Raw genomic sequence first — 143,626 nt, forward strand, 5'->3', positions numbered from 1 at the left:
AGTGGAGGCAAGATGCCGGAGCTCAGCGTGGATGAATGGGATTCCAGGAGAAAGCGCTAACGCACAGAATCAAGGGGTGAGTGCAGGGATCCTGTTTCTTTAAATCAGAGTTACATAAGCCTTTATCTTGGTGCCTCGCGCAGTGACCAAGTCCATTCTTTTTATCGCCGTTTTCACCGCGAGTGTAGGCGGGCTGTGCTGCGGCGAGGAGCGCTGCTGTGGCTGCGCACACAAAATAGTATTAAGCATGACTTAGCTGAGCAATCCATCCAGAAAAAAAAAAACTGTTTAGGGTGTGGGTTTTTTTGGTTGGTTTGGTGCTTTGTTTGTGGGTTTTTTGTTTGTTTTTTGGGGTTTTTGTTTGTTTGTTTGTTTTGGGTGGTTTGGTTTGTTTTGTTTTGTTTTTTGGGGAGTGGGGTGTGGGTTTTGTTTGTTTGCTTGTTTGTTTGTTGGGGTTTTTTTAGGGGTGTTTCTTTGCTTTTAAAGGTTGGGGTATTATCACTTTTAAACATTACATTGGCGTTAACAGTTCTTTAGACTATTCATACATGGGTAAAAGAAATATTTAAAGTCATCAGCAAGGTAAGCAAAGTACAGACCACTTCAAAGCTTACATAGCACAGGAAAAATATTTTCTCTTTCAAACTGAAAATAAGTAGCATGTAAGAAAGTAACAGCTTTGTAGACTGCTGTACAATGAGTTTAAAATAGTGATACATTCTTATCCTATCACAGGACATCTTATACTTTTTTTTTTTCTTTTTGAATTAAAGGATCTGACTGATCTTTGTATCCCTCACATTCTTCTGATTTTCTTTTTATGGGATTATTAGGATTATTCCTTAAAGAGCTGTAACTAAGTATATTAAGAAATCCAAAACTTACTGTTTCCTCAGAGACACGTCTAAAAAGTAGACTAAATGCACGTTAGCCCACCACACTTCTGTCTTACAATTTAGTCTTCATATAGAAGCTGTTTTTTCATATTCTAAATAAATTTGCTCTTTGTTTGCAATCTCTAAAATGAAGTAAACAAATGCAAAAAAGCCTACCCAAGAATTACAGAGCAAAGTCATAAGGCTCAAAACTCAACTTTTTTGTTTTGGGTTTCTGGCTTTTCCCACTTGTGTACTACAAATTATCGGACACAAGTTGCTTAGATACTCCATAGCAACTTTAAAGAACAGTAGTCAAATAAATGAGAGAAAAACTGAGAATTTGCATCATTCCTAAAAAAGAAAAACGACAGCAATGCTTGCAGAACCTTCTCTCCACTAGAGCTGTTTAAACGCATTTCCACTTCCTTAGTTGTGTGGCTCTGGAAATAATTATTTGTAGATAAGACTACTCCCCTCTACCTTAGTATACCATTAAATTTTAGAAATTAAACTTCTTTTGATTTGATTTCCTGTTGTTCCATGTGCCTTTATAGGCAATCCATGCTGTTTTTTCACTTGAAAGTCAAGTCTTAATTCAGTACATCCATGATTTCTGTACATGCAGTTGGCTGCACTTCACACTGTAAACACACTCCTCTTTTGGATCTCATATGTCCAGCTCTTACTCAGTGGCTTACAGTTTTATCAAGAAGATTTGGTTGTACTTGTAGTAGCTCACAGCTGCCCTTTCGCTTCAAACAAATGCTTCATCTCAGTTTGTTTTAGTTTGGGGGCTCTTTTTTTTTTGCTTAGTCACAGTGTTAGTGTTACAGCACGCATGCCGTCCCAGCATTTATGAATGACTGCTCTTCTCTAAATAGATGTCCTGATTGTCCTCTCACACATTAGCTTACCTTCTAATTCTAATGGAACACCAGTAATGTGGAGTTATCAAGGTTAGACACTGGATAATTAAGGTACAATAAACTTCTAGGCCTCTACATTCTTCTCATGGAAAAAATGTGTTATGACAGCTGTATCACCCAGATAACAACTGTATTAATATATTACATATGGATGGTATCATATGAAAAACAACAGTTAATCAGCAGTTGCAGTCCAGAATTCTCTGAAAACCTCCCCATGGGAAAGATGGAGGGCTGGTGGGGAGGACATTAGCAGCATGTAAAGGAGGAAAACATGTCGGAAAAAGCAAAAGAAATTTAAATCCCATGAAGAGATAAGGTTCATTAATACTCTTGACTATTTTTACGTGAGACATACTAAAATATATACTTCTCTGACAGTATATTTAATTTCAGAGACTGTTGCTTGTAAAATTAAGACTTCCCTAAATTACATTTTCTCCCCATTAAATTCCATACAGTCTTTATCAGTAGCACTGATAGGGTGAAAAAGGACATACACACCAAGTGAATAACCTTAGCTACAAATTTTGAAACAAGACCCCTTACATCACCTGTTAAATACATATCTGCTGCCAGGGTGCAAGTCAAAAAATCCTCTTTTCCAGAAATGAGGTTCACCAAACAATGTATTTGTGTTCTAGAATTTTGACTTGTGATTTATGCAGAACTTAGACAAACAGTGCCATAACGCACAAACAGATTAATTTACCATTGGTCTAACTTATTTCAAACATTAAGGTAAATCTCAAGGAACTGGAGAATATTTCAAAGCATGTTAAAATGTGTCACCCACTTTTGCAGTAAGGTTCTGGACAATTTGTTACAATATGAGGGCAGGTCTTACAATCTGCAAAGATATGGACAGAACAGCAGTATTTCTTATGTGAAATTTATGACAATGCTAAAGACATTATCAGTGAAAAAAAAAAAAAGCCTCTTAAAAACACCTATGGATGTGGTTTGTTGTATCCTACACAGTTTATAGGTTCCTAGGACTGATAGAAAACTATCATACAACAAAGGATAGCTCCCTGAGTAGATTACTCTAAAGTAGCAGTGGGACTTTGATAAAACTTTTTAACCTGGGTTAGTAGCCATACTTTTACAAAAGAAAGACACTTAAGAAAAAAAATAATCTCGATTTCATTCTTAGCCCTTCTATGTCTAGCTCCATTTTCCTTCTTGGTTCTTTTGGTCTTCAAGCACTATTATGAGTCTGCATTTTGATTTCTCATTCAGGATGGAAATTAAAGCATGCAGAAATCAAAAATGATGGAGGTTATTAGCATATTCAGTGAAGAGGAATAAAGTCATATCTTTCGGCAAAAATGAAAAATGTAGGATTCAGGAGATTGGATAGATCATCAGAATCTTTGATTACACTGTGTTCCTGGGTGAAGTTCTAGCTCTACAGCATGCAGAGAAGTAGTAAACAGGAAAAAGGAAGCTAAATCGGGAAGGTGACCAAAGGACAACATGTATGTCTGTCCAGATCCAAAATAAAGACATGGCTGCTATGACCTATTCTGAAAATAGGAACAAATATCCTCACCACCATCTTCTTTGCATAATATCCTTCCAACTCTGCTGAAAATATACATACTTCATCAACTAACAGCCTCATTTGAAGAAATAATGCTAGATCAAGTACTTAAGCTACACAACGTGCATATGCACAATGTTTACCTCCTTGTATTTACCTACCATAGAGAGATATACCAGCCTTTAATTCCCAGTGTGTCATCATCAGGTGATGTACAGAAACACCACCCCAGCAAAAACTAATGATCCCTAATTTCTTTGCACCACAGTGTTCCTTTAGATATTTCAGGACAGCATCAGCTTCTCTGGAACATATAATCAAATGCAAATCAAGAAACTACAGTAAAACCAGTATTTGAAATATGAAAAGAAAATATAGAGATGCATATAAATGTCCCCTCATCATGCTGCAACCATATTTTCTTTCACGTACTTTATATAAATTATTATTTCAGATAAACTTTTAAGGGTTGCTAATCTGAAATCATCAGAGAGAGAAAAAACCAGAAGAGAAGCCAATAGAATTCAATTAAAAAAGCAATATAAATTATATATATCAAAGGAAACCTAAAGGAATAGAAAGTAGATGATTGATTACACACCTACCTAAGAGTTAAAAAAAGCTTAACATTCTCTGAGAAGTTGGATAAATTTTTGCTTAATAAATGTTGATAAAAAAGTAATAAAAACCTCTCTAGAGAATACTATTTATTAGCCAGTCAAAATGCTGACAATAACTGATGTTAGTATCTGGGATATTTGTTGCAGGGAAGTCAATGTAAAAAACATGGTAGATGTTTTCAGATTTCACAGTATAGCTTGAAATAAATTTTGCCTAGATGCTGAGTTCTGAAAACACTCATTTACCCCTGAAGCATCTGACATCATGCAGAGGCAGTAAAAAGAAAGTATAGGTGGGAGAGAAGTGGTATTTAAGGCTTTTGTATCCCCTCAAGGCTGTGTTTTCAGCCTCATTTGCTCCTCCCTTGGTCATGCAAGCTATATATGTCATCAATAAACCAGCCTTGCAAATACCACTTTATCTGCCAATGCACAAATACATACAGAAGCAAATTAAGTGCCAAAAAATTCTTTCCTCACTGCAGCTGACACTTGAAACATGTGAATTGCCTGTAAGAAATGCTAGGCAGTGCCCAACCCTGCCTTCCCATTGCAGCAGAGAGGGGACAGATTCCAAACTAAAAAGGTTTCTACAACAACTGAGCTGTCTGAGACAGGAACTCTCTGGAAGTGATTCAGTTATGTCTTCCATAATCTTTTTACCAAATACCCAAGCCCAGCAACCTTCAACACAGCTACTCACAACAGTCCAAGATATTTGCTATCCCAGGAAGTTTAGTTTTGTTTCCAATTAGTCTGACCCCTTCTCAGTGTTTTCTTGCTAACAGCTTTCCTCTGTGTTATTAAGGCAGCAGAGCCTGCTAGTTACAGGTCTTTGCTGATAAATGCTTGGGCAGTGCTGCACATGGGAGGGGAAGATGTGATACTCCTCTTGGCTCCTATCATCACATTCCCTAGGGAGTCACTGGCTCTCATTGCTCCAGGATGATGCAGCCATCAGCTGCCTGAGAGCAGTTACAGCATGGTGGGCAACCACTCTGGCAAAATCAAAATCTCTTTTCTTCTTTACATACAACATCTTAAAGGATCAGTCTGTTACACTTAATGAGACACCAAACGAGAATTGTTCTTTCTCATGGCTTGTGTCACTGGGCACTTTTAAACCATGCTTTTTGAAGCTAAGGAAGCAACTTGCACTCAGTGTTACCAACACGGGATGACAAAACTTGTCACTAAGCCTCTACTGAGAAAGTTGTCCTTGAAGGAGGGCAATGAAGATAGTGAAGGGCCTCGAGGGAAGCTGTATGAGGAGAGGCTGAGGTCTATTAGGTCTGAAGAGGAGACTGAGGAGAGACCTCATTGCAGTCTAAAACTTCCTTGTGAGGGGAAGAGAAGGAGCAGGCACTGATCTCTTCTCTACGGTGATTAGCGGCAGGACCTGAGAGAATGGCCTGAAGTTGTGTCAGGGGAGGTTTAGGCTGGATATTAGAAAAAGATTCTGCACCCAGAGGGTGGTTGAGCACTGGAACAGGCTCCCCAGGGAAGTGGTCACAGCACCAAGCCCATCTGAGTTCAAGAAGCATTTGGACGATACTCTCAGGCACATGGTGTGACTCTGGGGATGGTCCTGTGCAGAGATGGGGATTGGACTTGATGATACTTGTGGGTCCCTTCCAATTCAGCATATTCTGTGATTCCATGATCCTGATCAAAGCAAGATGAAAGGTCACTAATTACTTCCCTACTTCTAAGGAGTCATTAAAAAAGGCCACCTTTGCTGGTAGATTAGCTTAATCCAACCTCAAACAAAACAAAAAAAAAACCCACCACAAACCAACATAAAAAAAGAATAAAAGAAAAAAAGGAAAAAAAGTGGTCTCTGACAGCAGCAGGCAATGTGATATCTGGATCCCTGACATGTTACTTGTTTTTCTCATGGCATCTCAAGCTTTCAGCCAATCACCAGAGACCACTCATCAGAAGGCTTCTAAACTTCTCTTCCCAAAAAAAGTCGCACACACAAAGACACATACACACAAAAAACATAACATAGAATGAATTAATCAAACACTGAGATTTTTTTTGGCCCTTCACAGCATGGAAAGTGTCTATCCAGGCATAATTTTGATTTCTTTTTCCTAATGGTTTTAAATACCATTGTTACGTCTTCTACAGAAATACCTATGAGCTTCAGAAAACATTTATAGGTATCCATATATTCTTTTTTTTCAATGACTAAATCACAAAATACACTTTGTGATACAAATCTGGAAAATATTAATACTGTTATCCCTAGTATTTACCTGTTTTGAGTACATAATTTGAAACTACACACAGTAAAACAATAGATTATCTTGTAAAAGATGATCTAACTAGGTCCTGATTACAAAAATTTTAGATTTTGCACACAACATATACCACTTAATATAAAGCCATTATTAAAGGGTTCCATGCAAATGAAGACAATTACATAAAACAGATGTTTACTACAGAGCACTCACTTATGCGCTAGAAGAAAAAAAAAAACAGAGAGACACCTGATGGACTGAGGTCAGCAAAGAACAAGTGAAGGGAAACTGTGTGGGAAGAAAGGGAGGAGTGTTTTACTGATTTGGTGTTGGTGACTGAAAAAAGGGAAGTACAGGAAGAGTCCACTCAGTACTCAAAAGTTCCTGTGTCACGAGGAAGTCCAAACTCTGACTCAGGATGACCTCAGCTGAAATGTGTTATATGACCAGCAGCAGAGCTGTGGTGTCACATTCAGTAGTGGATAGTAGAGTTTTTTCATGCAGAAGGAAACAAGCAGGGACTCCATCACATGATGGCAGAGGCTGCCATTGCTAGGTCACCACCAGATGCTGCTGTGTGTTCTCCCAAGACCAACCCACAGGGAAGCAATGGGATCCCTGGGAAATGACAATCATCTTTCACTTATTAAATGTCTTTGGCTCTCACCCTCCTCAGACACACCTTGTGTATGATAATGATCATGCTGAAATGACTGGATTGGTTTGGCCTAAATCAGACCAAAGCATGTTGCAAGCATTTTTTAAATTTTTTTTTTTTTTTACTTTATTTGATCATTTCCGTAATTTCTGTGGGAAAAAAACCAACAAGCCCAAACCAAAAACCGACAGTGACATCCACGGAATAATTGTGTTTGGAAACGTACAGGCAAAATTTCGCAGCCTTTGGATAAACACCTGTCAGAAACACATACATTGCTTCCAAAGCAAAGAACAGGTTCTTTCCCACTCAAACTGATCTTATAAGAAGCTACAAGCCACCAGTCTTCACATGGTCTCAGAAATACATCTCTTATATCTCTCACCTCATACTGCACTAGGAAAAGATCCAGCTTTTTTCCTCTCAGTAAACATCAGTGCACCAGTTCAGAAGCATCGTGAAGCAATCAGGCAAGACACTGACTTCATTTAGACACTACTACCTGAAAACACTCAGTTCTCCTCCTGTCTAGATCAATGGATACATCAGCCTTCCCCCTTGACCCCTGCAGTATAGGTGGAGGGAAAGAAGGTATTATGAAAAGACCTGTGACATAGCATGAATCACTGAGAAAAATTACAAGTAAGGTAATGTGGATAAAGACCAATTCATCAGACACTGGGTGCTTTTGATGGAGCAGACTCTAGATATAATAAAGCAGCATATTGTCATGCCCATGATTTGCCAGTATCCTGCACAGTACGAAAGGTGTGTGTCCATTTTCATGCTGAAAATGTTTGCATTTGTTCACAAGAGAAACGTGCTTCCAAACATGGAGCAGAATAGGGGATACCAACTCCTCAGGAAACACAGTAGCAAGCAGCATACTATAGACCAATTCATTATTCCAGTGTATCAGAAAATCCTAATACTCACAAAGGTAGCATTCTTATCTTCAGAGAGACAGAGCTCCTTTCCGTTCCACAGACAGATCTCAGTCACACAGCAACTGTCTGCTGACATTTGATTTCCTTCATTCTCCATAGCTTAAGGCGTTAAAGGCACTATCTCTTCCAAACTAAAACTGCTACAGAATCACATGGAGGTTTGCTTTTTGGAAATGCATGTTGGCTCAAACTCTATATTAAGGTTTATAAAGTATAAAGCAAATGGAGTACCTTGCAATATATCCACTTATTGCAAGATGTTGCTGCATTTTGGAACTTAACTGTTGCAGGGCATCAAAAATGAATGTGAAATATTTGTCGGGGGAGAAGGAGATTGTATTTAATACCCCATATGTATTTCTGCTGATTACAATCTTTTTAAATCCCATAATATAATTCAGCTTGAATAAATGTTTATTTTAAAAAGACTAAAATGCAATAAACACTTCTGTTTCAGAACATACTATTTTTAAAAGCCATCTCACATTGCTAGGAAAATTATCAGAATCACTTTTTACTGCATTGTGTATTCTACACTTACTGCATGTGCAGTCACTTCTGTAACCAGCAGAGAGTGAGAGCAGCATGCTGTACTCTGCAACATTCCACAGCAATGTTCCTTTTTGGTTTTGTATTATGGAAAGACATTGTTCAAACTGCTCTTGCAATAGTTTCCTCTCCTGTATGAGAATAACATTTCTAATGTAAGGCTAGAAACCATAAAGAGTGAGATTTCTTGGAGAAGAAAAGATTTCTTTCATGTATCCATTAGTTGTTAGCATATCAGCCATGTATCTGGTGTTTGGGAGTTGCCATCCAAGTATATCAGGAATCACAATCAGGGCTTTGCCAGTGCTGGCAGGTGGTTTGCAAACATAAGCCTTGATGTGCTCAACTTGTACTTCCTGCCCACAACCCTCATAGTCAAACCTGTCTCCAATATCACGTGGGCCATCATTAGCCATCTAGGAATCTGCAGGAAAGCAAAAATGAAAACCAGTTATTTGCAATAACAATGGTGGTTATGAATCATTATCTTCATTCAGTCCCCCCAGTCCCCTCCAGACACCTAACAACACCCACTTGGTAGTGCAAGGTTGAAACTCTGAGTGTTTATTGTAAATAGGCTGTTGACACATTCAAATAGGCTGTTGACACATTCATTCCAAAAGTATTCATGACTTTCAGGTTAGTCAGCACAACCCATGAGTGTGGAAAGGCCAGAAAAAGGGCTTATGTCAGTCCACCATTTCTAGCTATGTGCCTGGAGCAATCCAGCATGTGATAACTACATTTCCACGTGAGTCCCCTCACACTGTGTTTCATAATCATTCCTCTCATGTGGTCTCACAGTTCCTCCTCATAGGCAGATATCTCCTAACCTCTTGCTGTTTCACTTGGGGATCCCACTGTCAGCATGATGCTTTTCTGACTACCGTTCCCCTAACGTTTTCTTTCTGTATGTCCCCTTTCCCTTCCTCCTTGGGGAATCCAAAGCTGTGCTGCCTACATACACTTTGCTGGTCCTTTGTATCCCCTGCTATGTATAATCCTTTCCCAGGGAGCCCATCATTAATAGGAATCTCTAAAAGTTCTAATAAACCAACTCAAAGAAGGTAAATCAGCAGAAAGTTTCCGTGCAAGTTACATACTATGTAATCTGAACTGAGAATGGTTAGAAGAGTAAAGAGATACACCGCTGTTGTGCATATAACACACCCTCACACATCACAGATACTGGCATACATTTTAACTGAAAAACTGGAAAGTACTGCATTTCTTCTCAAGTGAAGGAAGTTTTCTAAAGGGTTTATGACCTAAGAGGTCTTCTCACAAGAATCCCTCAAGTTTAGTAAAATTTCTTGTTCCTTTCAACAGGAGACAGGCCACTGTAGCACGTTTCTAAACCGAACTAATAACTTCTCTTTCCCTTCCATAGGCAGTAGATGGTAAAGCATCTTTTCTACCCTAGTCTGAGAAGCTGTTTAGCCTTGCTCTGCTACCACTCTCAACTGATGAAAATGGAACTGCTTGCTTATTAACATGAACTAGTCTCTTTTCCCATGTAAGTGTACACAGTGGAATAATATTCCTTAGTCTGTCTGGTCCCCTCACTAAAGTGAAATGCAGGATGCTGGCAGTAAAAATCGAATTCACTCTTCAATGCTTAACTGTTTTTTGTTAGGAATATATTTTAACCATTCATCCCCTTCTAGATAGTCTAACTAATTCAAATAGATGTCAAATAAAACCTTTAATACACTTCCACCACTCTCTCCCCTCTTCAATTTCTCTGCTACATTGTAACACAGTAAATGGTATTAAAAACAGTTTCAAGACTTAGTCTATCACACAAACCCTCTCTATAAAATACAACCAAATGGCAAAACAATTTGGGTAAGACCCAGTTTAGGCAGAGTCTGATCTGTGGACTTCTAACACTGCCGCCACAGCACAACAGCATCTGTGCTGTTCTCTCACCCACAGTGGTGAGCCTGGGGCAACAGGATAAACACGGAAATAGGTCACAAGATTCAAAACAGCTCTAAGTTTGAAACACTTCTGTGCTTTCTCCTTCATCCTTTTATTCATTTTTCCCTCTGCTCATCAACCCTTGTCCAGTTCCTTCTACGGCATGTCTTCAAGGTGGCAGCTTCCCATTTTCTCTTCCAGAAAGCTCTGATCCTCAATCATAGATGTGTCAGACACAAAACTGGAAAAAACAGTCTCCACAGTACTCCATACTATAGTAGATTCTCCTACCTCTAGTGAGCACTGGTGATGGCAGAAGTTCAGAAATACTAGTTGCTATTTACTAGTTGTTGAACACTACCTATTCATTGATAAATATTTGGACTTCCTCTCTCAACCGAGTTTTAGTTTTCTGAGTAATTTTGAAGTGGTTTTGCACTATTTTGCCAATCAATTTTAACAGAGAATTGCAAAGTAATTAACTTAGAATTTTGGAACCAATACTGTTTGCCATTATGAAAATTCCATTAAACTACTTAATATAACTGTATTTATACTTGTTTATATGAGAAAAAAAGATCTTACAATGAGCAACCATAAACAGAATACCTTTGGGGTAAAATTCATATCATGCTTCTTCCATCTCATTATCTTGTCAAGTTCTAATGATATTTTAAGGCAATCTGATTTTACTCTGTACAGGAGATAAACTGATAAATATTCAGTAGAGCCACATAAAATGCAGGATGTGGCAATGCTATATGACAACCAGTGTTTTCTCTGAATAACTACAGACTCCTAAGGACTGTAAGACTCCTTCACCTTTAATCACAACCCAGCAAGCTGGTGCCTTGATACTTGCAGAGACAGCACTGGGTGTGTGTGTGGGAGCTTTGCTTGCTACAACTTCACACTTACTAGGAAGCCAGGTTTCTTTTGACACTGGAGAACCTTTACTGCAGGATATGACAGGAACTATTCAGAGTGTTGATTACTGTAATTAGAGCCAAAATCCCTAAAAGTCTTCGTTTCAATCAAGGAAAGGGGCCCCATCTTGTGGACACTTCCTGGAGCGAGTATGGTCTGGCTGTGAAGCTGTTGACCACGGTGCTGTTTATGCAGTGCTGAAAGAGTAGCTGTGATAGCCAGCTGTACTAGAATCTCGCCTAAACTAGTTATGTCTGGGACTGAGAAGTCAGGGGTTATGTTAAAAATCCGCCTCATTTCCTTCTCTCAAGGCAAACCATCCTCCCATTTCTGAAGGTGTGAGGAATCCTGCCTCAGTGCAGGTTTTAAAAACCTGGAGGGAAGTTTCATGCACTTCCTGCAAACCCCTTACCTGCACACTGAAGAGCAGGAATGAGGGCAGAGCGGGGTGACCTGAGATGAGGTCAAGGTGTCCACCACAGTCAACCAACCCAGACCAGGAACAATTTATCAGGGGTTCCAGAAGCAATGGCACACATGGTCACATGCTGTGAGCAGCAGGAGAGCCTGGATGACCAGAAATGCTGGAGTCACCCTGTGCCAGCCCTAATGACCAAGGCCTGAGTACATTTGGAGGAGAGTGCAGGCAGGCTTTCACATCTCTTCTATAAAAGCTGTTTACACAACCTGCAGCTGCATCCCACACATACTATCCCACACCTACAACCTGGCTCCTTAGGTTCACCTAACGAGGCTTCCCACTGAACACTTATTTTTAAGAACCTGTGTAGTGTTTAGGAAAACAGACAGGAAAAAGCTGTCACACATGCAGTGTGTGTTTCTAGTCCACTTCAAACAGGTTTTAACATCAATTACGCAACTGCCATTTTTCACTGCAAAAATGCAGGACAACCTAAGGCAGACAATTGCTTTCACAGCTCCTTTGAATTTCTATTTTCATAATTACATGCTCACCCCTTGTCTCCTACAAAAATAACATCATGTATGATGCTGCTTTCACAATGCATGATACTTGGATGATTTTTCTTAGGTCATGTAGGCTGAGGAATCATGCTAAGGGCCTGAAGTTCTCCTTGGCCTGTGTGGGAATGTTGTGGGATTGGGACCTGGACATTTGGCTGAACAAGATACAGCTAGTGACCTGGTACAGCCATCTGGGAATATGGGCTAATGGAGACTTGTACAGAAAGCACCCTGCCAGGTCTGCATGGGGATTTTGGAAATTAGAGGACGTTTGAAGTTGAAGGCACCCCTGGAAGTCACCTTATCCAATCTCCCGCAGTGGGTCAGGACAAGATTGCACCACTTAAAGCTTCAGTCACCCTAAAGGGTCCAAAGAGGGAGGTTCTGCTACTTTTATCAGCGGGTTACTCCAGAGCTTGGTTGTGAAACATCTTCCCCTCCTCAGAGCTCCGCGCTTCCCCCAGCTCCTGCTGCTTCCTCGCCTTTTCCTCCGCCCTGCCGACACTACTGTCTCCATCTCCACCGCGGAGGGCAAAGGTGGGGGCAGACCCACAGCCCAGCCTTGCCCCATTCCCACTTCCCAGCATCTTTCTCGTCAAGCCGGGCCCCGCGGCTGCCAGTATCCGAGGTGGGAAGAGCTCTCGGCAGCAGTCGGTGCCCGCCCACATGTGCCTCTCTCCCGCTGGACCCAAAGCGGCCCCGCACTCCCGGTACATGCGGGGGCTGGGGGTGCGGCCCCGGCCTCCTGCGGGACAGGAGGGCTGCAGGTGAGAATGTGGTGGTCATGGGTCAGTAGCACTTCTGCATTTTCCCCCTGGCGCCGCCTGAAACCTGGTCTAGAGTCGCAAAGCACATCTAGGGAAGTATTAAAAAAATGTACCTAAACCAAAACACACATACTTTTCATTTATTCTTCTCGGTGTCAGAGGAAATTCATTTCAGCAGGTCAGTGCATGGAGCAGGACACTGAGTTGAAGAGCATGGGGCTGCTGCTGACAGCTTTGCAAATGCACATCACCCCAGCAAGAAAGCCAGGCACCAAGATACCCGTGTGCTCACAAACGGCATCTCCCTTGGCTCTAACGCAGCAGTTGTATTTCGCATTTCAAGTTTTGTTCTCTCTGACTATGGAGCATCCTCGGTCACCATGTCCACAGCCATGCCTCCATCGACACAGCCATGCCTCCATCGACACAGCTGCCCAGAAGGTGAAGGCTTCATGAACAAAGATTTGACCATTTAACATACTCAGTCTGTTGAGGTATGTAGACAACCACCATGCCGTGACCATATAGTTACACTGATAAGATAGCAGTGTGTGAAACTGCCAGACATGTCCCATACCAAAGGGGAAATAATATTAATGTAGATAGCCAGCCTTAACTTACGGCAAAATGAACAAGGCAACAGAGTGTGAAGCTGTTGTAGAAAATAAAAAACGGACATGGGTTCCTTAGAGAATCTCTGAGTAAACACTAGCTGCCAAGTCATTACCAAGATAAAAAAAAGGGCAGCAGGTCAACAAAACTGAAGCCAGTGTGGTAAGAGTAAATGGGGCTGCTTATTTTTGTTTATGCATTATGTAGTTGGAAGGATGTAAAGGTGACAAAGAACAAGGGATAAAATATGAAGCAAGCGGTATAATCAGGACTGAGTGGGGGTACCTGTTTGTCAGCCCTGTGCCTGATCACCACAGTTTAAACTAGGACAACAAATCCACTGTTTCCGCAGTGTTCACAGAATAGAATAGGCTGAGTTGAAAGGGACCCAACAGGATTAGGTACTAGTTATATTTTTCCTTGATATTCATGAAGAAATACTAGAAGCACACTTCTTAATATTGCTGAGGTAATACCTGGAGAGTGCCACCTAACATCATCACTCCTTCCTAACTTTTTAACATAACCAGGTGTTTTTTTCACACATGGGAAATTCTGCCCAGGACAGCAGTGTAACTGAGACAAGTGTTTTGTAGATAATAAAAGAAAATGTGTGTATGCAAAACCAGGGTGCTTGCATGTTAACACCTATGGCCACCAATCATCATACCAAAACAAAGCCTGAAATTACTCAAGTAAATTGAAATTACTCAAGTCATGTTCACTATCAAAGACAAATGGATAAACAGTATCATTACTATCAAGGTCATAATGCAAAATAATTAAACAAATAGAAAGCAAAGTAAATTCAAACATATTTTTAATGCCTAATCAGTCTTCAGTCCAGCTTTGATTTCACAATATTCTGTAAATATTGTAAAAAAAATAATTTAAAACTAAAAGTTAAAGTGTTCCTATTTTAGTTTGTGACAACTTTCAATGTATTTTTTTCCTTGACTGTTTTCTTCTCTCAATTAAATCAGTCACTGATCTGAAGCCTAGCAATCCCTTCTGCTATTGTCAAACAAACATTTTGATCCAATCGATCATATCCTTTCTAGCTTCTTCAATATAAGGTTTATCATCAGGTTTCATATCTTCTGGCTTCAGTTGTGCAAAACCATGAACTTGTCCAGGATAAACTTTAATTTTATATGGAACTTTACAATACTGTTTCAACTTCTCCTCCAATAAGAAGATCTGTAAAGAAAGGTTTATTTCCATTATGTTATGGTTTTTTTGGTTTTTTTAAGTTAGCCAAACTTGCTGTTTCTCATAGAAAAAACCCTCTTTGGGATGTAAGACTGAAATTTCTTTTTTTTTTTTTTAAGTATTGGTGAGTCTAAGAACCTCAACAGTTACAGCAAAGATGGTTTGGTAAATCTCATTGTCATAAAGCAACAGGTGCATTTCTATTCAGATTCTTAGGCTTGTCATCTGTACTTTAAGCTCTGATCTTGATAGAACATATTCCATAAACCTTAGTGACCATCTTGATAGGCTTAGTAACAGAGTTTAAGAAAACACAGAGGGTGTTTATTTCCAGTTTGCTTTACAAAAACACACTGTTCCTGCGCAATCTTTTGGTGATAAGTACGTGCAAAGTACTAATCACATGTTTACGTATGCACATACATCTGTAGACACATTCTTGTGATTACTTCCATTAAAAAGTTAGAAAATAGGAGAATGACCACTTATTTTACCTCAAAAACTTAGTTCTGCCCGTTGTGCAGATTGGAGAGAGTACTGTAATTTATTTCATGTTCTTTCTTTTTTTTTTTTTTTATCATTGTCACTGAAGAAAAAGAATTTATGCACAGAAGAGGGCACCAGTTTCCTACACATATATTTATCCAGCCTCTCAGATATGCTTACAGCAGGGGTTATATCAGAACATAGATGGCAGCCAGGAGTCAAAAGAGAGTCCACAAATTGTTATCATCTCAGTTAAAATCCACACCCACTCTTCTCATACAGTTAAATTTTTCTTCTTGTGCCAAAAGCAATTAATCATTTGCCCCAATCATCAGAAAGTTCAGTTACTAAGCTGAAATTACTTCTTTTTTTCTCCAACTGAGTGGCTTAACTACCTATTTCTCATCCACAGCAGTAGTACCCAAGGTTTTGAGATGCTTGGCTCATACTAGTTGGATCTCCCTGCCCAGTTTCACACTTTGCTTATCTAGACACTCAGAGTCTGATGAGTGGTCTTTACTGCATTTCTCACATCAAAAAAGAAGCTTTGAATAACCTAAGCAAGATATATGGGAAGTTGAAATATAAACAAAACAATCCAGACTCTCTAATTTTTGTATCTGAAAATGGTTTCTAACAAGGATTTTTATGTGGGATAAATGAACTATCGGAAAAAAGTAAGTATTTCCAGTACAACAGCTTACCTGATCCAAAGAAATGGTGTGGTCTTTCTCACCAAAAATGAAAAATGTCGGATTTAGTAAATTGTATCTTTCTTCAGAATCTCTAATTATTCCTATAACGTTTTGAGAAACAGTCTGTTAGTGAGGTTAACAGTCTTGCAAGATAAATGGCAAATTAGAAGACAAAAGTTTCTATTTAAGTTTACTCATTAGGTACATTACTTAGATCAGGACAGTCTATATTTGGATGGAGAAAAAGCATTTGGAAAATATATCTTGTTGCTCTCCAAGAACTAAAATAAGATTAGAAAATTATTGTGCAAAAGAAAGCAATTTTTTTCTTGTCTCCAGTATTAAAATTTTTATACATATATAGCATGTTGCTGAAATAACCATAATTAAAATCTGCAACTCACCTTTGAGTTGAGCATTTACAGAAATTGCTACAACAAAGCACTAACTACAGTTACAAACTATGCACAGTCACGTAAACCCGAGTAAGTTTTCATGTGTTCTACACTACCATAGAGGGACACCCCAGCGGTTAATTGAGGATTTTTCAGCATCAAGTGATGTACTGCCATTCCACCCCAGGAAAACCCAACGATACCAATCTTCTTTGCACCGCATTGTTCCTTTAGATACTTCAAGACAACATCAGCTTCCCTAAGACATATAAACAAAAGTAAACTAAGGACTCTATTGCAGAAGCAGTATTTGACAATTTAAGAAGAAAATTACAAGAGACACATGATTTTGTTTTCTGTGTCTGCACTCCCAATCATTTAATACAGAGATTACTTTTAAAAGCACATTTCAACCTAGAACAGTATCTTCTATTATTAAATGAGAGTTAACATCTCTGGTCCTAGTTTAGGAAAGTACAGGTGTAGGTACTTTAATACTTACCTGAATTGTCACCTGTTCCTGTGTTTTCAAAATTAGCAAATTTTTAATTGAACCACTTTGTATAGGAGAGGACAACTAAAGACAAGACATATCTGCAAGTAGAACAACATCTTGCATTATGGACTGTAGGAATAGATAAGCTTCACTGTACTACCTCTACAGAGTCCACCTATTTAGATAAAGATTTATCTTGATTATGTCATTCCTGTTACATAAGTTAATACTAAAATATCCTACCAAGCCCACAAGCAAGAATGTTATACTGAGGTAGCAATTACTCAAAATTACATTGTCAGCATCTATACTGTTTAAAACAACAAGTTTTACATGAGGTATAATGAGAAAAAAATGAAAATTATTTTCAACATAGGCAAGTCAATTTTTTTTAAAATTTCTGACTTCTTAGGTCTCCATAGTTTAATCTTCTTCATTACCTACAGAGTTTGAAAAAAAGTTTAAATGTAGACTACATAAACTAATAACTATATTTTCATACATTAGGTATATTAGTGTGGTCATCACAGGTTTAGTTAGGCTGACAAAAGTACCCCAACATTATGAGAGTGACATGAAGAGTAGATTGTGCCCTAGGCCTATGGCCAGGGTCTCTCAGATTTAGCTTGTTTGGAAGGGTACAAAGGAAGTCATAGGTGTGTTGGATTCCAACTTCTCTGGAACAGCAATGGATCTAAACTAGAGGGGACTCTCAAAAGTAAACACTCAAAAGACAGTACAAGCATGTCCTGAGATCTCAATTTTTTAAGGCAGTGCCCACGTATCTGCTTACTCTTTGGAGCAGAATTTTTTATAGTTGTTAGTCATTTGCCTTTTCAAAAAAATCTGTCACAGTTTCTGCAACTATGTGGTCAAAAACATCGTTTAGAGGTGTTGAAGTTAGGCTGTGACTGCTGGGATATCTGGAGAAGGTCAGAAGAATACTTGTGGCTTACAAGCTGGTAGTTGAATAAAAGGGTATCACTGCCTCACTATCATCTTCTGAAGTTTTGAGCTGTGGTGATAGATACAGTATAGTTGGTCAGATGTATCTTGGGCTTTGGGAAATCTTGCAAATTTTTATGTAGTCCTGCTCAGGAGAATATTGTCTGTAGCTATCTTAATCTACAAGGCAGAAAGCGAGATGGGCAAGTGACAGTTGGCAGACAACATCAGCAATTGTAGAAGAATTTTCCTCCTTATCTTGAGGAACTGGGGGCAGAGTCAGCACTTGTGGATGAGAGTGCTGGGTATTTCATAGCTTGTGAAACACTGTGAGGTTGTATGGACAGTATAACATAGTTAGAAAAGGACCCAGAAAAACAAGATGGGGACAATAAGCAGGGTGATGGGTAGAGCAGATGATCCTTTTCGAATCCCAACCAAGACAGGGCCTAGATCCACAGAAGAATCACGCAGAATTAGCAATTGTGTTTGTGTAGTCACTTTGCCCTGCTGTGAGGTGCCATTCTAACTTTTCATACAAATTCCCCTTGTTTGCTGAATGCTTTTTAAAGTTCAAGTACAAATACGTATCTTACTTGTCTACTTTCATAGGATCATGATCTTTCATCCAGTCAGCAAAGTCATGCCAGTGATCAGTAGATTTCCAGGGTTCTGTTCCCTTGAAGAAATCAGGGCAGATGGCTCTGTGTGAGACACAGAATTAAGTTAATTTTCATATCCAGCTGCGGAGAATCTGTGGATGTCTAAATGTCTCCTAATGTCTTCCACTCCAAAGTGGAACAACCATACTATTCTGACAATCAGCATAAAAGTATATGTCTTTGTGAGGAAAAAACCCCACCAAATCACAAATGAACACTCATTGTTTTGTTAGACACACAATACAAATAAGTAAAGGAAATAAGCAACCCTCCTGATGCTATGTACTTATATACCTCTTTGCTATTAAAAGGTAAAGCACATGTTCAAAAGGTTTGGTTCTGTAAAGCTTATACAACTGAAAATAGATACCAGCATTTACCTTTTGATCACCTATGTTGCTACATAGGCACAAACACTGGCACTTCATGACTACTTGTGGCTTTGTGCTCGGGTAGCCACTTTTAACAGGTCAGTTTTAGTGTCTTTGGTGGCTTTGTGGAAATGTTTTGTTCCTCTGCTTTTTTATTTGCTCAGACTGAAAAGATACAGTTGCCCTATGTGTGTGGGAAACATCATATGCCATGCCTACTTTTGGGCCTGGTGATCTATTAATACATTTAAGAGGAAGATAGAAAAGAAAGTTGCTTACATATATCCATGACCTGCAATCAAATCGACTATGTATCTAATATCTGGGAACCTCCATCCAAATACATCATGAACCACAATCACAGCTTTGTCCGTGGAAAAAGATGGTCTACAGACATATGCCTTAAGGTACTCAATTTGTACTTCATGTCCAAGGCACCCATAGTTAGATCTGTCTCCAGTATTATATAGAAAAGGATCAGCCATTTGAAAACCTGGGGAAAAAAAAAAAAAAGACATCAAGAAAGTAAAAATAATTTGTTAAAACAAATTATTAAGGGCAAATACAGGCAAACATGGTCTGCAGAAAGTAGTTCAGTAACTTCTGTAAATAACATTGACATACTTGTCCAAAAGGAGAAAGTAGGAAAAAGCAAAAGTAATGTTCCAGTGCAGAACGGCTCTTAGTCCATTATGTATTATTAAGCTGAGAATGAAGAGAAATACCAAAATCAAGGTTATAAAATTACAAGTAACCTGCACATGTAGGTCTTGATACTCATATCACATTTATTCTGCTCCCATGTGACTCTGCCAGCACTGGTGTGATCCAGTACAGCTTCAGATGTCACTGTCTCCCCAGGCACGGGGCTGTCGTGGGGACTTCATGTGTGTTTCTCTGAATTATTTTTAAAGACCACAGCACTCAACTGCTACATTACTGTATAGTGCTCAGTGCTTCTCTCGGTGCTGGTGCCTCCTAGCTAACCTGTGCTTCTGTAGCAGCATCATAGCTGGTCCAGGAGCAGACGTATTGGATGCAGTTATTGAAGAACTGCAGCAGGGATTTGTGAATTAGATTCCCATGTGTTGGGCCTCTATGCCCTTGAAAGGGATTGCAAGAAAACAAGCATATATGCAAAGCTCCTTCAGAATGTGTGAGAGCATTTGTTTTTTTCCCTTCTCCAAAAGTAGCAATTATGGACAACGAGCCAGTAGATGTGCTAGACAGATTAAACTCAAAAGCTGTTCTGACTCTCTGTGTCAGGAGCTTGGAATGGACTCTGCGCAAAAAGTAGATTGTGATCCTGTAATTAAAACTGGTGTTACAATGCATCCATACAAGGTGTCCAATTAAGTCTTCAGGGGCAATGTTAATTGTAGCATTTCCTAGTCATGTACTGACTTTGAAACTGTCCTTGGGGATGCAGTGCACATGCTTATACATTATGGTCTGCTTCATCATTTCTACATCAGCCTATTATATGATTTTCGGTTGTAACATGTACTTCATAAAACTATCTAGTCTTCATGGAAGTGTAGCAAATTCTGGTAAAAATGTATGCCTTCCTCAGCTCTCCATTAACTACAGCAGCAGAGGGCTAGATTTCACAGACTAATGCGAAATTTTGCTGAGGCACTACAGACACACTTGGAACCATGGTGCAGACAGATTGAAGAACAGAGAATTGATGCCAAAGAGACTTACTGTTTTCTTATGCCTTACACAACACTTCCCAATTTGCATGATTCACGCAGCCTCAATAACAGCATCCAGATTTTATGTTCATTTAGACTGCTTTATAACCAAGACAATAAGCCTCCCCAGTGTATAATGCAGAGACACTGTCTTCCCCATCCTCTCCCAACCCTGGAGCTGCTCTCACCAGGTCTGGCAGAGCCAGCACTGAGTCTGAACAAATACACTTGGCTGCAACCAGAACCCCTGGCTGATAGTGTGGTGTAGAGATACAGGAATGGGGCAGATGTGGCTTTCCTGCTAAAATTAAGCTGCTTCAGGTATAGCCATTGGGTGGATCATCTCTCATCATGAGTAATCCCCTGTGCTGATACCTAAGAACCGATTACACATGTTAATTGTTCTCCCACCTTTCTCAACATCCGAACGTCATAGCTTGTGCTAAAAAGCATGAAGTAGCCTGATCTTCAGGTCTAAAACCTCCATTGTTTTGGCATCATGTGAAAGAGAAAGTTGTAACACACATGGGGGAGTATCTTCCAGTTTAAGCCTGCCATAATGCTTGAAATGCCTGAAAATGCTCGAGAGAGGTCTGTTCATGCAAAAATGCTTCCTACCTCTCTTTTTATAATCTAAGATGAATGAGCTTGTTGAAATGCAAGAGGCTGCCTGGAGAAACCACAGGCACACCCAAAGATAGCTAACACTCCTGGCTTCTGAAATGGCAGCCACAGCCTTACTCGACTGAGGTCTTTTGTTCAGAAGGGCACAACCTGTGGTGTCCCCTTCAAGGAAGTAGAGTTTAGGAGGTATTAGGCTATGAAGTAGTTATGAAACAGCCTACTCTCTATCTATTGGTTGCTTCTCAGAAACCATTTCTTTGGCCTATGCTGACTGAGCCCCAGCCAGCTGGCTTTCCTCCAGACACCAGGCTGCAGAGAACGCTAGTAAATAGTCAACCACACCTGAACTGCTTAGAAGTTTGATGGGATCCTGTTCAGTCAGAAGCTTTATTTGCTCCAGCCTGCTTTGTCCCACGCAATGTGGTGTGGCAAATCAACAAGCCAGGATATTTCCTACCTATCCTGTCTCACCTCATTCCCTCTTCCCATCAATTTCAGCCACTACACTTTTCCTTTTCCTGCTTTTCCTGTGGCACGGTTCCAAGCAGGCAGCATCTCGCCTTTATGCCCCGATCCTCATCACTGAGATCCAGCACAGAGGAGATGCAGGGCCTGGTGGGAACAAGGGGAAACCTGGCTACTGTTAACAGAGAAAAATGGCAGATATTGATGAATCTGATGTCATCCTACTGCTCCTTAAGGGTCTTCTTGTAGCTTCTCCTTCTCACCAATGGTCCTGCTCTTCCTTGGGTGTCTTGACACCATTCAGCTTTTGTGCAAGCAACAAAAAACTGAAGGAAGTTATTTACACAAGGCAAAGGTGTGTTCCTTTGGGTGGTAGGACAGACACAATCTACTGCATTTCTAGGGAGCAACAAATCACATGGTTAAATTCTGTTGAGACTTAATTTTCAATAGGAATAAACCAAATCCCTACTTGGAAAATGAGGTTAAAAATCTTTTTAAAAACAATCAGGTTAAACAGAGGCAAAGGTATTCCTCAGGATAATCTCCACTTCTCAGAAGATGAGTATGAGCACGTGATCTCAAAGTGCTGTGCTGTTTGGCAGGACCTTGGACTACTGATGCCAAGATGTGACATCTCTGCCCTTTTCCTGGGTCGAGCAATAACATTCTAAACTACAGCAGTATTTTATTTCAATGCTAAGTGCTCAATAGACCGAAAAAGGAAAAGAATGGAAATTCATTACCATAAGGGCAAAAAAAATTGTTGTGGTACTTTAATGTGAACTTGCTACTGATGAACATAAATTACCAGTGTCCTCAGAACTATTGCTGTGCCACAGCTTGTAGCAAGGACTCGAAATGAAATCCAGTCTTTCCCAAAGTTGACAGCCTTCATCTTATCCACCCCTTGATACTACGTTTTGTGCAATCTTTTTACTAAAACCAAAGTAATAGTATCTCCAAAGGAGTAGATTTTGCTGAATGTTTCATGCCTTTTCAAAGAGCTATATCTTATTGCTTAACAATTTCAGATTTTCCCATTCAGCACAGGTAAAATAGTTATCCTTTTCTTCTGCCAACTCAGTCTGTATGGACCAGTTTGCCATCACATACCTGGAGAATGGGATCCTGTTCTAGCCCAGCTTGCTTCTGCTGCTCAGTGAGACACCAGCTAGATTTCTTTAAACACAAAAAGAAGAAAACCAGCTCTGCTGACAGTTTTGCTCCTGGTGCTGCCCATCCAGTTTCCAGATGCTCTTCAACTCTTCTGCAGACTTTGGGATTGGGAAGTGAGGAGGAGAGGCTTAGCACAAGAGTCATCCTGAACGGAAGGGGTGGAGACAGATCATGCAGAGAGGCAGGGTGAAACAGGCTTCACATCAGTTGCCTTTACTCTACCTTTTATTTATTTATTATTTAAGGAGTTTAGAAAGAATGATGCACCCAAACACTGTACTACACTATTATGTGTGTGATGTAGCCTTTTCAGACACTGCAGACACTTTAGACCTCAGCGTTTATGACTGAGGCACTTAGCATCAGTGGTACATTTGCTGATGCATTTTCTTGAAGAATATTCACGTTATTTTATTGACAATAATAAATGTCTTTAATGGAATTTGAAGTGAATTAAGATGAATTTGTTATGGCAAACTTGCATCATAAAAAACTTAAGTCTCCCTAGCATACAGATTAAACATACTACAACCACACCCACAAGTATTCCCAACAAGTTGAAAAGTGTTCCAAGTTATTTTTGATTAGACTTGTTTTCAACAAGTGAGAAAGATTTCAGTCTGTAGTGGCTCATTGAAATTTTCCATTCCTGTTTCCACAATGGCACTGTGTGCAAGAAACATTAACTTAGCCCTCAGGCTGAAGTATACTATAGTTTTCGTTTTCTCTGTGTGTGCACATGGTTTGAGTGTGCATGCATGTCGGGGAGGAAGAATGCAAGAGACAAAAGAACTCAAAGAAAATGACAAAGTAGTTTCAAGTTATAGATCAATAATGCAATTTTGATTCTTAGTGTATATGACAAACAAGTACCACAGTCATCTGGTAGACATGACTCAGCAGTACTCTGTGTGAGTGACCACTGTAATCTATGACCACCTGTAAAAGAGGTGAAGCATGGATTCAGTTCACCAAACTTCAGGCATTTACACTGGTGATGTCTGCATGTCAGCAAGGTGTCTACACTCCCACAGTCGTCATCAAGATTTACAGTGTGATTCACACTCCATTAGTGCCTTCTTTCAAATGAAATAGATAGTCCCCTAGATGCCCCCAGCTGTGTTGATCATGGAGTGTAATGGCAGTTAATCCACCTAAAGCAGGTGTAGTTTCCTGTGCTGAGTGCATAATCACCCAGGCACAATAAGTCCCACCTCTGTGTGCTGTGGAAACTGCACACAACATAAAATTTAAGTTTGTCATGACCAGGAAGAGGGTGTTTGTCCTGTCATACCTGTCAGTAGCTTTGCACATCAGGATTGTACAAGAAACTATTAAAAGATTGCTTATGTTGCAAGGGAGGGAGGGGAAAACTTCACAGAAAAGATCCAGTTTATACTTTGATATTAATGGCATCTTGCTTGAATTTGTCTAACCCCACCTGAGTGGGTATGCTGTACTCAGATCCACAAGACTGAACTATCATTTTCCTACCTTGTCCCCACAGAACTCAGGTCTGGCCAAGCTGCAGTCCCCTGTGGAATAGACTGGACCAGCAGAAACATATATCTGATCCCACATGCACTTCATGACTGTAAACCCTGTCTTGGTGCCCAGCCTTGGAGGTGGTTAGGGTGAAAAGAGACCAAAGGACTCACTCTGCTGTAATGCAAGCCTTTGCCTGCACACTATGATTATGTTTGACCTGCAAACCATCTATCATTTAGATCTCCCATACATGAAGAGACAGTTTTTGTCCCTGAAAGATACAATCAACTCTGTAATAGACTCAGGATTATGGCAGTCACTGCATCCATGCACTTCCTACAGTTTCAAGTAACTTAATTGTTTATGCCTACTGTGAACATGTCTATCTTTAGGATTAAAAAAAGAAAAAAAAAAAAAGGAAGAAGACAGAGAAGGGTTGGAATGAGCACAACATATTTATTTGTTCAAACACACAGTGGTGAAATTTCTTCTTGACCTGAAATACACAGCTGATTTTTGGTTGGATTTGTTTCTTTTTTTCCTGAAGTTTCTCACTCACACTTCTCCAATTGCTTCTCCTGGTTTTATAGAAATGTGTGTGGAATAAAACCCCAAAATAAATTGTCACTGCTTTGGCTGCAATTTTAGTTGTATGTTAAAAAAAGACCCTAAGACATGCAAGCCTGTTGTCCCAAGGCAAAATAAAAAGGTATTCCCTCCCAGACAACTACTGATAGATAAAAGCCCAGAAAGGCAAGTACTCTGGTGGCATCTAGTGCAGAAGTGAGAGAGTCAGATGGAGAAACCAGTGAACAGGCTTAAGCATGCTTACAGTCACCTGGTACAGTATTTAGAGAGCTTCTGGTAACAACAGACTCATCAGAAAGTTGAAATCATTACAAAAGTTATACTTATATTGTGAAAAACCTGTTCAAAGCTTCTAGAATGAGTGATGCTCTTCTTGCAGCCTAGAAGCTGCAGGCAAGGCAAGAGAGACAGCAGAGCTCCCCTCTCCTCTTATGCAGTACCTGCCAGCAACAGCAGCCTTATTAAGGGGTTACCTCTACTGAGGGTACCTTGTGAGGAACTGGTGAAGAGGCTCTCAGGAAAGGTTAGAGGACAGACGTGGTGGGATGGGGTCAGAACAGTGCAGCTCAAGTGCAAGGCCAGCTGTAATGCCATAAGGGGCTCTGTACCCAACCTCTGCCTTGATAGCCAGAGGAATTCTTTGGGATTTGGGTCGCTTCAAGAGGAGAGCATAGCTATTCTTTCTCACACAACTTCACTGAAAAGAGAGCTGCCTTAATGGGCTTGTAATGTGGAGCTTGGTTAGGTGCTTTTTTTTTTTTTCTATGTTATCCCGATACCTTTTCCTGCATCTAGTAAAAGGCTGCATACCTGAAGTTATCTACTGAGTCATCACTTGGGAGGGAAGAAATATATTATAACAAATCTGACTTAATATTTCATGTTTCTGGCTTTGGTCTCTAGTCAGTGTTGAATGAAAATCTTTGGAAATCAAGGTCAGCTCTTCTTATTGCAAGTCAAGGCTTGGTGGGAGGTTTACATGTACAGATACTTTCCCTGTCACACTTACAATTTTGTTCTTTGCCATCTACCTAGCATGGTACTCCAGAGTCTGTGGCTGCCTTTGCCTGGAGCATTACAAAAATTCTCCAAGGAATCCTCTGATCTGGTTAGTAGTGAGCTGTATCCTCGCTCTTTCCCATGCTTTCACATGTGTCTAAGAGGAAAGGCTCTGAAGTCTGTCTTCTGTGGGAGTGACCTTATCTGCTTCATCTGATGCCTCATTGGCAGGCATGGCCATGTTCCCCGCACTGATCAGAGCACCCGCTGCTCCTCACAGGGCACCAGGACCCAGGCCAGGACGATTGCTGCTTCTTCACTATAAAATCTTTGCATCTCTCACCATGCTTCCACTCCCTTGTGATTTTATTAGCTTCTGAAAAGAGACTCAGTCTGTCATCTTCCCTCCCATTTGGCCATCTCCCCCTTGCATCCTCCCCTTCTCCTGGCTTTCCACTTTACTCCATTTCAGTAGGTTATTTGAAGCCACTGGTATCAACTGGTTTCTGGTTATCTCTTTTAATATCCCTCTGAGTGTCCTGGGGTTTTCTGGAGGTAGGCTAGGGTCAGGTCTCAGAGCATAAGAGTATTTATCTACCTAAAATAAAACATATGACTTTGACCACAGGGGAAGGAGGATGATCTGCAAATTATAGTTTTCAATAGGTATGTTTGCTTGTTGACAACATAGAACTGGTTGACCCAACAGCTTCTGAGTTTCTCACACCTGGATTGGATTAATTTTTATCTAAAAATAAATTGTGAGTGTTTATTCTCACATTTTCTATTTTTTGCTGAAAGAGCCTGTGGGATTTCAGAGGGCGTGCTTTGTAAACTTTATTGAAAAAGGGTGGAGTATAACTTTAATTATGCCAAAGCAATAATAGGAAAACTATTCTAATATTGTGGGTGACAGGCAAAGAGGCATATTAAAATTACCTAACACTGTCCAGGTGTTGCTAGGTTATTCAGTAGCTCGTCACTTTAATAAGAAACACTTTTAATGGAATTTCAGTACAAGCAAATTATTCCAAATAATAATGAATATTAATACCTATATATAGTGAAATAACAATGGCTCCAAAATAGGTATCCCAGATCAAAGGCAGCGTCAGTTTTTCCCTGAACACTGTAAAAGCAGACATGAGCAAGACAATAGAATTAAGAGTACATGGATTATTGCATGGACTAAGAGCTGATTTCCTTCACTAAAAACTTATCATATATTTTGTGCAAGATTTAAGAATATGTCTATTGGTTTTTCCTACCAAATATTTTGTCTTCTTCTCTAACAAAAGAAATCCAGAAATTACTAAAATGGGGTTTTTTTCAGCTATCCACCATTATTCAGGTTATTATTTTCAAGGATGAATTCATTCTTTAAATTCAGTCATTGAAACTGAATCTTATTAGCAGAATTTTTCCCATGAAATACTGATTTTGAAAGATATATATATATTTGATCTGGTTTTTCCAGGGCATAAGTCTTTTTTTCTTCCTTTTTTTTTTTTCTTCTCTATTTCTTTTTTTTGGTATATGTTGTCTTATACAAAACTCATCTAATGTTCATTTTATGTTTCAGAAACTTTCTGGGATGAACCAACTAAAAGGAGGTAATTTTGTTTGCTTGTAATTTGGGATGTGTTTGCACTGAGATGTAAGCACTACTTCAGTCTTCAGTACATATAGGCTGCCCTGGGCAAATGGCTGCACCCTGTGCCCATAGAATTTATCCCACTTTTCAGAAGAGGCAACTTCCATGAGAAGAAATCTGACTTCTCCTCTGTAAACTCCCAGTGTGCACTTGAGCACTTTGATTTGGCTGAGATTTTTCAGGACATCCTTTTTAAAGCCAAGAGGACCCCAAAATTTCCGCTTATATATGATTCCCCAACAGGTTATATATCTTCTGGATGAACATTCAGGAGTTTTTTTCCCTAATTGGAAAAAGGGGAACTGTTTGCCACTATCAGTGATTATTGAACAAATCTGGCAAAAATTACTATACTAAATCAGCGTTTTGAGCTCCAAAACTTTATACAGAGTGTCAGGAAGAAAAAACTTTTACCCATGTTTGCTCAGCTTTAAAAGTCCTGTTTTGCAAATATGTCTATGCATTAGTAATCTTGGACTGTATCCAAGCAACTTTGGACTGCATCCCACAAAGCAATACAGACGCCCAAGTGCAACATCAAAGGAACAAGTTTAAGGAAAGTATATATAAGAGCTTCTAATTATATAACAAGATAATTACCATACAAAAATCAATTCAGAGCAATCAAAGGACTTTATTAAATATGTTTGCAGAGAGCACCTGTCTTATCCTTTTTCTAAAACTAAATGATGAACTTTGCCCTATTGGAAAAAAAAATTACATTTTACTGTAATTCTGCAATTGAGTCTGTGCTGGGAGGGAGTGTAACTATCCTATAGCCTGTGCCAGTTGAAAAAAATGAGTTTCCGAGAGCCCTTGAGCTGGAGTAAACACATAATAGAGTATGTCAGAAGACCAAAGGGGTCCAGGCAGAGAAGAGGGCAGAGAAGGGCCCAAGTCAATCCTGCCCAGCACTGCCCAGGGCAGGCACAGGCAGGCACACAGGCAGGCACACATGCAACGTGCATTCCGTGTGGAAGGGAATGCTTGGGCCAGGCAGGACAAGACTGCAGTCACTGCCCACTCTGCTGTGTTCAGAGAGAATGTCTGCTGCGCGTGGCATCAAACATCACACTGTGGAAGAGATCAACCCTCCCCAGCAACCCGGATATCTGCCCCTGCCCCCCCAGTTCAAACTTTTGCAAGTGCTGTTTGTGCTCAACCAGCTGTGCCAAGAGTGAACTCCAAAACTTGCTCTTCCACAGCTCATTTGTGAACCAGAAAGTTTCAGAATGGAGGTTTCAGCAAGGAGAAAGCATGAACTTAAGCAGGAAACTGCAAGGCCTGGCCAGATTTGCTCTAAAGGGCTGATATCGGCACTTCCAAACCTGACAATTTCCATCATTGTTGCTTTCTTCTGGTCTGAAACAAATGGACTTCAGTTTCCTGATAGACACACAATGGGATCTCAGAGAGCTGAGAAGTTGTAGGCCATGAAACAAAATTCTTAGGGCCATCTTATTCAATCCTTCACATGGTTCGTCTCTAAGGTGCTCTGATTTCCCTTTTTTACCCAGAAAGCTGAAGCCATGATAGCCTGTCTGTAACTAACACAGCAGCTACCATAAGGCTTCCAGAGACCTGTCTTGAACTGCAGGCCTGAAGACAAGTTCATCTGATCATTACAGCCTGTTCTCCTGGTTTAGGAGGAAAAAAACTGCCCAAACTTGAAACCCCAACTAGAATCAAATTCCCAGTCACCTGCTTCTTCAGAGACCAGCAGTCTGGACCACAGATTATAAGCTCCCCCAGATCTCCTGACTTGATCTCAGCCTGGGGACCTGAGATCCCTTTTTTTGTTGGGTGAAATTACCACTTGCTTCTACCAAGCCAGATGCCAGTGATTTTCATTTCCTCGTGTGCAAATCTTTTCATAAGCCCAGATACAAACGACAAAAAAGTTTTCCAGTGTGTGTATCATCTTCTGGCTTATTATCTGGGTAGAGAGGGAGATAAAAAAGGGAAATTAGCCATCTTCTCTGGAGAAGGAATTCATAGGGTGTCTCTACCATCACATACTCTTTCTCATGAGACAATAACAGACTGACATTAATGAGAAGCATTTCTCTGAATGTCCATACAAAAGACAAAATTCAGATGTAAAAGACAGGAATAATGTTGTGGTAGAAAGTCTTGGATAGGCTAGTTCTGAAAGAAGGACCTTGGACCTTCTATCCAAGACGTATGTCCTCAGTGTGGCCCTGAAAATTTAACATAAATATGCTGGGTCAGAGATCCATGCTCAAGCTACTGCTCCACCACACTCATTCACACAGAAACTGCCACTCCCCCATGACTACTGCTTACCCTCTGTCTTCTCTGGGAGACCCTGCCTTTGTGCAGCCACTTCTGTTTTCATGTGAGCCAGAAACAGAAACCTGATTCCTCTTGTTCCAAGACTGTTAGCTATTCCAACACTCCCTCTCTGGTTTTAAGCAGAAATTGGTGCCTGCTTCAGGTCTATTCCCCTGAAATTTCTTCAAAAGTGTCATGAAAACTGAATTGTAATCATGTGGATTTTTCTGATGATATGCATTTATTCTAAAAAAAGATCTAGCTAATCTCTATTCCTCAGAACTAAAACCCATGGTTTAGCAGAGCACAACCATTTTTGTATATTACGCAGAAATCGTGATAAGTTCTTTCCTGTGAGAAAAGACATAAATGCCAATATTTTCAAACTTAAATCTCTGAGAGCTAAATTAATTCCCAGGGACAACTACATATCATGAATTGAGAGCAAACAGTTAAGCATGGCATGAAGCAGAAGAACAGAAATGAAAATGCACATTCCTTCAGTGAACTTGTGAATTATGCAAATAGTAAGTCAGAAAATAAGCAGGCTTCTGCCCTGGTATTGTAATTAAGGTTCTTGTTTACTTCTCAAGATGCTGTTAAAATATAGGTTTGTTAAGAGGCCTGTTTTATGTTTCCTGCTTTGATGGGATAAAAAGATTTTGTGAAGTTGAGGAAACAACTGGCTTCCCTAAATTCAAACTACATCCCTCCTGTTTCACCTGAGTACACTTCAGAGTAATTTTTTGTGTGTTTGTGTTCATCTTTCAGGCAGCTGAACTACTGACATGTTGCTTACTCCTGGAAACCTCCTGGAGAATCTGCAAATTTCATTCAAAGGCTTTTAGGAGTTCTTCATATTCTTGAGGTATGGTATCTTCTCAAGGAATTCTTCTTTCTGCGTTCTCTCAACAGCAGCTGAAAATCAATGATTATAAACCCCTAGTCACACCTGTAACTTCCCTTTCCCTTGTACTAAATGTCTCTCCATTAAATGGCTCTCCTTTATCTTAAATGCAAATTTTACACAGAAGAAAATATATTTTGCTATGAAACCAAGAAATATATGGGGTTCTCCAGTTTGCTATCTCCAGATTCATAAAAAACCTCAAATATGACTGAGAGGCTGAAGAAGAAGCCAAGTTCAAGCCAAGCTCAGAAGAGCCAAGCCAGTACAGGTGACAGTCCTACAATGCACAACATTTTCCCAAAGCCCCACTTACTTTATTCCCTGGGTTCCAAGAGGAACTTTCATTTGTTTATGAACACACCACTAACTACAGATGACAATTCTCTAAATACAATGCATTCAGATGGGTGAGAATTTATAACTTTCGGTTTCCAACTTTCACTAAAATATGGTCATATTAAATAACTGAAAATGAGTAGGAAAAGAATCTCATTGATTGTCGATGGTTATATGTGATACTAAAGTGCAGGACACTAGTAAATACCTCTGAGGAATTGACAGACAGCAATATAGCAACTGGAATATAGCAGGTAGGGAAACTGCAGGGAAAAATAGATGGAAAAGTCACTGAACTGTAATTACATTTTAGCAAACAGTTTGTTATTCTGCATATTATAAATATGAGTTTTCAAAACCAGAAAGAGGTCTTTATTGTCTTTCTTCTCTGCATCTTTTGGAGACAATTTAAATTCAACCTTTTTCTTTTTGGTTGTGACAGCTGATCTGAAATTGATCTTATATCCAAAATCTACAAGTCAATCCCAAGTATAGTTCAGGTCCACGAACATTTCAGATACAATCATACATACATAAATATATCAGCATATTTAACATATGCATGCATTTTCATCCCCAATTGTTGGACTGAAGTGGGAAAATCTACAGCAGAAATCCAAGCACAAGTTCTTGCTGTACAGATTTCCAAATCACCTACATTCACAAACCCCCATTGATCAGATGAACTAGACAGCTCCGGTCACCTCTCTTGGCCTCTTTCTTGGACTTCCTCCTGTTATTGCAAGGTAAAGGCTGCTGGTGAGAACACATCAATTGACACATGCACACTGCTCAGTAGGGATGTGCTGACGTGCTGCCAGGCTAGCTCCCATCCTTTATGGCCAGGCTCACACAACAGGCTCCTCATATGAGACTATTTGGTGTGTCAGTGCTGAAACACTTCCACACCCATCCCTGCCCTCTGCCTCCTTCCTGGTGGGGAGCTAAAGCCTGTCACTTTCCTCTTTGCTTCAGATTGCTTGATAATGCCCACAGAACATTTTAGCTGTTAGCATTTTGCCCAAAATTTCCCAGATTTAGACCAAAAACCTCTCTGAAGGTTATTGGGGTGACAGTGACCTCTTCCTGGATCCTCTTCAATAAGGCAAGTGGTATATTCTTCCCTACATCAACCTGAACAGAGAGACAAGGGCCAGTCCCTGGTGCAGGAGATGGAATTGGTCCTGGGTGGGGCTCAAGGAGTGCAGCACTTTCTGCAGCTGACTGGGGACAGAAACCATCAGCCACTGGCACATCACCCGCCCCAGTGCTCCCGGTGGAAGCCTTAAGTTCCCTCATTTTTCTGCCCAGCCACCTCCAGCCCCAGCTGAGCATAGGGAATGACTGACCCCAGCACAAGGGATTCTGGCAGTCATGGGATAAGATCTGGGGATTATTCTAGTGAAGATACGACAGCCTGAGGCAAGACAGCAGATTGGCAGCCCCTTGTGACTCAGTCATTCAGCTGCCACCAGTTCTGGCAAGGTGCAGGGCAGCTGTGCAGAATGCCGCTGTCAGAAGTTGAAGGCTTCAGACACCTGGAAATGACCTGGAGCTCCTGAGGTAAAAGTCTTTCTTCATAAGGCAGCAGCATTCAAGGCAAACAGTATCCCAACATCTGCAGCTGCTCGTTTCATGGCCCATCAAACTAGCTGATGACCCTAGCTGGGTACAAACCATCATGGTCCCTTATCGGAGGCAGGAACTGTTACAGCTCCGAGAATATTAGACCGTGGGTTCACTTCGCACAAATATCCCACAGAGCAAAGACAGAGTGGCAAAATGCCTTTACTGCAGTGTGAGCTAGCTTTTTATCGGTAGAGCATGGAATGTGTGGAATTTGGGAGGATTTTTAGGGAGTCTTACATGCAAGGGAATATCTAGACACGGGTAAGGGAGATAGAGAACAGGGAAAAGCTATAAATTCTACTAATAGGGCTAGTGAGCATAGGGTTTACAATCAGCAAATAGGCACAGGCTTTAACAGTAATAGAAACTGCATATTACATACAAAGCAGGGTATTCTTCTAACAACATTGTTACTAAATAGAATAAATTTAACACTTTTATAACTTGAAAAGCAGTTTCTGAGGTAGAAAGTCATCTGTTGTCCAGTAGTGTAGCTGCATTCCAAAACTGTCTTTTCCTCAATTCTCTTTTTCTTCAGAGATTTTTCTCCACCATGAATATATTTCTTGTGGGGAACTTCCAACAGTCCCTGCCTGGCTGGCCACTGCAGGCCCCAGAGATGCTCCATCTCCTCTGCCACCTTCTCAGTGCCACCTCCTGGGCCTGGAGCAGAGGTGCCCTCTGGTGGCACACATGGAGCTCTGTCACCTCTCTGGATCAGTCCATGCTCCTGCTCGTGGTTCCGGGTCTCTGTTGCCATGAGGCTCCTTCACTGCACATTCCATAATCTTCCTGTAGGCTGAGATTAGGCTGGCAGATGTGTAGTTCCCTGGATTCTCTTCTTTTGCCTTGAAGGTAATTATGACACTTCCCTTTCCCTTGTTTTCAAGGGTCTCTATTATCTTTTTTTTTTTACTTCATAGACTCCTAGAATGGTTTGAGTTGGAAGACCATCTAGTTCCAGCCCCCTAGACACATTCCACTAGACCAGATTGTTCAGAGTCCCATCCAGCCTGGTCTTGAGCACCTCCAGGGATGGAGCATCCGCAACTTCTCTGGGCAACTTCTTCTAGTTTCTCTCCTAGCCCCTTGCAGTCACCTGTACACACACACTGCCCTCCTGACTTGCCATACTCATCTTGGCCATGCTATTCACCATAACCCTTTCTACCAATCTTCTGTCCAGGTCCTAGTTATTCTTCCTGAACTCTTGTATGGTAGGATCCATGTTGAGAGAAGAAACTCTATTTGTCAGGCTTCAGTTTAGTCCCATTAGAATTGAGTTTGAGGGAGAAAGAGAATTGTCCTTGAGCCTTTGCTTTCCTTGAAGCTACTGTGAGTTTCAGGCCTCCTGGAAAACTCCCTGCTCTTTATTGTATAAAATTCTTCCCTGCTCTTCTATTGAAGCAGGATCAGGAACTTGGCTCAGGGGGACCAGGAGTGTGTAAGGAAAGCAGAGATAATGCATCCCCTCAAGAACCTATAAATAATTTGAAGACTGCTCATTTCCTTCCTCAAGAAGAGCATGAAGAATATGAAAGTCCTGACTGGAAAATTTGGTCCAAGCAATCTCTGCTCTCAGGGTTCAGATGGCAATGAACCAGAAAATACAGGCTCTCAGAAGACTCTTCTGTCTTAAACAGTGATAAACTAGACACTAACTTTTAAAACAGGAACTTTCCCAGATTTCTGTATTGAAAAGGACAGATTCCAAACAAGCTTGTTCTCAGAATCTCATGAATGGGCATGCTGAGCTGAGCTGCTTAAACAGTGTTCAGACCCTCTGAGGACAAGGCCAGGAAAAATAAGTACCATGTACTGCCAATTCTGTGTGTATCATCATATTGTGACATGGCTCTTTCTTCAGCACTTTTAACCAGGCTGAGGCCTGGTTACATCATGACTGCATTAAAAAATGAGTGTACCAAATCCATGAAGTACAGTGAAGAAAATATGGCTTACTACTCAGTAAATGAGTGACATTCCATGTCAGTCATCCAACTGAAAATCTACTTCAGTGAGCCAAGCATTTTGCTTAGACATCAGAAGCATTTAAGTGGTTTCTTCATTGTATACCCTGACCCTGCACTGAAGGTAGTACACACAGCAAATACATTATTGCCACAGTGAAACAAGCAAAAGGTGCGGGTTATGCCCAGATTCACATTGTGCAAGCTGCAGTGAAATAGAAGTTAGTAGAGAAATCAGACAACCTCATAAAACAGAGGTCATTGACTCTGAACAAGCTGTAATAACTCTGACCTTTAGACCACAGCTCACTTTCCCCTATTTCCTGTTGCTGCAAACATTTGAGAAAAAATAATGACAAATCATTAGGACTCTAAGTCCTTCTGTACTTCTTTCCTAGTCAGTGCAGCAGAAGCAGAGGCAGTAATACAGGTGTTGTTACATACAGTACCTCTAGCAACTATATGGATCACTCTCCCCAACAAACACATTCTCCTTTTTGGCAACACTCACAGTTTTAAATGAAGTAGAACTGAAACTTGTCCTGAGGAGCTCAATTTAATTTGGTTGGCAGTCATAACCTTCAATAACATCTGGAAGGTCAAGATAAAGGTTTCTGGCAAAAAAAAGTTTGCTCCTGCTAAATACTGAGGATAATCCCTAACTGCTGTCATATGTAAGGATATTTTCATGGATTTTTAAAGGCACAAGAGCCAAAGTGTCCTCAGAAGAACACAGAAGCAGCCACTTGACAATAGTAATGTTTCACACCACACCCTCTATTACCAAGGAGAACAAGGTTGTAGAAGTATGAAAAAAATATATCATTCTAATCCAATGACACAAATATCTAACTGTCTAAAAGGTTCACTTGGAGATGATGAACGTCTTCTAGGTAAAGAACCATATGCTTCAAATGATATTACAGTTGTAGGAATGGGATATTCCTGAAGACAAATACAACCTCTTGTTACTGTTGTTTTGAATGCAGGAGTCCTCCACCAAGTAACTGCAGCCACTGAGCTCTGAATCCCCAGCAGGTTAATAACAGCCACTGGCTCCATTCTCAGCATGGCAGCAGGATCTAAACCAAGCTGATAGGGCCTGTTTTAAATAGAAAATCCACTATAACTAATATATATGAAAAGATCCCTGCTGCATTTAAGAAATGGAATTCTGGAGAAATCTCATTCTGGAGATCTTGAGAAGAACCGTGAAGTTCTGTAAATACTTTTTTACTGCATGAAAATGATATGTGTCAATCATCCAAGTATTACCAAGCTTCTTGAAATCTAGATATGTACAAACATTCTTGATTGTCTTCTCAGTCAGACTTATAAAACAGTAATTTCTCTGATAGTATCAGTTTAGACTAGGTTTTTTACACCCCAGCTAAACCTCACCTCTCACTTAAAATGCTAGTGGGCATGGTTTCTTCCTTGGTTGAAATATTAATAATCCATAGAACAAACCCCAGTGTATAGCCAAGCATCTCCTCAGAAACAGTTTCTAAAATAAGCAGGTCTGGAGCCTATATCATCTCTGTGTCTGATGGTGCTGAGCCATTACGTGCATCCCTAAATTTATATTCAGTGCAGTAATGCTACACATTTTATAGCACACAGTAAGTGCACAAAACATGAATCACAAGTCACATTTTCATTCAGGAAGTTAGGTTCCTCCTATTATTCATAACCCACATTTTGTAAGAAGCAAACATCATCTGATGGGAAACACACTGATCAACACTTCATATACTGAGGCTTCAGAGGCAGTATTTGGAATCAGTGCAGCAGCCTGGGTCATCCTCCTAGTGCAGGGGTAAATGTTATTGCATACACAGTACATGTGAGACTATTTCTCTCCATCTTCATGCCAGGAACCTGCTGCCACAGCAGCTGCCTGCTGGTTAAGGATGGTTCGTGAGCTGTCATGGCAAAACAGCCAGTGGTCAGGAAGCATGTCCTCTAAAGGCCCTCCAGTGCACAGGGAAGGCCCAGGCTAACAGTGGCTTTTACCATGTTTTTGTAGTCTGCAGACCTCTGTGCTTTCTAAGTGTGTCAGGCTAATTTTCTATGGACTGTGCTTTGTGCTACTCGAGTGCCTGCTCTAACAGTATTTCTCCTGCCATGGAAGCTCTAGGGGGTAGTGCACCATTTAGGAACCAAATATATGTTCACTCCAAATACTGCCTGATTGTTCAAGATAAGCTGACATCCATTTGGTTTTCCTTAAGATAACCAATTTTGTTTTCCACATTTCTCCACAACTTGCTGTTCACAACCAGCTGAACCCATTTTGCAGTGAGAGTGAGGTGAACAGATGAGGGAAAAAACTAGGACAACACTGAAAAAAACCCCAAACAACCAATTAAGAAAGTAAATGTGTTTTAAAATGTTCATCTAAATAAAAACTGAAAAGCAGTATCTTTTGTTGTTTGGCTTTTTCAATACTTTGAACTTTCAAAATAACTCTAAAAATATAAGGGAATCACTTTTATGAAGCCATTTTAAAATGTGAGGAAAGATGGAAATGTCATAGTACTAAAGGTGGGTAATTTTAATTTATTTAATTTAATTTAATATTTATTTTGTATTCTCTTAAGAGAACTTTTGAATAAAAGTGTATTATCTAAGTATTTAAATGTTACAAAACCAAAATGTTTTATCAAAATAAAACCACATTCAAAAGAATCTTGTCCTTTTCCCACTTTCCTATCCACAGTAAAGATTCCCTTCTTTTTGCCATAACCTTCTCTGACTTGGGTTGACATTTATTACTCTCTTCAGTTTCCACCTGTAAAATTACCATATTTCCTCCATTATCCAAATAATAACTTAAAAGGAGAAGGGATTTTTTTTTCTCCCAGTATATTTGTTCAGCGCCTTTGGCACGAATTCTTGACTTTGTTCGGAGTCTGAAGCTGATAACAACCTTCTAACATATTTCTCTGTACCAAAAATAAGAGCTACTTAAGCCATGGGTATTTCTTACGCAAAGAACACCTAACATATTACTAAATAGATGAGGATTAATAATATGTTCACCAAAACCACCAAGAAGGTTGAGAGAGATTTCATTTCATTTAACTTACAGTAAAATACTATATTTTTTTTCTGTTTAAATTATAATGGCCTGCCTTTGACTCCAGTTTATTCGTAAGCTACTGTGTAGCCCATACTGAAACAATGAGTAAGAAAAAAAATTTGGGATTAATTCTCTCTGAATGCTGAGAAGATGGAAGACGTGTAATGTTTTTTTAGGTAATTTAAATGGCTGAATAGGCAGATACAGACAGGAATTAAATTATTCACTGGCAACATACAGCAGTTCCTTTCAAAAGCTTTCATCTAATTTAAAGAAGCCTAACATGAAAGACTGAAACTGGAGAATTACATACATTAATCTTGCCATAGGCCTTTTGAATGTGAATTACAATTTAGAGTCTTCTATATGACATTTAATTTATATTTATTGCAGCAGAGTAACAATAAAGAAAGTAATAATGGTTACATTTCTAGGAAATAAGGAGTGGGAATTACAAATGTACATGCCCTATTTCTTTGCTTTTTCTTCTATTTTTTTCACCAATTTTTCCTTGTTCAGACAAAATTAATATCACAACATTTCTCATGTCCTCAGTACTATGCTGGTACTTTTCTAATAGGCCAAGACAATTTGTTGACATAAAAATTAGCCTATTTTTAAAGTAAAAGGTTTGGGGTTTTTTAAGTTATAAGTGGGCGTTTTTCCACCTTGCCTTTCTGAGAGGGAGGACACAGAACAACTCAGTATAGTAGCATAGCCCACGCGTGCTTTATTGCAGGAATTTACTGCAATTATAGAGCTACTGGAGGGCCACACAAAACCTTCACTATTTCCTTAATTTTATTTTTGCTTATGCAGGCCAGTATTATATACCCCACTAGCTTGCAGGAGGTAATCTTGAAGGTACTAATGTGGCTACAGTTTAGGAAAACAGAATTATAAAATTGCAGCTTGGGCATGTGCTGTCTCTGCAAAGTCCAAACTTGAACTACCATCCACTCTGCTGCTGGCAGGATGGCCAAAGGCCTAATGCAAATGATTTAACAACTGGTTGGGTACAAAGGGTCATATGGTAACGAGAGCTGAAAGTTGTTACGACTCGTTGATCAATTAGAGGGGTTAAAACATCTGCCACAATGGAAAACTAAAACAATATAGGTATACATTTCATCAGTATAGAATTTCTCTTTACCCTGAATGAAATTAGATTGTTTTCTTCCTTAACCGTGTTCCTGTCAACTCACCAGAGACTGACCTACAACTTTCTGTGCACGTGGCAGAGTACAAAGTTTTAATGTGTGCTGCCTCAGCTATTTAGGCCAGCAAGGCCTGAAAACATAAATGATTAAGCTAAGAGAGATTTTGTGCTTTACTGAACTGTTTATTAGTTCTGTTGGAAAGTTCTGGCTATGAAAGGCGAGATGGTATTTGAAGAAGAGCACAGGTAACCGCTTGTCCCTGAGGAAGAGAAGGATAAGGAGGGTTGTTTCTAGGGCTGCTTATGCATTCCTGAGCACTGGAACAAAAGCCTTGTTGGCTTCACCTAGGAAGGCAGCATTTCTCTTTGAGTTAGGAGTAGAACGTAGAACCACTTCTGTCTACATTTTGTCCGATTCCCATGCTCTTCCCCAGTAGGGCTGCTGCCCTCAGCACGGACCCACCTGCGGCCACCTTGTCCCACCACCCTGATTGCACCACCTGCTCGCTTCTGCCCACAGTGGCAGGGCGAGGAGCTGACAGAGGTTCAAGACCAAGTGCCGGGTCCTTTACTTTGGTCACAACAACCCCATGCATTGCTATGGGCTGGAGGCACAATGACTTGAAAGCTGCCCAGCGAAAAAGGACCTGGGGATGCTGGTCAACAGAAACTGAACACAAGCCAGCAGTGTGCCCAGGTGGCCAAGAAGGCCAGTGGCATCCTGGCCTGTATCAGAAAGAGTGTGACCAGCAAAACCAGGGCAGTGATTCTTCCCTTCTACTCGGCACTGATGGGGCTGCACCTTGAGGGCTGTGTCCAGTTCTTGGGGCCTTCAATTCAAGAGGGAGGTTAAAGTGCTGGAGCAGGTCTGGAGAAGGGCAACAAAGCTGGTGAAGGGTCTGGAGCACAATTCTGATGAGGAGCAGCTGAGGGAGCTGGGGTTGTTTAGCCTGGAGAAGAGGAGACTTGAGGCGGGGGGGGGACTTTGTTGCTCTCTACAACTCCCTGAGAGGAGGTTGTAGCCAGGTGGGGGTCGACCTCTTGTCCCAGGCAAAAAGCAACAGGATGAGAGCACATAGTCTTAAGCTGTGCCAGGAGAGGTTCAGGTTGGACATTAGGAAGACTGTCTTCACAGTAACAGTGAGTAGACACTGGGGTGGGTTGCCTAGGGAGATGGTGGAGTCACCGACCCTGGAGCTGTTTAAGACTGAAGGTGGCACTCAGAGTCATGGTCTAGTTTGACAAGGTGGCGTTCGGTCATCGGTCGGACTCGATGACCTCAGAGGTCTCTTCCAACCTAATTCACTCTGTGATTCTGTGATTCAGAGCGGGGCATTCCCGCGGTCACGGGGGCTGCCCTAGGGCCGGTGTGTCCCGGCCCGGCCCCGCTCCCCTCCCGGGCCTCCCGCCGTGCCCGCGGCCGGCAGGGGGCGCACGCGGCGGGCGGGCGCGGCGCTCTGTCCCTGCCGGCCCGTCGGCCCCGCGCGCGGCCCCGCCCCCCGCGCTCACACCACCCGCCCGCCCGCCCGGCGCTGCGTCAGCCCGGCAAGATGGAGAGCGCCGAGGAAGGTACCGCGACCGCCCGGGGCCGCGACACCCCCGGGCGGGGGCTCTGCCGGGGCGGGCTCCCTCCGAGGACGGAGGGCCGGGGCGGGGAGGGCGTCGCTGGGCCCGCTGGGCGGGTCGGGGGCTGTCAACGCCCGCGGGGGGGGGTTTGGTTTCCGCGTCCCGGGGCTGCAGGTGCCCGGGCCCCGCTCCCCGCGGGGTTCGGGGCGGGCCGGGACCGGGCCGGGCCGCGGGGGGGGCAGTGCGTGAGGCGGCGCGCGCGGCGCCCCTTACATAACACCGGGGATCGCGGGGGGAGGGAACGGGGGGGCGGTGCTGCGGGAACACCGGGAGCGGGGCTGGGATGGGCCGCGCCGGGGCACCTGGGCACCGGGGCCCGCCGGGGGCTGCGGCTTTGCTCGGGGAAAGTGCGGGGCTCGGGGGGCGTAAAGCGGCGGCAGGCGGGGTGCGCACGCTGGGGCGGGGAGAGCACTGCCCCGAGCCCCCTCCGGGCCGCCGAGCCTGTCCCACCCTGCCTGTAACCCAGCGGAGCTTAAATGTCCGCTCTGGGCCGCATAGTGAGAGCAGCTGCTGCTCCTTGTGCAAGGTTAACTTTGTTGTGTGTGCGCTGGGAAATCTGTTCTAAAAAATTGAAATATGCAGGAGCTGGCGTGTTTTTCTGTCTCTTCTACGGTAGACTAGTACGTAGTAACTTCTTTTTAAAGAAGAAGCTGTCAAAGAGGTCACAGTCGTTTTTGGGGGGGTTGGGGATTTTTTTTTTTTTTAATATGTAGTTTCTGTTTTTAAGGGATTTTCCATTTTTAAGGGCTTTACTTGAGATCAAATATGGACATGTTTTGTCAGCACTTTTGCTCTGCTCGGATAATCACAGAAATCGTTAGGGTTGGAAGAGACCTCTAGAAATAATCTACTCCTGCCAAGGCAGGGTCACCTAGAGCAGGTTACACAGGAACGCATCTAGGTGGGGTTTGAATGTCTCCAGAGAGGGAGAGGGAGTACATTGAGCGACTGTTCAGTTCAGGATGATACTGGAGAACTTCCATAAACCAGGAGCTCATATTGTAGCACAAACCAAAATAAATAAAGGATGTGTGTTGTGCTGTGTTTATTGCAGTATTTGAACTTTGTTTGTCATCTTAAGCAACAGGGGCAAACACATATTGCAGTAGCAAGGCAGTTCCAAGGAAAGCATTTTGTGTCTTGGCTTTTGTTGCTTTGGCATCATTTCGAATGTAGCTTTTTGCCTGGTGTCACTTGATTTTCAAGTTTAAGAGGATTAAGAAGAAAAAAAAAGGTAGAAAAACATGAAACACTGGATGGAATAAGACAGCACCTTTGTAGTAATGTCCCTTGGAATGTGCTGTAGACATCTTTAATAGTCATGAACACTGATGGCTTATCAAAACATTAGTGGCTTTAAAATCTAATACTGGAAACTGCTTGCTGCAACTCTGTAGAGCAATAGTCGTACTGATGAAATTAACAAAGTGAAACTTTGATCACTTGGCCAGAAAACTTGGATTTCAACAAGCTGGGAAGTGGATACTCAGAAATGACCAGCTGATTTTCCACCACTCCAGTAGTTGGTAAATCCATCTCGGTGGACTTAATTCAAACAGTGGAGTTGATAATTTGTTAAGAGGCTGTTACCAGTGGTAGACTTTGATCATACCTGCCTTAAGTAGGTGAACAGCAAGACCAGGAAGAGAAAGAAAAGGAGGTTGTTAGTTACATCTTAAGGCATTGTCTTCTTTAACTAAACCTTTGTGTTAAACTCTACACTTAGAATTTGGACTTTTCTGGGGTTTTTTGGACACATATATATGCAGGCTTAGATATTATATTGTGTCTTGCCAACGTTACCCTCAAAAGCTCTGAGTAGTAGTAGTGTGAAAGTAACTCGTCTATATACTCACTTTCCATAAATACCACTAGAATGTTACAACTTCTTCTACAGTTTCAAACCTCAGTTCCCACTATTAGACCTTCACACCGCTTGCCAAGGTTAGAAAGCTTGAAACACCAGCAGCAACAGCAGCAAAGACTGTGTTGGTACCTCACTGAGAGGTGATAGGCGTAGAATCATTCTGAGGAGGAACAGGAAGGAACTGTCATTTTTTCTGGGACACGTGCATGAAGAACAGGATGCAAAGTGTGTGTACACATAGAAAAATAGTGAGTATTGCACAGCAGAATTCCCTCTGAACACAGCAGAGGTCATAAGGTGCATAGCTTTACATGTTGACCCTGAGTGGGGTTTATTGATTTGAAGCTATCAGCTGCTTAACAGTCCAGACCGATACACTCATAAGGTGTTTATTTGGATTTATAAAACAAGTAGAAATGTCTAGGAATTCTCATAGACTTTGAAAAAAATAAACTTTAGTTTTAACTTATTTTAGTAAACTGAAAAAGGCAATCCTTCCTCTAATGCAGAATTCATTTGCTTTCAGTAATCAGTAGTGCAAATTATAGAATCATAGAATCAGATGGGTTGGAAAGGACCTCTGAAATCAAGTCCAACCCTTGATCCACTACCACTGTGGATAAACTGTTGGTTTTTCCCAACAGTTTTCAGAATAAGTGAACAGTCGGCTGTGAGGGTCAACAGGCCATTAATGAGCAGATTCAGAGACCTATGGGCATCTTTCAGGGAACAGTGTGCTTTTAACATGCTTTCTTTAGTGCCAGAGAGTATCCTTAAAGCATTGGTTTCACATTCTGTTTCCTGTGCTGGTCCTAGCGCTTGTCCTGACCCTTTGTGAGGCCAGTCTAGTGTACAAAGTTGTCAACTTGTTGTAATGGAACAGCTCTGCTGGAAAGAATGCGGGAGGAGGTGGGCATGCCACAGCGAGTGGGTAGAGCCTGCCTGTCAGCTGAAGAGACCTGTCCTGTGCAGCCATCTGGAAATGCTTTCTGTGGTAAAAGAATCATTTGTTAGGTGAAGTAGTAGTTCTGGTCATTCTTATCAGCAGAGAAACCAGGGACTCTTGATGTTTGCAGTGATAAGCCGTTACTTGATAGGGCTGTGACAGAAGTGCTCTTTATGTCTCTTTGTGGCATCACTGATGTGATATTGAATACCTGTTTCTATTAGTTCTAGGTTTTTGTGCTGCATGAGTGAATTCAATCAAATATCACTTTTATAGATAGGAAATTGAGGTTTTTTTCCTTTTGAATCACTTGAATTCTATGTTTATGGCCATAGTGTGACCTCTTTATAGAAAAAAAATTAATTTTTGGTATCTTTTGGAACTTTATGTAGAAAAGCATTACCTTTTGAAGATTTCGACCAAGAACAGAGATAGATGACTCAGACTTGAAATTGCATATTTGCAGTATTCCTACATCAGTACTTTCAGCTGGCATTTTTCTAACAATGATCTCTGGTATATATGTGTTATACTCTTGCAGATTTGCTGGATGGTGGTTCATGCAGAAATAATTAACAAAAGAGAAAATCCTAAGCTCACATATTCTATATAAATGGGCATTTTATGTTCATTTCCTGAATAGAAATAAAAGGAGGAATAAGGGGAAGATACCATGCATCTGTCAATAAGCAGATAAAATACTTGATTTTTATTTCTATTTAATCATGTGTCTAACTGATTGATATTAAAATAGACATCTGTTCTTTGGAGAAAGGGATTTATGCTCATCTTTCTTTGTCCACAAAACGTCTTGTGACCTTCAGTTGTAAGAAAACATCAAAAATAGGGAATAAAGAAGGTCCAGGACCTATTGAAATATTACAGTAATTATGAAATAGAAAATGTCTTTTCTCTCGTGACTAAACAGTAGACTGCTAAGTGTTTGGCTTTATTCAATTTGGGTAGCAAACTCAGAAAATACCTATGTCTATTTTGATGGTTTTTCTTCTGTTATCAAGAGCACTAAAGCAACATCCATGTTAGGTTCAATAATAGCAAATGACTTGTTTAAGTCATTGTTGGACATTATTAAATCTCTTCTGCTTAGCCTATGTTTAACTTGCTCAAAATTCACATTGAATTTTTACATTTCTAAGTCTCCACTTTCAGGAAGATTATCCTTAACACTTTGTATGTTGTTTTAGCAATAACTGTTTAGGTAAAAAACACCTCCTGCTTTACTTTAACTGTGTCTATTCCCTAGAAATCTTGAAAATATTGTAAGACATGTCTTGAGTTTTTATAATGTGACCAAACAGGTGACATTCTTGTTGCTTTTTCTGTTGATCTCTCGGTCTTTGTCTTGCATGAAATCTGTCTTTCATCCTCTTTTACTTTATTCTGGCTTCATGTATAATTTGTCTTGTAAATTTGAGTCCTTTAAGCAGTAGTGTAATAAGCTTTTCGTCCTTGTCAGCAGATATATGCCGAGTCTGTCGGTCTGAAGGAACTCCTGAGAAACCCCTCTATCATCCATGTGTGTGTACTGGCAGTATTAAATTTATTCATCAGGAATGGTGAGTAGCTTTCTTAATTTTTCTAAATGGTGCCTGTAGCTTTCTTCACTTTTTTTTCTAATTAAAATACAATAGCGTTTTTTTAAAACACTACTTCCAGAGTCTTCAGGTTAACTAGTAAGAAAAAATCCAATTTTCAGTGGAAATGTGTAAGGGGTTTTGATGGTTTTTACATAATGATTCATTACAATTCACAAAAAATTATTAATTATATACAGAAAGAAAGTACTGATAATTGCTTGTGTTTGGGACTACAGTTCTGATCATATGTCAGCTTTGTGAAAACTAAACAGAAAAATTAGTATGTTGGGGCATTTTCTACCCACTTACAGCCTGTGAATAGAAAGAACATCAAACTCATAGCAAGAAATAAAAATACCCTAGTACTTTTCAGTCATTTTGAGGTGTGTGTTTTATCAGGAAGTGCCAAAGTGAAAACTGTAGTTCTGGTCTATAGCACACATTCCCTTTGATAGTATTTTACTAGCCATTCTTTCACTAATACAACAGTTCTGAATCTTAGCTGTGTGCATCTATATGTCATATCTTGAAGTATTAATAAGAAGTGGTATCACTAGTGGGTGTCCATGCCAGGATGTCTGCTTTGATCAGTAATGTACCCTAAGAATTTACTTTATCAATAATGTAAGTGATGTATGTCAACTTACCTTTTTACTTTTAAAAACTTCCTCGACAGCCTAAATTGATTTAATGAACATGCTAATTTAAGTCTTGCTTGACAGTACCAATATCCTGACTTATGTTTGAAAACAGAGAGTTGGTGTTTTCCTTAGTGGAGGGATAGGGCAGAGAGGTATATAATGTGTGCTAATATGATCACTTTTTATTGCAGCTTAGTTCAGTGGCTTAAACACAGCAGAAAAGAATACTGTGAATTATGTAAGCACAGATTTGCTTTCACACCAAGTAAGTATGTTTTACTGCTCCTATTTTTTCAGAGTTCCTTTTTTTCTTAGTATGTATGATTACTTTTTCATTCAGCATGATAGGTCCAAACTTGTGTTTTAACTTCTATATTCTTGTTTGAATTGCAGTTCTTATGCATATTATTGCAGACTGTGTGAAATGTTGAAATAATGGATAATTTGGTTCTTTCATAATCTTGCATGAGACATAAAAAAGTATTATTCTGTGCCTTTTCTGACAGCCTCGGTCCCGTTCTTTTGTTGCTGATATTACAGAGTATGGCATGTTTTCAGCTTCATTGATAAATGTGTTTGCAAGTCTGAATGGTAAAGTGAAACCACAGCAAAATTTGAATTTGAACACCAGTTTTCAGTTAGCTTTGAATGATCTACCTGTGACACTACCACTTGACTTCTGTCAGTTTCAGTTCAAATGATCTTGACAGATAATGCAAATTATGATTGTTTCCCTTACCTTTCAGTCAAGATACAGTAACTACCCAGTGTTACATTGCTTTATATATTAGATACAACTAAATAGGTTAGGCAACTTATAATGAAGATATATCTTTACATAGTTCCCAGAGGATTCTTAATTACATTTCAACTGATTGTAGTAGAAATAGGTGAGGTCCTTTGGTTTGGTGGCAGGCTAGGCTTGTTATTTACTATTGCCAGCTTACTGCCTGTTGAGCAGGTAGTGGGTTTTATGCTACATTTTTGTCTTTCCATTTACTTGTGCTGATTTATTCCTTTCAACTGCTGAACTCGGTTCTTCATGTTGAAGATATGTAATTTTTTTTTTTTTAAAAACTGATGCGTATTTGCACTGTAGTAGCTGTCTTGAGTTGGGAAAGATGATGGTTTGACTGTTTCAGGTGTGTAGTACAATAAAAATCAAAGCTACTTTTGAGGGTAGCTGGTCATTCATCCCTATCTCCTGCTCCCCTCTCACCTTGTTTTGTGGTTTTTGTTTTTTTGGTTTCTTCCCTACTAGTTTTGTACTTTGGTAGAGAAAACTGAGGCTAAGGTGGTTTAATTCACTTATCTTCTTTTCCAAAAATCCTGTTGTCTACCTTCCTTCTATATGCTGAAACTCAGTATTTTGCATTTCTGCCAACAATTAATTAAACACATTAGACTAGCAGTGAAAGGTACAATATTAAGTCAGTCTTTTGAGGATAATAACATATTTTTTGTTGAAATTACTATTTTTTTAATACTTATTATTTGTAAATACAACAGAGACCTGTATAAGGAATATAAGACAGAGATCATCTACGTGCAGGTTTTATTTGTCAAACATTTTTATAAAGGTATTACATTGGTTCTTTCTGGAAGCTTTGCAAATTAAGAGTGATCCCCAGTTATTAGCCACTTTCAAAATTGCATTCTGCTACCGGGTCCTCTACAGAATTTAGTGTGCAAGACCAGAAAATGGCATTTCATTGATTTATTAGTTGTTAAGAAGAAAGGTGACTTTCTAGTTTTGTATAAAAAAAACGCAAAACAAACCACGAAGGCATATAGTGTTTTCCTTGGGATATAGGATACACTTTACATGTGTGTTGCTGTTGATAAGAGAAAGCTTAGTCACTGCCCTTATCAGCAGAGGTGTTCCTGCAGAAGTTAATCCTTGACTGACACAGCTGTTAGCAGCATAGCCTGTAATGTAATTGTAGGTTACGGATGTGAGAAAACATAGTTGAGTTACTGTGGTTAACAAGGTATCATTTGTCATAGGAGCTTTGACATTGGTAGTAAGTGAACCTCTTTCTTCCTCGTGCAATAGAGTACTTCCTCCACGTTCAGCTTCTAGGAAAGGTTCACTTATCCTCATGTCACACACTTGCCACTCCCCTGACTGAGAAGCCTGAGCTGATAATGTTTTCTTCTTTGCTTTTGACATTGCAGTGTGCTTTTTTTGTACCAGGCTGCACACAGTGGTAGCGCATGTCAGGTCTCCTGCACAGATTCCTTCTGCCCTCTCTACCCAGTGTGTCATTTCATTGGTTCCTTGCACCCAAGACTTGTGCAGTTACAGTTTCCTTAGTTTGTCTTACCCCTCCTTCTTTGAAACATAATACAGCTTCCCAGTCTGGAAGCTGGATCTGCGTGTGGGAGCTGGGAAAGAGTCAAAGGTGCTGGAGAGAATGATAAGGCAGAAAAGGGATTGATGTATCTGCCAGTCGTGGCAAGCAAAGTTGGATCTGGCCTATAGCCATGCCAGGTGTAACACATTTTCAGATAAGTTAATTCACCATGGGATGTGGTCAAATAAATGTATGTATGTATGTAATTAATATCTGTGCTTCAACAGACAGGCACTAAACCGAGAATAATAGTGCAGGAATACCAGCAACTCCTCTCTTATTGAGCTTGGTTTGCTTGTTAAGGCTGTTGCAGTCATTCTGTCAAAAATGATCCCCTGCTAGTGTAACTACTTTTTGTGTATGAAGTATTCATAAACTATTTCTAGTGCATTTATTCTTTTAAGTTGTGTAACATCTTGTGATTTCTTTAGCACCTGAACTGCTAGTTTAGTTACTGTTTGGAAGGAAGGAAAGAGGAGAAGGTTCAACTTGCATCTTGGCAGGACTACAAAGGAATGGATTTTCCTTTTGAGTAATAGCATCATTCTCTAAATGTGTTTAGTCATGTAGCCAAATGACATGATTTTCAGATGAATGCTTTAAAGCTAAGTTTTTTATGTTTTAAGTTTAATTCCTATTCTGCAGTTCTTCAGCTTATGAATTAATACAACTATTAAAAATAAAAAATAGTTTTGGATGTTTTTTAGTTATGTCAAGGTGCTTTTCATTTTTGAATCTTAAGTTTTCTTTCTGAGTTTTTAAAGGGCAACTGCTATGTATGCTTTCCCTCCCCACATGTGCTTTCCTTTGTCACGTGCAAGGATGCACTTCTGTTGATGTCACACTAAACATTCATAAGCACTGACCCATGAAAGAAGGTGTAGCTGTATTTCCCAAGAAAATACAGTTTTCAAAACGTCTCCTTTTTGTAGAAGGTAACCTTAATGTAAATATTGTAAAAACACAAATATGGAAGCAGACTAACCTGATCTTTGGCTGGAGGTTGGGATGGGTTAATTTCTCTGCTCCTTGTGCAGCTTCATTGCTGGTAAGGGATTGATACAATGGCACAAGCTTAGTAATACAAAGACTATAAAAATGAAGGAAGTCCTATGGGCAGGGTGTTCTTCCGTTTATGAATTATTATAATCTGACATAAGCTTTTGATTTGTGCATGCAAAGTTATTAATTGAAGGCTTGAATGCACTAGGACCTCACTATTTGTATTGTTCCAGCCCTGGTTTGTTACTGTTCTTCCTTTCTTGTTGTTTGCTGCCTTTGCTCACCTGTAGCTCTTAATGTGAAAATCTACTGGATCAGGAACACAAATGATTCATGGTTCCTGTGAATCATTTGGATCAACTGAGCTCCTAAGCTAGCTTATAGCACCTTGAGGTTCTCCAAGTTCAATACTTAAGATTGAGTCTTTTTCAATTAACTCATTAATTTTCAATTAATCCAGGCCTTGATATTTTCTGATCATCATTAAACCTTCCAGATGAGACTAGCATAGGTATCTGAATCGGAAAGAGTTCATGGTTCATAGATTTTAAGATAAAGAAAAAGGAGTATCGCTCTGATATAATTCAGTATTCAATTATATATTCGTATTTGTAAGTAACTTGTACAAAAAAAAAATCACTTAATAATTGCATGTGTTCGTAGGTACACTTCCAAACTTTTTGATCTTGAATTTTTTTCTTTATATCTAAGAAGCTTTGTAATTATGCTGAGTGACCCATATTGTTGGGTTTATTCATTATCATGTAATTAGGATTTTATTGAAGGATGTAATGGACTGATTTTTTTATCTGTTCATTTTTGGCAAATTTTAAAATATAGTCCATAGCTTCAGCATTTCTGGAAAGACTGATTTGGAAAAACAAACTTCTGAAACAAAATACAACATTCTGGCACAGAATTCAGTGTGTCTTCTGCCAGTTCCAGGGTGCAGAGTATCCATGCAGTTGAGATTTATATGAATCATTTCATGTGTTTGTTAAACCTGTGGCTTGCATGAGAAGGGGTGGAGTTTTTCTCCTTTTACCTTAGCAATCTAGAGGAAAGTCTGCATATGTCTCAAGGGTGTAAAACACAGAAACATGGTTTGGGTTGGAAGATCTCTTGGAGATCACGTAGTCCAACTTAAAGAATAACTCACAAGCGCTGTTTTACCAAACCCGTACTTTAACCCATGAGCTATTAAATGAATGTTCTTACTTATGAGTTACATGGTCTTATTTCTTGGTCAGTGCACAAGGATGACTATGGTGGCATACAAATTGCTTGCAAGTATAATAGTAAATAGAAAATCTGTGGGTGAGAGGACTGTAAGTGTGGAGATTCTGTGAAGTAGGCTAAATGGCAGTTTATAAACGTAGACGTGTGTTTTTCCTACCTCATTTGTGTCAGTGCAATAGCAGATTTTTGTCATGCCATCTGCTTTAGAAAAGTAAAATCAATATTTATATTCCTGGAAAAGTTAGGCTTACAGGAGGGGAAGGAAGGGTGGAACAAAACCCCACCTCCTGAAAATAGCCAGATACCCAAATTTAGTATTGACAGCTTCAGTAGCAGTTAGCTGCATAGGTGTGACCTGAGTATCCAAAAAGCTTTCTAGTAGTTTTTCTGTGGCCTATACAGCTCAAAGAAATTGAACTAAACCTATGAAAAGCTCAGCCAAAGTCTATTTGAATTTCATGCTGTAATAAAAAAAAAAAAGAACACCACACACAAAAAAAACACACAAAAAAACCCCAAAAAAACCCCACACAACCCCCCCCCACACACACAAAAACAACTAATGTTTTGATTGGTCTCTAGTAGAAAGATTTTTATTTGGAGAAACTCTGGTAAATAATGCAGGAAATTGGTTTCTCAAATTGAGTTAGGAAAGATTACTTGAGATAGGAATTAAGGGAGGAAGGATGAGGAGGACAAGTTGAAAGGGAGTGAAGAGGATGCATGCTGTGGGTCAAAGTCTCAGACCTCAAAGTGGGAGTGTGGAGTGGATAAAAGGAATGTGGAGAGAAAATGGCAGTGGATGACAGACACAAGTGGGGGGATTAGCTATGAAAATCACTGACAGCAGACTTCGGTGCTGCAGTGTGCTTGCACACCAGGGTTCCTGTCATGCTAGGAATTCTTGCATTTCACCCACCAGAATGTTGTAGGACATAGAAGGGCTTTATCTTATCATCATGGTCTAAAGCTTCTAGTGGGAGAAGCTTTATATATTTTGAGGTGTGACAGTGCACAGGAAAAACAGAATTCTGCCCCATCCCTACTCCTCACCTCCTGAAAGCATAAAAAATCATCAGATTGTTAAAATGTGAGTGATATAGCTTGTTTTTTGAGTAGTGGCTACATTGTGCTTTTATTTGAATGCTCAGACTGTAATCCTAGAGCCTTTAGAAAAGTTAGTATGTAGAACTGCTAACATTTATAACCACTTCAGCTTTACTGAGTTAGGATGACCATCCATTTTTACAGTTCCCTGTGTGAGTGATCAGTAATTCCTGAAAGAGGCTTTTTTTTTTTTTTTAATTTCAAGCTCTTCCAACTTCTAACAAATAAATCATTAATATAAAGTTAATGTTTTCTGTGTAGTGCTTGTTGCAGTTCCAAAGGATTGATCAAAATACATTTTTTGAAAATCAAAAAGATTTCAAAGTATCTGGTGAGTTGTCTTGAGTAGTCCCATAAATATGTAACAGATACACTGTAAGGACATATTCTTTTGCACCCTTAACAAAGGTTTCTTTCTTCTCTGGCAGAAATTTTCCAGAATGTTTGTTCAATGTGAACTGAGAGATCATTAGTAAGACTTCAGTTGGCATTTTCTGTGGTACCAAATTGTATACTAAATCTGTTTCAGTAGCAAGAAAATTGTAAATTGGTAGACAGTGTCAAAATATGTTTGTGCCCTGCTTTCAGTTTCCTGCGCTCAGTTGTCACAGATACACTTCCCTAGTGTTATACTTCTAGTCTTTTCTTTCAAGAATCCCAGTTCCTTGCCAGCTACCTGGTGAATAAGGAGCTTTGACATTTAAGACCAGTTACTATTTGTCTAAGGGTTACTCTTTTCTTGTTACTTTGTGTCAAATCCATGTCCTGTTGAAGTACACCAATCTCTCCCCGTTCTTTGACTACTTCTGCAAGTTGATACTGCTTTTCCCTATCCTTGAAGTTCTTTGCAATACAGAAACTTAGGGAAGTAGCCCTGGAGAGAAAAGAATTTCTTTCTCCTGTAGAGGCTTCTTCACTGAGACTAGTAAAAGGATGATTAGGAATGTAGGAAAAGGGGATGCAGGAAGACAGCAGAAAGCAGTATTTCTTAGGCTCTTAAAGGATTGTCCATGAGAGGGAAGGATAACTTTTTTTCTATTTGTTCTTATAAAAATTGTTAGAAGTGTATGAGGTTTTAAAAAATAGTCCATGGTGGTATAGTCTTCAAGTGCAGGTGCTTCCAGCGTAACAGACATCCAGGCAGCAGTGTCTGTGCAACTCACAACTGTAGTTTATCTTTTTTTATTCAGATCTGTTACTGATAGTGTGCATAACCAATTCTTGGTATACTTATGTGTGTAGACACTAAGCAGATGTAATTAAATCATTAGATGTTTTCTAATTGTTTGCAAACAATTGGCTTTTGAGTAGGGATGGGCTTATGCAATATTTAGGTGTTGAATTTAAAAAGTCAAGACAACTTACTATTATGAAAATTTGCATTTTGTTCTGTAATAGGAATGTTCTTTAAAGAAATCTTGCATGGCATGAAGTAGATACCTGTTGAAAGTAAAAGTCATTGTGTGTAAATTTCAGTGAATGTAGATACTTAATCAGCTCCCTTCAATTTTCATCTCTGTGTTGTGCTTTTATTTTGCAGGGTTTTTTGTGTGTGTGTGCTGTTGCATAGCAAATTATCTAGCACAAAGAAATGGACAACTTGCAAAATTGCAAAGTCCTCTTGTTCCTTGTGCTCCTTCCATGAACTAGGTTTATAAATAATAGACAGAGGTATCTTTGAAGTAGTGTTGGGTGGGAGGGCTACGGCATTTAGAATCTACTTTTTCCTGAACTTATTTGAGGTAACTGGAGTTTATTTAATTGATAAATAAAGCTATTAAGAAAACTTTTCTTAAGTCAAAAACTAGTATGGAGTTTATTAATTTTCCCATTCCACCCAGTAAACTGTAACAAATGTGAAATTTTTTTGTTGTTTGCTTGGAGTCATCTCTTGAGAATCTGTAAAATATGCTTATTCCTCTGGTAAGCTTTTGTCAGATACAAATATTTTGTAGTTGGCAACACCTTCACATAAATGCTTCCTTAAAGGACAAACGATTTCATAAGTACCTTTTCTACACAGTTTATTCCCCAGATATGCCTTCACGGCTTCCAATCCAAGACATCTTCGCTGGACTGGTTACAAGTATTGGCACAGCAATACGATACTGGTTTCATTATACACTTGTGGCCTTTGCGTGGTTGGGAGTAGTACCTCTTACTGCATGTAAGTATTAATTTTTTGTACATAATACTCTTGTACACAGGGAAATAGACCACTTTCTGCAACAAAGTTTTGTGAGACCATTATTGGTTTATTTAAAAAAAAAAAAAAGACATCATTTCACTTACTTTCACTCAGTTCTACCTATTTGACTCTTAAGTCAGTAATGCAATGCAGGAAGGTGTTGAAACACAGGAGAGAATGCATGAAAGGGCTTTTAAATTTCTTATTCCAATAAAATGCCTCTTTTCAAGTATCTTCTTTAAAAACTACATGGACATTTTTATTTTATGCCATTTATTAATATTAGAATAAGTGTTCTTTCTAACCGTCTATAAATGAAAGTGCAGTAATTATCTTTTTCTATGTAAAGTAAAATTCCTTAGCCAAATTACGTAGTAAAACTCTTAAAAAATGTAAACAAAGTCACTAAGTAGTAAAGGAATTCAAAAGAAAAGAGTGTGCGCATTACTGCAGTATCCATTTTGAAATTCACTTTCCAAATATGGATGGAAAGAGAACTACTGATGTTTCAACAAGCTAAAAATACAGAGAAGATGGAGAAAGGTAAAAGGGATATAGTGTTCAGTCAAGGAAATGATTGGAAGTGCATCTTTACAAACCACAATATACCCACTGAACAAAAGAGCAAGGCGTAGGTGCATCTGCCCAGGCAGCTTCTCAGTATGTGCTATGCTTTTATTTGTAGCTGGCACAGGCTTAGTTTGAGAGTAGCACAATACTGGTATCACCTAATTTTCTGAAGCAGACTGTATACACATCATGGTAAAAGGCTAACATTAACTAGCATCATGTATTAATCCATAAAACAGTTATCTAAAACAGATAATGAAATGGTGATGATCCTTGCTGTATGATATCATTATACCAGAAGATTATACAGGTTCAAAATGTGATTGAACAAATTAATGGTGGGAAAAAAGTCCATCAGGGGATTAATTAGCAATGAGATATTATGGCACAGGAAGTGACCTGCTTTGCATGAAGCATATGAGAGTGTACTGAAAAAGTATCGCTGCAAGTATCTTTAACCTTTTTCCATATTCTTCCTTGGACTTCCCTTAGTGTGATCATGCTGGAGACAGCTCTAGATGAATCTTGGGTATAACCTAGTATGGCAATGCTTACACTTTGAATGTATACTTTTCAAGAATATGCAGCTAAAATAAATACAGCTTTGTTCCACTGTTTGTATATGGTCTTGGGTTCTGTTTATTCTCTGAAAGTTGAGATTTTCTTCCTTGCCATGAATTTAGTTGGGCATTAGGTGAAACAAGGGTACCTGTGATCCAAGTGAGGCTATAACCAAAATCAAATTTATTCTTCTGTTTATTCACTCAGGTCGTATCTACAAGTGCTTGTTTACTGGCTCTGTGAGCTCACTACTGACACTGCCATTAGATATTCTGTCAACGTAAGTACCTAAACAGTTTGGTACAAAGAACTGTTTTAGTCAGATTACCCTGAAAATGGTTGCTTTGGCACTTGGTGTCCCTTTCATCCAGTTATGCTTGTTACTTCCACCATCTTACCTGAGCAACTGCCTGTTAGTTACGCTTTGCATAATGAGATTGATGACCAACAGCATTACAGTAAAAATCATTTCACTTTGCAGTTCCCTTAGTGAGGATTTTTGGAGGTGGAAAGCTCACTGTACAAAGTGGGCCCTGGATAATAGAGATTTGTATTTGATATAAAGAAAACTTATGCTGCAAAGTTACACATAATTAAAAAAATTGATTTCCTACAGTTTCAATCAGATGCTGCATAGTAGAATATTAATAAATGTGTTGCTATAATGTCACATTCTGTTTTCTTTGTTGCATTTTTATGCTTTGAATTTAATTTTATCCATTCTGAGTCTCTTATGTGATAGGGTTTATTTTTTATCAGATTTTTTAGCTGATACTTGGATTTTTAATGCTTCAATCACCGCGTCTGTCTTTGTCCTTTTAAAATCAATTTTACTTAAATAATCAGTAAATACCAAACAATAGAATTTCAGGCTGGTTCTTTTTCATTATCTTGAACATGAGGAAGTGAAACTCAGTTTAGGTAGAGTCAGTTGCACATCAAGCAGATTTTGAATGAATGTTCTATGCAGTTTGGCCAAGTCATTTCAGTTGAGCTATTTGATCTGAGATCTCAGGTCATGTTACATTTAATTTTTACTAATGGAGAGAGAAGCTTGCTTTGGTCTATCTAGAGTATTTTTCCTGTTATCTCTGAAGTGTAGATTCTGTTTTTATTTTTCTGAGAAGAATCTGAAACAAATGAACCTGAGCACCTCTTCTTGCGTCTGTTACAGGCTAGGGAGAAAATAAAGGACTCAAGTATTTGTCAGATTTCAGTGGCCTGTGAAACTGTGCTTTGACATTTATTTCTTTGACAGAGACAATTACAGTAGCCTCTTTTCATTGTGGATTTCATGTCCCCATTTTATTCACTGTGCTGTGCAGGCACAAGTGTGTGGCTTCAAGGAGAACCAGACTGATGCTTCTATGGGCATGGCAGAGTACTAGTGTGGCATGTTTCTTACTTATTATTAAAGAGTATTCTGTAATTTTCTGAGCAAATTCTCTGTAGTCAAGGAGTAGTGCAAGGGTGGAAACAAGTGGGAGGAGGTACCTGAAATTAGGGATGAGGGTTGCTTAAGATGGTTTAAGTACCTCTAGTTGTATGAAACCCTAGTTTCAGTTGGCTGGCTGAACTTTGTTTTGCTGCTCCTTTACAGTTATGTATGACCTGATAGATTAAGGGTTTTAAAGTACAGAGATAATATCTGGGGTAAAATACTACCTGAAATTTAGAGAAGTTGAAGGGAAACCCCGCAGTTCCATTCTTCTGGTTAGAGTGGCTCAGCAGATAAAATGCTTCAGTGGACTGGATATAATACACTAGCTGTTTCAAAAAGCCTTTTACTGTATCAAACCATTTACCTAGCAACTATTGTCACTATTAAGTAGCTTTGCTATTCTTAAGGATTGTTTTTCCTGAGCTACTCTTTAAAATTTTCATCATGTTTGGTCAGATCCTGTTTTGCAAGAATATTTACTACAGTATTAATTTCACAAACCAAACCAGAGGGAAATAAAACCTTTTCCAAATCAGTGTGTATCCTGGTACTTTAAACCATTTGTACACAGGTACATACAGCCTTCCTAAAATAAGCCTTCTTTGAACAGTATTTTTTAAATTAAATTAAAATTACGTCTAGATACTTTCTTCACCTAGACAAATAAATTCAGCTTTTTGCACAAATGCCAGTTTATTTGTTAATTTGGACTAGAAGGGTTTGTGATAGTTACCAGTGACTGAGTTTAGTTTTACTAGCAAAATATTTTTGTCATTAATGCTTTTTTTTTTTTCCTTTAACAGGGAGAACTTACTGGCTGATTGTTTACAGGGCTGTTTTGTGGTAACGTGCACTCTGTGTGCATTTATCAGCCTTGTTTGGTTACGTGAACAGATTGTCCACGGAGGAGCACCACAGTGGTTAGAACAAAATCAACAACAGCCACTCAATGGTGTTGGTCAACAAAATGAGGTAAAACTTAACTGCTTGGTAGTTCATGATAAATTTAGGAAACGTGATTCTGTGAATAAATAAATGACCAGAACCCGGTGATGTTGTTTTACTGGATGGTATCTTTATTTATTTGTTAGCAGAAGTTGAATATGCGTTCCTGTATAAACTTAGTGACACCACTGTTATGTTTTTGAAGTTGTTTGTATTGTATAACATTGTTTAGAGTCTTACGTCTCTATCTACACTGGTTTTTTAAGATAATTTTGTGCATATAAAGATGAATTCTCAGGCATACTCAGTGAAGAATCAGCTTGCTTTTATTTCATCTTTTTCATGAGTATTTCAGTTGTCTGAGTCTGTGAGGTAACAACTCACTCTTCTCAAATCAGTTGAAAGTTTTGTAAAACCACTGAAGTTGGAGCTTCTCTGCCCTCCCCTCAGCCCCAACACACACAGGCACCCCTTTAGTGCTTACAGGAGCACTCTTGGTGGGAGAAGAGATGATATAAGCAATATGTGCATAGGAAGGAAATAATTCTAAATTTTGTTTTCTTTTAATAAATGTCAGGCTTTTTAAAGACAGAGGTAGAAATTCTCACTTTGGTGACTGGCTCGCTTGGCCTCAAATTACTATCTTTCAAATATAATAATACTTTTCATAAAATGAAGAGAGTTCCCCTCTACTGAGTGCTGATGAGACCATATCTGGAGTGCTGCATCCAGTTCTAGGCTCCCCCAGTATAAGACAGCCATGGACATATTGGAGTGAGTGAAGTGAAGAGCCAACAAAAATTATTAAAGGACTGCAGAATCTGACATATGATGTGGGGCTGAGAGAGCTGTAATTGTTCAACCTGGAGATGAGAAGGCTCAGGGACCTTATTAGTATAAATGTCAGTGATGTGATGGTGTAAAGAAGACAAGAGTTGTTTTGATAGTATTGAGTGACAGGACATCAGGCAGTAGGCTTAGGTTAAAATACAGGAAATTCCATTCAGACCAAAAAAATGGGGGTTTTTAAATGTGATCGACTGAGGGAAAAGGTTGGTCAGAGAGGTTGTAAAGTTTCCACCTCTGGAGTTACTTAGAAGCCAAGAGGAAACAGCACTGCTCAGCTTGCTGTAGCTGACCCTGCTTTCAGTTGTGTTGACTACATGATCTCTAGAGGTCCTTTCCTACCTGAGATGCTCTGTGAAGAAATTTGAATGTTTCTTTTCCTGTTTATAAAGGTTTAGTGGTCCCAAATATAATGCTTGTCTAAGACCTATATTTTATTGATCTATCTTTTAATACTATTCAGTTTCATATACATACTGGACAAAAGTATGGAGGGAGGTTGATGAGTTTAACGGAATACTAAATCCTGTTTCTGCAGGCTCAGGCTGTTGTAAATGGAGGTGTTGAAAATGCTGTGCTTGACCAACCTGCTAACCCAGCTGCTGAGAATGTAGTTGTAGGAGAGAACCCTGAAATTCAAGAAGAACAAGTAGATGAAGAGGAGGAGGATAATGAAGATGAAGAAGATGCTGTAGTGGAAGATGCAGCAGATGCAAACAATGGAGCACAAGGTAACAGGTGACTCAAAACAGTAATGTTCTAGTTCTTATTAAATATAATTAGACCCTTCAATATAGAACTGTCATAATTCAAGGAAGCTATGTAAATTCCCACTCTTGCAAATTTCATTTTGAGTGCTGAAGCATTTTCTTGATGAAAAGCTAGCAACAGTTATAAGATGAATATTATGCACTCAAGTCTTTTTGTTCATTTAAAACATATCACGGAGTGGTTACATGTTTTGAGTAAGTCTAACAGCTGTAAAAATGTCCATTGTCTCCTCAGATGACATGAACTGGAATGCTTTGGAATGGGATCGAGCAGCAGAAGAGCTTACTTGGGAGCGAGTGAGTAAGAATAATTTTCTTGAATTTAATAATTCAGACTCATACTTGAAATTGTTTGTAATTCTGTGTTAAAATGCATACGGGATTGGTTTGGATATCATTCCCTCAGTAAGAGCCTTTAGTGACCTAGAAAAGTTATTAAACAAAATGTTATTATGTTACTTGTTAACTATCAAGAAGACATTTCTTTGATATCAAATGTAGTAGCAGCTTAAAGTTACATCTCTGAACCCAGTTTATATGCTGGGAAGTGTTGATATACTTCTAATTGAAAGTATAGTGTTGCCACTCCAGGAATATAGAAATCAGTTTCCATGTATTCTCATAACCGTTTCCAGTGTTATGTGCTGCCATAGGCAATAGAAGTGTGTTTGGCTTTTAGTATCAAAATTGAGGTAGGCTTTTTTCTCTTATTTCATCTTGTGAAAATAGCATGCAGGTTTTCTGAATTTTCAGAAATATTTGCATCTTAGTTTGCTTGTAAAATATGTGCAGCTCTCGTATCTTGGAACTTAGTGCAAAATCCTTGTACAGAAAAAAGAGCCTTGAACCTTGAACTTTACAGCAGTAATTGTGGAGTAGGAGTGTCTGGATTGAAAAAGTAAGATACCCTTGATGTTGAGGGGAAAGGAGATTTTTTTTTTTTTTTAATAGATACTTTATTTTTGGCTGTTCTGTGGATACTTCCCAAAACAGCTGTGCAGAGTGATGAAAGATTTGTTTTCTGTCTTCTCTAGCTGTAGAACAACTCTGTTCTAAACTTAAAAAAATATAGTGTAGTAAATGTTCCCATTACTAGTTGTTTTTATACATAAAAGGTAAAATATTAACCTACTTTTCTCAGTGCAACATAAACTGATACTTTGCAACAAGAAAGCAACAAAAAATTTGCTTTTGTGTTTTAATATTGAGTTGATTAAACATGTATTTAAATAGCAGTTCAATCACTAGAATATTTTGTAAATACAAAATCTTTGTCGGAGTTTTCAAAGTCTTGAAGAGAAGTAGCCTATAAATTATTTGATTCTGTGTTTGCTTTGAAGTATATAAATGCATGTGTATTAAGATGTTCCCAGCCTTTGATCAACTGCGTTTACTGTGTTGAATGAGAACTTAGTTTCTATCTTTAAGAATTTATGTCCTGGTTCTGTTGGTTGAGCAATAAAAAAAGCTTTTCACTGTATCGGACATTAAAGGTTGATATGAAAGAGGCTTATTTTAGATGAGGGTTTCTTAATTTTTCTGATGAGTGAGTAAAATAAACTTTCCTATCTTCACAGATGCTTGGACTTGATGGATCTCTGGTTTTTTTAGTAAGTGCAATCCTGCATTTCAAGAATTTCTATAGAAGGCATTTTTTTAGTATTTTTTTTTTTAAAGTACATCATTGTATTTGAGGTCCCGATTTTCATATCATATATTTCTTTAAAGAGGGTTTCATGTGATGTCACGATCAGGCAAATAGGGTTTTTAGGAGTTTCACAGAGTAGAGTTGTGAGTGTAATTTTTAAAAGACATAGATAGCTTTGGATCGCATACTCCACTGTAAATAAAAGCTAGACCCTTTTAAAAGATCTTCAGTTATGTTTGTTGACTGTTTTTTCATCAAAGTCTCATAACTTTAATGGCTTAGGTTTACAATTATGTTATCAGTGATTGACCTTAATATCAAAAGAAGTAAAACTCAAGTGTACTTACGGCTTAAGTCACATCTTAGCTAAAAGTAATATTAGAGACATGCTGTCATTTCTAGAGTCAGAGCTGCCAGTTTTGTTAATGCATTCATTATAATAAAGACTAATTGTTAAAAGTTCAGATGAACCTTTTCTCATTTATGAAACAAACATCCACATACATTTCATGTAATTCTTCTTAAAGATGGAATTGTATTGATTTTAAAATGAAAGCTTATTTATACAAAATAAGTATTTTGAAGCAAATGTAAGTGTGCATATGTAGGTAAATGTCCATGAGTGTAAACAGGTGTTTTCATAATCTGTCCTGCATGTTTTAGTCTTTCTGTTAGAGCAAGTTTCTTGGCTCTAACAGGAAATGTGTAAGTTCTGATAATAATAGGCAGTTGAAATAAGTTTATATACAAAAGTCAAGTCACTTATTTAAATGACTGATACTTATGTACTCTTTCTTTGTCATCTTCCTTCCTCTTTCTCCAATTCTCCTTGCAGGAACATGTCTTTTGGGTGGTGTCTTTAAATACATTGTTCATACTCGTGTTTGGTAAGTATCATTTGCTCTTGGGTTTTAAAAAGATCCTTTGTGAAGTGTAATGCAGGTTAATTTCAAGGCCTGTTCTCTCAGAATAAATGAAAATGTGACATCTAAAAATGTCAATGATGTCAACCAAAGCACAGAAAATAATATTTGTTTGTAATACTGTCCAATTAAGGAGGAATTTCATGGAATTTAATCTATGAGGAAATGCAGTACTTTGAGGAACGGCTAGGATATTTTTTTTCTCCTTATAGTTTTCACTAGATATAGTTACATCACTTTTTACATCAAGAATCCATTTTTGGAGCTCAGGTATTGGGAGGGAGAGAGGTGCACAAGAACGTAGCTGACTGTAGAGTTTTCAAATATGCTTCCATTTTGTGTCCGGAATTGCTACAGAACAACTTTCCTTAGTTCATACAACTTAGACTGACTTACATTTTAAAAAATAATAAATTCTAATAGGTGGCACATTTTACTCCATTTTCCTTACTCCTTCCTGTAGATGCTGAAGCTGAACTGTAACTTTAAATGTTTGCAAGACACTTTCTATTTCTAGTAAAAGATAGGAATATTATTGTGTTCTGATTCCATGTATAGTTAGTGCTACAAAAATTTATTAGACATAAACTTGTCACAGGTTAACAAAAAAAAGTTAAAACTACCCAAAGTGTAGGTATATATTTCTCAGTCATTTGAACCCTGAAAAGGTAAAGTACCTGCCTTATTGTTGTAAGCTTCTCTTGAGCATTTCTGAAATTTCTCTGCTTCTAGGTTATGGTGCTCAAGCTCATTAGTGTTGTTACATTGACACAACTGTGTGTAGAAGCAGCAGCATTTTAGTGACAAGATGGAGCATTTTATACATTTGAAGAGATAGAAGACTGCCACAAAACTTTACTTGCTCTGAATTATCAGTTTAGAAAGGAATTTATGTTGTTTTGGTTATTTTCTAAGTGGTCTTCCTTGGCAGAAGGGTTTGAGTTTGAAAAACTGAAGTCATACTGTAGATAAAAAATTTTTGCTGGCAAAGTAAAGCTCAGCACACTGAACCAGTGATTTGAGCATCTAGATACTGAAACAAATCACCACATCAAAAGAAAATAAAAGTTAATGTCTTGTATGTTTAATTCACAAGAAACTATGAGTGTCCTAATAAGAGTTTGAAAATACTTATTTCTTTCTGAGAATTAATCTATTTTAATCTCTATTTATCAGAAGTTAATTGAATTTTTTAGCTGGTATAAAATATAGGCTTTTTTAGTAAGTAGATAATAACGATGAAACTTCTAAATCACAGATTAAGATTCAATAATAAGTGTGTAATAACTAATGACGTTGTCATATAGATGTGTTTTCAGTAGCTCTAAGTGTGCTTTGCCAAGTGGAAAACTAACAAATAGAGAAGAGAAGGGAATGACTTTTCCAAGCAAGCTGGAGGTCTGGGAATTTAATATGTGCCTCTCAAACCTATTTTTAGTATCTTTCCCCTTAAGTAATACTGCTTAATTTACAACCATCAAATCTCTGGTTATTTGTAATTACAGTACTGGTGAGTTCATATGTCATAGGAGGTACTTTCTAGAAGATAGAGGGAAAGCATTTGGAACCTTAGTTACTGGTCCAGAAATTCTCTTTGGACAAATTAATTCATTTCAAGTTAATTAATATTTTCTGTAGCTCATCTTACTACTCACAGAGGAGTTTGTACTGCTTTATGCTTTTTCTTTAAAGGGTTCTACGAGAAATTCACTTTGAAATCAAGTTATTTAAAAAACATCATAAACTGTGCACTGTATTCTCATAAAACACTGTCAAAAATACAACTTCTAAGTCATTAGTCTGATATAGAAGTTGTGAGTGTGATCTTTTTCATCTCACTTTTCTTCCACTTGTTCTTACTGACCAGGGAGAGCTCAACTCTTCCCTTTATCTTTTTGCCTTGTTTATCTTTTGATCTTATTGTATCTTATTATTTTGCATTTCCCTGTAATGGCTTATTTCTCTGAAATGTTCTGATCATTGATTAGGGTAATATGTGTCCTGCTAAATCCTTCTCCTAGTTGATTTTTTTTTGGTCGTTGTTTTTGTTTGCTCTTGTTTTATTTTATTTTGGGTTTTTTTTGCGTATTGGTTATATGGAAATGAGGATGAGAGAGAAAATCATCAGGCTTTTCATTTAAGGAAACATTTTTAATATACAGTAGTTCTCAGAATGAAAATAAAAAGTGAAAATACAAGTTTGCCATTACTGCAGCCTCTTTCCTTTATATTGTTTCCCTCTACTCCTGGAAAAAAAAATAGAATTTGAATTCTGTAGTCATTCATAGCTTGGTTAGAAGACCACAGAGCAAGCTAAAACAACTACTTGATTTTGTTTCAAATACACGGGTGTCCAGAAGTGGGAAAAGTCGTCTGGTTTTTAACGCATTGCCCCTGAAACCTCAGAATTGTCAAGAGAGTTCTCAGGAATGATGACATTTCTCAGTATCTTAATTCAAAGTAAAAGTTGCTCCTCATCCCTTCACTGGAGTGTCATCTTTCTCCACTTCCTCTTCCCTCTACAAATTTCTTCAGGGCTTGCATTTTTCACAGTATTCTTAAGAATTAAAGCACTAGAACTGAAACCTTGCTAAAGCAAGTCCAATTTGATACTGGGGGTGTAAAATGGCTGCTTAAGTCTTTTAGTGCATGGGAAAGAATGAATATACAGAACAGGTTCTTGTTCTGTTCCTCAGAACAGCAGTCTGAGACAGCTTAGTGCATGAGACAGAGAAATTGAATTAATTTATGCACTGCAAGATGAAATAAGTAGGAAAAAGTGTCCTCTAATTCTTTGTTGTTTTATATTGTATGTAGTCTTTCAGTGTGAATTCTGATCTGAATTTCTGATCTGTTTGTAAAATTATAAAATTCTAACACTTGCAAATATTTGCACAGAAAATCATTTTTTTAGTTGTTTTCATAAAATTGATGAGAAGTAGAATTATTACCATGTTAGAATACACATCCTGCAAATAAGGCTTCATTTAGCAGTTTTCATGGCCTTTTTTTCTTCCTTCTGCTTACATTATGCAGCATTTTGTCCATACCACATTGGTCACTTCTCCATTGTTGGCCTGGGCTTTGAGGAATATGTGAGTACTGTCCTTTAATTTCAAAATTAAAAAAACCTGCGACTGTTTATTTAATCACAATATTCTTGTAGCATTTTTCCACTTTTATTTGCAAAAGTAACTTGGACTATGTCTCATTTTCAGTCCTTAAATTATCAGTCTTTTTTGAATCTATGACTAAAAATGTTGCTCATTCTTTCCCACTTCCTCCATTATTTACATTTCAAGTAAGGTTTCCTACTTTTACAAAAAATGCATATGTATTGGGGTTTTTAACAACCTCTTCTTCCTTGTGTACATTTTTAATTTGTGTGCTGAGTAATTTTCATGGTGGATGATAATAAGTAGGGAAAGCAAGGGGGTAGTGAGGTAGTGTAAGGTGACCCTTGTTTCTCATGTTTATGAAACAGATATGTAAAAGCTAGAGAAGCTTGTCATTCTTCTTGAATATTTGAGAAGTGGAATTTATCTTGATTATATAAAAGAGAGATGTAATCTTTTAAGAGACTGGTAAACTTTCCCCTTTTTCCCTCTTCCTTCCAGGTTCAAGCATCTCACTTTGAAGGCCTGATTACAACTATAGTTGGATATGTTCTGCTAGCAGTGACTCTAATTGTTTGTCATGTATCCTTTTGTCAGTAGTTACCTGGTTCAGATTTACATGTAAATGGTTTTTCTGACTGTGTTTTGAGGAGGCACAGACATGATGCAGGTGCAATTAATTTAACATTTTGCTCTGCTCTTTTGGTGAAATTAGAAGAAAAAAGTGTAATACGCATCCAGCTTTTCTTGGAAAAGGTGAGAATTCGTTTTAGACTTCATGGCAAAGAAAGCTACTATTTAAAGTAGGTCTTCAGTTTTGCAACTTGCTCATTAGTGGCAGATCTTTTCAAAGGAAACTGTTTATTTCTTGAGAACTTTTGGATGCTTAATTTAAGAAGGGTGGTGTTATTATTTATTGATTTATTTTAGATACATGTTTGGGGGTGTTACCCAGCACACCAGATCATGACTTTCGGAGTCACAGCCAATTTTGAAAATACAACCCTGATAAAGTATATACTTTCTGTTTCACTTTGGTCTTGTATAAAATTTCCTGTTGCTAAAAGCTACATAATATTGTGTTTCATATTAATTAAACTGTTATGAAATATTTTTCAGTATTATTTTCTTGACAAAAGTTTTCAGGGCTTGGCAGCACTTGTTAAGTTCCAGCGATCACGTCGCCTATTAGGAGTTTGCTATATTGTTGTCAAGGTAATCCTAATCCTTTGGGAGGGAGTGGACAAAAAAACCTCTCAATTTGAGCTTACCTTATCATTTTCTTAGCAACTTTTGTTAAACTAGTGAGATGTTCTTTTCTCTCTTTTCCTAAAGGTTTCCTTGTTAGTGGTGGTTGAAATTGGTGTGTTTCCTCTCATCTGTGGCTGGTGGCTGGATATATGTTCCTTGGTAAGAACAGAAGTAAATGGGATAAAGCCTTTTTTTGGACACTGTTTATATTTGAAGCAAAAAAAACCACACTCTGACGAGAAGAGAGTTGTTAAATATGAGTTTGATAATGCTCTTCTGTTTTTATAAACATAATTTCCACAGCGAAAGGGATTTTTAGGTACTACCTAACGCTAATTTTGTTTTTCTTTATTTTGTTCTGATTTTTTTTGAATGTTCTAATTTTTTTCTTGTTTTCTATTTTGTTCTAATTACAAATTAACATGCTGTTACTAAAGTAATAAAAATATAATCCTTTTTACTGCAATTACAAGACCACTGTGGTAATGAGCTTACTTATGGGCAAACCTGTGCAATGAATAAATTACTTTATGTAGCCATCTTATGTGAAGTGGTAATGACTTCGTGTTTTAAGTTATTCAGTCCCTTTATGTTTTGAACAAGATGCATGCTGTGTTTGCTTGGAATTTAGAAGAATAGTTTTTCTGTCATGAAGAAAAAAAGAGTGCTTATTTTCAAATGGAGAAAATTAATTTCTTCCTGCCTTAGCAGAAGTAGAATTTTACTTAAGGGAATAAATATTTGCTTCCATCACACTGCTACTTTGTTTGAACTGATTTGTAACTTATGTAGGGTCTGTCAGTGTTTAAGTTGACTTCTTCTTTCTGTCAGAAGAAATAAATTGATCTCTATTTACCGTTCTTATTGTAAATTTCCTTTTTTCCTCTAATTAAATGCTATAATTATTTATGTGTTAACACCAGGCGGACATTTAAATTTGCTTAGCAGTATATATAAACTAGGGTAAACAAAATGAGTAATTGTGGATTTTTGGCCAACTTCATTCATGTTTGTTTGCTGTTTACCTTCTAGGAGATGTTTGATGCCACTCTGAAAGACAGAGAATTGAGCTTTCAGTCTGCCCCAGGTACCACAATGTTTCTGCACTGGTTAGTTGGAATGGTTTATGTCTTCTATTTTGCATCCTTCATTCTTTTACTGAGAGAGGTAAGTCTGTAAGAACAAGATTGGTATGTAACATATTGAGAGGCTTGCATGTTAAACAGTTAAATCTTTCACATGTGGGTGATGTTGCTACTGTGTTTTATGTGTATATTGAATTTCAGCCTTTTGTTAAAAGGACCATGCTGGTACTTTACTGCAGTGGAAAATTATGATTTAAAGTATATTTTGCTTAGAGATTTTTAGTTTACAAAGAGTCCTTAAATCTGGGTATTGCCTTCAAATTAATCTAAATATGTTTTTAATTGTTTAAGATTGATCAGTACTTGAAAATTAAACTTGTATTTTGTTATTTCTTCTCTACTTCTCTATAATGATACTTCCTTTGTTCTATTTCTGTGCCACTTTGTTAAATCTTACTCAACAAATTATGTTAAAACTATTATGTTAAAACTTATTTGCTGCAGCAGTGTTATTCAAAATTAAAAACAAAGGGTTTTGAAGAATTTCTCTTCATATGTTGTTTTCTATTTCCTACTTCAGGTATTGAGACCTGGTGTCTTATGGTTTCTCAGGAATTTGAATGATCCAGACTTCAATCCTGTGCAGGAAATGATTCACTTGCCCATCTATAGACATCTCAGGAGATTTATCTTATCAGTGGTAAGGACTTCTGTCAAAGATTTCTTTATTTGGAAAGAAAATTTCCTATGTTGGCTCTCATATACAGTAATATGTGTTTAAGGAAAAAACACTTTCACCATGAAGGTGAATTGATACTGGAACAAGTTGCCAACAGAATCTATACCTTTTGATACTCAGAACTGAACTGGATAAGGTTCTGAGCAACCTGATGTAATTGGGTCTCCTCAGAGCAGAGTTCTGAGGGGTTAGAGAGGGTAGGTTGAACTCTAAAGGTCCCTCACAGAACAAATCTTTCTGTGATATCATCTCCTTATGCAAAATCACAGAAAATATTTGTATATTCAGAGAACAAATGTTTATTATCATGGATATTGTAAATCATGTAACTCTTTCATGATACCTTCAGTTATTGCAGTAACACTGTGTGTCCAGTTCAGCTAAAATACTGCAGCAGAGGAAATTAACTTTATAGCTTAATTTTGGATTGGATTCTGCTGAGCTAGCCAATGATGTCTGTTTCCAAATTATCATTGCAAGATATTGAAAGCAGTGAAAGTTTTTTCCCCTCTGCTTGTCTGAAGTTTGCGAAGCATGCAGTAAAGAAAGGGTCTCAGACCATCTTTGACATAAATATCACATGAACTGTGGAAACTTGACACACCAGAAGCATTCTTTGATGTACTGTATTATTACACCTGAGGTGCTTGGAGTAGTGAAAGCTGAGAGAGATATCTTCCATTCAAGAACCCTTCAATATGTGAGAGGGGCTGACCTGTCCGTCTTTCAGAGCATTTTCTTCTTGGATAATCGTAATTCTTCAACTACCTAAAACTTCGTGTCATAGCAGGTGGCCCAAATATAAGCAAAGATCTGCTTGTTACTAATGTTCTGAGATGTGTTCTCACACTGTGTTAGAAAAGGCAGTTACTTGAACTTCATCTTTTGATTTGCTTAGCTAATGAATTCAGAACTTCTACTAGCCTTATATCAGAATATGGGACCCAGAATGGTAATCATTTACACTTTTCATTTCAAAGAATGTCACACCTTTCATGTTTTGTTTCTTTTTCAATATTTTTAAGAAATGTCTTGTGTAGACCATTAAATATTTTCAAGGAGAAGGGGATTTGATTTTTCTGTTCTGCATAGTTAAACACGTATTTTTTTTTTTTTAACATTTTTAGTCTCTAATGATGCATTTATATGAAATGTAAGAATGTGTTTAAAATGTACTTAATTTTTCATATGGTTCCTTAAGGAAATTTGATTTATAAAAGTGCATGGTCTTCATGCACCTGGTCTCACCTACTTAAATTTTGGTCTTTCAGTCAACTTAAAATGTGAGAAAATAGAAACTGAAATATCTTTTGATGCTTCAACAAGTTGCTTGGAAAGTCAGCCACTTAGAAAAGAGAGGAATACAAAATTAGTAATCCTGGTGTTAGGGAAAAGCAAAGAAAGAAGAACTGTCTGACAGTGCTCTGTCAGCAGACCAGTCAGTGTTTATTCAGTCACAGTCCTGTCTGGCAAGAGCATTGTAGTGTACTGGTCTGCCTGGGTTGGAGTGATTTTCTTCACACAGGCAAATGTACTTCTGCACTTTGAATTAGCAGCTGGAACAGTGTTGTCAACACAGGCCTGTTGGCTACAGCTGGACAGTGCTTGCACAACGTCAAGGCAAGCTTTTTCTCTTTCCTTCTCAGCCCCACTCCCTCACCCCTCCAGTGAATAAGCTATGGTTTCAGGGTATTCCTGGAACAGATGACCCAAACTGACCAAAAGAATACCATATGACATTGTGCTCAGCAGTAAAAACTGTGGGAAAGGAGGAAGGGGGGCCATTCATGGTTATGGTGTTTGAATTCATGAGTTCCCAGAAAGTTGCTAATCGTCTGTTTGCTGGTGAGAAGTAGAGACTGAATTCCTCTTATTGTTTTGCTTGTTGGCACAGCTTTTGCTTTCTGTATTAAATGGTCATTACCTCAGTCTTTCCTTCCTTCTGTTTTGCCTTCCTCTTCAGCAGGAGAGGGCAGTGAGCGAGCAGCTCGGTAGGTATCGGGCTGTCAGCCAGGGCTAACCCACTACACAGGGAACATGTCAGAGAGATGGGTGGGGAACTACCTTTGGTTGTTTCTGCTCTGTGGACTAACTTGTTTGCTTTCTTGTTGCAGATTGTCTTTGGATCAATTGTACTGCTGATGCTCTGGCTTCCTATACGCATTATTAAATATCTCCTGCCTAACTTTCTTCCATATAATGTTATGCTCTACAGGTAAGAATTTCTTCTTTAAAGTTGTGTTTCTTCAGTCTTCCTATAACTAGAAAAAGTGTATTTGTACTCTTTGAGCACTATTGGGACTTTTTTTTGCTAAGTTATTTTGTTTTCAGTTAATCTAATCTTTATTGTTCTAAGGAAGTTAAAAGGTAAAGTGCATGACTACATCATACAGTTTGTCAAGTGAAAAACTACTAAAAAAAATAAAAGGCACTTTGTATTACTTCCATAACAATAACTCTTTGGGGTTCTATGTCCTCAAAACACTTACCCTTTCAACCTTTTGATAGTGAAGTTGCTTTCATGTTTGTTTTTTTAACAAAATCATTCCTGATTAATATTACTACAAGAATGAAAGAATATCTGTAACTGGATTTGTTTTTAATGATGATAGTTGTTTTCTGTTTCTAAGTAATAATTGAACAGTGATGATAGAAGCAAATAAAAGAGCAAATTATATTTTCAGATATAATCTTTTTCAATATTTTTTCTTAAATTTCTTATACACCTAAATGCCTAATTACTCATGAACACCTAACCTCTGCCTAGGGTAGTATATATTGTGGTGGTGTTAATATGATTCAGTATAAAAGATTGCTACCAGAATGTTTCTTGTGCTTGACTTCCTTCTCTTCCCATTGTTTCTAGTGATGCTCCAGTAAGTGAACTTTCCTTAGAGCTCCTTTTGCTTCAGGTGGTGCTTCCAGCTTTGCTAGAGCAAGGACATACAAGACAGTGGTTGAAAGGTCTTGTACGAGCATGGACTGTTACTGCTGGATACTTGCTGTAAGTACAGAAATCCAAAATACAACCACGTGTCCAGTTTGGCCTTCAAATGTGAAAGCACATGCTTTCAAGAAAGTTATCCTAGTAGTTAGCTTTAATAGCTTTTTTACAGATAAAGATGTGATGGAAAACTTCTGTAGTGATTTCTTCTAATCAGTTTTTGTATCTACTTCTGGACTAGTCTTTGACAAGTAATTCTTTTAGTACACTATTACAGCGTTTGCTTAGTGAAAAAAAATCTGTAAAAGTATGACTAACATCTTGTTAACTTCCTATTATATGAAAAGAATAAAGAGGTAAGCATCAGCAGAGCATTTCTGTGAGTCATCTAAAATTCACGTGCACTTCTTGCACTTCTTACTATAGGAAGGAAAAAAGTAAAGAAAAATTATTTAGAACATTAAGCTGAAAAAGTGAACAACTTTAAATTGAGGATTTTAAAGTTAAAAGTTCAGTCTCTAAAAAAGGAGAAAGGAGAAAACTGTATCTTCATTAGATAAACTGAATTATACTGCCAGGTGGAGCTTCTAGCACTTGAAATTATTTTTTAATTCAGTTTAGTTTAGTTTTTTAGTTTTGTTGTTTGCCAGATTAGTCAAGAAAAAAATAAAGTTGCTTTTTTTTCCTGTATACCTTTCAATTTTACCTCAAAGTATATTGGCATTCTCCCACTATATGATGCTCATTGTTGTGCTACTAGGATCAAGATTTATTGCTTACTAAGTTATGTCTGAGAAACTGAGGGAATGAAAGACTTTTCTTCACTGCAATCCAAAATATTTATTTTAGCTTTTCATAAAGAAACTCTCCTCACCTCCTCTTCTCTTTGCATTTTAAAGAGTTGGGTTTTTTCTAATAGTTTTTCCATGTTTTGATGGTGTTTAGGTATGATGCAACAAGAGAATTTTGGAGACAATGATAAAAATGGCTTTTCTTTCTCCACTGTTGTAGCTGATTAGAACAGTTATGAATTATCTCTTCAGCAATTTTAGCTGAGCAAAGTTGAAAATCTTCTTCTTTGTTTTTCTTAAAAAGCAAACTGCTGTGAAAATATTTCACTGCCAATAAAATATCTGCACACATCTTGATCTGTTAAAGCTGAGGAAAATTAACTTCTAAATATTCATATTGGGTTTGGGTCTTTTTTAATCAGATACGAATTTTGCTAATGATATATGTGGGAAACATCAACAGAAAGTTTTTTAAATAGATTGACTCTTTCTGTGATTGATGTTCTTAAAAAGTTGTGACCAGGTTTTGAGCCATTTAGAATCTTCTTTGAAAGACTGTACTTTCGAAAGCGCGTCCATAGCAATGCTCTAGTGTCCTTGTACAATTTAGGTTTGAAGGCAGCTGTTTCCAATAGAGCTTAGTAACAGTAAAATAAAAACTGTCAGTAGAGCTGTGTGCTTTCATGAACTGAAATAGCAATGCAATTTTCCTTTCATATGCACAGTCACTGCAATACCAGGTGATGTTTTTAAAGCAATCAAACAGAAAAGTGATCTTTTCTTGTGACTGTATTCCAACTGTTCTAATCTGCATCCTCAAGCATTTTCCTTCTAAATTCTGTGTGTATGTTGATGTGGAGAACATTATCAGGAAAAGGCTTATTTAACTTTATGAAGATCCTGTGTAAGTTTTGTACAGCTTGTACGCATTCTGAGTATGCCTGAGTTTCTGAGTTTCTCATTCATATCAAATGGGACAAAATTGAAATTTTGATTGTTACAGGGATCTTCATTCTTACTTACTTGGAGACCAGGAAGAGAATGAAAACAATGCAAATCAGCAACCTAACAACCAGCATGCTCGCAATAATAATGCCATTCCAGTTGTGGGAGAAGGTCTTCATGCAGCCCATCAAGCCATACTTCAACAAGGAGGACCTGTGGGTTTCCAGCCTTATCGTAGGCCTTTAAAATTCCCACTCAGGGTAGGTATATTAAACACATAAAGAGGAAAGAAAATGGAATTGGAAGAATATGTATTTTTTTTTTTAAGGAAGACTTGGCCCACACCTTATCAGAAGTCAAGTGGTGGATCATGTTGTTTTCCATTTTGTATGGTTTGCATCTTTCTAAAAAGTAGACTTACAGTTATTCTCACAGAAAGCTTTTTTCAGCTTGTAATTTTTATGATTTTACATATAGATCCCATATATGTTGTCTATTTTCTGGTAGTTTACATCTTGTTTTCTTCACGGTTAGTAATGGAGAGAAATACAATAACCCCCCATCGAACAAGTAGTTTGGGAGTACCTCTAAGAGGGCATGGCTTTCAAGGGGCATACTTTGGTCTTATAGCTGAAGTGTATTTTAAACTACTTTCCTTTATTAAGAAATTAAATGGAGAATTTCTGTTGCTTTTGCATCTATATTAAACATAGAAAAGTGTTATAATACTTTAAAGTTCTAAATCCCTAAAATTAGAAAGGAAATGTTGCTGGCAAATACTTAAATTTCCAGAATAATATACAGGTTAAACTAGATAATTATTTTGTTGTTACTGGAACTCTAAGTTAATCAAATATAAACTTCCAACACAGCTCACTTACTGTGAGAATGGAAGTAATGGCTGATGTCATGACACTGTGGTAGTGCTTCTGAAGTTTCCTTCCTTTATACCCACCAGTCTCATCAAGGAAAATATGTGTTACAGATTTAACTTTCTCTCAGTTCTCTGTTAGGATGAGGTGTTAGCTTTCCCATAGTAGACTTGTTTGCTGTGCGTCTTTGATGATTAATGAAGCAAAGCTGCATAGCACATGGTGCTTAAGACATATTTAAAGAAGTCAAGTACATGATAATTCTCCAGTAAGATGTGAACCTGACTAAGGAGCGACCAGCTTCACTGTCATCTTCTGGTCACATAAGCCTAAGGACATCTGGAAGAACTTTCTCACAATGTTTTCCATAGAAAACCACTGTCTTGCTCATCTGGCATACAGAGCTAGAAACCTTTCAGGATTAATTGAGAGTTGTGTTGGCAGTGCAGAAATGAAGAGGTGATTTTTTTTAATGTAACCTAACAGAGAACTTCGGTCATTCTGGATTCAGATGTTAATTTTTACTCTTGGGACAGCTGATGCAAACTCTTAGAAAGAAATACACAACACTGTAGGTGTTCTGCATGTACTGTGGGTAGGTTTCTCACCGCTGATTTATTTATACAGCGAAACATCAGTTGGTATTTGAACATTTTAGTTTACCTGCCTTTCTAGGATGATGTATCTTTTATGTGGATTTTTTTTTGCTTTGGTTAAGTAACTTTCTTATAAACTTTCTCTCTTTTCTGTTTTTTCCCTCTTTCAGATATTTCTTTTGATTGTTTTCATGTGCATAACATTACTGATTGCTAGTCTTATCTGCCTTACCTTGCCAGGTGAGTCTATTACTGTAAAACTGTGATGAAAAGCAACTCTGCATGTTGCCATGCTCAACAATGGCAGATGTTTTGAAACCATTGTTTAAAGTTAAAAGGAGAAAACTTGGAAAATTGTCTCATTTTTAATGGTACATCATCAAGTTATAATAATCTAAAAACCTAAATGATAGTGATAGTACTTGTATTTAAATGACAGAGATTGCCATTCCCCTTGTTTTGTTGTAGAATAATTTTCCTTTAATGACACAGCTCCAAGTGCTGAGACAATCTCACTAGTATTGAGAGAAAAAAGGACTTTAAACTCTTGCACCTGCTTTACTGTTTAGAGAAGGAACATATATAGTTTGTTACCAGGTCTTCTCATTTCTTTACTTAAATATTCCAAAGGTGTCATTATTGAGTCCTGCAAAGAGCAGGGAGTTGGACTTGATGATCGTTATGGGTCCCTTCCTAGCTTCAGATATTCTGATCTTGGCAGGTCACTAGGAGATTTTGGGAAGTGCCATGTGTATCACTTTAAAAATGTTTGAATAAGTACTTTAATCACATCAAAAGTGCAAGACATGTAAACTCATTTGAATTTTATAACCTGGCTGCCATAATACCATGTAACTTATACTTCCTTGTATTAATGATCCTAAAGTCAATAACGTATTGAGATCAGAGTTACAAATTTTGTTATTATTTTAATAATAGTACATAAAATAATTCCTCTGAAATACTGGTAAATAGAGACACTATTAAGAAATGAACGGTAGCAAGTGAGCCTCCCATTTTTGTCAGAAAGCTTCAGAAGCCTCATCAGTAAGTCTTTAAAAATCATGTGAGGCAGTGAAATAATCCAAACATAGCTCTTAAGATTTAAGTTCAAGCTTATGCCGTGATGCATTATTGCCTTTGCAGTTCTGAAGATTAGTGTTTAGGCTCTGAATAGTGTTGTATTCAGTGCTTTGTTTTGCTGTAGTCAGGTCACATTGCTGTCATAACAACATTTTAGGGGGAAATAATTTCTAGATATGTATTTGGCATAATTTCTGAAACCATTTACATAGTGCTTCACACATTTATGCATTATGGGTACAGTACCAAATTACTGTTTTATGATGAAGAATATTTGTGCATTGATATTTAACAATAAATTTGATAAATGTTTTTTAAGAGGCATCCTTCCCTAATACATCAGAAGGCATTTCTCTATTTAACAGTGCTTATTTTTTCAGTGTTCGCTGGCCGATGGTTAATGTCATTCTGGACGGGGACTGCCAAAATCCATGAGCTGTACACAGCTGCCTGTGGTCTTTATGTCTGTTGGCTAACTATCCGAGCAGTGACAGTACTGGTTGCCTGGATGCCACAGGGTCGGAGAGTGATTTTTCAGAAGGTTAAAGAATGGTCTCTCATGGTGAGTCTCAAGAAAAGTTCCTACTGAGTCATTGAAAAAGTAGGTAATGAAACTTGTAGTTTCATTTTTGCTTGCAAATTTTACTCTATTATGTTCACTGCATTTTCCTTTTCAGACCGTTCCAAAGCTTTTGCAACTTCCCTTCTTCTTGCATAAGCTAACTCTTTTTGCAAACCATTTAGCACAATGTTAAGCTATCAGTGTAAATAAGTGTGTGTATATATGTTTATATATATGTGTATATTTCTCTGTTTTCCTTTAAAAGGGAATGTGGCATTATATTATCCCAAATGTTATGTGTTCTCAGAAACATATAAGTTTTCATATATACCTTGAAGCTTTAATTTTATTTGTTTAGTAATATGACATTATTAAATGGAAAAAAAGCCACTAGTAAAGGTGATAGATTATGATGAACATGTCTCTCAAAAGTACTTGATGCATATTTCCAGAAAGATCATCATTTGTCGTATTATGTTGTTCAACTTAATATTTTTAAAGAAAATATCTGTTATTAGGAGGAGTTCAGATTCTCAACATGAAAGCAAATTTATACCCCAACTGTTGGTTTTGATTTTGAGGGTTTCTATTGTACATTTCTTGCCTAAGTGAAGTATAGTTAGTTTAAACATTCATAGGATAAATGATATCCAGTTATGGACATGTTTATGTGCTTATTGAACTATTACAGACAGAAGAGCATTGTAAGTGTGTATTTCATGTACTACCACATTTCCCAAATAGCCATCATTTTGATTTAGGAAATCCTAAACTTCTTTAAGAAAATTCAGAGCCAAAATATAGTGCTTTACTTGTTCTTTATCCCTTTCCCTTATCATACTAATTAAGTCAGATTAATTTTATTTGATGTATGTAAAGAAAGAGAATTCTAGAATAAAGGAAGATTCAAGTATGGTATTCTGCATTTTTCATTTTTAAGTCTAATATTCCATAATGACTGAATTTTTAAGGTTTAGTTTTCTCTGGAGAAAAAAAATTAAATTGTCGGTTTTGGAAAAATTTTTCTCCTCTAGTTTTCCAACATACTAGAATATGTAATACAATGAAGTCCCATTGGATGGTATTCCCTACTGATAAGAGTCAAAGGTTATTTTATGCTTTGGAACTATATGGACACTAATAGGCACAGTCATGGTTTTTTTATGGAGGGGGTATAGAATAGGACCCAATCTTGAAAAATTACATTGCAAAACAAGGCATGTAATGAAAATTTATTTCTAGGTGTGTATATGTGTAAATTAAAGGTCTATGTAGGTTTGGGATTTTTCTGCCAGAGCTGTGTGTTTAGGCAGCTTAAGTTACATTTTAAGTTTAAACAAAGAATCCTCTAGTAAATATATTAATTAAATGTCTTGGGGCTTTTTAGATAATGAAGACATTAATAGTGGCTATACTGCTAGCTGGTGTGGTTCCACTTTTGCTCGGACTTCTGTTTGAACTGGTCATCGTTGCACCTTTGAGAGTTCCTTTGGATCAAACACCTCTCTTCTATCCTTGGCAGGTCAGTTGCTCCCATTCTTTTGCTGTTCTTGATGTAAGGAGTTATGGGTGTTCTTCTTTTGTTTTGATTCAGTGCTTCAGAGCATTTTCTAGAAATATGTTTCTGTGTGGCAGAGAAAAGGCAGCCAAGTGTGGATATGAGGATTATTTGAATCAAAAGGATATGCTGAGGAATTTAAAGTATGACAAGCTAAACTGTTGTGAGGTGACATCAGAGGATCTTTGCATTTCAGTGGCCAGCTAGACACTTTATCCAGTAGCATCATTGTAAAGTTATGTAGGAAGTTAGTGTAATTGTATGCACACACTCTGCCTGATCTTTCTGGATAGATTTCTGCAGCAGGAGGTCCAGCTGATCATTTTTTCCTTACAAGGTTTTAATTCAGTAATGATGCACACTATGACTGGAACTTTAGGATCATGCTGGTTTTGGGTCGAGATGTCAAATCATTAATACAAGATTTTGAGGTAGTTGTGTTATTGTTGTGTTATAGTTGACTGTTATTCCTCAGTCAAGTCTCACAGGCAGTGTAAATTTCTTTTTCTTCAATCCTGAAGACTGGATTGAGTGACAAATTCTTCCATCACCTAAGCTGAATTGTGAAAGAACTCACAACTCAGACACCCAACTGAGGGAACTATAACTCAAAACATCTAGAATGCATTTACTAAGTAACAAAGAAGTGTTCAGGGATAGTGACTTTTAAGATGCCCACAGACAAGCTTTTGTTTACTTTCAGTATCCAAATGTTTGACAGCCTTAATACAGAGAAGAATTTGACTGCTAATTTCCTTATTCCATTATTTTATAATACAGGTATATTTTTGAGGTATCTGAGTAGATGACTAATAAATCAGGAGATCATATAATTGCAGTGATAGATGATCATGGTTTCCAAACAGTTTTGGAAAGAATTTGCAATGCTAGAATTCTAAAAATTCTTGACTTTTGCATGTTAGTTCTTTAAAAGTTTTAAATACAGTATACTGAAAAACTTTTTTCATGTGGCAGACCTTCCTCAAAATACTGGATTAGAGGGATTTGAGACTTGTTTTAAATTAACAAGAAGCTATTGAAATTGAGAATAATTTCCATTTTTCACAAAAGAGAATAGAGTTATAGAAAGGTTACATCCTTAAGTAAACATGACTCAACTTTAATACTGACTTTTTTTATAACAATTTTTTAAATTTTTGAAAACAGACATGAACAAATACACTCTTTAAATAATTGGTTAAAGAAAATGTATTTCCTTAGCAGTTTAAGAAAGATGATTGGTCTATGATATCTTAAGTCTTACCAGTTCTGTAGCTGTTTATTATGCCTTTTCAGCCTATATTTTGCATTCTATTTTTGGTGGCTTTTATTAAAAATCTTACATTTTTATCTGTAAATCCAGATAAAGGTATCTGTAATCCAGAAAGGATTGACTCATGATGTAAAGTTTAGTAGAAGCCAGTAGTTATATTCTTTTAATTCCATGCCGTAATAATTGCAGTTTATGTTAAAACATAAATTTTCTTCTAAGTAGTATGATGTTTTCTCATGAAGAGCATTGCCGTGCTTTGTTTAGCTTTTCTGACATCAGGTAGGGTTTTGTGAATGTCTAAAATTGAAAAGAACGGAAAAAACTTGTTTCCTGAAGTATGTGAACATCTTTGCATCTTGTTTCTATTCTTTTTTTAGAGGAATCAAAATAACATCCTTCTAGGTAAATGTTACCAGTGTTAACTATTTTGTACCAGAATGTTAGTCTGTTGCTTTATATAAGTGTAATGTTTTTGGTTTGTATTTGCTTTTGGTTTAATAGTAGCACTGATTTTCCTCATTCCAGGGAACTAATTTGACAGATGTGAGTTAAGCTTGAGAGCATCCTCTTTTTCATAGGAGTTTGCAGATGATGTCACCTTTTTTAAGCAATATCCTATGTAAATAGAAAAGTAATTATATTTTCATTTATAAGTAAGATTAGCAATCTACTTGAAAAGCTTTTGATTGTCTAACTTTTTAAAGATATGTTAATGCTAACAGTCTATTTTTACAAAATTAGGACTGGGCTCTTGGAGTTCTGCATGCCAAAATAATTGCTGCCATAACGCTGATGGGTCCTCAGTGGTGGCTGAAAACTGTTATTGAACAGGTAGGGGAAAACTATCCATGTGAATTATTCTGTATAATACTTTTTCAATGTTTTTTGAACATGTGCATCAAAAAACAGAATTACTTCTGGAGTAATGGAGTAAAACTCAATTACTCTTGTAGAAACCTTTTTAAACTGTATAGCCTAAACCATTAAGGTGCACTTAAAAATAAAAACAGACCTCAGAAAGTGGAAATGAAGAAAAGCTGCATATACATATATGTATTTTTATCAGGTTTGTACTAAAGTGAGAAAGAAACGTGATTACTTCTTCAGGTGAAGTCAGTGTGTCCAAATACTGAACATTATTTATATCCACATTTCAAGAACAGAGAACTTTGCCTTCTCTGGAGCTGTAGATATTACCCCATTCACAGATTAGTACATATGAAAACACTATTCCCATTCCCCTTTGGTTATTAAGCAAGACGGAGCAGTTCCTGTGAGCTGTTCCAAGTTGCATAGCCTGTTCTTTTCTGTGGCAGAAGTATTTTTTTTCTTGGTTATAACCTTTAAGTTCTGTGCTCGTCATCTCAGTGAACTATCTCAGTTGTTTGCCAGAAGGTAACTTTTCATCCCTGCACAGTACGTGATGGCTATGGTGCATGTCCCAACCTCTGTACACAAGGTGCCTCTTTTGAGTAAGCCCAGCACATGGTCCCAGTTATTCAATTACTTGAGCTTTCACACTGCAGAAATGTAGCCTTAGTGCTGAAAGTACCTTTTGATGCATGCTACAGCTCTTCTTTCCATTTTGAATGCACTCCATGGGCCATCAGGCACTCTTGAGCCATCCTCACAAATGGTATCATCCAGGCTGTGAGACAGAGGCCACAGTCTGGCTGTAGGTGGTAGCTGTTCAAAACTAGTCTTTTCCACGTGCTTAATCTAGTTACATTTTGACCTTAGGTTCTGGTAGTAACTGGAGAAACTTAAAAATTGTGCATGCCCTTTCTTCAGGCACAGACTACATGCAGAGGCTCTAGTCTGCCCGAACAAAATACAAAATAAGATTGTATTTTCTGCCTGTTACCAAATTTAATAGATTAATTCTGTTAGTGTATGCAGGATTCTCTTCCAGCAAGTTAACAGCACAAAGTGATCCTGGGTCACCCACAGAAAACACTGTCCATAGCTCTATTCAGTTATCTTTCAACTGGTTTCTTGCATTCCTGAAACTGAATCACAATGCTACTCCAGAGTAATTTGGTCTCTTGGCCACTGTTTAAATGATTTTCTGGAAATCTCATGATGCAGATTGGCAGGGAAGTTTTTCCTTTTTCAACTGCAACCATCATGGCTTTCTTCAACTTGGGAACACCCAAGTCCTTTCATAAGGAGAATTGTGCAAAACCTTTTGATTATTAGTGTAAGTGCAAAGCAAGGCTTTCATGATTGATCCCTTCTACTTCTAACTTGTTCATTTTTAGGTATATGCAAACGGAATTCGTAACATTGACTTACACTTCATCATCCGAAAACTGGCAGCACCCGTGATCTCTGTTCTGTTACTCTCACTGTGTGTGCCATACATCATAGCTTCTGGTGTTGTACCTTTACTAGGTATGTGTATGTTCAGAATACCTGTTTATCATCTGATGGTTTTATAGCAGTGTAAATGTATTTGTGGAAATAACATTTCAAGCTCTAGGTTATTTAAAACCAACCCAAATAAACAAATAAAAAAAGCCTCACCAAAAAAAAAAACCCTCTATTCTACCAACACATGTAAATGCTAAAGGATTGCTGTGTCATCTTAAAAGTGTGGCATTTTTTTTAAGAAATGCAATACGTTATTCTGACTAGCTACATCAGGAGTATGGGACTGTAACAGCAAAAATATAGGTATCTATCAGCCTTTAATTTTAGTCTCGCTGGGAGCTATACTGAGCTGAGGCCATCTTTTTCTGACCTGTCAGATTCTAAACAAAGCTTAGAACAGGTGAAAATACTGGGTTTGTTTTGAGCTTTTGATAGTATTAGAATAAAATGTAAATTTTAAACATAGAGGATTTTGTTTTTAGACTTTCTTGTCTCCTCATAATTAAGGGAAATAATTTTATTAGAACTGGGATAGATGAGCTTTTCCATCTACGGTTGTCTTTTGATAGTTAGTTTTGATGTTAACAATATGTTAAGGAAGCCCCATTTTGTTCCTCAACCTCTCACTTGAACACAGACTTCTATTGCACCAGCTTTTTCCTGATACGAGGTAAGTCAATAAGCAAAGAAGTCAATAAGCAAAAAGAACTTATAAGCCCTTTTCTTTTTTTACTGTGGATTTTCAGTGTGCTAATGGAAAACTTTCCACTTTAGTGCTTCAGATTAAAAAGAACAGCAGCTGTCACGTCACGTTGGATCTGTGGGATAAATGGACATGTAATTTATTTAACACTCCTACTGAAGTTACAGTATAACAAAAAGTCTAGAAGCGGGTGGAGAAGCAGAAATACATGAGTTACTTCAGCAATATTAGATCACGTAAGGGTTGTGTCTTGTTTTGTAGGAGTTACCGCTGAAATGCAAAACCTAGTTCAGCGACGGATTTACCCTTTCCTGCTTATGGTGGTGGTTTTGATGGGAATTCTGTCCTTCCAAGTCCGCCAGTTCAAGCGCCTTTATGAACATATTAAAAATGACAAGTGAGTATATAGTCTGGGTTTTTAAATGTTTCCACTTTAAATCGTGATAACTTCAGATTGAATTCAGGTATTGTGACTAAAAGGGATTTTAGGAAGTCTTCTAGACAAATGACCCATTGAGACAAACCTAAACTGTTCTTGGCAACTGTTTTATTTATGGTTCAGGTAGACAAACACAGGAATAGACTGTCTTTATAAATGGAAGACACTCCTCCATGTCTAACATGAATGTATTTTACCACAAATGAAGCTGATTGCTTGTTTGTCTCCTCCTTTGTAGTCTTGAGGGACTAGTCAATGTTATGATTATGATACACCTGGAAGTAAAATCATGTCACAATCTACTTCTCATAAAAACATTTCTTCAACCTTTTCTGCATAACGGTTTTTCATGCTCCTTCTACTCATTAGTCAAATTAACCTGTTAAAGAATGTTCAGTTGATTTGATAGAGTTAGTCCTTACCAAATTTTGTATGGTTTTTTTTGTTTTTTTTTCCCAATAATTATTACTCTGTATTACTCAGATGCCTGATAAAATTATATTTTTCCCATTGTTTTCTGGTCAGCCTGCTGTTGTGTTATCCTTGTTATCTTATTTTTTTGTGTTATCCTAATTACCTTATGTGTTAGTTATTTTAGAAAATTAGCAACTAGTCTTCCTAGGCTTCTTTTGTATTGAAAAGGAATAAATGAGTTTGTTGTGTTCATGTCCTGAGTTATCCTATAACAGTTTTGCTTTCCAATGGCTACAAAAGGAGTCAAACCTAAAATAAGCTTCTTTGAATCTTAAATGTTAAGTGACTGATATGTTGTTTGGTATAAATGTGAAATTAATAGCATCTAGAAATATTGAGAGAGTTGTAACTAAATTTAAACTCTCAGCAGATGAATTTATATTTTAGAACCTCTTATCTGATCAGATGATTTATATCCTGTTCCCCATCTGCCTTCCTAGCATGTTCTGTAATATTTGGCCTCCTATAGTATGTATACCCAGTGTTTGTATTTACAAATGGGTTTAAAGTTAAATAGTGTCTTTCAGGCAGAAAGAGTATTGAATTGGAACTTGCATTAATGTTACAAATTCCTTTCTTCTGTAAATAAGACACGTAAATGGCATACAAAGCTATAAATATATATATGAGTGCAAATTACTTCGGTATCACATGAGCTTATTAAGTTTTATACTCATCGTTGTAGACAATGATCTTGTTTCAGGAGGTAAGCAAACATAGTCATACTAGTCACTAGAGATCTATGGTTTAGAAATACACTTATATTAAATCTTTCATGTAAAAAATTTTAAAAGCATATTCAAGCTTTTGTGAAATTCTAGAATGTACAAAAAATATATGATGGTTGTTGTTGTTTATGGTACCATGAGACAAGGAGAGGTGCTGAAAAAGTTTCTAAAGGAAGTGACAGGTTTTAGGGGAAGAATTCATTGATATGTATGGCTCTTGTACATGTAGAACCAGCAAGCAAATACAAAGCATGGAAAGGAATTTAGGTGGCAAAAAGTAGGAGCATGAATCAGTGAGCTACAGGAAGTAAGGAATAACATGAAAAGTACAAAAACTGCTAAGCTGATGAGATGGTGTGATGTTGAAACAGGATTTAAATAAAGGAACCTCACACCCCTTAAGCTTGACATGGGATAAGCTTAGCATTAGGATAGTTTCTTTCCCTTTAAGAAAGATAAAGCCACAGCAAAAGTTCTTTCTTTGCAATATTTACTTTTTTTCAACCAAGGTGTTTTTCATTGGAGCCTTGCTTAGCTTTACTGAGTGCATGTTCTGCGTTGTGACAGATTCTCTTTTGAACTTAGAAGAACCTCATTAGCCCTTTCATTTCATTTTATATCAGAGTTGTTGTTCCAGATGTTCAAGTGGAAGAACTCAAACAGACACTGCAAAGATGCTCTCAAAAGTCTCCAGCAAAGGGCCCGGGTATATAAATACTGCAAACACACTCCTTATATTTCTTATCTTCATTTAGTTTGTATACGTCTGAATTGTATGACTACCAGTGTTAGGGCTGTAAATACAAACCTGTACTGCCTGTATTCTATTACAAGATGGTTGAATGTTGAGAAAAAAGATGAGGGTGGTTGAAGTCAATTAAGGAGGGGGAGGGATCTCTTACAGAATAACATTTACTGAAATTAGAAAGCTACTTCTGCAGAAAAGGAGATAGAGTGGATTGTGTTACAAAATGCTTTTAACTTGTGTTAATTTCTCACTGTTTTTCCTGTAATCCCAGGTACCTTGTTGGACAACGACTTGTGAATTATGAACGGAAGTCTGGTAAACCAGGCACATCAACAACTCCACCTCAATCTTCACAAGAATAGATGGTCATATTAAACATCTTGACCTTTCCTTTGCCTTTACATGTCCTTTTTTCATAGACTCTTCTCATCTTTGGATATCTCTCCCAATAATACTCTCAGCAGTGTTTTGGCTTCTGTTAGCAGCATCCAGATAGCAGTTAAGGCTTTGTTCCTTATCTGCATTTTCTGATGTTATAAATGCTGTCTGAGATCTGTATATGTGTAAATAGAAGTATCCTGACACCCTAAAACCTTGGATTAAGAAGAATGTGCATTGTACATCTTTAAAAAGTATATTAATTTATTAAATCTAGTTGTCACTTTATTTTGGACTGCTGTTCTGTTGACAATGTGCCACAAAGCAATAGTGCAAAGAGGCAAGATGTTTTTATAAAATTTGGAGCTTACTTTATGGTGTTCATAACAGTTCTTATTGTAGTAATACAGTATGATTTTTCATCAGTGGAAAGGCCACAGAGAATATGAAAAGTAAATAACTGTCTTACAGTCAGCAATGAAGTGGCTGTGGTGAGAACATAATGAACTATGTATCTTGCTGTCCAGTCTTTTTTATTATTTTGTATAACACCAAAGCTGTTGTACATTTTTCTATTGCCTGATTGTTTTTCATGTGTCAGAGTTTGTAATATTGTACAGTTGCTGTTAAATCAAGAAAATATTTCCTCTTCTGAGAATTCAGATGTATTTGTTGAGGCTCAGCTGGATTTTTCTGTTTGGTTGAAGGGGGTGGGTGGATATTTGCTTTGGGATCAGGATTTTGTGAATTGAAACAGTAAGTAAAAATTTACTAAGGCTAGGTGATGGAAGCATTTAAAGGTATCAGTGAAAGTTAGATAGGTTCACAACTTAAATTGTAGCCAATTTCTTATCAATAATAGAATTTTTCAGGGCCTCAAGAAAAGGGATGAACATTAAGTGATGTGCTTGTACAGCACAAGGAACATAGTGTAAGCAACATCCTGACCTGGTCCTTAGTTAAAGAACTTGAAATCTTTTTTGTATGAGTTACCAAAGTTGAAAATTGTAGTATGAATTTTGTATTGCACAATTACTTAAAAAAAAAAAAAAAGGCAAACCCAACCAAAAAAATTCTCTCAGAATTGGTCACTGTGAATTTTTATGGGAATAATATTGAAGGAAGTGATTTATCATGTACCATTTATTTCCTGAGGGGCAGGGAAATACATATGCTATTAAGCAGGCAAGGAAAAGTTAGCGGATATCTTTGCAAGAGCACAGTCAAACAAGAGCCACCAAATCAATTCTGTGTTATTTCTATATGTAGATAGAGTTCTTTTACAGTAATGTTGGGGGAGGGGCTTATGTAGATAAAGAAAATACATAACAGTATCACAAAGCTTTAAGCAGCATCAAATCACATGCTTAGATTGCAGTATCTTTCCTAAACCAATGTGGGAAATGTGAATATCCATTGCAGTAAGGAGAACATCAATTTAAAATTTTAATTGCTATTCAGTACACTCTCCTTCAGTATTCTGTACTTAACCATGTGTGTATATAATTAATACTTGAGAATCTGGCAGGTGCTTTGAAAGTGTCATCTCCTTTTATTGATGTTGCATCTCAGATCTGACATGTTTTGAGCTAATGTGGTCCAGGCTGTGATGGTGGTAGTTCATTTTTTTGGTGTCTGGACTCGTGTTCTAAGGCAGTGAGAACAAGCCAAATACATCTGAATCTAGTGGCAGGAGGACTGGGCTGTCACTATCAGATTCATACTATTTTACAGAATTACTGTTGTACTGATGGTTTTGATCCACAGATATTACCCTTTGGAGTGATTTATTTGGAAATTTCCAGTGAAATGAAATCAGGAAAATAGCATAAATATTTTTCTTTCATTCACTGTTGCTGAGTTAATGCTAAATTGAGTATATATTCCCCCCATATATTTTTGATGTGCATAAATATTGCATTTGACTATTTACAGTGGTGTACATTGTGGGACAAATATATTTTCACAATAATAAATTCACTGATAACATACATTCTTACTCATGCCAAGATTCTGTCTTTGACATACCTTTCACAAACAGTTCCAAAATGGGCTTGTCACTCAAATATTGCAAGCACTACTGTGCATCATGCAGAATTTGCAGTAGTGTGGTACTTGTAACTTTGTGATTTTATCCAGACAAATTGGTCTTAATATTAAAATTTATTAAGAAAAAGCCTTTGTGCTGTTTCTTATCAGTTATTTTACAAGTCATTAAAGAAAAAAGAGAATTGGGCCAATCGTGCAATGTGATCTGTAGCTATTTTGATTAGCTTATTCTCTCTTTGTTATGGAGAACTGGTTTCAAATGCAACTGTTATGCTGGCAGGCATGAAGTTTGTTTCCAAAACTGTCCATTGTGAACTTTAGAAAAACCTCATATTCTTACCTCCTTATTTTTACATATTTTGGGATAGAATATGGAGGTTGTATAGAACAAGAATTAAATAACAGTACTTTTTTATTGTTTTAAACTTCAATGGTTTGCCTTATTGTGCCCTGAGTAGTCCTCTGGCATAGAAACATGATAGTAAGCATGTAAGTTAAGTGGCTGTTACTGAGACAGCTGTACCAGTGGCTTCCATCTGTTCTAGAGTAATACAGCATGCTGTGGGCTTATATTACTCTTCAAGTGGAAAAGACTCTGTGTGTGTGTGTGTGTGTGTGTATGTGTGTGTGTGCACACTCTTTTACCCAGGTTCGGGTTGACCTTGGATGTTGAATGGAGGGGTTGGAGGTGTGTACTGGCTTAATTGTATCCTCTTTGTGGTGTCGAGAATCTAATGCTGTTGTTAGTTCCACAGGCCTTCATCCAAGAACTGTCGGGATGGCTCTGTAGCTATCTTTTGCTTACTGAAAAAATTTAATTGCAGCATGGCTTTGACTGTTTTTACACAGATTATTTTATATTGATTAAAAATAGTTAAAAATCTGCATCCCTTCTCTGACTCCCCCTTTTCCACTGGGTGAAGCTGAAGTTACTTTGTTTTGTTTGAGGGTCCTCTGGTTCCTGTAACTGCTTTCAGGCTGTAATTTCCTTGGCAAGATGCAAGCTCCAACACAATTACAGTACTCACATCACTTTTCAGCTGAGTGTATTAGTTCTTTCCTTGCCTCTTCCCTAAGCTTGAGTCAAGATCTTCATAAAAGTCTGCACAGCAGCCCCACCGTTCTGCAGAGAACTCTGTAAAAAATACCTTACAGTGCACAAATGGGTGGTTTGCTGATTTCACTGCCTGGCATGCTGATCCATGTCATTTTGTTTCCTTGGATTTCACTGTCCATTTGTTTACCTCTAGATTGGAAATTCTTTGTGGCAGGGTCAGTGTTCTTGTTCTGCTGGCCTTGGGAATGGGCACTGTACAACCTGGGCAATGAGTGAGGCTCTTAGCAGAAATTATTATCAAGATAATAAAAACATTAAAAAAAGGAACTGAATCTTGGTAGCATAAGGAAGTTCAGGATACAAAATAAAGGAAACTGTCTTCTGAAACAGATAAGGAAACAACTTTTACGAAGCATAATGGTAAGCTAGAGGTCTCTTACTCTGGTATTTCTTAATTAGATTAATTAGAAATAAAGAATTGCATATTTAGCAACAATTTTATTTATGGTTGTTTCACAAGCTATGCTGGTATTAATTTCTTCATTTAGAAGTCACCATAAATTGAGAAATTGCTGAAATCAAAGTTACTCAGTAATGGAAAATGTTAAAAGCTTGTATTTCCAAAGGTCAAATACCGATCCAAAATAAACTAGATGTGTTGAATTCAGGATAGTACTGAGGGATGGAGGAAGGGCAAGATTATTTCACAACTGTGCACATCACTTTTGCTGCGTATCTCCTTACCTGCAGTTATCTCTTACCTATTGAGTAGTGGCCAATGCCGAAGCTGCATAGGCATTTCCCACCCACCCACCATGAAGAGAAATCAAACATCTGGAGTTGTCTGACATCAGTTGGGGGAAAAGGGGGTGGTACTTAACATTACTTGTCTGATTCACCACAAAATCACTTGGCTTTCGAGGGCTGTGTTCCTGGAAAGTAAGACTAGAGAGAACAGAAATCCTTGTTGCTTACAAAAATAAAGAACACTGCAAAGCTAATTTCTTTATACTGGATAGAATTTCTGTATTAGAACCCAAATAGTGCCAAGCTGCACTGGCTTGCTGTGTTCAGCAGGTGCAAATTACATAAGTGGCCTGCTGAAGTCCAATAAGGAATGTGCTGAATCTAAAAATACTGCTGGATTAGAATGGAGTGTACATGGGTGTCGTGTTTAGGAATGGTATTCTCCAATTTAGTGTTCCCACTGAAACCACCCCATGCGCTGCTCAGCACTGCTCACTCACTCCTGGAATCAGAACACTGGGATATTTTGGCTACTTGTGAACAGGAGGCACGGAAGCAGGAAGCAGCAGCAGAATTTCTAAGCTGAAATTGGGCAATGCTACTGTAAAAGAACATTTACGTTCATGGATATACTTTTAAATGCTCTTTGTATAAGAGTAATTGGTAAAATGCATGGGACGGAAGTACTCAGTGTATAGCAAGAATCTGAGATGCTTCTTTTACTGAAGTTACACTTATGTTCTTATTGCCTATATCTTCGTGGAATTTGATCAACTTTTTCTGAACAGAAACTAGGCCTTACTCCCTTTATAGCTTTGTGCCGAGATTTTCAACTGGACCCTTTCTGTACCTTTCTGATTGTTTTTTTCTTGTGCTTTGCTGAAAGGGTTTTGTTGACCCTACAGCCACAGTGCTGATCTCTGTAATCCTGAGTTTCCTTAAACAACCTTGCATTAATCTGCAGATAATTAACATCTCTCGTCACACCACTAACCCTCAAAACTGAAGCTGAAGCATCCCTCCCTCACCTACTTCTTGATCTTGTTAATAACTTACCAGTTATCTTGGAGGTTATTCCACTCTTTGTTATGCTGGTTTAGTCCTCTTCCTTTTACATCCACAAGTTACAATGATCTCTAAGTAGATGTTTTTGTGTAATTACATGTGAAAAGCATGCTACTTTTAGCTAAAAATGACTTCCCAAAAGTATAAATGACTTCTTAAAAAGAATACCATCCCAATATGCCAAACTTAAGCCAACATGAATAATTATGCATTCTTTCTGCACCATTAACACAGGACTAATGAATAGTATATCTGGCACTGCTTATAAGTCAGGAGGCTGAATAGTAAGGATGCTCATAACTCACGTAACTGCAGTTTTTTTGTTGCAGTCCCCTCCATCCCATCCTATTTCATCCCATCCTCCCTCTGTAGTTAAATATGTGATAGCTGGGGTCAAAGAAGAGAGGAGAGCAGTGCCCATGCTTCGGTTTGTGCAAAAAGCAAGGACTGTATTGTCCAGAGTTTTGCTTATTACTTGATGCAGTATGCCTTGTTAATTTTTGTTACATGTAAGCATTTATACAAAGATTAATTTGGCCATGCCTTTATAGATTAAGCATGTTCTGGAGCAGCATGTGATTAATTGGTATCCTATTTTCTAGTTATTTTTCACTTTTATATGGAAGTTTTAACCTCTTTTTCCAGTGGTTTGCAATTCATATAAAATAACATGTTTGAAAAAGACATGGTTTTTCTTTAAATACTCACAGGAAAAATTCCATCTACATGCTACTGTTTCCCATAATATGGTATGACAGCTTTATCCATGATTTCACTACACTGGACCAAATCACTGGAAGAACTGAGGATATGACATTTACTTTTTGAGCATTTTTAGGGTAGTTCCAAGTGTGTCCAAGAACTGCAGATGACAGAGAATATGAAATTTTTGCTGTTTATCTGTTATCCCTAGGCACCTTTGAAAAACTGCATTGTGAAATGAGTTTAATTCCACTCTGTAAACTGCTGCAGGATAATGTTTGCTGCATGTTTTTCTTTGCCCTGCATAGCCTTACATGTTCATGTGGGGATATAATGTAGATTAAAAAGGGCTTGCCTCAAATAAGATTGTGTGCTTCTGCAGTAACTATTTGGCCTGTTTCAAGCACAGAACACCCAAGTCTCTTTGGAGCAATGGCTTCTGAAGGCTTTCTGAAGCAGATAATCCTATTACCAAGTTAATTTGAGTGCTCAGGCTACTTACAGCCCATGTTAGAGGGAACAGGAGGGGCATTGCTTTATAACCAAGAAATGCGCTAGTGTCTTTACAGAGGATGCCATTCAGGTTGCCTCTGAACCTGTGCAGTGGAAAGAGGTCTTATAGCTGGCAACCACGACTTGGAGGCAGAGAGGGCACTGAATTCTTGTTGTTCTGAAGTGGTGGGGGAACCCATGCTGCCTTGTGGTGCCGGATTTGGAGCAGAGGGTGCTGAGAAGCAGCTGGCACTGGCTATGCTGCTCTCCGTAGTGGCAGACCTTCTGCAGTGCTGCTGTCTGGAATGTCCAGAACCATGGAGGCTGCCCAGCAGAGGTTGCTTGTGGCTGAGCTGCCCCTGGAAGTAGCAGCTACTGCAAGTAACGGGAATTTTAGGGGATACATTGCTCTGTGTCTACTTTTCAGCCCATTCAGCATTTGTTCACATCTTATCCAAGCCAGGAAAGGAAGTATGAGAATGCTAAATACAGGATGGACATGCCACCCTAACTAACTCTGCTCACCTGGCAGTGGATCCTCATGGCTGTGGGGCATGCAGGGATCAGAGGGCTGCAGGGAGAACAGGCACTCAGGGACCAGCCACCTCCCTATGGGCTCTGCCCGTGCTACAGTACTGAGGTGTTCACAGAATCAATTAGGTTAGAAAAGGCCTTTGATATCATGAAGTCCGACCTATGACCAAACACTACCCTGCCAACTAAACCATGCTGGCTCTGAGTGCCACGTCCAGTCTTTCCTTAAACACCTCCAGGGCTGGTGCCTCCACCACCTCCCTAGGCAGCCCATTCCAACATCTAATCACCGTCTCTGTGAAGAAATTCTGATGAAGAAATTCTTCATTCTTCTTAATGTCCAACTTGAACCTCCCCAGGCACAGCTTTGAGACCATGTCTTCTCATCCTGTTGCTGGTTGCCTGGGAGAAGAGGCCAACCCCCACCTGGCTACAACCTCCTTTCATGTTTTTAGACAGCAACAACGTCACCCCTAAACAACCTCTGCTTCCTCAACCACTCCTTCTAGGACATGCGCTCCAGACCTTTCACCAGCTTCACTGCCCTTCTCCAGATTCACCCCTGAATTGAGGATCCAAAACTGAACACCGTATTCAAGGTGTGGCCTAACTAGTGCTGAGTACAGAGGAAGAATCACTTCCCCGGTCCTGCTGGCCACACTCTTTCTGATAGAGGCCAGGATGCCACTGGCCTTCTTGGTCACCTGGGCACACTGGTGGCTCGTGTTCATCTGGCTGCTGACCAGCACCTCCAGGTCCTTTTCTGCTGGGCAGCTTTCCAGTCATTGTGCTCCCATCCTAGCCCGTGACACTGCATGGGTTTTTTGTGGCCAAAGTGTAGAACCCAGTGCTTGGTCTTGTTGAACTTCATGGCATCATTCTTGTCCCACTGATCCAGCCTGCCCAGGTCCCTCTGCCGAGCCTTACTACCCTACAGCAGATCAACACTCCGACACGGTGCCATCCGTGAATTTGCTAATGGTAGACTCAACCCCCTCGTCCATGTTTTTTCCCACGTTTAAACAAAACAGGGGCTGCTCTTGCACTTTAAAAGCACGGAGGCTCCAACCCTCTCTCCCCGCCCGGCCCCCGCCTTACCCCGCTCAGCGCCCGGGCCTCCCTCCCGCCGCGGCCGCTCCCCCCGCGTTGCCGGGGCAGCGAGAGGGGCCGCGGAGCGGGGCAGGTGAGGGGCCGTGCCCGGGACTCCCCCGAGCCCCGGGGCAGCACCGGCGGGACGGCTCGGCCGGGGCCGGCATCGCCGCGGCGGTGCCCGGGTGCGGGTTGGGCTCCCGGCGCTCTCTCCCCACAGCTCGGGGCTGGGGTCCCCGCGGCGCGGCGCGGCCAGGCCGGCCTGCCTGCGGCTGCTTGTCGGCCTGGAACACCTGGGGCCGGTGTTGAGTGCGTGAAAGGGAAAAAAAAAAATAGAAAATAAGAGCTAGTAGGAGGGGAAAGAGTTGAGCTGAGCTTTGTGTTCAGCGAGAGTAAGCCCCCACCATGCACCCGTGGTGCAGGGGTTGCCTGACCTGGCTGTGTGTTTAGGTACAGGAGGTTCCCCTTGAACATCGAGAAACCCTTTTTCACTGTAAGGATGACCGAGCACTGGCACAGGTTGCCCAGGGAGGTGTGGATGTGTTTCAAAACCCGCCTGGACATGGTTCTCGGCAGTCTGTGTGTACGTGGCCCAACTTGAGCAGGGGGTCGGACCAGGTATCAGGTAACCTCTGAGAGGTCCCTGCCAGCCTCAACCCTTCTGTGAGACTCTGTGATTAATGGCTTACTGTAGAAAAGCAGTTCTTGCACTGGTGTTTAGTTTGGGGGTTGGTTGGTTTTTGTTTTGTTTTGGGTTTGTTTGGGTTTGTTTGTTTGTTTCTGATTTTCTTTTTACTCTTTTATTTGGATGTTTCCCAAGGGGACATATACACACACACACACATGTATTCCTTCCTCTAGTTTTTTCTGTTACCTGGAAATCCTCACATTTTTGCATTCAGCTTCAGTTCCTTGGCTAGAGCTGTGTTTTTGAATCATTACTGAACGTGTGTGATGTGTGACCAGTATGGTAACTAAATGCTCTCTCTGAAGTCTGTCTCTGATGCAAATTTTCTGCGTTGGAGTGGTGAAGATGCTGTAGTGTGTCTGCATTTCTCCAGAAATAAAGTTCTAAGTATGGCTTGATGCTCAAAGGAGCTGTGGGTCACAGCAGTCCCATTCCTCCATCACTGACTTATAATTTTTTTTCCAGTGCAGGAAAATTCACATGACAGGGAGAGAAAGCCACCTGCCAGGTAGTCTTATTTTTATCTTAAAAATTAAAATAATATAAAGGGATAGAGGATGCTGTTATATTGATTCCTTTCTTGATGCTGTTGCTTTCACTGCTCTTCTCCTCCACAAATAACCAATGTGATTTCAGTTCTTGTTGCCAAATCAACTTAAATAGGTTATGGTTCGTCCTTGCAATGATGGGAGAGATTTCCCACCAAATGTGCCCCATTTCAAGGAGACAAGTACTATACAATAACCTATCTCTTTCCCTTCTTTTGGATCCTGGGTGACAGAACTCCTTGCAACAAATGTGTTACATCCTGAATGAGACAAATGTACCTGTAGAACTGTATGAGCAAAATGCAGTGCGTGGTTGCAGCATACGTGAATGTTTTGTTCATCGCTGTAGTTTTTTTGTGTGAAGTCTGCCAGGAGCACAAATTAGTAACTTTTTGCTACAACATTTTTGTAATACGTAAACACGGTAGAAACTTGGTCATCTGCATACTCTGGCTTCTATTCAAAAATGACAAGATTCTCCTTGGTGCACAGTAGTGAGTTGTCAGCCTAGCTAGCTTTCACGCTGGCATGTGTGGTGTGACTTGTCTGCACTGCCTGTTTTACAAATTTGTGTTGTGGTAGGTTTGAGGGGAAAAATTAGTTTAAAACTACCTAAAGATACCCATTAAAGTATTAGTTCTCCTCATCCAGAGCTGTGGTTGGTGTCCAACCTCCAGTGTTTTACTTGGTGTTGTCACTAAATTAAAGTATTTTAGAGAAGTGCAGTGCTCATCTGACAGATGCAGACCCTTCTAAGTCTGTCACCTCTCCAGTAGCCCCAGCTGTCGGGTCGGACAGGAGGGAGTTTGGGGACAGGCACTGTTCACCCACAAGTGCACACACAGTTTTTCATTCACGTTCTATATCTGTGAACTGCTGTTTTATTTCTTTCAGATCCTTGTGACTGAACAGAAGCCGACCATGCCTCTTCCAGAAACCATGTTTTGTGCTCAGCAGATCAAAATCCCCCCAGAGCTACCTGACATTCTGAAGCAATTTACTAAAGCTGCTATTAGGACTCAACCTCGTGATGTTCTGCAGTGGGCAGCTGCGTAAGTGTGATGTTCAAAGATGTCCCCCCATTGTATACGGGGACCTCTACCCCGTGTATAGGTCCCCCTATACATGGGGACCTACAAAGATTTTGTGGATGCCCATGTATAGATCTCTTCAACAGAGAGCTATACATGGGGGCCCACAAAATCTCACTGCTCCTGTTTACTGTACAGTGGAGCTGGATTTGAATATTAAATCAATGTGTATATACCATACACTCTGCTTTGTATTAATGTGGTAGGAGAACTTTTAAAAATAGTGCAGTACTTGATTTATTTTCTTCTTCCTTGAGGCTTTGGACTGGTTTATTCCTGGAATAGTTTGATTTCCATACAGGAAAATGAATCTTAATTTGGTTTTGTTATTACTTTTTCCATCTTAAAGACCAAACCCTTTTTGTTTGGTTTGGTTTGGTTTGGTTTTTTATCTCTCATGCAAGATTTAATTCTTGAGATTTAAAGGCAACATAGAAAATAACTTTCTAATTCTTAAGCTTGTTAGGTTTCTTCTTTTCCTTTCTGGGAAAAGTGCCTGAAAAGTTGCAACTTTTAAATTATAATCTATGTAATAAATATCTCACTAAAATGTTGATTTAAGATGTTTAAGGGTTTCTTCTTTAACTTCTATTTTTTTTTCTTTTACCCTAACTGCCCACTATAATTTTTCCTGTCCTGTGGTTTGTGTGGGCAAGCTCTTGAAAGGTATCTGTGACATGTTCTCATTTGGGGGGATTGGAAAATGTCTATACTGTGTACATGAGGGAGGGGAGGCTGTTAACAAAGCCAGGCTGGGGTCTGGCTTGTCCATAAAAAAGTAGAGACTCTGAACTTGAATTGCTACAGCTGCAGTGTCAGAGAAAGGATTGGGACAATCTTAAAATGGCATGACATTGCTTAGGAATGTGATGGAGGTGGGATGCAGCATACCTCTGGGTGATGGATGTGCAGTGAGCTTGCCCCAGCTGTGTCAGAAGCAGCAGTCATCAGGTAGCTGGAGCTTGCTGGGACATGGGGCTGGTGAGAGAAGGGGCAGTGTGGCACTGCCACAGCCACACCACCAGCCAGACCCCAACATCTGCCTAGAGAGGAGCCTGCACAGATGGGTAGGTGGCTGCTGCTGATCACACACACCTCTGGTGAGCAGAGCAAGATCCATGCCTGGGAGCCACACAAAGCAGAGCAAGGCTGTGGTTTCACATGTGCTGCCAGTGTAGTAGGATCGTCCTTGTGAATAAGCAGATGGGGAAATGGATCAGGCTGAAAAGTAGCCCAGGTGTTGTATGTACATACCTACCGTGCATCTCTTTCTACACAGTTACACCAATGCAGTGCTGCTTGCTGTGCATTTTGGCACAGCATGGGGTAGCGTGGTGGGTGCCCAGAGCAGATGAGGCAGGATGAGTGGAGAAACTCTTAAATTACACCCATCACTACCTGAACGAAAACTGAGTTTTCCTTGCACAGTTCAGACTGCTGGCCAGTTATAGCAGAGGTGGTTGCTGTTGAGGCTGTGCCAGCCTTATAATCAAAAGAATGTGCATCTCATGTCCTTTCTGCTCTATTTTTAAATTTCATTTTGAAACGGACAGAAATAGTAGAAATGTTGATATGAGAGGTGCAGCATTTTGGATAGTGTTTGAGGGGAATGTTTAACAGATGAGCAGTCAGGTGCTCCTCAGTCAAATTGGAAAAGCCTGCATTTGGTTTGGAAGTGCACTGTGATGTTAATAAATCACTCCCTGCCTTTGCCAAGAAGAACTGAGTGTATCATGCACAAAATAAGTTAAATGCCTTAAGAATTATTAGAATGTCATAAAAAGGAACATGTAAAAGATTGTGGTTTCTGCTAGAAAGAAAGATGCTATCTGAGCAGGGGGAGACAGGATTTATGCATGTGGGCACTTGCTGAGTGCTGCCATTCCTGCTCGGGAGCTTGCAGGTTCTTTCACTGACCTGTAAGGGCATTCACTTCTGTGCAGTTTGTAATGGCCTTTGGCATTGAGATGTGTTACTCTTCCCATTCACTCAGGTATTTTTCAGCCTTGTCAAAGGGGGAGCCCCTTCCTGTGAAGGAAAGGATTGAAATGCCTTCAGAAGCAGGAGAAACAGGTGGTAGTTTGACTCCTGGACTCCTCAAAGTCTTGCACAAAAAGGTACAAACTCACCTTTATCAAATGCACAATGCTACTGAGGAATGCTGATGTGTTGGAGATGGTTGGGTAGACTATCTTCAAATATTTGATGTATTTTGAGAAACTACTCTGTTCTTTGATTCATTCTAGTTTTCAGAGTTCTTACTGTGGTACCATGATTTCGTTTAAAGCTTTCTCCCAAAGGCATGGTGACTGTTGCAGAACTAAAGGAAAAATGGAAGCACTTGTGTTTGCCAGAAGAGCAGCTGAAAGCTATCCTGCAACTGGACAATTTTGGTGAGGAGGTGGAATGGATGAAGATTCTGGCACTTGGGTGCAGCGTGCTCGGTGGGGTACGTTCACAACAGGAGCCCTTGTATCTAAACACACATGGTTGTCTGTGATAATATATAAGGTCATAGAACAATTACTGCAAATGGATTTGGGAAATGGTGATATTGCTGTTGCAGCAGCTGGTAAAGTGGCTTGCATATTTACTTCTGTTCTCCATCAGATTTTAATCCTGGGAATTTAAACAGAAAGATGGCTAAGTCCTCAGTTGATTGGGATTGCAGTAGAAGAGTAAGAATGTCCGCAGGGAGCTCGTACCATGAGAGAGAGGATGATAGAGGAATGATGCTGATGGCATCAGTGTAAATGTCCATGGAGGAGAACTGGAGGGAGAAATTAAAACACTAATTTTTATTTGATTGTGTAGTCAATTAAATTTTCACAGCAGCAGTTAATGTTACTAAATCTACATTTAATTTTTTTAATGTCAGTAATAATATCTCAGCAGAACATTTCAAGAGAATGAAATACTATAAAATGCACTAAACTGATGTTCTTATAAACTATAATACTTCTAATGATTTCTACAGTAGGGAAGAAGAGGTATGAAAAAGAAAATACATAAAAAACAGTATTTTGTGACTGTTGCAATATCTGGAAACCCCAAATGTTTACCTGGCCTGGCAATGCAATTGTGTGTGTATATCTATCTATATTTATTTATTTCAACTGTGTATTTCTTCATTCCAGTCTCCTTCCTGACATGATCTTGTAGTTTGGGCTCTTTTCTTCATTTAAAAATTAGTAACAGCAACATTATTTATCTAAAAAAAAGCAACCAACCAAACAAAAAAATGGAGTAATGGAAGCATCATTATGATGGAGCTAGACATCCATGTCATCATTCTTTTGGATATTAAGTGAACGATTTGATTTGTCAACTACATAACAAAACCTAAACTTCATTTTCCTAAACCAGAGAGGAAGACACACACAACAAATTTACATTCATTTCCCACAGCTGTAAATTCTGGTCATAGTTGAACAGGGTCACAGCTGAAATACAAGATTAGACAAGTGTGAAATTCTTAAGAGCACCAGTTTGAAGTATCTTTTTACAAAGTAAACACTGATGTGTTTTTACAGCCTTGGGGAAATGACCACACAGGTAGCCTGTTAAATAGTCTTTCAAAGATGGCAAAATGGATGTGAATAATTTTGCTATGTTGTGAGAGAGAGACAGTGGCAGAAAGGGCAGTAGAGAGGTAGCAAAATGCAGAAGGTAAACTCCGCCATCATAGAGGCAGCTGCCTCTCCATCCACAGAGAGGCCTCCCAGGGGATGAAATACATTAAGTAAAACTGTTAAAGGATTATAAAATTACACTTCTCTGGCATGTGTTCTAGATCTTAAACAGATACTGCATTTAAGTATTGCTAGTCTACTGTTAGAAAATACTATCTTTTTACATAGTCATTGCTTGCTTTAAGTGAACTGAAATGTTCTTTAAATGCTTTTTGCCTCAATGCTTTTTCTGCTAACTACTAAAGTAGAACTTGCGTACAGATAGAGGAAACAGTAAATATCAGCTAAAATATTATCTAAAAATTATAGAATATGATATCACAATAAAAGTCATCAACCCATGTTCATTTTCTGGGGCTTGTAGATTTGTCTGTCTTAACTGCTGCAGAAAATTCATTTAGAACCATTGAGATAATAAATATACACATACACACACATATGTCTATCACTAGATATAGTGATGTTCGAGCTCTTACAGTAGCAGAACAGAGCAATTTGGCCATGTTGGAGAGAGGGATCATATTACCCCATGCAAATTTTAAACATCACAGGACTCTGGTATATTTTACTACTGTCTCTAGTCGAACTTTGTTATTATTTCTACCCTTGGACCTGCACTGGAGGGTAACTTTGGGGTTTAAAGCTAGATAATGATGATAACACCTTCATCTCATTTGCCCTCACTTTCAGTGGCTAACAGTGTGGATTTTGTTATAGTATGCAAAGGATGTTCATGGCTCTGATACTTTTCATCTCATTTCTTGACTTAACCCCCTGCAGTCCTTACTGAGTTCAATGAAACATGCCTGCGAAATCTTAACAAATGAGCCAGAAGGTGGAGCAGCTCCGATTCCCTTTGAAACATTCTCGTTCCTTTATTTGTATTTGGCCAGTATTGATGGAGAGATACCAGAGGATGAAACTGAAGCATTCCTCCACAAAATTAAAGAAGAAGCGTAAGTAGAAATCTGTGCATGGAATTTTAATGTATCGGTCACCTCTGAGTTCTCCATAAACCTTTAATTTCAGGTGAATAGTCTGTCTTCAGGCAGGCATGGCATAGCCATGATGTCAGGAATAAGTGTTGAGTAAGATTATATCAAAAAGTGTACATAGTTATTTTTTGTCAGCTTCATTGTTTGAACTGTTAAAAGATAAATTGTTATTTATCCATCTTTCTCTGAAATACTGAAGTAGCTGTCTGGTGGTATAATTTTCCCTGTAGGATGCAATTAAATAGAGGCATGTATCAGCTGTATATTACTGGTTCTGGAACCAGCAGCATCTTACGGGCTGCTCTTTTGATTTTATATAGGTCATAAACCAGAGAGGGAGAGATTGGCAGGTCTCTTATTTTATTCATAGTCACACATGGGTCACACAAAATACACTTGAACCAATTTAAAAAGATCCATAGCAGGCTTGTCCTCCAAGTGCTACCCGATGTAGCATGTTTGCGTACAGATGCTTACTCTTCCTACCGTCTGTCTGGAACTGGTCTTTCTGTGCCTGGTGGGCTGACCCTGGCTGAATGCCAGTTGCCCTCCAAAGCCACTCTGTCGCTCCACTCCTCAGCTGGACAGAGAAGAGAAAATATATGGAAGGCTTCTGGGTTGAGGTACGGGCAGGGAGACATCACTCAGCAGTCATTGTCACAGGCAAAACAGACTTGACTTGGAGAAATCAGTTTAATTTATTACCAATCCAATCACAGTAGGATAATAAGAAATAAAAATGAATCTTAAAACACCTTCCCCCAACCCTTCCCTTCTTCCTCCTCAAATTCACTCCCTATTTTCTTTCCCACCCACTACTTCAGCTGCACAGGGGAATGGGAATGGGGACTGTAGTCAATTCCTTACACATTGTCTCTGCTCCTTCCTCCTCAGATTTTTCACACATCCCTGGCTCCAGTGTGGGGTCCTCCCATGGGAGACAGTCCTCCAGGAACTTCTCCAACTTGAATCCTTCCCAAGGGCTGTAGTTCTTCACAAACTGCTCTAGCATAGGGTCCCTTTCATGGGATGCAGTCCTTCAGGAGCAGGCTGTCATAGTGTGGGTCCCCCATGGGGTTACAAGTTTGGCAAACCTGCTCCAGCATGGGCTCTTCTCTCCACAATGGCACAGATCCTGCCAGGAGCCTGCTCCAGTGAGTTTCCCATGGGGTCACAGTCTCCCTCAGGCATCCACCTGCTCTGGTGTGTCCTCTGTGGTCAGGAGGTGGATTTCTGCTCCCCTGTGGACCTCCATGGGCTGCCGGGGCACTGCTGCCTCACCCTGGTCTGAGCAACGGGCTGCAGGGGAATCTGTGCTCCAGTGCCTAGACCACCTCCTTCTCCTCCTTCCTCACTGGCTTTGGTGTCTGCAGGGCTGTTGGTCTCATATATTCCCACTCCTCTCTTCTCCAGCTGCAGTTGCAGTTTTTCTCCTCCCCTTCTTCAACACATTACCCCAGATGAGCTACCACCAGTGCTGCTGAGCTCGGCCTTGGCCAGTGGCAGGTCCGTCTTGGAGCTGGCTGGCATTGGCTCGAACAGGGGAGAAGCCTCTGTCAGAAGCTCACAGAAGCCACCACTGTAGTCCCTGCCTCCACTCCCCCAAAAAACCCTCTTGCCCCACAAACCCAGTACACTTAAGATTGCTATCAGCTCCATGTACATGGGAGCTCCAAAACACGAGCATACAAATGACCTGTTTCATTATTAGTTACCAGACTGACAATTTTAGTAAGAACAACCTTTTAATCACATCACTTTTGCTTGCAATTCATATAACCCTAAATTGTATCTTGTCCAGCACCCTAGGATTTACCATGTTAAAGTGCCATTCTAAAACACTTGGTTTATTCCTTTCCAGGGACAAACAATCTGGCATGGTGCTGATCAGACACTTTCTGCCACCGACCTTCATATTTTATTAATCAACCCTACTCTTCAGCATGAGGTGAGAGGGAATAAAAAAAGGAATAAATAAATTCAAGAAAAGAATTTGTGTTCAAAGTAAAGTACCATAATTTGCACATTCCAGTACAACAGGATCCTCTTCTCTGGCATTTCCTTTTCTTTGTCCCACTCTTGAAATGGCCCCTTAGGGGATGTTTATTGAATACATGGTTATATTGTTCTCCTGCCTCACAAATACCGATGCTTAGACCTGGGGACCATCCCTTCACTTACCCGCTAGTATTGAACAAAAGTTATTTTGTTCTGGATCTTCCCACTGATACTTTGTAAGTGATTGTAAGAAAAGAAGTAAAACACAGAATTAAATTTAGAGAAGACTGGACAACTGTAATTGGAGTGTTTCTCATTATGCTTCTGGTAGCACTGACTTTGACTCTTACATAAATACAGCTGGTCTTTTGACTACCTTGTTTGTGTGAGCAGCCTTTATTTAAATAAACTGTTTTACCAAGCCCTACTGAAAAAGAATTTAATGAGAACCCTGTGGCTGAGCTGCTTAACAAAACCACCTCAAGATCTGCAATGGTTCCGTATTGTTTTCCCTCCAATTAGGACTCTTTCAGAACTTATATATCTTTTTTCATTATTAGATGAACTTGTCTAATTAAGAATCTGTTTTAAAATATGTCCTGTTTTCTGACATGAAAAGCTACTGCATTTCTTGGAGCCCCTGGTGGTCCAGTGGTAAAGGCGCCGCGCTATCACCGCGGAGACCCGGGTTCGATTCCCGGTCAGGGCCACTCCCGGGCAGGTGGGGCTCGTTAGCCCTTAAAGGCAACCCACCTACGTCCTAAGGACCTCGCTGCCACTGTCCAAGCTCGCTTGGCCCCGGCAGATGAACCTTAGGATTAAAGGGTGGGCTCAGTTCCGCGCACACTGTGTCTCACCTAAAAAATCCAATGCGCAGGCTGGAAGGTGGAAAGACCTTCCCCGGATCTTCGCTCGCGAAGACTGGCCATTATTATTTTACACTTAACTGTAGAAATACCTGATGTATGAAACAGGATATTAGTGACTACAATAAAACTGGAGAGATTCCCTTTGATTGAGAAGGCCGAAACCAGGAGCACATGGACTGTCCTCTCCTGGCACCTTGATTGGACAGAAAAAAAATTGTAGGAAAGATGGACTTGCAGTGTTGTTCTTTTATAGCTGCTTACTTCCTTGAGGCAAGAAGCTTGGCTAATGGTGACTGACCTTGCTGAAGTAGTGTGTGAGGAATTAACAGAATTGCATACCCTTAATATATATGTTAATACATGTATATATGGCTTAAGTCTGTTTTATCAACTTCTATCACTATCGTTTGCGGAGTCCACAGGATGGGAACACCTCTTAGTTATTGCTGGAAGGAAATGGGTATGCCCCTGGTGTTTGAATATGGTACTCAGCAATATTTTAAGTGTCCTTGGTGCCTCCCCACTAGTTTCTGTGGAGAGCTATATTCTCATCATCTTTGCCAAATGACATTGATCCAAAATTTGTTTGAGTATGAGCTTGGGAACAGTAACTTTCATGTTATTGTCTACGACTAGCTGCAGTTGAAGATGTTTTAGTCTGTTGGAGAAGTCTGAAATATGCCCTCTGGTACATGCTGTAATTAGGCATAAGTACTGTGTTCCCAGAGGTGACAGTGTTAGGTAGGAGGGGAGCTCTCTTCATGCCTTTTCTGTTTGTAACTGATCCTGGACTCGAGGGATTAGCTCTGTTCTGTATGCACTATGGGCCAGGAAGGTCAATTAGTACAGCCTCTTACACATTTTATTTTTCAGCCTTGTCAGACTAAACTCAAATACACGAAAAGTCAATATAATTTATTAAAAGATGCGCAAATGTTACAGATTTACACATTTTCTGCTATATACTGCTTCCATTCTGGCAAACCTTAACACTTTTTTTCTCAAAGCACAGCCATGATGCAATATCAGCATCATGTGCACAGCGTTACTGTCCTAAGCACAACAGCAGTAGCAACAGTTCTTGTGCAAGTAATTTTTTGAACAGCTGACAAACAAAATAATCAGGTTATTGCTTCTACTTCCTTCGTTTATGCCTGTGATACTTGTCTTCATCCCTGAAACAAAAACACAAACATTGTGTGGGCTGTTAGGCTCAGAGTCTGAAGGGAAAAAAACCCAACTTGTAAAATGGGAAGCTCTCATTAAATGTAGTCATGTTCTCTGCTAATGAAAGAAAGTAAGCTACTTTAAGACAGTTTATTTCCCATGTTGCTTTAATCAAAGCCTTCTCATGCAATGCAGAGAGGCAGTTACTTTAGGATGAATGACATCACGGTGTAATGAAGCCAGCTTTGACAGAAGCAATCATTGCCATCCATGCACTTACCTAACAGCATTTACATTCTAGGGACAGTGCAGCATTTCTTCTGCACAACAGCACAAGTCTTTGCTTAAAGACAGGTTCTATACACCTACAGTCCTGTAGATGTAAATATATCCTTGCTGATGGTATTAGAAGGTGTGGCCTAAATTTGTTTTCTTTTGCTTAAAAATACATCCAGAAATACTGAAGAGCAACCGCAGTTTAGAAGCGCCTACCATAAAAAAGCTGGTCAACTGACTGTGTATGCATATTAGTGAAACAAATAATCCTATTTACTAAGTTCCAGTGTGAACCAGAGCAGAAATTAGCATTAGACATGACAAGCACACTTAGCTGTGGATGAGGGACATACTGTCCATGTAACCATGTTGATGAAGGAGTAAAATAGTCTGTGACAGTACTGTATTACTCCTGCAATATGCTGTTGGAAGCGCCACTTTTCAGATGTGAGAGTAAATTCTGAAGTCTGGATTGCAGTTGGTGGTCTCACAGCATGTTTTGTTTAGTGTTAGTAGCCTCATGACTTGACATACTGCACATAAGGTTAACCTAGCTTGTTTACTGGACTAGGTATTCTTGTTCTCTACACTAAAATTTCACAGACAGTGGTTGTGGCTGCCTGATTCAGAAGCAGGAGTCAGCTGTCCCTGTTTATGCTCACCTCTCTCTTTTTCTCCGAGAGTCTCTGTCTTTGCCTCTTTCATGACTCCTTCTTCGTTTACTTGGACTCCTGCTGGTGTCTCTCCTGTGTCTTGAGCATTCAATATCCTTACTGCTTTCCCCAGACTGCCGTGAGTCCACTGAAGCTGACCGCCTGTCTTCCCTTCTGAAAAAAGGTTATCGATTTTAGTCAATAACAATAGTTTCAGAGTTGCTTTTGGTTTCAGTATCAGTTTTGTAATATAATGACCTAATAACAATGTAAGACAGAGGACATACCTTTTATTAAGCCTCTCTCTCTCCCTTGGAAATACCGTTACCTCCCAAAAGAAGCCCAAAGTCTATGTTTTTATATATCCACATCTCAGCACATGATTTAATTCAGGTATTTTCTTACAAACACTGCCCCTCAGTCTTAACACCTCTGCTTATGAAACAAAGCAATAGAAGGGGTTCACTCTGTTTTGCTCTAAATCCTGAACTATTCAACTACCTGCCTTAAGCTGCTACCTGCAGTCAGAGAACCCAGCAGGCCCAATCTCAGGGAGTCACAGAATCGTTAGTGTTGGAAGGGACCTCTGGAGATCATCCAGTCCAACCGACCTGCCAAGGAAGGGTCAGCTAGAGCAAGTTACACAGGAACACATCCAGGTGGGTTTTGAGTGTCTCCAGAGAGGGAGACTCCTGGGCACCCTGTTCCAGTGCTCTGGCCACCCATTAATCTTCATTTTAATGCTGGAAAGAGTGTCACCTTTTAGTTTGTTTCAAAAATATTCTCATCTCAAAGATCTGCTGAAGATGCACAAACAAATACACTCTCACTAGTCCAAAATTTCATTTTTATTTCAGTGACAAATGTTTGAAAGAGTGCGCAGTGTTGCTTGACATAGGAAGAAATATGTATAGATAAAACACTTTCAGTTAGCACAGCAGCATTCACACTGATAAGAACTGTAAAGGCTTCCCATATTTAGTATGTTATGGAAACCTTTTACTCTGAGGTATAATATATCTACCCCAGCATTTCTGTCATGTGGTAGAGAAGGGGAAGAAATTGCGTACCTTTATTTCCAAGTGTCCTTCTGTACCCAGCTACTACATTTATACACACTTGGATACAGAGGGAGCTTGGATTTACTTGGATTCATTTCCCAGCTCCAGCAGAAATTACCTGTTCACCTGAATCACTTGCAACTTACCTACTTACCCCTGAAAGAAAAATACTTACTAATTTTTTCCCCATCCTTCCTGCAGGCAGAGCTTCTCAAGTAAGACTTACTAGAATTAGTATAAAATAAACTGTGTATGTCTCAGACAAGGCTGGTATGTGCTATGAGAAGAAGGTGGTAAAATGAAATTACAAGCTTCAATCTGCTCACATGCCCGAAGAATCCGTCAGCTCTGGCATACCTTCCTGAAGATTTCGACTTCCCTCCTTCACATATCTCTGCATTATCCAACCTGTTCTCCTCCTGCCACTGATTGCTGAGTTCTTCCATATGGACACCAATCACATCCCGAATCACCTGGAGATTAAGATACATTAAAAATTAATATTTCACGGTAGTGGCCTCGACTAGGAACTAGACAGAAAGTAACATCTCAAAAAAAACCCAAAACACCCAAAGATCTTCCCCAAACCCTATACATCAGATGTCTGAATGGAAAGTCTTATTTGATGAAAGATGTTTCTGTATAAATTTAAATAGCACCATTTTATAATAGTCAACTATATCTTGCTGGCATTTTCACATTCAAAACCTGGCAGTTAGGAATGCTCCTGTTATTTGTAGTTTGCTGCAGCAAACCAAAATCCAAAAATATTCCTCTATAATTTGCAACAATAATAAAGCTAGGTACAAGAAGTGGAGAAAGACACATACTCTTTGTCTTTGATAGAGTATATAATTGTTTATGCTGATACATAATAAGCACTTTTGTGCAAAAAAGCCTTTATTTTCAGATCTTACCTCAGTGTAAGACTTCTTTGTTATATGAACATTCTTAGCCCTGTATGACTGCCGCCGCCTTTTGTAATCTCGCATTTCAGCCAGAATTTCAAGATGGGACTTGGGACCTTTCTGACTATCATCTAGAGAAATTGGAAGTGAAACAGATGGCCGTTAGCAGGACATTAGCAGGTCTGATACTTTCAGGAACATAAAATACATTGTGTCCTTTCTGAAATTTCTCCAGCACTTAGTAACTATTATGAATTTCGCACAAGCTTCCTCTCCAGCCTTCATGCTAGCTTGTTTACGTGACTAAAAAGACACCAAGCTAACACTGTTATGGGATCTCAGTCTCCTAACCGTGACCCAGTGGGTTTGCAATTTGGGCTTGCAATTTGATCAAACACCTACTAAATAAGGGTCATGTTTTCCAACCCATTATTACAATAAGAGCCAAAGACTGCAAAAGCCAGATTCTGAAAAACATTTACCCGTGTAGATGACAAGCACCATCTCCTACCTTCCAGGCACACCAGGGCCCACAAGGTGACACAGATGCTTAATGCTGCATAGGTAGCTACAAACTGGCATGACTCAACAGGGATGAGAGGCCTCGGTCCAATACACCCATTTGCATACTGCTCAAGAGCTCCACTTGGATGACAGCCAACCTTTCCCATTCTTTTACTCTTAAGTGACCTTTAGTCTTGCCATCTCTTATAGCAAATACTGTTCTGAGCTGCACAGCAAGTTGGCAACATTAAACAACCCAAAGTCAGTTGCAGCAAGGACAGAAGATCCATCCACTGAGAGACACGTGTGCCAAGAGCAGAGCAATGAGGCTTTCCCAGAAGGAAAATATCATAAAGAACACCAAACTAGTGTTTTCTGATGCCAGATCTTTGCTGTGGCTTTTAAGAACAGTATGCTTTCCACAAGAAAAACAGCACAGTCAATTTCTTTTGGCTTTCAACAAAGCTCATCTAACTAGACAAACTGAAAGTCATAAATTCAACAACAGATTGTTCTTCAAACCTTGGGTGATTTTCGCTGCTAAATCCACAAAGAGATCACTATCATTTTCCATTATTTGGGATCTAGATCTCTGTTTCTTTGTTTCCTCAACAACATAATCATAAAGAGCAAGGCGGTCAGCTTGAGTGAGGTCACAGGTGAACCGCTTGTGATTTTGAGGAACTTCTACAGGCAGCAATGAGTAAGATCCTGGAGGTTGAACAGAGAGCTGTTATCAGTAAAAGAGCATAATTATACAGGAAAACACTGAGAAGCTCAACAAACAATGCAGTGATCACCCATGCTGTTTTCATCCTTCATCTATGTATCTGTAAGAAATGTCAACCTTCTTAATTTGAAAGGATAAAAGACTGCTCAAAGGAAAAAGAAAGGCCCAAATCCCTCCCAAGGCCCACACAGGCTGTATAGCCCCTCTTGACTGCTTACACACATACAGGTTTTCATATGCCATGAAGGAATCATAGTAGATCAGATTAAAAGGATATTGTCCCATCAATTTCAGCTCTTGGCTTACAAGCTAAAGCAAGAGAGGCTTCAGCTCTAACTTTGTGGGCTTATTTTACCCCTAAAATGTTGTGTAAAGTACTAGCTGCAAAACACCTGTTCTGACAACAAGGATGACAAGTTCTAGACTAGATAACTGACCATTGTGCAAATCAGTCTCATTCACACTGTCACCTTCTCTACAGAGCTTTTACAATAGACTGCCACAGGATTTAAAGCTAAACGGGCAACAAAGGCACTTTCAAAGTGTTCCAGACTGGTTCAGATAACTAACTTTAAAGTTACGGAAACAAACACTGCACACAAACTGCCTGCACACTCCTCTTTCCTGAATGATCAGCCCAGTACTCGCTTTTCCCATTCCCCGGTTAAAACACATATCCCTCCAAACAAATACATCCATTCTCAGTCTCTTGCAACAGCAGCAAAGTGACTTCCCTAAAGACACAGGATGCAGTATTCTAGAATACTGCCTGCAAAAAAAGGCATTTTATTCAAAAACATTCAAATTTCCAGCAACCACTGACCTGACCTCCATAATCCTGCTCCCCACAACACAACTTTCTTCCTGCAAGGCACAATCCCGTACCTCCAAGAAGACAGAAGAGCCAACACATAAGATGGGATGTTTGCAGGAGCATTTACAACAGCAGAACTAGTGCTTCTCTAGATTATTCAGGTCTTAAGGGAAGCTGGGCAATCTTTCACATCCTGCTTTCACTAAAGGCACCTCTTTCTAGAGGAGCCACGATAACTCTACAAACAAACCTAAAATACAAGATTTCATCATTACTATACTTAGACCCTAAACCAGAACTGTTCTAATATGAAAAAATGGATTTAAACACACACAAAAAAATAGAATTCTGTTCTTAAAATGCACCGTTCTTACAGGGTCACCGAAGTCCATAAAAATGCCCCAAGTTACGTGCTTGTGATTTTACAAGAACTTAATGACTTTTGATTAGGACCAGTTTTGCTGTTCTACAATGTAGCTAAGCTAATGTTCTAATGAGGGTTAGAATTAAAAAAACAAAACAAAGAAAGAAAATTATTTTCTTTGATCTAGTTAGTCAAAAGGAAATTTACAATAAAAAATTATTTTAATTTGTTTTCATTGCTAAAGACTTTAAATTTAACAAACAATTCCAAGTCAGGAATCTTATAGAGCCTCAAGATGCCACAACCAAAACCAACTCAATACAGTTTTAGTGTCACCCTTGGAGAAAGGCAAGCTTGCAGAGAAAACGGGACAGCAAACACTGGCATCTAGTGGCTCACTGGTGTATCTTTGCAATGAAACACTTCACAAAGGGCCTGCCTGTTCTCTAGTTGGATGTGCTTGTGTCAAATTAATGAGCTACCATTTCCCTCCAGCGGAAATGCACCTGGTGTGCTCCAAACACAGTGCCCATCCCATGAAAGCTCCTTCCCAGGCAACTGTCCATTAAGCCATTTGCTATGCCAGAGAAACAAAGACAAGATGAAAGACTATGCCCGAGCAAGCGTATTTCCCTGTCAGGAAAGCTGAACAAATGCACTTTTCCTTTAACAAACTAAAGTCTACAGAGAGGAAATGCTTTATCTTTGAGGTGTTGCAGTAATTTCTCAACCATACACTGCAGCTCTACAGTTTCTGTAGGTAGCCTTACTTCTCTACTTTGTCTTGGCCTGAACTCTTGAACAAGACTCTCTAAGTCTTAAACTGGTTCTCAGGCTGGTCATAAAAACCACCAAAAAATAAAACGTAAATGCACTAATGAGCTTGGAGAGGTGGCAAAGGACAATATTACATTTGCAGATGTGTCAGCATAGTTCTTACGCAGCTTCTTAGGAGAGTCTTGAAACAGTCCAACGTATGCAAGTTGTTTGCTTTTTGATCTGAGGAGTGGTCAGATCTGTGGACAAGCCCACATGGCTCACATCTACCAATTAATCCCTAAACAAAATGTTACATGAAGAACAAGGCTGGAGGCACCATTAGAAGAGACTGGGCCACAAGGAACACAGAAGGAAATGTAGGCAGAAAGTAAAGCGTAGGCAGTGGGATGGGAGCAAAGGACTAATCCTTTAAGAAACTCCTGAGTTTTGCAGTGTTGATTTTACAGTCCTGAAGATAACCAGAGGTGTGAGCACAACAGAGTCAAATTCTCTTTATCTAGTTGCCCAAGTATAGAAAACAGTTATGCTCTAAGGTACACAAAGGAAGGAGTATTAAAAAAAATTAAATTCCTTGCAGCAGTTCATAGTGGAATGAAGGAAGCTGCAAGGAGGGACAGAACAGCAGCTCTTGTTGTCTCAGTATCTGCTTACTACTTACCTTCACTGTAGCCTGTGCCTTCCTTGGTGCTTTGAGCTCTAGCCTGCTTAACAATGTGAAACTGTAGATCTTTATCTGCAGACAGAGAAAAAAAGTATCATAGAACCTCTACATCAAGTTCTTGAGTACTTGATCATGTCAGTCTTTATTCCCCAAACTCTATCATGAGAGTTATGGTATGGTACAGAACATCACAGTTCTATTGATGTATAAGGGAACATATGAACTAAAAATACAATTCTAATGTATTCCACATTTGAAATGAGGAGAAAAAAAAAAAGGAGAAAAAAGAAGCACTTCTGGGCTACAGGGATACGGAGTAGAATTATACAGTGATAGAAGCATAAAGAGGGTAAATTAAGGCAAATAACAAATTACAATCTGAGAAAATAAACCTCCTGATGGGAACGCTCGGGGTTTTCAGGAGACTTCGGAGAGCTTACAGCCGACAAGGCAGTGGGATGTGCTACTGTGAGGGCCTCTGCCCCATGGGGCCTCCCCATGCTCCGTGCCCTCCCGGGGTCCCCCCTCACCCCTAGCTGTGTGTGACGCCGCGCCAGCCGAAGCCCCCCCTGGCGCTCACCCATGGCGACGGTGGGAACCTTCGCCTTTTCGTAGAAAAAGCTGGAGTCGTACATCTCGGCCTGCGGGACCAAAGGGCTCGGTCAAGGCCAGCCGGGCAGGCTGCACCCCAGGGCAGCAGCGCCAGCCCCGCGTCCGCCTTCCCGCGCCCGGCTCCCACCTCCTCCTCGGCGGAGTATCCCATCTTGCGGAGCCGGCAGGACGCCGCGTGCCTCTCCAGCGACGCGCGGGGGACGCGGTGATGGGCGTCGTAGGGACACAGCGCCCACTCCACCTGCCGACGGGACACGGGTCAGATCAGGTCAGCCCCACGCCGCCGCCGCCCACCGCCGAGCCCCCGCCGCCTTACCGAGTCCCCGCCGAGCCACACGGCGCTGGGCGCCGCCATCGCTGCGCCGCTCGGGCGGCCCCGTGAGCGCGGCGGGGGCGGAGCCGGCGCCACCTTCGCCGAGGGCGCTCCTGGTACAGGGGACGGAGCTGCTCCTTCCTGGCGCGGGCAGGCGGCGGGAAACCCGAGGAAGAGCCGGGGAAGGGGGTGTGTGTGTTTGTGACCGAACCCCTTAGAATTTGAATAGGGTTGTGGTTTTTTGTTTGTTTTCGTTTTGTTTTTGGTTTTTTTTAAATTATTTAGCAGCTAGTAGCTGAACAGTTACGATTAAGCAGCTGCGTTGTGAGCATCGTACGCTTGGCTAGTCTTTTGTTTTAAGGAAGAGGGAAGAAGACCGTCCCAAGGTGGATGGGCCGTATGGAGCACCAGGAGCGATGCCAGCAGGACTGAGCAGGAAGTGCGGGAATGGCAGTTCCGGCAGTGGGCGGTCGCGACCACGTGCTCAGAGCGGAACCCAGACCCAAACGGAGGGGAGAACTGCGCCCGTGGGCTAATTGGCACGAGAAGGGAGAGATGTAACTCGCAAAGAGGGGGTTGGCTGGTAATTAGTAGAAAAGTTACGTAATTTGCAACCAGCGAGGGCTGATGCCTCTGTTTGTTTTAAAAATGTATAAACAACGTAAAGTGCTGGTGATCGGTGAGCCAGCCTTCCGTGGGTTGCCGCCCAGCTCCCTAAGGGAATAAAACGTAGGAGAAGTGCGAGTACTGGCACCGGCACTAGGCCGACACGGCGGGCGGGCGCCCCCTGCCGGCGGGAGGGCGCCGCGGGGCCGGGCAGGGGCCGCGCTCGGCACTCTGAAATGGCGCTGCGGGGCCTCGACTCGTCTCCGAGGGGGCAGCAAGGGCAGCCGGCTCTCTTTTCACGACACCCAGCCCTGACGTGCACCCCGGCTTTAGCAAGGGTTTCTCTCCCGAGCGCAGATCGTGCCCGCTTGGGCGCCCCGGAGCACCCAGAGCGCTGCCCCTGATAGCGGCGGGGCAGGAGGAGCATCGGCCCCTGCCGACGCCATCGAGCCCCTGATGCCCGAGTCCCTCCTGCAGCGTGACGAATGCGGTGCTAGACGGAGGCCCCTCCGGCAGCCTCCTGCTCCAGGCTGCGTGAGGGGATCCCTAAGGAGCAGGCTGTGCAGTGCAGAACCAGGATGTGTTTCTCCCTTGTGGAGCACAGGTGCGGTGTCGGTGTGGGGGAGCTGCGTGGCTGCTGCAGACCCCAGACACCAGCGACCGTGCCCCTTACTTGGCCGTAATTCTGAGAGCATTTTCCCTAGAGGCTGAGGGAGCATTAAGACTCAATAAAACTGTAACGCAGCTGAAAGAAGGACCATCTTAAGGAATAAATTTCACATGATTGACGTTTGTGCTTGCCTATTTTTGTCGTCTATGAGCAAAGCACACATATGCCTAGAAGGAAGAGTGGGTCTATCAAGGCAGGGCGAGGGAGAGGCAGCATGACAGATGTAACTGCCAGAATGACTCTGTACATCTGCTTTCTTTAGCAGATTACAGCCCTTTCTCTCCAGCACAGTGAATTTGAGACTGAGTTGGGATTTTAGCTCTTTGAGAGATTTGCTGTCTCTAGCTATGTCTTCCTGAGGATCTTTGACTTCACATGATAGAGGATACTAGTAGTGAAGACTTCCCAGCTGCCCTTGCAATTACATATATGCCTTACTGGAGTAACATTAGCATATTTTATCCAAAGAGTAATAAGAACAGCTCTGCAAAATTGTTCTGATCATCTCCACTGGAAAATACTGTTTCTTCCAAAATTATGAAAGTCAGGCTCAACAAAGCATCCAAGCAGATTTTTTTTTTTTAAGAGTAAAGATTAAACAACAATTTGATTTTGTTTACTTGTAAGTTCAATTGATAAAAATCAGAATAGATGTTTTCCTTTGCTAAACAACAACGTTTTCAGTGATCCAAAATTACCACAGTTTTTCAGCTACCAGCTACCAATAGTCTTTCCCACGTGCTAATCTGCAGTCTGTGGCATACCCTCTTCTCCTGCACCTTAGCTCTGTGGTGGCTGCAGCCCAACAGTCTTGTCATCAAACAACATAGTTAATAATGTAAGTTTACCACATCTCAGTCTCCATGGTCCCTTCTGAGAAGGAGAAAGGAAGCTCCATAGCTGCATTTCCCCAAGCATGACTGGCTTGCAGCTTCCCAGAATGGGGGTGGTTGAGCATGATCCAGCCCCTTTGCAGAGCTGCAATGCTGAGCATGTGAGTAATCTGGTCTTGTTGTAGATGCTCTTTCTGGACAATATTGATCTCTAACAAAAGTCTCTGGAAACTAGCCCCAAATACCCTCACAGTGCAGGACAGTCCTGAACTGTGGGAAAAGCAGAAGGTACAACAGGGAATTAGTTTATACATTATGCCAACATTAGACCATACAGCACTCCTGGAGAACTCCTTAAACATACCACCTTGTGCTTTCCTCCAGATGGAATTTATATTGCTAGATACTCCAACTGTTGGCACATCAGGAACCACCTAGCTTAGGACCATACCCAGAGGCAGGTACCTCAACACAGGTTGAGTGATCCCATCCCAGCAAAGCCTCTTGGTACCCCCAAGAGTGCCAGGTTGAAACCGTTCTAAAATCACACTGGTCTTAAGGTCCAAACCTTTTAACAGGTAATGCAACAGGAGTGGGAGGCTCATCCTGAGCAACAAAACCCTTTCCCACATGGCTGACACAGGGAGAAATGTCCCTCACCCATTGCTTGTGTTTGTTTTTGCCTTCACTGATAACAAAATCTTGCAGGCTTTCTGCAGCCAATTATTTATTTAGAAGTATATTGACTCCTTGAATAAAATTAATTTTTCTCTAACATCGAAAAAAGACAGTTTTCATGTTTAGCATTCCTTCTATTCCTTAGACGCAAAACACTGCTTGTAGTGTTGTATTGTGTTCACAGCTCCCCCTGGAAGTGAGGGAAAAAATGTGAAAGCTCAAATTAATAATTTTTTAAAACATGCCTCTGGTAAAGAGAAATCCAATAAGCTTTATAACAGCTTTTTCAATCCTTACCACATTCAGCATGGAGATTTCTGGATGAGGAAAGGGCCAGGGAGCAAGGGAAAGCAAGCTGAAGGATGAAGTGAAACTATCCAAAAGCCAGAATGGAAGGAGCCTGGCTTATGGCCTCAGACAGCCCATGCAGGTAGAAAAGATAGCTTTGGACCTGCAACTGTGACAGATTTTTGCTGGTTCCACATCAGGATGTTTGGTGGAGTTGCAGCCAAGATCTCTGCATCTTTGCAAAGGGTATTGTGTAAGCAGCCAGCACCTGGCAGACCACAATCTGTCCTGCAACAGGGAATTGCTCTCCCAGGGTACATGCCATGCAGAAACTGCCTCATCCCTAGGGCATCTTAAACTGCAGCTGCTTTGTTAACACTCACCCATTGGACTGCAGGAATAGGGGATGTTGAATAGGGAGATGAAGGGACCCAGCACCCTGGTGGTAAGATCGACTGCATCACCTGAGAGCAGCTCTGGTAATTTGCCTTTCTAGTGATGCCACCTCTTCTCCCTTGCCCCTGGAGCCCATGTGTCAAACTCTTTTTCTCCAGGGAATGATTGTGGTATCCAGGCTGGTAGTATGGGTGTCACTCAGCAAAAGCAACTGAACTGGAGGGAGATTTTGTAAAGATGAAGCACACAGATGCATTAATTTAAATTTGTTTTGTCATTGTTGCTATTACTCTCTTCTACTTTACACTTTAGTTGAGACACTGCACTCAAAATCTGTAGCATAAACCCAGATGAATCAGCTTTGTAATCTACAGAGACATGTGGTGAAATTCTCTAGTGTGTAGGAATCGATTTAGTGAGATATCCTCTATGACATAGGCAGATTTTGCAAAATTCACCAGATACCTGACCAGAGTTTAATTTCCATCATTTGCTGTCTGAGTTCTACTTTTGTTGCCATCCCAGCTCATGCTGAAGTGCCAGTGTGGAGCACTACAGGTGCTGATGGCAACCAGAGAAGTGAGAGAATGCTCAGACCTCACTGGTTTCTCCGCTAGGGTAATGCAACTGATTTAATCCTTCAGCTGTGTACCACTCAGAGCATGCTGCAAGTCCTTGGCTTCTGGATCTTGATGCTTATTCTTTTGTGACTTAGTCGAGTTCACAATTACAGACTAAGGTGTATTTTACAAGGAGCAGTGCACTGGGCAATTCCAAATCGATTTACAGGCGGCAACTCTAGCACCTGTTAATGCTTTATTGATTCCTCTATCTCCATGTGATCTCTCATGGATTCATCAGATTTAGATCAGTTTATCCTTATCTTTCAAGATAAAGCATGGTGTTCTCACTTGATGGAGGTGCAAATTCATTGTTAAACATCCAGAAGTAAATCCAATGCCCTTTTGCACACAAAAGTTCTAATATATGTGTTTTGGAGCCTGCATGGGTTTTTCCTCTTTAAGCTGTAGCCCCTTCACAGTTGCTGCACAGCAGTTCTTGATCCTTTGCCTGCTCCCTCCTCTGCCCTTCCCTTCTGTGAGCTTTCCGACTGGGCAGTATCTGCTGCCTGCTCAGAGCCAAGGTTCCTTTCCTGCCTTTTCCTCCTAAGTTGTTAATGGCCTGGTGGGCATTATTAATTATTTAATTAATTTTTCATTCCTTAACACCCATTGTGATTAAGCATAATCGATGTGAAAAATGAGAGCCTCTTCCATACATTTTGTCATAAATACTGCTGAGAAGGAAACCAGCTAAACGAAAATGTGGCCATTACTGTGGAAACTGGTAACTTCTGGCAAGTGACTTGGCCTCTGTTTTTGGTTTGCTGGGCCAGTGCCCTGCTTGCCACTGGCATGGAGACCCTTCAGCACAGAGCTCCTTGTGCTCTTTGCCAGGAAGCACAGAAGAGCCTGTGGTTTTCTTTTAAAAGCATGCTATTGACGTCCAGTTGTTGTCTGCTTGAATTAAGAGATAAGAATGTACTTATCTGCTTGCTCTTTCTGTGAGTCAGTCTTCTTGGAGAGTCTTTACGGCTGTGTGCCTGACGTGAGGCTGTTGCCTTACTTTCTTGCTCGGCAGGGAGCTCCTGTGCTGCCTAGAACCCCACGTCACGCTGCGAGCTGCTGTGTTCCACTGACCGGGGTTGCAAAGCCACCGCCAGGGTCAGCCAGCTGATGCCAGTGAAGAGGCAGCCTCACATCAGCCATAATCGTATAAACACACACCCCTTCTGGCAATACCAACATGTAATCTGGCTGCACGTGGCCTCAGGTGGCAGCCCCAAAGGCATTGCCATGAGGGCAGGTGTAGAGGATTTGGGAGAGATGTGAGGAAGGCTGGAGCGAGGCCTCCTTTGTCAATTCATAAAACAGGATTTTAAACGAAGGTACTGTCTGTGTTCAATATGAATGATCACTTACCAGTGATGCTCTCTGGGAGGGTCTGAGAGCATGGTCGCAGTGTCCCATGGGCAGAGGATAGCAGAGGCATAGTAACATGTGGCCACCTTCAAAAATATGTGTTTTACTTCCACTGCTTCATTTTCCACAGCAACAGATCCCCAAAATAAGTACCAATGAATTGTTTGTTAATGTGTTCTGTGGCTGAAAGGTATTACCCAAATTACATTCTGTGAAAACATCAATACATCTAAGGCTACAGCAGTAGCTGAATGCTGCTCCCTGTGTTGCTGTCCCAGCTTTCTACCAGGCTTTTGCCCTTGCCTGCTGTGCATTAATAGGATTGTATTTCCTGAGCACAGGGAACCACCACAGCTGATCAACCGCAAAACATCAGCTGGAGTGCCCTATCCCCTTCCTTTCCACCCAACCCTTTGCCCGTGGAACACATGGAAGTTCCTTCCAGGAGGGATACCATCCCTCCCTTTGTGCCACCAGCAAACTCTGAAGCACGTCACACCACCAGGTGAGCCAGCATCACTGCACTGGAGCCTTTCCACAGTGTGGATGAACTCCCACACAAGGCAAGGTAACAGGGTGCGGAAACAGCACAGACCTTACAGTGCTCTCAGCACTTAAACCACTTTGAAAGCTTTAGAACAACACTGAAGCCATGTGTTAACTGCGTTTTCAGCTAGTGCTAAAGTTCCCCTTGCATTTGTCATATGGGCACTTCTTAAGTTTGTCCCATTTTGTGCTGGGACAGGGAACTTCAGCTCTTCTACTGGGGGCCTCAAGTATCCCCCCAAGGGGGATCCTTGGCATTGGTCCAACAGTTGATGTCCAGACACATGGATCAAGCTGCTTACTTTTGCTGTATCTGCAGACTTGTGCAGCCATAGAGGTCGTTTGGAAAATGTGGCCAGTTGTGTTCAGCACTATTAGTCCAGTGAATAATGATAGCTGTCCCTAGGTGTTGCCATTTCTTCTCATAAGCATGTATAAAACAAGAAATATTACTTTTACCTGAAGCAATATTTTAAAGGAAGTTCACAGGAAGGAGAAACTTATAACGATTTCCTTGGAAACGAGTCAGCAGATAAAAGGACAGGCCAGGTGTTATAACAAGCTTAATATTCTGGGTGTGGATTTGCAAGTGCTGCCTACAAGCATCCTTCCTCTTGCAAGAGGATTAGCACAGGGGATTACAGAGAATCTTTGAAGAGATTGGCATATGCTCAGATGGTCACACTCCAGCTTCTCAAGTGTGTGGGGGCAGGGAAAAAGAGAAAGCAAGTGTGGGGGAGAAATGAACATCCCACTCAATAATTGCCAATGGGGAAAACGTGGTGGCTTTAGCTCTCACAGGGACTCATAATTCAAGATCACTGTATTTGCTGAGCTCATCAGTGATGAGATTTCATCAGCTCAAGTTCTTGTACCCCAGTGTTATCACATTTGGAAGCTCAACCTCTGATCTGAGACACTAAACAAAAGTGCTTCTTGCTTGTGGTCAGAAATTGCCCTCAAGCACTTGTGAATGCCTGAATTACAATGTCAAATTCCACCTCTTGGCCAGTTTCTCTTGACTTAACAAGTTTACAGTTCAAATACTGCACTCACCACAGGCTCTGTGGTATCCACATCCGCCTGTTCCCTGGTGCATACTTCTTTCCATCCTCTGTTACTTCTTTGCCGGCTTTCCCCCATTTCCTCCCCAGTCAGACTTGTAGATTTGCAGTCATCCCCACGCAAAATGTCAGAAGCTGCACAATTCCACGTTTTCCTGACTGTTCAACAGTACCCAAAACCTTCACTGAAAACCATTTTGCTCAGCCTGTCATGTTTGCAGACCTGAACCATCCCGCTGCCTGCCCCCTAGCGCAGGCTTTGTCTCTCGTAAGGCACAGCTTTGCAAAGCAAGCAGTGACCTGACTGGTGAAAAGGAAAAGCACCCACCCTCAGCCACTTCACCAGGTGCATCTTTCCTGCCAGTGCACACAGCACCCCAGCAGGCGCTTCCCTGCAAGTGTGCATGAAGAATTAGGTTATTTTCTTTGAATGGTTGCTTATTCCACTTTCCAGACACTTAGGCAGAACTTTGCATGTGCTGTTTTTCATGCCTGTCAAACGTACCGTGCAGTGAAGTGTCTCGCCTCAGATCTATCTCTCGCCCACTACAGCAGAAGCAATATAGAAGCACTAATAGGACATATCTTAAGGCAAACAGCTCCATTCACATCAGCAAAAAGCTGTTAGCAAAGCCAAAGCATGTCAATAATCAATCCAGAATCCATCTAATACATACACATAGTCTGTTTTAAAACTACATTATTTAAGCTGCAAACTCAAACGTAGAAAAAGCCAGATTTGTTGCTGAGGGTCCACAGGCAGTGCTGAATGCCTCTCACGCCTGCAGCACACGTGGAGAGCAATGCCTTGGTGGGTGAGCAGCAGATAGTACCTGTACATATTATACAAGGCAACGCCCAGGCAGAATGAGCTGAATTAAGAAGTCACACACATGGCTGTGAATTACAGAACTCTCTGTAAGGCTGCCGGTCACCAGGATTACTCTGGTCTATTCCTGTCTGCATCAGCAGAGTCTTAACGAGTGTGCCCGTGATTAGAAACAGGATAAGCAAGAGCCTACCGCTGAAAGGGCTGCCTCTTAGAATTACCATGTCTGCCTCTGGGGAATTTGGAGCTGTTTTGGTAGCTGTACCTTGCATCCCAAACCTGTCCTGCTAAAGTGAGAGGAAGGATATTTACACATCTTACAGTAATAGAGATGCAGCCAGGGAATTCAGAATACCTCAACTCAGCCTTGCCTTTCCTAGTCTGTAGGTGGCTACACAGGAAACCAAATGAGGAGTCAGGTAGAAACACTGATTTAGCAGATACTTGTGCAAGGTATTGCAGCATTGTCGCTGCTCTTCAAGTTCCTCACTCAGTGTTGGAAAAAAGCAACTGCTACTCTGTACCACTGAAAAATACAAGATCCTGTAAAAGTCTTTATTTTTTGGTTGCAGACATAAACCCCAGAGCTGAAGATTCAGGATCCCATTTCCTGATACCCGAGCTTCCCCCTGGCTCCTCATGGGGTTGCTCAGGTGCAATGGCCCAGGCAGCAGCTGCAGGGTGGCATGTAAAGAGCTCCCTGGATACCTCCTGTCTCCTCGGCTTGAGATCTGCAGGGGCAGCAGTGCAGGAAGTTGTAAACGCACGGTTACTAAGAAAAGCATTTAGCTGCTCTTGCGCACAGAAAACAAGCCTGAGTAGCTGTGTCGGTGCGTTTGTTTCACCACATGACCCAGCGGTGCAGGAGCACGCTTCGGGTGGCACCTGGGGTTTGTCACTGCTCACGGCCTGGTCACGCTGATAAATGAGAAGGCCATCACCAGTTTACCGCAGTAAGTGATACTTGGCGTCAGAGCCAAACGCCAATCGATCCTTTCTTAGAAATCCCCGCTACCCATGGCAGCCGCAAAGCTAGAAAGTGTCAGGTACCAACTCCGCTCCTGGAAAGCCGCAAAGCCGCCCCGGGCAGGAGGCGGTGATACCCGCCAGGCACCTGGGGAGGCTCTCACGGGGAAGCAGTTTGTGTGAAACAGAGAGAGGGAAAGGGCAGCGGGAGGCTTTGGAAGCGCTTTCCTTGCCACGGCCCGACACCAGGTGGGGCTACAGAAACCGCAGCGAAGCCTCACACACCGGCCACCGGCGCAGGGAAAGCCGAGGGCTCCCGCTTCCCAAACAAACGTCCGCGGCTCTTCCTTGTCGCATCCGCGCCTGCTGCAGGCAGCGATACGGAATCTTACGCCTCGCTGCCTCAGAAAGGCATAGCAACACGGATGCAGTGATATTTCAGTAATGAGACGGTTGCACAAAGCCTTCCCTTAGCAGCTCCTAGAGCAGAATGGTGTCTCTACATCACCAGGGGAAGCCCTCACACTCCTCCCGTCATAAACCCGGAGCACGTCCTTCATCTTGCCTTTCCCCCATTTTATTTGGGGGTTTTTCTTCCCCAACTCCACGAGGGACCCCGGGAACCTTCCCTGCCCCACCCGCACCTCAGTTTTCTCTCTCATTCTCCACCATCCGGGGGTCCACGCACAGGCTCCAGGACAGCAGAGGCCAGGGCTGCAGTCCAGCTGCAAGAGTCTGGGCAGGGGAGACAGATCTACTTTCCTAGGCCCTCTGCCAAGGCTCCTCGGCTGCTCCCAGCCAAAATGGAAATGCTCCCAGGCTGACATTTGCATTTTACCTGCATTTTTCCTCTCCGGGGCTATGAAGTAGAGATAAAAGAAGAGTTCAACTGGAAAACCTCGTGCCAGACTCAGACTTAAGGCACCACAAGACACGCAGAACAACTGTGCTAAGGCAAACCCCGCAGCAGTAACATGACACGAGCAATTCTGCAAAAACCCTGTTTCCTGCAGCCAGTGAGTGGACTTTGAGCTTTGAAAATTTACATCTCCGATTAGCATTGCTCCTCTGCTTATCAGTGGTCCAGCCTGTTGCAACACTGTTGCAGACAACACCGATGATATTAAGATATACCTTGATTGCCATCCCGCCTGCCCAATTTGAAACGAGAATTGTTTAAAGTCCTGAGGATTTCACAGCACTGTTCATTATGACAAAATGACAGTGGATGCGGGGCAAAGCGCCTTCAAGCTTGACATTGCCCTCCTGTTTCTGAACTATTGCTTCTAAAAATCTTCTCCACAACAGCAATTCCCCAGTCCAGCATTCTCCAACTCTTGCTCAGAGCCTGAAATTATTAAAAAAACCCAAACCACAACACAATTTCCAGAAGCAAAACAGGCCTCCAGGTTCATCTGTCTAGAGATATTTTCAAGAGGCTCCTAGGAATTTTCTAATATCTCTTCATTTCCCCTATACTTCTCCAGCCTCGTTCATGACCTGTACAAGCTGGAAGCCAGAAATTTTTAAATTAAAGAGAAAATCCCCAAGGAAGTGAGATAGATTTTTTAAATATTACACACACATGTATAATGTATAATTATAAATTATGTATTATTTATGTATAGATTTAAAAGGTCAACAGTGTTTATATATACATATATATTATGAATATATGCACATATATTCGTAAAAGGTCAACAGTATGAGTAAAGAAAGTCTCAATATTTTTAGCACTTTTTTTTCTATTACTTTTTCTATTTTTAGATGTTTTCACTACTCTTTTCTGCAGGTTTTATAGGCTTACTTGCAGAAATGTACCAGTTCTGAAGAAAACCCCCCTCTTTTTCCACCAAGCCTGGTAAATTCAACAACAATTGTCATTACGGGATGTTTTCCATCTAATTGAGGGGGAAGGGTGGGCACTGGGGCAGGCACAACACACACAGACACACACACACCCCACAACTGCAAAATAGAGTATGATTTTCTCCAAACTACCCTAATTGAAAATGAACTAAAGGGCCTGTGTGAAATGAATCAGAGAAAGAAAAAAAAGTAAGGTGGATAACAGATGGTCCCACAGTCAGGGGAAGCTATGAAATGAGCTCAACTGGACTAAGCTATTAGAGGCTTCCTAACAAATGGGCAAAAATAGCTGCTGCTAAATACTGGAATCATTAACAAATTCCAATCTGCCTGTAAATGAGACAGTGTTTCTACTAAAAGCAAGACTAAATTGTACAACCTCCTTATTCTGATTATTTGCCATTAGTGCCTTTATGAAATGCATGCATTGCTGTTCAAGCAGCAATAACATACTTTTATAACATACTTTATAACTACTGTCAGCACAGATGGGAAACCAAGAAATGCTTTATCCTTCCTACCAGAAGATAGGAAAATCTGGTTGCAGTTAATCTGATTTTTATTCCCGTATTGACACCTCATCTAAAGATTAAGGCCCTGATCCAGCAAAGCAGCAAATGCACACTTAGCTTCAAGCAGGCCTGACTTTGTAGTTCCAGTGACTTCAGGTCAGTGGGAAGAGACACATGCTGGCAGCACAAGCTGGAGCACGTCTGGGTGCAGCATACCAAATCCTCATGTTCTGAGATCCTTGGGAGAGCTTTGGGCTGCATGGGCAACCAGGAATAAAAACAAGGCTCAACTATGATTTGGAGAACAACTTTTGGATTTTGGGTGAAGTTTGTAGTCACTACTTTTCCCTCCTACAGGAAATGTAGGACAGTCAGTGCAACATGTCAAATATTGAATTCTCGATCTCGTTTAAGATTTTGCTAGTTTCTCAAAGATATGAGGTCACTGTGACCATATTCAGTATATCACTGTTTTACCTCCTTCCTACAAATATACCAGAGGCAGAAATTGAAGTTGAGAAATTGGAGGAACAGACAGCAAAAAAATGAGGCTGAAATTTTATCAAGACAAGTACAAAGCACTACCCTTGGGCAGGAATAGTCAATTTCATGAGTCCAAATCAGGACCAAATAGCTAGAAAATGTTGGAGAACAGGGTCTGGGGATTACAGTGGACCACAAACTGAATGCAAGCTTGTGACAGACTGCTGTGAAATAAGGTGAGCACTGTGCAGGGCCATGTAAATGGGGGACTAGGGAGCAAGACCTACAGGTAATCCTGCAAGGACTTCTTATGTTCTGTTGAGCATTTGCAAGGGCCCTGCTGGAGATACACGCCTAGATTGAACTGTCTTTCAAAAATGAAAGGGATCTGGAATAAACTGAAGTCAGAGAGGCTGTGGAAACCCCAGTGCTAGAACCTTGTAAATACAGTTTAGCTCAATCCTAAACTAACAACAGAAATGTTTATTCCTGTGCCCAGGCAGATGACGTCCTGGAATTCATGTTACTTCTCTGGTGACCAACCAGCAGGTTGACAGGACAGCAAGGCTTCATGCACTCAAGCTATACGTGCAAGCGTTTGCTTTTAGCTGGTGGTGAGAGCACAGTATCTTTGTAATTCTGTGTTTGAGCTTCAGAAAACAGTGTTATCCAGGTAACCAGCGTCATCGTGCTTGTGTTAAGGGAGGGGTCAGAGAATCCCTTAAGTGCAAGAGAAAAATACCAAGAGAGGAAGAAAAAGTACAGTGCCAGAAAATGTCTTATAGAAATCTGGGAGCAGCATCAGGGAATAAATTTACATGGAAAAAAAAGGAATGCTTTAAATCACCTGGGTGGTTTGTTTGGTTTGGTTTGGTTTTTTTTCACATGGAAAGCATGCTTGTGGTGGACCACTGTCTGTTCTCCTTTCTCTGTTTCACACTGTGATTTGTAGACAGTAAGGAAGATCAATGTGCTGCTCCTCTGTGCAGGCATTGATGGCCGGGGTCTTTCCTGTGTTCCCCTATGACAGATTTCCTTGCTCCTTTGCAAAATACCACGAGCAGAGAGGCAGCAACATGGATTAGCTAATGAGATTATGCTCTTGGTTTCCTTAATGGAGAAGGGTCATGGGAGATCAGGGACGTGCTGGCCTGACCATGTGTTACTAAAGACAGACTTCCACAAAACCAACAAAACGGTTTCTTAACAACATGCCACCCAAGGCCCTCACAGATATGCTTAGCTTTACCCTTCTAATCTTGGTAGCAGGAAGGAAAATCTGATTGCATTTAATCTTGCTTGAGAAATGGAGAGCAAAGCCAGAGAGCCAGCAGGATGTGCTGAAGGTGGTGAGACAGCTGGGCAGCAGAGCTGGGTTGAGAATTCAGTCTGACCTGACTGGGACTCCCCTGGGGCACATTGCTTCAGGTGCAGGTAGTTTACACCTCCCTTCGCAGCTGTGAGTAAAACCACCACGAGTACCCATAAAGAAAGCACACTTCTTCAGTTCTTGCTCAACGCTAACCACCAACATGGTCAATAAATATCTGTATCACTTTTGCAAATGAGTCAGATTCTTCATTACATACTGAGTTACTGTGCTGTCACTCCTCCCCTACTGCCACTCGTAGAACAGCACTCCATCTATCTCACACTGAAGAGGAGATATTTTGGTAGAAAGTATGAGACTTGGCAAGCACCACCACTGTTGCGCACATCAGGGTGGACAGGCTTGTGGTAAGGAGAAAAGCAGACAGAGGAGGAGGCAAAATATTACACAGTACAAGTAGTACTCAGATCTTGTCTTCTATATATGTAGCAGTACAAATAACTTCCAAGTTAAGAAAGAGAGAAAAAGTAATGTGCGAATGAGAGAAAAAAAATTCTTTCATATATACATGCATAGAAAGAATGAGATACAACGTATCACCATGTAGTACGAAGTAAATTGCAGAAGATAGGTTTCTCAGAGGAAACGGATTGGTATTATACCTAAACTTGTATGAAAAGACCATGAAGGAACAGGCTATTCTTCTGTTCATTATGCATACCTTAACTCTTTATTCCTTTTCTTTTGGGTACACATAGGTTTAAGCTGCTACATGGGTTGCTTTGTGTACTTTTCACTGGTCATGTTGGAAGGTAAACTTGGCCTAGAATAATTGGTTATCTAACCTGTAAATAGCACAAAGGCTAATACAAAGAATTTTTGCTCTTTTTACGCTGCGATAGCCAGTATGATGGCTTTTTCTAAATTGCTGCTTTAGTGGTTTAGCAATTTCAAAATATGTTCAACTATTTTGCTCTCTTGTATTGAAGCTTCTTATTTCCCAGCTGGAAATAAAGCAGATTGTGGGCTGAGCCAGCTGGCAGATGGACAGAGAGGAAGAACTGCCATTCCTCAACAGGCTACACCCACACTTACTGGGGAATTGGTTTCCTCAAAGGACAGCCCCAATTTAGGTTAGCTGGCAGCAACTCAGTTTTAAAGAAGTCTTATGATACCCAATGTTAAAAAAAAAAAATCAGAGTCCAGGGCTCTGAGATGTATTGCTACATCTCACCTTTAGAGCAGCAAAAAACCCCTACAATATGTTATAGATTAGCAAAAACCTGTCACAAATGAAGACACTGGTTTTCCCTCCTCATGTTTCACATTTTTACACCACATTCAGAACTAATGGAAAATGCCACACAGCTCATTTTCATTTTTGCACAATACCTGCACCAAATAACTGGCACAGTGGAAATACCAGTTATTCCAGTGAAGCTTTTTAAGGGGGAGAAAGGATGTCCAGGCACTCTCTTTTAAAAGAGTAAGAAAAGAACTAGACAGAGTGGACTTTTGAGCAATGAAAGATGGGGATTCCTAAGGGCTGTTTTAGTTGGTGCTATCTACAACAGCAGCAATAAATAGGGCTTATTCTGATCTTCCATGTCATAAACTGACTACACAGCTGGGAAAGCAAGTTTCTTGTGCATGTGTCCTCTCTGTCCCAAAATACACAAGTGTTCATGGTTCTCGTGGGATTTGGTTGCACAGTTTTCACACAGGCAGCACAACAAAGGAGTGAACTGGAGGACCACAAGGGTAGGCCACAAACACCACTGCTGAACAGGGAGTTTGGTTTCAGCTGCCATTGAAAGCCCTGAAAGACACCAGCCCCACTGGCTCACTCTCTTTGTCCCTTCCAAGTCAGCCTTCATTCAGCTGGCATCAAACTGGGATGACAGTCCAGAGAGGGGCAGTTGCAAATTTAAAAATAGACAAAATGTCAGATCACACATGGCAAAATTCCACTGCCACTGATCTGGCAGCATAAGAGAATGTGCCTCCATCAACATTAGCCACTATGAACAAACAAAATTCATAACTCCCCTTAGACATTTATCCTGCAGTAATGTTGGCTCCCCGGGCAGATGGAGCTCGTTAGCCCTTAAAGGCAACCCACCTACGTCCTAAGGACCTCGCTGCCACCATCCAAGCTCACTTGGCCCCGGCAGATGAACCTTAGGATTAAAGGGTGGGCTCAGTTCCGCGCACACTGTGTCTCACCTAAAAAATCCAATGCGCAGGCTGGAAGGTGGAAAGACCTTCCCCGGATCTTCGCTCGCGAAGACTGGTCATTATTTTTATAATGTTGGTGCAACTAAATTGTGATAATTATTTGCTAATGACAGTTTTTAGACTACTAGTAAGATTAATGTTTTAGGGTCTTCTGTCTGTCTAGTCAGAGGGTGGAAACTACAGGCAGTTTTGTTGAGTTGCTCATTTCTCTGTACTCAGAGAAATTGGTGACTGTAAATAACCATTCTCGTATTAGGGAAAGGCACACTATATCCCAGAGACCTTCCAGGATTTCTGGAGACTCATCACAACAGTATTCTCTTGGCAATCATAGAGAGTTGTGGGAGCTGCCCTACTCTTCCTGAAGTGAAAGCTCCCTCAACTTTACATAAAAAGTAAGACATATTAGCTAAATTAAAAAAAAATGAGCACTGGTCCTCTCAGGTAATTTTCAGTTCTGCTCTAGGAAGACCATAGGCTGTGACTGACTGCTCCCATGCACCTGACTGCATTGGCAATGCATACAGATTAAGAAATGCACTCATATACTACAAATTACAGGACTAGAACTGTAGACATTAAATCCTCCAGGACAGGAGGCCCCTTTTAGCAGGAGTTATATACATAATAAAAGCTGTATGCATATTATAATAATGGTCTACTATGCCTACTCATTATTATTGATGATCATATTACAGTATTATGAACTATTTACTTTATGTCAGAATTTGCCCAGAAAGCATCTGGATTGTTGAAGTCACTACAAAGTTTTCCTTTGCCATTATAACCCATGGCACAAATATAGAACACTGAAAAAAGCAAAACACTGGCATACTTCATTCTCTTATTAAAAGGCACTTTCTTAGGGGGAGGTTAATTATTTAATAAGCAATTTAATTCACCTCATCAACCCCCTCCACTTGGTCTTTCTTCTGCAGCTGGCTGCTCTGGGCTGTTGTGCCTGCTCCCAAACTGCCAGCTCCGCACTGCCTCAATATCCACAGCATCTGGAGCTATGGTTGTGCCCCACTCAGTCCCAGCCACCAGCCCTCCAAAGCTGCTTCGTGGTTCCCAGCACATCACTCATGCAAAGGGCTCCTAGGCATTGGACAGGTGTGGGTGGGGGACCACTAGGGGACAACAGTCTGGATACAGCCATATGGGCTTGGGCCTGGGAGGGAAGACATGTATGTAGGCAACTACCTTACCAGTTCAGCTCAGAAAACAGGACTTGACCTGCTTTAGTGACTTCACAGATGTTGCTTATGTGTCTCAGTGCACAACAGCATGCCCTCCTTTCATCTTGTCACGTTTGAGCACGCTACTGCCCTGACTGGAGACCTAAGCTTCCCAAATGTTCAGACCAGGGACACAATTTTACATTTAGGCATGCATTTTGAACCCAAGCACAGAATAAAAGGATGGACTAGGTAAAGGACTACCTTTCAAAGGGAAACCTGTGGTTTGAAACAGGTAAGTATTGAGATTCCCAGGAGCAATTAATATCCAAGCTGGACATAAGTGCATTTTTCTATCCAGTGCATTGTATTCTACTACCAAACACATTGTAAAAGTTATTGAAAGGAAAAGATGCTTCAAACAGCCATTATATGCTGTTAAGCACACTTTAACAAGACAGTATTATGCCTAAAAGACAACCAGAGTCCTATGAAAGATTCAAGGGAGAAATTAACAGCACCAGAAAGAAAACCTACTGCTGTGGAAATTGGCCATTAGCAATATGGCAATGCTGCAGCAGTTCAGCCAAACAGTCCAATTTGACTGTCAGCCTGCTGGTTGTGACCATTTTCAGAATGAGGCTAGTTGTAATAATTCAATTTTTTTTTTCTTAACAGTATAGATTAAATCCGTATCACTCTTAATATCTGTAAAGAAATCTATCTTGAATAGTAAAAATAAACTGTTATAAAGTTTCTTTAGGGTGAACCTATACATTAGTTATATTTTCAATAGTATCCTAATTTAAATCTTATATATTGTTTTTAACTAAAAGCATATTAACTACATCTGATCAGAGCATTTGTTCAAGCTTAGTAAAAAACAAGTAGGCTTGATTAAAGTATTTCAGCAAGTACTTATTAATCAGAAACTTCATGTCAATTGTTTTAATAAATCAAAAAATCAGGAGAAATGGAAATTCACTGATTAGCTTATTAGAAGCATTCAAACCTTGTCTGCTTCTATTCTAAAAACTTTGCTTTGTTATAGTAAAGAATTTCTTGGCTCCTGATGCAGCCATTTTCTCAAGGAACTTCCAGAAAAGGAGGGCTTGTAGCTAGTGGATAGGTCTTACCTGTATTTCTGAACAGAACAAATATATTGTGTGACCTGGAAGACTCATTATGCCACAAGTTGTTTCACTTTCCTCAAAGAAACTGCATACATCGTAATTACTCTGGGAATTCTTTCATCAGTACTTGTAAACAAAAGAAATCCTCAATAGAAGACTCAAGCACTATTCCTCTCCTCTTTGGCAAAATTTTGGATTTAACCTTCAAAATGATATAAAGTAAAATTTAAAGCAGATAGAATTTTATAACTTTGCTTCTAGATCAAATATATTTTTCTAACATGGCTCCATTTCCTGAGATGTTGAGCCCAGATGTCAGTCCCAAATTAAAGTAAATTCACTGTACCACTGACAATATGGCCACCTGTTTTTAGAATGAGTATGTTCACAGCCAGCACTCTAAGTTAGCCATGCAGTGTAACCTCCTTTCCAACTGCTGAATTAATTAAAATTACATGTGTAACAGCGTAAGATGGAGTTCATCCCTCTTCTAACAAAGGCCAAACCACTAGGGCTGCTGAGTAGCTGCCCATTTGATGCAATGTGGCCATCTATAGCACATTACATGTGAGGCTACACCTCTGGGTTAGTTTCTCAGCTTGTGCCATAATCAGGCGAAGGTTTTTTAAATACTCTGAGGACTGTTTTTCAGGCATACTCTTCTCTGTACAGTTAATGGGCTCAGACAGCTCCATCTGTAATGAGCATATTCTCATTAGAGTATTGTTTCAAGGTAGCACTCAGAGAATTTATTTTTCTGATGTAGAGAAAAATTTGAAGTGAAATCAAAATGTGAAATATCACAGCAAAGTTTAATACATTTCTAGTCTTGCCATGAGAAAGACCTATGGCAGTAACAAGAAGAATCACAGAAGGGTTGAGGTTGAGAGGGACCTCTGAAGATAATCTCATCCAACCTTCCCCCACCATAATCAAGACAGGGTCAGCTAGATCCAGCTGCCCAGGACCATTTTCCAGCAGCTTTTGAATATATCCAGGAACTCCAGCACCACTCTGGGCAACCTGTGCCAGCACTCAGCCACCCTCATAGTTATTTATATAACTTTATATATTTATATAATTTTATATATTTATATAACTTTATATAAATATATAAACTTATTAATAAAATTATCCCAGAGCTTTCTCATCTCCAGGCTAAAAGTCCCAGTTCATTCAGCCTTTCCTCTTTGATAAGAGATGCTCTAGCCCATCATCTTCGCAGCTGGACATTACCTGGATTCTCTTCAATATTCCTGTGTCTCTTCTCTGTTGTACTTAGGAGCCCAACACCAACAGTGTTCTAGGTGCGGCCTCATCAGTTCTGAGCTCAGGGGAAGAATCATCTCCCTTGACCTGCAGAGGATAGTGGTCAGAGGGTTGGAGAAGTTTCAGCATTCCTTCCACAGCATCTCCAGTCATGGGACAGGCAGCAGACCTTTCTAGATGAGGGTCAGGTCAACAGATGGGTGCCTCTGTCCCCTGCAGCATGTTCACATGGACTCACCATTTCTTCCCAGTGGTCTTGCATGGTTTAGTGTGAGGTTGATCAGATCCTTTGCCTGAAGGCATATCTGACTCCTCTACAGCTTTGAGGACAGTGAACACATTTTTCAGTTGTAAGCCCTTAGGTGGGGCAGGAGCCTTTTTATCAGTGCTACCTGTTGTCCGGTTATGAAAGGCTGCTCATATGACATCAGTTCGTTATGTCCTTGGGCCACACCTGAAGAGCTTCTAATACAGCAACTAGAAAGTAGATGCAGAGAAGTAGCCAAGAACTTCTTGGGTTATGGGCTGGATTTCGTGTTATTTTTGAAAGATTATTCTGGCTGCCCATTTGACAGCATAGCTCTTCCAAGGTGGCACACATGTAGGAGGACAGCGGGCCACCGCTTGGGCATCTGAGCAAATCTTCAGGTACTCCCTGCAGCCTAGGACTTGGAAAGCTTCATGTGCTATCCAGAGCTCAGTCTGGATGAAGCCACTGCCCTAGCAGGGACAGCTGCTCTAACAACTGTTAGGCAGTCTGCCCTAAACACATCACCACCATAAGTGAGGCTGTCACAACAGTACAAACACAACCAAAGCCCCCTTTCCTATGCTCTGCTGCACAAACTGCTGCTTCTGGGAGCTGTGCTCTGAGCCAGGGCTCTTACATAGCTCTTTCCTGAGCACTGGCTAAAGGTTGCTTTATCCACCCAAATAATGGGCAGCTGCCACAAAGGCTGCAGGCTCTCTGGGTCAAGGGCAGCTGATCATGCTTCTTAGAAGATGCTAGAGCTTCCTTGAGCCCACACTTGGTGGCTCCCCCTCCTTTATTCTTGCCTGGTAGCAGCAGGCACCCTCCAGTTTCTCAGAGGGTTCCAGTGTACCCAGTGATCCTGGACCTTGTCCCTGGGAGCCCCAGAAGCTCCTGAAACAGAACGCAGGGACTGCTGCCCAACCAGCTGCCTGGCTGCACCCAAGTATGCATTTAATCTGTGAGAATAACCTTCACATTTATTATGTCTATATATGGAAATGTATTTTTATATGTATATATAAGTCTACTATATATATATATATATGCATAAATTTCAGGCCCCCTTTGTATTTGAGACATAATCAGCCTAAATCATTGATTGGTCTCCCTGATGGGATTGACTGCTCATCATCAGAGCTGTGCATAAACATTTCTGGAGTTCTGTTCATGTTTGAGCTCTCATTATGTTTGGGACCCAAGAGATGGCTGAGTATGCAATAGGTGAAACTCTAGGGAGTTTAAGCACAGAGGCATCAGAAGAGCTGCATGGCATCAGACCAGTGGTCCCGCTGAAAGTGTACAAATATTCAGGTGCTTTCCCAGCCTCCAGAGGTCTGCGCAGCACAGAGAGACTCCTTAACTCCCTGTATAACCCCTCTGCCAAACCATAGATTCAGGCTGGGATGTTAGGATTTAGTCACAAATTCAGCTTCTTTGACCATGTGAATTACTATGAATTTACTGACAGCCATTAAAACCAAGTGAGTTAAATAGCTCTAAAAGAGCTATCCTTAGGGTATTTAATTAAAAATAGACTCCTGACCAAAGGAATTTCATCAGATTATCTTTCATGAAAGCATTACTGTGAAAGAACATAATTGCTTGGGAAAGACTTATCCCATAGCATGTTCTTCTATTAGAAAAACCATCGCCCTTCACATTCCAGGTGTTCCGCCAAGAAACAAAGGAACATAGCTGTGTATATGTGTTTTTTTCCTCTGTGTAGTGTTTTAAGATTATTTGACAAGTATTTTCAAAAACCCTTTTTTTTTAGTTCTTCATGGGAGGCTGTGATGACCAGGTTAATACTGAATCATCAGTACTGAATCTGGAAAACAGAGTTGAAAAAAAGACTCATTGTTTATACATGTCAGCATTTCTTTGATTTTTATTATGCTTACTTAACTTAAACATATAAAGGACACCGTGGAGAAATCCCATCATTGCTAGAATCCAATTTAAAAAAAATTCTGTTGGTAGAAACAGTATGTATTGGGTTTGCATGGCAAGGTTTTGGTGATAGTGCAGGAAAGGGCGATGCTATGGGAATGGCTTCTGTGAGCTTCTGCCAGTAGCTTCGACAGAGCCAGTGCCAGCCAGCTCCAGGATGGACCTGCTGCTGGCCCAGACTGAGCCCACCAGTGACAGTGGTAGCATCTCTGGGGTAATTAGTTAAATAGGGTAAGGTGGGGAACTCTTGTGCAACAGCAGCCAGAGAAAGGAGTGGGAGTACGTGAGAGGAACAGCCCTGAAGGCACCAAGGTCAGTGAGGAAGGAGGGGAAGGAGGTGCTCTGGTTGCTGAGGCAGAGATTCCCCTGCAGCCCGTGGGGCAGTCCATGGTGAGGTAGCTGTGCCCCTGCAGCCCATGGAGATCCATGGAGGAGCAGAGATCTGCCTGCAGTCCACGGAGGACCCCATGCCAGAATAGGTGGATGCCCGAAGGAGGCCCCAGTGGGAAGCCTGCGGTGGATCAGGTCCTTGCAGGGTCTGTGGAAGCATGGAGACAAGAGCTCATACTGGAGCAGGTTTGCTTTCAGAACTTCTGACCCCATGGGGGACCCATGCAGGCACAGCTCATTTCTGACGTGTTCCTGAGGGATTGCACCCCATGCTGGGCCAGGAAAAGAGTGTGAAGACCTTCACCTGAGGAGAAAGGAGTGGCAGAGACAACATGTAATGAACTGACTGTACCTTTTTTTTTTTTTTTTTGGTTCACCTTTTCTGCTTCCACACACAGGTTTCAGTCTGTTGCTTGAAGGGATACAAGTACTCTGGAAGGATCATGGATTACTGCTCATCTGAGGTCTTCTGCAAACTATCTGGTGTCAGATTAGTACCATCCCCAGCCCCTCTTCATAACAGGCTCTCCAGTTGTAATAGAGAAGATCCTGAGAGGGCATGAAGGACATGAGAATGCTGAGGCTAGGCTCCTCCTCTGCTACTCAAAACCGGACACTCATCTTGTAGCAAAGGAGCACAAATGCCAGAGGATTCAGAAAAGGAAGCAAACAGCGGGGCCATGAGTCACTTACCTCTCTTTGGCTGGAAATGGGGACTAGAGCACAAGTCTTACAATGAGTGGCTGAGGGAGCTGGGGTTGTTTAGTCTGGAGATAAGGAGAGACCTTATCGCTCTCTACAATTGCCTAAAAGGAGGTTGTAGCCAGGGGAGAGGCAGCCTCTTCTCCCAAGTAACAGGATAAGAAGAAATGGCCTCAAATTGCATCAGGGGAGGTTTAGATTGGATATTAGGAAAAAATTTATTCACAAATAGGGTGGTCAGGCATTGCAACAGGCTGCCTAGCGTAGTGGTGAAATCACCATCCCTGGAAGTGTTCAAAAATTGTGTAAATGTGATGCTTGGAGACATGTTTCAGTGGTGGACTTTGAAGTGCTGGGTTAATTGTTGGGCTCAATCTTAGACCTCTCTTCCAATCTAAATGATTCTGTGGAAAAAACTCTATGCCTACCTGGACTACTAAATAACATACAGTTTATTAATACTCCTGAAGCATGTTTAAACTGTGCGTGCTCTAGAATTGTTTAGGGTTGGGTTTTTTTTTTAAATCTAAGTAGCTAATTAGGGGAAAGACCATGTTACACCAGCATTCCAGAGACTGCATTACTTTTATTTGGGTCACAATTCAAGGTAAATTGCCCCCTTTTCAAGTGCTATCCACCAGGCTTCACCTCCTTAGGCCATAAGTTCTACCACTGGAGATGAATAGTTCAAGTTATGGGATGACTTGCCTTTCCTCCGAAGTTTTCCAGCTGCTGTACATTTGTTGAACAATTAAGGGGAAAATCAGGCAACTAGGTTTAGACAAAAAGGGAAAAGCATTTTAAAGGAATACCAACAAGTGCTGTACTGACCTCTCCACTGGTCCAACCTGTCTGTATCAGCATCTAAATGCAAACTTGCCTTCTTTTGACAAACGTTGAGGGTGGATAGGGAGGGGGAACCCCAGGCAAGAGGCTTTTTCTTTTACCTCTAGTTCTGGAGAGGGAAGGTGCTCCCCCCCCCCTCCCCCTCACCACGAGGCGTCCCATGGCTCCCGCAGAGACCACAGGACAGCAGCAGCAGGCAGAGAGCGCGTTTATTGTTCTGGGTAACTGCTTAAATACCTCTTGGGAGGATTACAATGTAACCAGGAGGTCTCACAAACAACCAATGACAATAAGGGGTTAACAACCAATAGATGAGCTCTCAGTTATCTCTTAGACATTCCAAAGGTACAGGTAAGACTAAAGGGATCTTGGGAAGAAGAAGGGTTTACACAAAGAGTTACCAAGCCATTTTGGAAGCATTAAAACTTCTGCATCCTTTTATATACGAAAAGCATCCTGCAACATTCTTTCTTTGCATTGGTGTCAGACTAATAAAAGTCATGGTTTGCTTATTTGTTCTGCAACAACTTTCTTTTTTATTAAATAATAAAGAAAAAAACCACAACAACAAAACAACCAAAAGCAGAACCAAAAAAACATCCCTGTTACTTGTGTGCCAAAAAAATCTGTAAGGCTGTGTCTTTTATAAATCATACAACTCTTACATGAAGAACTGGGTTACCAACTGAATTTCAAAAGAAATGCCTTTCCATTTTCCATGACCGACCTCCTCAGTTTTTACTGTCTCTTCCACTTTCTCTGCCTATGGAAGCTGACTCATGGGTCACAGTCCCTGGACTAATGAGCTGTTCTGTCACCTCTATTGCTGTCTTATTTTCCAATGAAAACTGATGTAACTGTTCATAATGGTGAAAGGAATCAGTTACCCAATTGAACAGCAGAGCATTTTAATCTCCTGGGGAACATGCCATTTGAGACAATATTTTTGCCAGACAATTAATGTCTGTGGAGCATGAAAAGCACAGATCCTATGCACTGAAGCCTCGCACAGATGTCAGATACTTAGATTTTTACATCCCTTGGCTCTTAGTGCATTTTATTATGTTGAGCCCTCTAATGACACTATTCTGAGACCAATGAGATATCAGGACTAACACAGACTCGCCTTAACACAGCCTGTGCAGGGAAGAAACAGGATGTCAAGACCTTAGAATCACAGTGTGCCAAAAGACACCACACATTGTGTAACAGCAAACCTCTCCCGTCAGGCAGAGACTGACCTTTTCAGAAGAAAGAGGGCAATACACATTCATTGGAAAAAAACAAGGTGGAGTATTTAAAATCACATCACTGTCCTAAAATGCTGCTCACAGTTGTGGCTGAACTGCCCTGCTGGTAGGAGGCCAGGTACTTGGGTGCAGGTTCACAATACTCCTTAAGTGGTCTACGCCCACAAGTCCTAATCTGATTCATAAGCAATTTAGATATTTTTAGATATTTTGCTCTCACTCTGTGGGAGCACTTTTTACTCTCTTTCTATCCCAAAAGCACTGAATACTGACACAGGAGCAGTCAATCTGCCTGGATGCTGTGATAAAGATGTACAACTGTTACAATAAGCGCACTCTGCTTCTTCTCCAGAGAGCATATGATGGGTAACAGTGTTACCAGACCCCCCTCCAGCATACATCAGTAGATGTGGGCTCAGCTAGGTTACATTAACCTTGGATTAATCCATCACTATCACTTGAGTGAGTCACAGCACGATTGTAATCAAATATTTGTTGTGACATTCTTTCACCTGGAAAGAGATTTTTACTTTCTTAGCTAGCCCATTGGCTCATATAATTCTGTAAGGGCCTGGAATAATACTTTCTTCACTAAATTTGCCATATAAGAACCTCAACAACATTGCATCAGATCTATGTCAGTTTTGTTCAGTTTTTCCCCCCAGTGCATTTGGGTAAACTCTGTCTTTCGTCATTCAGCATTTGACAATGGTAACTTTACTTATCTCACTGAGAAGGAAACATTTTGTTTACTCCATATATAACAAACATCCCAGAGAATTATTCTTTGATTAAGCATTAGGAAAGATGGTAATGAAAGATCTTGTTTCACAGGACAGCCAATTACACTTGCTGGGGATGACAGCTTGAAGAGTAATGTAAACAAGTACAGTAATGCAGTAACTCCCCTCAGGATATGCTGTGTGCAATTCTGTAGTGAACCAAGTCAGCTCAGACCCTCTTGGCCAAAATGTTGTTAGTGACATTAAGAAAATGCCAATGCTTTCTGATTTATGCAAAGTCCAGGGACTCTTTGGAACTCGAAAAAAATGCTTCCTATAAATTTTAAGTCCAACAAAAATGCAGTTTTGTATAGTTTTTACTAGTAATTTTGTCATTCCCACATATTAGCCTAAAACAAATAAACAAAACTTCATTAGTTCACACCTGATTCAGCCACTGAATTAAGAATATAACTGTTTACACTGGAACAACAGATTTCACACTAAAAGATTGCTAGAAGATTAAAAAAATGGCCTTTTAAAAAAATTAAATTCCATGTGCCTCTATAGGGAACATCTAGTTACATCAATCTTCCTTTTTCTTCTTTATTCCTTATGGAAACTTAGTTCCCATGCATAACCTGTAGCACTTTTTCTCCTCACCCTTAGACAAATCCTGAATGGATCAGACCAACAGCAGTGTCCAAACAACTTGTGCAAGATGTAATTATCCTTCTTTTGTGCCATTGAGGTCTGCAGCTGAATATTATGGCAGAGCTGTAATATTCAAGCTAACTGCTAATAAGGTAGGTAGGGGGTTTATATTCCTTAATTTTGGGTGCAGTACCTATATCTGGGCCAGGTGCAGGATCCATCTAATAGTGTTGGCAGAAAGCAGTCGTATTTATTCTGCACTGACTTCCTCTGCAAGACTCCACTGAGTGCAGCTGGAGCCCATACAACTGTCTCACATGTATGTATAGGTGCCTTGTGCCCCTGTGGATACAGAGCATCCCACCTCCCTCCCAGCAGCTTTGTCAGAAGGGTACAGGTATGCTGTGGGCCCCGTGTCTACATGCCATGCTAAGCTTCATGCAACATGAATTTACAGAGCTCACCAGCATTTAGATAGCGGACCTACTCCTGTCACAGGGTGTAATCTTTTAATGCTGACACAGCCTATGCTGTTTGCTTCCCTTAAGTTAAATAAAAAGTATCCCGTCTGCCTCTGCTCTGTTATATTATCAAGCATGTGTAGCCACAAGCAATCTAGAAAGTTTTTCCACACCTGTCATTGGAGCTGATTTGTGTGTGCTGCGTGGCAGCAGCAGAAATGCTGCAGATGCCCTACCCTCACTAAAACATGTATTTGCAAGCAGAGAAAATTGAACCTCAAAGCAAATTCCCAAGTCTTTAAATTCCTGCTCTAGCCTTGACTCCCAGTCCCAACTGAGCAGATTTCACTAGGTCACACTGTGCTGTTTCAGGGCTGGAGTAATTCAGCCCTGCACCTCCTGGTTCTGACTGGCAGAGGTATGGGCAAGCCACAGGACAAGCAAGACCACTGACTGCTACATTTGCAGGCTTTGCCACATGAGGGGTAGCAACTCTTTTGGGGTGCCAAACTGGTCAAAGCTTTGTGTCTCTTTTTGAAATATCTGTGGCTGCTGACCCAATACTTTTTTTAACTCAGTGTTCATTGTATTTCTTTGTGACTTAATGTCATAGCTTAGTGCTATCCACTCTATATCCACAGGACTCAGTTATTCCCAGAAATCTTTACTTGCCTCTAAATTGACAACTGGATGTCTGGCCATACTGCTCCTGCAGTTAACCACACCAGAGACTTGATAGAACATCACTAAACCTCCATCTGACCTCCAAAATCTGTGACACTAGTTACTAAAGCTTTTCCTTATTTTCAAAAAAAACCAACCAAAATGCTTTTCTATTCACTTCTACAACTCTAAGCAGGGGAACTGCTTTTCTTTTTGCTTTCAATTTTCTTTGAATGCCATTTACCCATGATTCTGTTAGGAATAAAGTGTAATTTAGACAACTTCTTTTGTCTCTGGTTAATATAAGCAGAATGAATATAATTGAGATGGGAGTTCCATATCCAACCTGCCTTTCAATTTCTTTCAATTAAGTTTCATTAAAATGACCCCATGTCATTGGTAACAGTTATGTCAGGTTTATATGCTAAGAAAAGAAACCATCTGCAAATGACAATTTTCTACCATATGAAAACAACATTTCTGTAACTACTTTACTGAGCATGTGTATTATTATTCATAAGATGCAAATTTCTTTATGTCATTCCTGAATAAATAAATACATTATTCCTGAACAAAACCCTTGGATGCACCCCTTTCTTTGTGCACAATTTTCTTACATTGTTTTAACTTATAATCAATAACCCTCTGCATTGTTGTGTCCAAATGAGAAACTGTTTTCGGTCCACAGACAGGAATTGCACTTCACTTAATTCCACTCTAATAATATTTGAAGTATTTAGGGGAGTAGTCATCTTGACAAAAACTGCAAATGTGATCCCGTTGTGGTGTGAGGAATTCCTTCCTAGAGATGTCAAAGTCATCAGAAGCTGTGTAAGTAGCAGGAAATTGATAATTTTTGTTTCTCGTGTTGCTTACACTTTAATAAAAATCTTCACAAGAGCTCTCCCTAACCTGTTAACAAAAGTTATAGGCAATAAGATTGTATGCATGCAAAATGAGTGTTCATGCTATTGTTTTCTCCAGTTTTATCCCCTGAATCCTATTTCCTCTGAATCTTGTTATTTTCTAATTTTGTTTACTGCTATGGTAAATTTTCTCTTTTAATTACTTTCTCTCTACACAGCACAAAGATACCATTGAAAAGCTCAATACAGAGAAGCTTTGCAAGGTATTCTAAGATAAAAACCCTGAAGATGATCCCAAATCCAGTGAAGTCTTTGAAAAACCTTCCTCCCTACGTCCTTTGGAATGGGTCCCAACTGAGGTACTGCACTTTTGTGCCAGGCTCCCCACTTTCCTCAAGGAAAGCAACAGTGATGACCTCGCTCCAGGTTTTGTTTCTTGCACAAAGCACTGGAGAAGAGATGGCAGCACCTCAGCTTCCCACTCAAACAGTGCAAACAATGAGCCCAACATGTTTATGCATGAACGTACATGAGTGCTTATATGCCAGCTCTGTTCTTAGAGACTCTCACTGTAGGAAAATGAGAAAATAAACTACTTAACTGTGCAAGTAATTTCAGCTGGAGCCCATTATCCATCTGCTAATACAGTGCAGCCTGGAAGCTTTGCCAATGACAGATTAAGGTCAAACAAATGATCATTCCTATGAGATACACTCCTCTTTCTAAACATATTTTTCTTTCATTATGTTGTGAGATGCTGATCAAAGAACCTATAATAATACTATATTATTATAAATTTCTTTCAGTGAAGCTAGAGCAAGTTTTTGAAATAACACTTGGGTCCAGTGTTATTGACAAGCCAGACAGTATGTTTAAGACGGAGACTCTGGTCTCAAGAGCTTGCAGGCAAAAAGGGCAAAACACAGAAGAACTGCATTAAAAAAAAAGTGCTGTTGTTTCATTTTACAGGGACAGAACCAAAGCAGAGGGCTTGTGGTAATGAGGCTTGAAATAACAATGGGAACTTTAAAGCCTGTGCCCAGTGCCAGGGGAGACTGAAACTCCCCCTTGATATAATGAAGCGTATTTTTTCCCCAAACTTCAATTTGTGCTGATATGTTTTTGCAGAAGCACTTTTTCTAAAAGATTTTTAAAGATCATCTGTCTTTAAAGATAAAGCTGTTGAGACAGCTTTGAAAATCCTAACCTGCACAGCTGTGCACACACACATAAACTACATGCAACTAAAGACAAGATCTTAGTGTAAAAAGTGTTAAACAAATCAAGCTATAGGAGCTGCTAGCTCTGCAGCCCAAAATATAACACATCAGAGACAGATAGGTAATTAGTAGTATTTAATTTTATGACCGCAAGCTTACACAGAGGTAGTTCAGGCATGTTTTGGATTCAGCCACAGGTCTTAAGTACTAAATAGATAAGCCTTGTTTACTCAGGCACATCACTCAAGTGTTTTAAATCTTTGCACAGGCTGTCTTGTCTTTTACCACTGCTCTGACCACGAGAAAAATGCTCTTTCTTCAAAGTCAGACACAGAATATTTAAATTGAGGGTAATAACACTGACTTTTTTTTTTTTTTTACTCTTTTTTTAAAGAGCATTTTAATATCTACTGATGAGAAATGCTGCCTCGACGCTGGGTACTGTTACATAAACCACAGATGTCTCAGAAATTCTTGTGTAACATAATGGCAGGCGTGGTGCTTGCGTTGCCTCCTCTCCAAGAAGCTGCTTTGCACTGAGGATAAGAGCCTACTTAGCCTGTCCCACAGTAGCTGAGCCCCGACGGTGCCCCATCTGTGCTGCACACAGCACAGGTAGGAAGAACAATAACATGTCACTGCCTCATTAGGGACTGCAGCAGAATGCCAAGCACATGAGGAGTCATGATTGAAAAATGTTTTGAGCTACACTTTTCAATGGGGGGGAGTGTTAAAAACAGAAGTTTGCTGAAACTGAAGGCAATCAGGCAGAAATTAAAATTTTTAAAGTTAGTCCAGAAACTATTTTACTTCCTATCTCTCTTTAACTTTCACATTTTCTGGTTAAAAAAAGGATAAAAAGGAATGGTGGGAGAAGTGAAGTCTGACTTTTATGAGAGTCTGACTTATTATACACAATGAAAAAAAAATAACCCCCCCTCCTTGGTCGAAGGAAATGAACACAGAGTTGTTTCCACTAATTCAGAGCACATCACTGGAGGTGCTTAGGACCTGAATTTTGCCAGTTCTTAGCAAACAATTTAAATGTATTTATATACGTAACACATGTGCCTATCTACATTCATCTTTCTCTTAAGAATTTCCCAGGATACTCTTTCTCTCTCCAGCATAGCTATGTTTCAGCTGCAGTAGTAAGTGATCAGTATTTTTGAGAAAAGGATAGAGGACTTTGAAAAGAAGGAATCAAGGCCCTCTGAAAATCAGAAACACACAGCTAGTGATCACTAGTCAGCTTGGTTCAAAAGGCTGAAAAATGACACTGCTGGAAAAAAAGCATTAATCACCATATTTACAGAAAGTCCACTTTCAAAGAGGACACCAGAGTTTTTTTAATGTTCCAGAACAGCACAATTGTTCTTTCTCTCTCTCTCTATTTTTTTTTTTTTTCTTCTTGAATGTAGCAAATCAAATTAGGGTAAAAAACACCCAACAAAGTCATGGGAGCAGTCTTCCTAAAATGTCAGCAATTTTGTGTAAGCATTTAAAACTTGATGACCTTTTAAGTAACAGAACAGGGTTCCTTCTAATGGAAAGTGTTAAGCTGACTTAATTACATCAGGACCCAAGAGGCTGAACCTCAGTCGTGGAAAGACTGATATTGATCATGAAGTGCAGAAACTTCTCACTTACAGTCCAGCACAGGATCTACAGCTAGTGAAACCTGTTGTCCAGTTAGGAAAGGCTGCTCATATGAAATCAGTTTGTTATGTCCTTGGGCCACAAGTGAAGAGCTTCTAATACAGCAGTTAGAAAGTAGATGCAGAAAAGTAGCCAAGAACTTCTTGGGTTCTGGGCTGGATTTCCTGTTATTTCTAAAAGGTTATTCTGCCTATGTAGCAGAATAATGGGGTAATACAGTATGGAAGTGCCTGTTGTACCACTATCATGTAAATATGTGTTCCTCACTGGAGCTGTCAGTCATGTGTACTTCCAAAACATTGATTTCTACCTGCAAAAATTCCAAATTAGGCAGAGTTCTTACTAATTAATAACTAATACATGAAGTCATTGCAATATTATTGCACTGTAACCATCAGCAAGAATTGGAAAAGTGGGATCTGTATCACAGATTGCAGAGGAATTAGCTTAGACAGGTGATGAATTTGAGGACTGCTCCCAATTTCTGCATCATTTTGTAAGGCTGTATGACAGTTTTACAAAAATCTGGATTAACAGATTGCAAGGAGTGCCACACTGAAACTTTCAAACACTCCTGTACTCGGCAACATAAATCAACAGATAACCTTCAAAATTATCAGCCATGCAAAACAGCAGACTTACTATTACTTTTACTCATCTTTCTAGTTTATAAATGGGATTCACAGATAACCAGATGATTTCAAGAGCTCTAACTTTCAGCAAAAAATGGGAACATCATGAAACTCTGTTGGAAACCAAGACAGTTGGTTACTCAGGACTATGTCCTATTTCTATTATTCACAGTGTGTTTTCCCAACAGTATGTATGTTGTTCTCAAAAGCTATTCCCAGTGGATCTCAAAGCATTTCCAAGCCCATTTAATGTGTCTTTCAGCATCAGCCTTTGCTAAAACTTCCACTATAACCCTCCAGTTGTGCTTGCAGCTACCCTGGTCGTATGAACCTGGGGGATAATCACTATTTCAGAGTCTCTAGCCTGGGCACATTGTCAGTATTGACATGCAGAAGGTAATTCTATTAATGATCTCCAGGAGGAATGAGGAACCTTTGTTACCACCATGCCTTGCTTCCCAACCAGACTGTGAGGGGGGGGGTACCCCAGAGGGATGTGCCCCTGCTCCACATTTGTAATTAGCTCAAATGCTAATGCAATATCTAAAAGTAATTTAGACAGCACATATCTATTGACTTAATGAAAGGTTAAAATTCATTTCCCCTCAAATCCCTGCTGACAGTCCAGGTGTACACTGCCGATAGCCCCTGCCTGGTGTGTTTTGAGCTGCAGTGCTGGGCTGAGGAGGTCTCCTTGCTCAGGAGACCATCCCACCTGCTCTTCCTTCATCCCTGGAGGAAGCAAACACAACCTTTGCATGAAACCTGGTGATTCACTGCTGAGGATTCACACCATCTGTGCTGAGCCGACACACCACCAGGCAGAAAGAGAAACACTATCTCTTGCAGCATTGATGCTGGTGCACTTGGCACACACCCCCCAAAATGACTCACTTGAAAACATTTAAATAGGGAAATTATGTGTGAATTGAACTTGGCTCTCACAGCCCTCAGCTCTGTTTCTTGCAGTGCTGAAGTGGTTTAAATTGTTATTAATACATTTGTTTTACCTGCCAAGGGATTTACTAGGCAGAGATAAACAAACTGGGGTGAAGAGCACAGAGGATGCCTGTTGGGGTTCTGACTAGAAAGAACCCTGAATCCCAGTAAACATCTACTGCTGTCACTCCAGCAGAGAAGGAGGATGCTTGTGGACCAGCCTGGTGATGTGTCTTCTCTCCCTGGTGCATGTGTTTTACTCCTCGTGGTCCCTCCCCCTCACTCAGGCCAACCCTCAGCCTTCCTTCTCATCCCCAGAGGAATGGTGTTGGCCTCACTCCTCAGTCTCCTGGCTGTGAAATTACTTGGAAAACTCGCTCACTCTGCTCATTTTGTGAGTGTCAGGAGCCTTCTGGCTGTGCCATTCAAATATTTAGGAGTGCCTTGTGTGGTATAAAAACCAGTGATACCTGCTGAAAGCATGCATTTGATCTAAGATACACCCATTATCCAAGACTCTGCCCATTTTACACTGTTGAGTCTTGCTACAGAAGTTGTCCCAATGGCATCAGCAAAGGATTGTCTCCACAGAAAACATGTGGTGCTTTGTACACATAAAAACAATTGAATGTCGCCAAAATTGCTGTAGCAATTTCTCATTTAAATTACAGCATTTGTGGGTTCTTAAAAGGGCATTTCATTATCTTTCACAACTATCACCTAAAACTGCCTTTTTTTTTTTTTTTCTGAAACCCAGGAGCTGCTTTTGGTTCTAACGCAAAAAAAGGTTTATAGGTATCACAGTTCCAGAGGTAGTTTTAATATGGGTAAGCAAAAAGCAAATTTATAAAACTAAATGTTAGATCTCTATTTTTTTTTTCACAAATGGAAAAGGTATTTTTAATTTAGCTGAGAAGAGCAGTGCAGCAGAAGGATTTTTAAACTGAATCTCATGTCATTATATTTGATTGGCAAAAGCTTATCTACTGGAAGTTAACTTTAGAGCACACTGTACAGCATAACACATAGCAAAATCTTACAGCTGGGATGATGGGTTTGTTATAGCTAGAATGGCTTTCCCCTTTCTCTCAGTAACCTTATTTGAATAATAAATAATTTTACTACAAAAATTAGCAACAGTCTTTCTTTTTTAAACATGTTGTGTCCTCTTATTCCCAAAACAACATTTTCAGCAGTTTCTAATCAAACACAGCTCAATATACAGGTCCCT

At 40.1% G+C, this 143,626-nt stretch overlaps 5 protein-coding genes and 1 long non-coding RNA gene across 10 annotated transcripts in view; 3 read left to right on the forward strand and 3 right to left on the reverse strand.

Moving 5' to 3' along the window:
- CMBL (carboxymethylenebutenolidase homolog) overlaps positions 1–205 on the reverse strand; it is a 7,027-nt gene extending 6,822 nt beyond the window's left edge. Inside the window, exon 1 of one of the 2 annotated variants that reach the window (XM_050324277.1) lies at positions 1–205. This exon is cut by the window's left edge and continues 25 nt beyond it. The gene's annotated coding sequence lies outside the window, so the exon portion shown is untranslated. The other variant, XM_050324268.1, reaches the window with a different exon arrangement.
- A 12,828-nt stretch (positions 206–13,033) lies between these two features.
- LOC126640694 (uncharacterized) lies at positions 13,034–31,353 on the forward strand. Its single transcript, XR_007629120.1, has 3 exons — positions 13,034–13,468; positions 27,471–27,501; positions 30,609–31,353. It is a non-coding gene; the product is annotated as an uncharacterized LOC126640694 (long non-coding RNA).
- Positions 14,607–19,333, reverse strand: LOC126640688 (carboxymethylenebutenolidase homolog). The gene is made up of 5 exons (XM_050316696.1): positions 19,128–19,333; positions 18,412–18,519; positions 16,491–16,633; positions 15,989–16,080; positions 14,607–14,786 (listed from the first exon to the last, which is right to left on the reverse strand). Exons 1-5 carry the CDS (start codon positions 19,331–19,333, stop codon positions 14,607–14,609), a joined length of 729 nt encoding a protein of 242 aa, XP_050172653.1.
- A 9,085-nt stretch (positions 31,354–40,438) lies between the features above and the next one.
- MARCHF6 (membrane associated ring-CH-type finger 6) lies at positions 40,439–86,793 on the forward strand. Of its 3 annotated transcripts, none has more exons than XM_050311078.1 (26): positions 40,439–40,495; positions 44,843–44,942; positions 45,796–45,869; positions 53,333–53,476; positions 54,836–54,908; positions 56,873–57,041; positions 58,399–58,591; positions 58,866–58,927; positions 60,208–60,240; positions 61,114–61,165; positions 64,238–64,296; positions 64,819–64,899; positions 65,464–65,532; positions 65,653–65,727; positions 66,601–66,735; positions 67,234–67,353; positions 69,507–69,607; positions 70,259–70,396; positions 72,131–72,332; positions 73,711–73,780; positions 75,004–75,185; positions 76,573–76,707; positions 78,758–78,847; positions 80,278–80,410; positions 81,354–81,489; positions 83,753–86,793. In XM_050311078.1, the coding sequence occupies exons 1-26, from the start codon at positions 40,477–40,479 to the stop codon at positions 83,841–83,843; spliced, it is 2,736 nt and encodes a 911-aa protein (XP_050167035.1). In that variant the 5' UTR covers positions 40,439–40,476; the 3' UTR covers positions 83,844–86,793. The 3 variants fall into 3 exon arrangements, with proteins under 3 accessions (XP_050167035.1, XP_050167044.1, XP_050167027.1); XM_050311087.1 differs by having other exon boundaries at positions 40,449–40,495; positions 44,846–44,942; XM_050311070.1 differs by lacking the exon at positions 40,439–40,495 and adding an exon at positions 43,302–43,413 and having other exon boundaries at positions 44,846–44,942.
- Positions 86,794–91,650: 4,857 nt separating this feature from the next.
- On the forward strand, positions 91,651–100,907 carry ROPN1L (rhophilin associated tail protein 1 like). 2 transcript variants are annotated; one of them, XM_050320155.1, is made up of 7 exons: positions 91,651–91,688; positions 92,753–92,790; positions 93,725–93,882; positions 95,915–96,038; positions 96,209–96,370; positions 98,394–98,569; positions 100,470–100,907. In XM_050320155.1, exons 3-7 carry the CDS (start codon positions 93,752–93,754, stop codon positions 100,531–100,533), a joined length of 657 nt encoding a protein of 218 aa, XP_050176112.1. In that variant the 5' UTR covers positions 91,651–91,688; positions 92,753–92,790; positions 93,725–93,751; the 3' UTR covers positions 100,534–100,907. The 2 variants fall into 2 exon arrangements, with proteins under 2 accessions (XP_050176112.1, XP_050176103.1); XM_050320146.1 differs by lacking the exon at positions 91,651–91,688 and having other exon boundaries at positions 92,664–92,790.
- Positions 100,908–102,369: 1,462 nt separating this feature from the next.
- On the reverse strand, positions 102,370–110,886 carry SNRNP48 (small nuclear ribonucleoprotein U11/U12 subunit 48). Its single transcript, XM_050320133.1, has 9 exons — positions 110,322–110,886; positions 110,133–110,246; positions 109,974–110,034; positions 109,391–109,465; positions 106,567–106,755; positions 105,550–105,671; positions 104,990–105,105; positions 103,581–103,745; positions 102,370–102,650 (listed from the first exon to the last, which is right to left on the reverse strand). The coding sequence occupies exons 1-9, from the start codon at positions 110,358–110,360 to the stop codon at positions 102,611–102,613; spliced, it is 921 nt and encodes a 306-aa protein (XP_050176090.1). The 5' UTR covers positions 110,361–110,886; the 3' UTR covers positions 102,370–102,610.
- Positions 110,887–143,626: the final 32,740 nt, after the last annotated feature.

The sequence above is a fragment of the Myiozetetes cayanensis genome, unplaced genomic scaffold (assembly GCF_022539395.1).
Source record: "Myiozetetes cayanensis isolate MyiCay16 unplaced genomic scaffold, myiCay2020 scf1, whole genome shotgun sequence".
In the NCBI taxonomy this organism is placed as follows: Eukaryota; Metazoa; Chordata; class Aves; order Passeriformes; family Tyrannidae; genus Myiozetetes; species Myiozetetes cayanensis.

What these genes read in the sequence shown, in the direction of transcription:
- LOC126640688 (XM_050316696.1), bottom strand. Translation starts at nt 19,333, where the DNA reads ATGGCTGATCCTTTTCTATATAATACTGGAGACAGATCTAACTATGGG. An exon ending in GATCCTATGAAAGTAGACAA is followed by an intron (nt 16,634 to 18,411) that starts GTAAGATACGTA and finishes TATATGTCTTAG; the next exon opens with GGAAGCTGATGTTGTCTTGA. An exon ending in ACACCATTTCTTTGGATCAG is followed by an intron (nt 14,787 to 15,988) that starts GTAAGCTGTTGT and finishes CTTTCTTTACAG; the next exon opens with ATCTTCTTATTGGAGGAGAA.
- MARCHF6 (XM_050311070.1), top strand. Translation starts at nt 43,317, where the DNA reads ATGCGGGAGGAGGTGGGCATGCCACAGCGAGTGGGTAGAGCCTGCCTG. An exon ending in ATGGATCTCTGGTTTTTTTA is followed by an intron (nt 60,241 to 61,113) that starts GTAAGTGCAATC and finishes TTCTCCTTGCAG; the next exon opens with GAACATGTCTTTTGGGTGGT. An exon ending in GCCTGGGCTTTGAGGAATAT is followed by an intron (nt 64,297 to 64,818) that starts GTGAGTACTGTC and finishes TCTTCCTTCCAG; the next exon opens with GTTCAAGCATCTCACTTTGA.
- ROPN1L (XM_050320155.1), top strand. Translation starts at nt 93,752, where the DNA reads ATGCCTCTTCCAGAAACCATGTTTTGTGCTCAGCAGATCAAAATCCCC. An exon ending in TCAAAGTCTTGCACAAAAAG is followed by an intron (nt 96,039 to 96,208) that starts GTACAAACTCAC and finishes TTTCGTTTAAAG; the next exon opens with CTTTCTCCCAAAGGCATGGT. An exon ending in CACAAAATTAAAGAAGAAGC is followed by an intron (nt 98,570 to 100,469) that starts GTAAGTAGAAAT and finishes ATTCCTTTCCAG; the next exon opens with GGACAAACAATCTGGCATGG.
- SNRNP48 (XM_050320133.1), bottom strand. Translation starts at nt 110,360, where the DNA reads ATGGCGGCGCCCAGCGCCGTGTGGCTCGGCGGGGACTCG. An exon ending in GGTTCCCACCGTCGCCATGG is followed by an intron (nt 109,466 to 109,973) that starts GTGAGCGCCAGG and finishes CTCTGTCTGCAG; the next exon opens with ATAAAGATCTACAGTTTCAC. An exon ending in AAGTCGAAATCTTCAGGAAG is followed by an intron (nt 103,746 to 104,989) that starts GTATGCCAGAGC and finishes ACCTTTTTTCAG; the next exon opens with AAGGGAAGACAGGCGGTCAG.